General features: G+C 44.0%; 1 protein-coding gene and 1 pseudogene across 3 annotated transcripts; both read left to right on the forward strand.

Moving 5' to 3' along the window:
* Positions 1–18152: 18152 nt before the first annotated feature.
* On the forward strand, positions 18153–112880 carry SCN10A (sodium voltage-gated channel alpha subunit 10). 3 transcript variants are annotated; one of them, XM_049628985.1, is made up of 27 exons: positions 18153–18475; positions 19716–19843; positions 22867–22947; positions 44097–44225; positions 44806–44897; positions 46925–47116; positions 47542–47608; positions 51026–51167; positions 51312–51509; positions 52225–52395; positions 55654–55947; positions 58328–58439; positions 68433–68671; positions 71200–71373; positions 82712–83071; positions 84583–85056; positions 86403–86543; positions 88182–88305; positions 89349–89503; positions 92583–92756; positions 96730–96852; positions 98404–98688; positions 99431–99484; positions 100350–100487; positions 102594–102698; positions 107749–108019; positions 111592–112880. In XM_049628985.1, exons 1-27 carry the CDS (start codon positions 18206–18208, stop codon positions 112803–112805), a joined length of 5907 nt encoding a protein of 1968 aa, XP_049484942.1. In that variant the 5' UTR covers positions 18153–18205; the 3' UTR covers positions 112806–112880. The 3 variants fall into 3 exon arrangements, with proteins under 3 accessions (XP_049484942.1, XP_049484944.1, XP_049484945.1); XM_049628987.1 differs by having other exon boundaries at positions 86406–86543; XM_049628988.1 differs by lacking the exon at positions 55654–55947.
* A 2905-nt stretch (positions 112881–115785) lies between these two features.
* Positions 115786–118344, forward strand: LOC125921423 (disabled homolog 2-like; annotated as a pseudogene).
* The last annotated feature ends 25835 nt before the right edge of the window (positions 118345–144179 follow it).

Consider the following 144179-nt stretch of genomic DNA (forward strand, 5'->3'; position numbering starts at 1 on the left):
CTCTCTGTCTCTCAAAAATGAATAAAAACGTTTAAAAAATTTTTTAAAGAAATAAACATTTAAAATGAATGAATGAATGAATGAATAAATAAATAATAGTGTTTTAAGTTACCATGCTTATTGTGAAAAAAATAACAAAAAGTTACTAATACAAAGTAAATCACTCCTAATTCCACTATACATATACAAACAAATAAACTTTTGGTGTCTTGCCTCCCAGACAATATTTTCTACAGATAGCTACAATATTTGTTCACAAAGCTAGGATCACGATAGTGTCATAATCCACTTTTCATGTAACAGCCTTTGCATGAGCACCACATTTTAAAAACCTTTTGTTAGAGAAATTCAAGCATATTCCAGACTGGAGAGAATAGTGTGGTAAATCCTTGCCTACTCCAATTCCACAATTATCTACTCATGGCCAATCTTGTTTCATTTTCACCCCCCTCTTCCCCCCCCCCACCGCCTTAGATTATTATTTAGCAAATCCCAGATAACATGTCATTCTACCTATAAATACAGTCGACGCTTGATCAACACAGGTTTGAACTTAGTGGGTCCACTTCTACACAGATTTTTTTTTATAAATACAGTACAGTACTGTAAATGTATTTTTCTCTTCCTTATGATTTTCTTGATAACATTTTCTTTTCTCTAGCTTCCTTTATTTTAAGAATAGAGTATATAACATATATAACATACAAAATGCATGTGCAGGTCTATTTATGTTATTGAGAAGGCTTCAGGCCAACAGTAGGCTATTAGCAGTTAAATTTGGGGGGACTGAAAAATTTTATGTAGCTCTTCACCTTCAGGAAGGGGTGTCAAAGTACCCCCAACCCCCCAATTGTTCAAGGATCAACTGTATTTCAGAAGCATTGCCTTTGGAGGCACTTCAGATGCCATTGCTTGGATGGACCACAAGGAGAAGCATCTTTTTTTTTTTTTTTTTTTTTAGTTTATTTATTTGACAGAGACAGAGAGAGAGCACAAGAGAGAGCAGGGGAGGAGCAGAGAGAGAGGGAGAGAGAGAGAATCCCAAGCAGGCTCCTCACTGTCAGCGCAGAGCCCGATGTAGGGCTCAATCGCACGAACCGTGCGATCAGGAGCCCAAATCAAGAGTCAGAAGCTGGATGGACTGAGCCGCCCAGGCACCCCCAGAAGAAGCGACTTGAGGACACTGCAGCGGGCAGGGGGCAAGGAAGCTCTGTCCTCCCTCCCCACCCTCCCATGGAGTTGTCCAGACCCTACACCTCCACCCTTTCTACTGAGCTCTGCCTTAGAGCAGGGGTGTTCCCCCTCCTCTGCCTGACCCTTTGAAAGAGAGGTCAGCATTTCATAAGATATGAATCCTGACTTGAAGAAGCTGCTTTTTGTTTGATTTGGGAGATTTTGAGTAAATGGAGTTGTAATACGATAAAGCATCCAGCCAGTTAGTTTTCTGCAGTACAAACTGGGCATTGAGGGACAATCCCCATGCCTGCCCACAGTGAGCCAGGCAGCCACAGTGGGGTCACCATGGGCTGCGACCTTCTGTCTCACCTCCCCCTCCCTCTTGGCCCCATCGCCACGAGCCTGGGTTATTTTCTCCGGCTCTTTTCTTTAAGCGAACCTGAGGTTTGAGACCTTTTCTATCATTTCATTTCAAACTCTTGTTTCACACGACCTGGTCTATTACTGAGGATGCATGAAGAATATGAAAATTACTCAAACGCTTTTTTCAATTAAATGTCTCCAAAATGCAAAAAAAAAAAAAAAATGTTTTTTTCTTTTAGGTTTCAGTCGGGGAAGGGGAAACAACATTTTGATAAACGTGAACGTTTGTTCTGGAACAAGGACCTAGAGACGAGGAAGGCACCATAGGAATGGGTGCAGCTCTGCTCTCTGGGGTCAGTGGTGGGAACCAGCGGGTCGGGCTCTCCCGGGCAGCCTCGTTCTGGGCCGGTAGTCTGGCGTGCATGCCGGAGGCTTCGTTATCTAAGTGCAGCCTCTTCGCTGCCTCGGGTTTCAGCGTTTCCCATGAGACCATTTAAAATCACATTTGTTACTTTACCATCTAATCACACATAAGCTTCTCCCCACGCCCCCGCCCCCGCCCTGCTTCCGTCGGAGGAGTGCACTTTCTGGGGCACCGGCAGCCAGGGTGGGACTCCTGACGGGAAATGGGAATGGCACCCAGGGAAGCATGACTCCTCGCAGTTCCCTGAACATCAGGGAGGTTCCTACCAGACAGGCCGGAGCACCTTAACTGAAGGCACAAACAAGTCTAAGTCTTTGCAGAGCAGGGGGGTCTCCGACCCGCTTCCCCTGCCAGAGCCGCTCACTAGCCTCTCTGCAGAACAGACACAAGACGGAGTCTCTTCTTCTCGCTCCGCCCGAATGTTGACCTGAACTTGTGTTCCAGGAGCTCATGGATTCCAGGGGAGGCGAGCTGGGCTAGAGGAGAGGATCTCTTACCCAGAAGACAAGCGAGATTGAGCCAGCAAAGGTTTGGCTGTGGGACTCGGGGGCCAGTCTATGGCTAATGGTGTAAAGATACATGCGCGGGGTCGTGTGGCAAGAATGATAGGTTTTATCCATGAGCCAAGATTGAAGCATGTTTGTGGGCTGTTTGAATATACGACCTTCCCCAAACACCCGCAGTTCTTAGAAAACTAGTATTATTATTCTGTTGCTATAGAAGACTTCCATGTTTCCCTTCCTCTGAAGGATAAGGGGAAAAAATTATAGCCAGATCCAAAAGCTAGCAAGCTCTACATGACAGATCAGTGTCAAGTTTATGTTCTTCGAAGAGTCACATTCACATAAAGAGATGTCTTATCAGCAGGTATGATTTCAGAAATTTTACCAAAGCTGAGGTAACAGAGGCCATATATCCTAGAAGTATTGATGAAAATGTTACAGCTAAATAAAAATGGGCATAGAAAGCAGAGAACCCATAGTCCTCAGATAGGAGATGATACACTCCTTCAGAGATGAGTTTTGCCTCACACATGAGGCAAAAGTACTCTCATTAGAAAAGTGGATAAGGTTGAATGCAGTGGTTTCCACTCTGGGTCCAATATCAGAATATTGGAGAATGTTTTAGGGACAGACTCCCGACCCCACTCTAGGCATGCTGAATATGAATGTCCAGGGGTGACAGCCAGGTATCTATGGTTTTTTTCAATGCTTTCCAGAAAATTCCAGTGGACAACAAGGTTGAGGGGCACCTGTTTTGAGATATTTTGATGAAAAAAGGCAGACCCAGGGGACCGAGAGTATTTTCTAACCTGCAGGGAGCATTTATACATGAACAGAAAGGTGGCAACAGGTTGAGCCTAAGTCATCTATTCTTTGTTTTTAGCCCAACTTTGAAATCCAGAGGAATGATTCATTGAAATATTTCTGTGGTTCTGGCTTTGCTTGGCCCTTTCCCCCCATAGCTGAAGTGCACTTAGTGTAAATTGACTCCTGATCATGATTTTGCTCTTTGAGTTTACCTGATAGGCTCAATGCCAGAAAAAGAAAAGTCGGCTATGAGTTTTTAAATGTAGCTTGAGTCACCTTTACTGGCCGTGCAAAGTGAAGCAGGTAGAGTAAACTGCACATAAGTATTTTGAGTAGCAGAAGCGAAAAGGTTGGACTTTCTAGCCACATGGTGTGGGAAGAAGGCAGAATGATGCAGAGAAATGAATTGCTTTTAGTCTGATGGAAAAATTTGTTTTGAAATGGCATAAAGTTGGTTTGAAATGTTAGGAAGATTTTAGAGTGGTCTTAAAAAGCAATTTCCTACTTCCCTGTCCACTCACTTAGCAGTCAACTAATGTTGATTACAACAATAATAATAATAATGAACAAGCATTGAAGGTGAACACCGGAACATATATGCAAAAAGCTGGTTTGGAGAAAATCATCATCAGAAGGAAATGGAAAAAGATGCTGAGGGTGTTCTGTAATGGTAAATGGTGGATAAAGAGTCTTTCCCAAATAAATATTGCCGAGGAAATGCTATTCTAGGGGGAGAAAAAAAATAGTCATCGCCGACTCTGGGCAGGTGCATGGTCATGCATTCCCTTGTATCAGAAGCCTACCAGGTCAAGAAGATTCCTGAGACCCCGGCTCTATTAAGAGCTGTAGCCCCATGCTTGCCATTCATTCTCCTTCCCTCAGAGCAGACTGGTCCTAGGGTTCCACATACAAACCAATACTATGAGCTTGGAGTTGATGCTTCCTGAGCCCATGGAAGATGCAGTTTCCCTTCTCCCTTTGGAGCCGCTGTGTCCTTTCTCATACATTCTTCACCCTTTCTGCATAGTCACTTCCTGCCCAGACCTTCCCGTCCTTCAAAGTCTGGAGAGCCTCCATTCTCTCACAAGACCTTGTGCTCTCTCTCTCTTCTCTGCCCCGGCATCATCTCTTTATTTATGTTAGTGTGTATGAGCCTGTCTCCCATCACAGTGGTGCCTTCTGTTGGTGCCTGCCCCCTCCCAGACTGTGAACTCATGAGTGGCAGGGGCTCGGCCTGCTTGATTCTTATACCTCCATCAAAACTTTGTACATGATAGCAGTTCAGTAAGTGCTTCCTGAATAAAAATCATGGCTTGGCGTCCTGGATCATGTGGGAAGGAGATTCAAATATGACAGACAGCACCTTGTCTCACCTCCCCTTTCAAACAAATGTGGTCCCTTCCTTCCCCACTGGCATCGATTCTGAGAGGCTCAGAACTCTGTCCTGAGGGAGGATGTCACTCTGGTCCATCATGCTCATGAGAGCCCATGGTCACTCTCCTTGGCTTGCCACTTGCTACTGTGCTTTTCCCTGGCTCTCCGAAGACAACTAGAGCCATGTTTTATGAGCTGGTTCAGAAGAATAGGAAGAGGTGACAGCGGCCGCTACCAGGCGTAAAGGGACAAAGAGCGCAGGCCTGGGGGCTGGACCGGGCTTTAGTCAACATTCCAGCTTTTCTATTTATTAACATGTTGGACCACTCTCCCCCAATCTTTTGGTTGCCTCAACTGCAAAATGGCCATACTAATACCGATTTCACAAGACAATTGTGAGGTTTAAACCAGGGGATGTGTGAAGGGTTCAGCCCAGCCAGTTAGCTACTATTCCCATTATTATTTAGTCTGATGCCCTCATTTTATAAAGAAACTTGGAGTCCTAGAGTTTCAGTTTCAGTGAGTTGGTCAAGGTCACATAGCTGGTTATGGGGACAAGAAGCAAGAACCCTGGTCCCCTGCCCAGGGTGAGAGGCGTTCCCTCCCCCACCCCCTAGGCCCACCCTGCACACCGTATGGCACTAACTGACTCCTGGGTGAAAGAGGAAGGCCATGTGGGAGAGGCCTTGTTCACATTCTGTAGGAAGGGGCCGAGGCACCCAGCGTGAGTGAATTCTGTGAACTTAACCTTGCATTAGGTTAAGTTCGTAGGGGACAGTCGTAGGGGAAAGGAGGTGGAGCGAGTTGTGATCTTATTGTTTTTATTAGTTGTTGTTATTATTATTTTGAGGTGTTTTCGAAGCCAACCAGCAAGACAAATCAGAGGATCCTTCAGGGAGGGCTTGAATAGCAGCTGGGTTTTAGAGAAATGGAGAAGAGGGGGGAGGTTGCTGTGCCCTGGGTGTGGTGACATGGGCAAAGGCTCAGAGACACCTAGAAAGTGCTGACGTCGATGACAGAAGTCACAATAGTGGTCATCTCCAGGTGGGACCTGGATAGCCACTGGGAAGGCATCAAACTCTAAATTTAAGGTCAGTGGAACTCACTTATTTTGTATATGTATATTCCCCTTCTATTTAAAAAATCACCAGTAGTGTCAATCCCCAAGAATAATCAGGGTTCATATTTTTATTTTTTACCTTCTGGGATAGAAGACATAAGAGTAACAACTTAGATATCCAATAGGCTATGACCTTGGCTAAGCTAGCTTCAGGGCTTTAGTGCCTTACTTGTGGAAACGGGTTAATAATAGGATACATTTCCTATGATGCTGTGAAGATTAAGTGATACAACGTATGTAAAATACCCAGCATCCTCTACAGACTGTATATATGCAGCCCCACATATGACAGCAAACAAGAAAATGTATTTATTAATAGGACAGTCACCTTTTTTGGTTCAATTTTTAAACAGGTGAAGTTGTGACTACTTTTTTTTTTTAAGTGCTGGCTGGCTCAGTGGGTGACCATAGGTCAAGCGTGGGTCAGCGTCATTCAGAGGCTGCATTCAGAGTGCCTCAGAGCTTGTCAGCAGGCAGGCACGGATCCGGGTGCTCAGAAAATATTAGCTTATTCTTGGCTCCGTGCCCAGCTGCAACCAAGTGAGCAGAGAGGGCTCAGCATGTCCTGCCCTTGGTTCAGTGCTCGTCCAACACGGCTCTATGTCTCCTGCTTCAAGTGATTCCAATCCCAGCTTTGTGGGAAATCAGGATGAGGGCAGGAGAAAGGGAATCCTGAGACGACTGACAGCATTGATGCTGGAACGTGGAAAACACTGGAAAATCTGGGTTAGTGTCCCAGCCCTGCCTTTTTCTAACTGAAGTCCTTGAACGATACCCATTGTCCACCAGGACTGTAGATTCTTCATCTGTGGATTGGAGATAGCCATCTAGTAATTTGCACAGTGGCGACTTAAACCCAGATAGTCTGGTTCCAGAATCCAAGAGTGTAACCGTTACACTCTGTTGCCACACTTTACCTCGATTTCTTGACCAGTGGAAAATATTTTGTTGTGTTGGGGGAGACAGGTGATAAGTGCAAAAACGTGTACAGATGTGTAAAAAAAAAAAAAAAAAAAAAAAAGGCAGAGGACCAGGTATTAGATGCAATCACACAATGCATTTTGAAAACTCTGAAACATAAGCATATGCTCCATGATCTGAAAAATGTGACTATTTCACTGAGTCCCTACTTTTCCTTAATGATGACATTTCATGCTGTACATGGTGCCAGACACTAGGGACACAGAGCTGTGGACGGAAGAAATTTTGCTTCTGCCCTCACAGGACTGACAATCTAGTGGGGCAGACAGATATTGAATAAACACACAAATAAATATAATTATAAACTGTGACAGCATCAGGAAAGAACAGGATTCTCTGGGGGATCATCCTGCAGGCTCCTAATTTAGAAAGGCAAGATTGAGGAAGGCATCTCCGAGGAAGTGACATTTAAGTGGTGGCCTAAAAGGAGATACGTTGTTTTTGTCATAATTTGCCTTTTGGAAACAGAGTTTCGGGACCACGTCACAATGTGATTTGTAGACAAAAGATGATTCCTTCAATGTTGGGAGCTGGGCAGCCGCGCTGGAGTTTCTGAGTACACTTTGCTTTCCTGGAATAAACCGATGGGCTGCATTATGTTGGTTGGCATTTATATAATATTCACAGTGCTCTTGCCTTAGACCTTGTCCAAAACCCATTTCTACCTGTCAGAATTGGCATGGTTTTTCTTTAGAAACTTAGCAAAGAAAAAGCGGGATTATTGTTCATGAGAAACATATTTGGCTCTAAAGTAATTAATGTTTAAGAAGATTAACAGCATAGAATTGCTTCATGAAAAAGGCCTCAAATAGGTGCCTCTGCCTTTAGCAGGTGTTCAATCAAGGCCAGAAAGTGCCCCAGAGGGAGCATTCAGCATACCCAGCGGGCGTACATTTGCATATTCTTCAGGGTTCCAGACCCAGAGGGTACTTATACCTCTCAAGCTAGAGCATGTGGATCCATATTGCAAAATATACAGTCATAAAGACACTGTACAAACAACTTCCTCCAGGAAGGCTTCACTGAGCTTCTCTTACTGTTTCGGCCCCTCCCTTCTTCACTTTGAGTCACTTGTCTTTATTGCTTAAAACTCCATGGTCAGAACCACATAATGTAGCCCTTATTTATTTTTCTAATTATTTCCTAGTCAGGAAGGTTTCTTTTCTCCCCGAGAAGACTCAAAGGCCTCCAAAACAGGAAACATGGCTTCAGTATAACCCCAGGCCAGTCCCCTCATTGTACAGATGAACAGTATGAAATGCAGAGAGAGAAGATACCCAAAGGCTGAACATGGCTCATTACAGACCTGTGGCTGGGACTCCAGTCTTCTGACTTCTGCCCACTGCTCTTCCCTCTACACCACACCATCTTCCATGACACTCGATAGTGCTAAATGCACAGTAAGCCCTTAGCAATTACTGAGAGTGAGAGAATTTCTGAATATTTGACAGAATGAGGAAGAGCTCAGTGCTCCTGACTCACCCTGCAACCTCCGGCAGGCTCAGCTGGGCACTTCCAGGCTGTGGCAGTTTGAAGGGAGAAGCCTCTGAAACTTACAGGCACAAGGTCCTGTTCATATTTGAATGTAGCCAAGAGAACACAGTTCTGTTGCTTCTCCTTCCCTCGGGAGGCAAGAATCAGAACAAATATGAAGGGTAATTGTCTTATCCCTCCAGGAGTTGCAACCAGAAGGCAATTGAACAGGGAGGGAGAAATGCTGGTGCCAGGTCATGATCAAACCCAGTGCTGTTGCTGCAAAGCCAATCCATCTTCGTGGAACCTACCTAGTCTTTCATTAAACAGAATCTTAGTTTCCTCACAAAATCAGAATCAGAACAAGTCACAGCCGTAGCATTACTTCCAGATTCCTGAGGCAACAGAGCTCACAAAGGACACCTGAGAGCACTTCCTCATCTTTCGCTATGGTGATTGCTTCTCAGAGATCAAACAAACAAACAAAACATACTCAACATGAGAAAGCAAGTCGGCAGAAGGACCAAGGGCAAACTCAGGTCTCCTCATGCCCCAGTCATAGTTGTTTCCATTGCATCACAAGGACTTTCTCTTAGTGAATGTCCTTGAATTCTCCTCCAGTCATCTTTCCCCCCATTTCAGTTTTCTTGCATCCATGTACAGCTCCAGGATTCTTTTTCTATACCAAAGAAGCTCAGTCATTGGACGGTGGGAACAATCGTTTTTACACTAAGATCAAATCAGGTACACTGACAACAGAAACTCTTGACTGAACAATCATAGGTCATATTCATCATGCTCCTCTAAAATAGTTTGTCTCTGAGAGCCACCCTCACTCGTGTATTCCTCTACTCAACAAATATTTATCAAACGCTTAAATGTGTCATATTAACCTAAGTGCCAGGGATACAGCAGGGGGAAATAGACATGGTCCTTGGCATCAGGGAGCTTACTTTCTACCATAGGAGCAGACACTGAGCAGATCATTACTGAAATAAATGAAAGTACAGGCTTCCGTACAAATGAATGACAAAGCAAACTAGTCTAGTCTGGAGGGCAAGGAAAGAATACTATGAGGGAGTCATACTGAAACTAAACTGAAGGAAAAATAGATGCCAGTCAGGGGAAAGAGATAGAAAAAGCATTATTGAGAGAAAAAAAATGTGTTTGAAGCTACCAAAGCAAAAAGGAACTCAATGAATTTGAGTAAGTGAAAGAAAACCAAGGTGACTATGAGGGAAAAGCAAGGAAAGAAGTGATATAGATGAAGAGATGGGCAGGGACCAGATCTTGCCAAGACTTATGTGTCATGTGAATGAATTTAGGCATTGTCTGAAGAGCTTGGGAAGCCTTTGAAAGGTATAATCAGAGGGATGATATGATCAGATTTACATATTAAAAGTATTATGTTTGTTGGTACACATATAGGTAAAACAGAATATGTGGAGAGACCCATTAATAAGCAAGCATAGAAGCCAGATAAGAGATGACTGAGGCTCGGTGATTGAGGCCTATATGGACAGTGAGGGGGAGGGAGAGTTTATGAGTTTATGATGTAAGCAACCATAAAGGTACTTATTTAATAAAACATGGAACAGGGAAGAAGCCAATTTAGATGAAGGAACTAGAAACACAAAAGCAAAAACAGGCAGATAGTCAGGTCTGGGACAGAAGAGATGTCTGAGTGGAAGTTAAAAGCATGGAGATAAGATTCCCATGAGAGGGAGTGTAGGTGGAGTCTAGGACAGACCCCAGAGAAGCTCAGTATTTAGTAGCCAGATAGAAAAGAAGCCTTCCACGATGTCTCAGATGGGACAGAGAGAGAAGATTTCAAGAAAAATGGAATGGCCAACTGTGTCAAATCTCACTGAGAAGTGAAGTAAGTAGAGATGCAGAAGTTTGGATTTGGCATCCTCGAGGTGATTTACAACTTAGTAAGAGCTTTGATGAAAGGGGCTGGGAGAGACGTATTAGAGCGTATTGAGGAGTAATGACATGTATGAAAGGGTGCATTTGTCACGTACACCCTTTGCGATATCATGTCAGTCATCTAGTTAAATCTGATGCTGATTTCCAGCCTCCCTAAAAATATCAATTGACTGTCCAAATTCTACTGTCCATCAGGACTTTACAAATGGCAAAGAATTATCTATATGATGACTTCAATATTCTGGTTGAATCAAGCTTACACCTTATCCTTAAAAAATCTTTAGCTTACTTAAATAGACTTGGGCAAAATTAAGCCACAGTTTTAAAAATCATAAGAACTGCCTGGCCAGACCACGTCCCTGAAGGTGGACATGAATTCTGAAGGTCTGTTAGTGACATATTCTGATAGGATCCTGTTAAATAGGACAGGAATTCTGTTGGGGGAGAGAATAAGAATAGGGAAAAGGAAGTAGATTCTACATGTTTTAAATAAAAATTTTTATCTGCAGCATAAACCCCCTTCAAATTATTGAGTCTATTGTAATTTGTATTACTTCATTAAATAAACACTTTTATTTGGGACAGCAGAACCATATTCAAAAGTATTCACACATTAAAGGCGGAAATAGAGAAATAAAGTAACAACATTATGAGTTCCTTATACTGCTTAATTGTAAATGATCTCCCAGCTTATTTCATTTATATGCTGAGAGCTAGTGGCGTGGAATTGAAATAAGCTAAGTGGCTATTGGTTATTGAATAGCATGTGTAATGGGAAATATTAAAGTCTATATTGTGCATTTGTACAGCACTTAGCTTACAAAATGCTTTCACATACATTTGATTCTCCCGACAACAGTGTCAGATTAGCAGGGCAGATGTTATCATCACCAGCTTTCAAATCATAGAAATGAGAGTCAGACAATCAAAAGACTTAGTGTCAGAACTAAAGCTTTCTGTCTCCAAGCCTAGTGCTATTTTGACAAAACCACACTACCTCCCTGGGTCTCTTGAATAATTATAACTTGAAGTCTCTAAAGCTGACTCAATCCACCATCCTGAGTTTCTAAGTCCACAACACTCCCAGACTATGTGATGAGGAACTTGTTTTCTTCCTTAGTGATGAAAATCTTTTTTCCTCTTTCTAATCCCATTTTCAATGGGTTGGAGGAGATAGCAGGGAGGTAAGGATCCTTTATAAAGGAATATTTTCCTCCTCTTTAACTTCATTTGGATATTCATTCTGGTGAGCAGAGATGTTTTGATTAAATGTCTTTTGGACACTTTCTTCCCCAAACTCCTAGATTTCTTTCTTCCTTTAATTATTCCTTTCTTCCATTTTAGCTCCAACAGAAACTCGTTTACTCTCAGCACTTCAGCCTGGCACACTCATTCAGCATTACAAACATATCAGTTATTCACCAAGCTTCACAGAAAATCATTCCCACTCAGCTTTCACCCATCCCCACCCGTCTGGTTTAGCACCACAGACAGCTCAAGACCATACTAGACACAGCCTTGCTCTTTCAGAACCACGGACAGTACACGTACTTTCCCCTCTTCTGTGAATACATTTGTTGTACTCCATCCCTGGACAGTAGATTAACCAGCTATTATCTCTGAATTATTTGGAAGTAAATTATGTTCAGCAAGGGTTTCCATAACTCCAGTCCATTAGCACCAGGGGCAACTCAGGACTATTCAGTTTCAAAGATGGTTTAGTGACATTTTCCTGGTGCCACGGATACCTGAGGCTCAATCTTTGACTACTGGGCAGTGGCATAAGTACTTCAAATTCTATCTTTTCCCTGGACAACTTGCTCACATGTCCAGTGCCCTGTTTCTCCAATCAGGTGCCTAATGATCAAACATTTCAGGGCAATGGATTTCTCAGATAGGCACATGCCAGTATCACTGCTGATCTAAAATGCTGAAATCTCAGGGACTTTTCTAAGACTTGAATGGTTAGGTGGCCACATCCACCTAAACAGAGATTGAATTCCATGCTCCCATTGTCATAGAGAGTCCAGAAATCATCCCAGCGCCAAAGCTAGCTTGGTGTCTCATTCCATGAATTAGAGAGCCTGACCACACTCTCAGCACCATGTGCAACAACACAGTTTCACATAGATGTTTCAATATCTTGGCTACTATTTCTCACCACCAGCTCATCATATTTCCAATCCAGTGCCATGAAAGGTCCAACTACATTCTCAGTCTTAGTGACATCCTGACAACATGCTTGCTATTCCATCAGGCAGGCAAGTGAGGGCAACAGAACCTGGATAAGTTCATTATCATGGCCCTGCTCTTTGGGTACCTCATGTAATAATAGTTTATCCAAGTTTCAGTCACACCCATATCACAACTACTCTCTTTCAACAACACAAACAATCTAGTCATATCCTCTGCACTTCATGATGCTTATTCACTTTCTCTGACTAAAACCATTCCCATTACTAGAACAAAACTCAACAGTTCTTAGAACTTTTCTTCGTGTTATTTCTATGACACCAGTATTTTCTTGTTCTTCTTCCTTTTTGGCTGGAGCATCTCTATAATGTTCAGTGCTTCTCTGCCCCCATAGCCTTCCAGGTTCCAGCCTTAATTTTTCTCCTCTCACCTTGGATAACAAATTTTATCCAAATAAGAGTGGATTTTAGGAAAGCTTTCAGTTGTTACTGAGCAGACAACCTATTTTTCCCCCAGCAACATGGGAAATGGTTAGTTTCTACCCACTTTGGTCTCACAGTTTAAGTACTGGTGCTTGTTTTCCCAAAACTCAGTTCTGCTGCAGATGAAAATCTCTAGCAATGTTCTGTAAATATCTGATACCCGTTCAGGATCCTTTGAGTTCATTCACTCATGTATTCCACAAATGTTTGTTGATCATCTAGTATGTGCACTCTTCTCAGTGTTAAGGGTTCGTTAACCAAACATACAGAATCCATATTTTCAGGAAGGAAAAATTCTAGTTTAAGGAGATAGTAAATATATCAAAATGTTAATATTAGTTATAAGTACTATGAGGAGAAGTGAAGGGAGGTAAAGGGATGGAAAGTGGCCAAAGGTTGTTGTTTGGGAAAGAATGGTCAGGGAAGGCTTCCCCAACAGGTGATGTTTGAAGGAGCCATGTATTTACAAATGGGAAGAAAATGCCAGGCAGAAAGAATAGCAAGTCCAAACACCTTGAGACAAGAGCATGCTTGGTGTGTCCAATAAACATCTAGGTGGTCTATGGGCCTGGGTTTCAGTGAGCAAGGGAGATAATGATATGAGGGGAGCTCAGAGATGAAGTTTATGGAAACACACTTCAAAGGATCACTCGTATTGCTTCCAAAAGTGTAGACCGCAAAGATTTGAGAGGATCCTAGCAGTGAGACATGTTGAGAAAATATAATAGCGGCCCAAGAAAGACATGACTATGGTTTGGGCTATGGAGGTAGCAGTGGAAGTGGGTAATAGTGTTTGAACTATGGAGATAGCAGTGATAGTGAGTGAGTGATAGTGCTTGGACCATTGCAGTAGTCATGGAGATGAATGATAGTGGTTTGGACTATGGAGGTAGCAGTGGCTGTGATGAGAAATAGACAGCTGTACTTCACATGTAAGGTCATTGGTTTTCTGATCATCCAAATGTGAGATTTGAGAGAGAGGAAGTGAAGTGATACATAATTCCAAAGTATCAAGACTCGGGGTTTGAGCCACTGGTAGGATGAAGTTTCAGTTTACTGAAATAAACTTGACAAAGAGAAGAGCACATTTGGAGTAAGGTTATCAATAATTAGGCTTTATACACCTATCAAAAATCCTTGTGAGGGGCTACGAGTGGATAACTAAATATAACAATTTAGAATGTAGGTGAAAAGCTGGAGATATAAATTTAGGTTTATGTTTCAAATGTGACTCCAGACTTCCCATGATGTCATTGTAACTTCAGTCTTTTCCGTAAAGTCTCTCTCTAGGAAGCTGGCCTAAGTTGGCTGAGACCCAGAGCTATATTTAAGCCCCCAAAGGTCTATAGTTTTTTCATTGCTGTATCCCTGGAGTTGAAAACAATGTCTGGCATAAGGGAGGAAGACTTGCAGGAGAAAAACATGTAAAGAAGAAACCCTAAGCTTCCATTTTGGAAAAATGGTTACACAATTTATTGAGATAGGGCACACAGGAAGAGGAAAAGTGGGGGTGGAGAGAAGATTGAGAGATCATGGGGGAAAATGACTTTGAGGTGTCTCTGGAGCATTCAAAGGGATATGTCAAAGGCATTGAATTAGTAGGTCCAGAGTTCAGAAGGTCCAGATTTAGGACTCACATACATGAAAATGATAATTTTGGTTGTATATAGATAAATGAGAGGAACCATAAGCAGTGTGAGATGCAATCAGAAGATGCAATCCTACATTGATACTTTCACCTGGAAAAAGTATAATTATCTGTATGCTATACATCATATCTGCCATACAGAGGAAAAAGCTACATTAATGGGGAAAATCCTCCATTGTATTTTAAGAGCATCAGTGAGCTATATAACACAAAGGGGCTGCTCTAAGGCCCCTTGAAAACTTCATCAAATCTGAATGCATTCAGATCAACCTATACCTCTATTAAGTCCAGAGCCCTCCGATGATTCCCCAATCAGTAGGATTCCAGAACTGCTCCAGCCAGTGGGACCCATCCCAGAAACAGAAGAGCACTGGGTATGGAATCAAAAGACTCAGAGACAAGCTTGTTTAGTCCAATAATATCTTTATAACCTATAGTATTCACTGGTTATTAATTGTCTTGTATGTAAGAAAATGCTTTCTACTTACTCCTTAGGACTTCTGTGGGGATTACAAGAGATAATTGTGCCCACTTTTGGTGTTGCTGTAAGCTGATAACTCAAGTAGTTCTTCTCATGAGGTTCAGCTATCTTTGTGGGCAACTCAGACTTGCTGCATGACTATAGAAACATCTGTTCTACTAATAACAACAGAAACTGGAAGAAAGAACCCTCTGTCCTGTTAAGATGTTCTAATACCCAATCCCAATGTGTGTGTGTGTGTGTGTGTGTGTGCACGCACGTGTGTGTGTGTGTGTGTGTGTGTGTGTGTGTGTGTGTTTTAGGAGGTCCCCCACTCCACCAAGGTGCAATTCTCCAGACACCAGATGTGTGTTCTATAGTTCAACTCAATTCTGACACTATCTACCTGAAGATAACACCAGATCTCACAGTTTAAGAGCTCAGTTTTATAAGACTGCCCCTTGCTCACATACACAAAACTTCAGATGCGAATTGCAAGCCCAGGTTGTTTCCTATGCTTCTGAACAACTGGCTATAAATCAGAGGAAAGTTTCCATGACCTCCTCCTTGAATTTGGTTAATTTGCTAGAACATCTCACAGAACTCAGAGAAACATTATACTTACAGATTACAGGTTTATTATAAATATAAATAAATAAATATAAATATATAAATATATAAATATATATATATATATATATATATATATATATATATATATATATAAACTCAGGGACAGCCAGACGGAGGAGATGCATAGGGCAGTGTATAGGAAAATAATGCAGAGTTTTCATGTCCTCTCTGAGGTCATCTCTTTCCCCAAATCTCCATGTGTTCACAAACCCAGAAGCTCTCCAAATTCTGTTTTGTTCTTTCATGTTCTTATAAAGGCTTTATTATATAGGCATGATTGATTAAACCGTTGGCCATTGGTTATTGAACTCAACCTCCCTGGGAGTCAGAGGTGAGGTGGGGAGCTGAAAGCTTCAATCCTTTAATGGTTGGTCCCACTGGCAATCAGCCCCCATCCTTAGGTGAGTTTCAAAAGGCACCTCATTAACATACACAAGACATCAATTAGGAAATTCTAAAGGTTTTAAGAGCTCTGTGCCAGAAATGGGACAACGACCAAATACATATTTCTTATTATAAACCACATCACACCTGCCCTATCCTCTATCATCTCAAGGAGACCCTCATTTGTACCCTTATTTATATCCACCTCCATTTAGCAGCCCTGAGTCTGCTCGCCCGCCTAGACCATAGGTCTTGGCTAAAGACCAACCAGGTATTTCGATCACCAGTGAAATGACAAATGTGAAACACCCATTATCTATTCAATCACCTTTGGTTGACTTTGTTTCTTCTTAGAAACTGCTTACTCACCACAGCTCAGAAATCTGAGTTAAGATGCCTTTATGGCCCATCCAGAAGAGATCCGGTGGGTCCTTTTGTAGCCTAGAAATCCCAGATACAAGGCAAATACCTACAGAAGCTTAACCCTTGGAAACAACCAAATTCCACTCTTGTTCCTGTCCCTTGGGCATGAGCTCCCTGAAATTTCTGGCCAGTGGTTGCCCTAATTCTGATAACAGAAGGGTGGAGGTCCCAAGGACTCAACAAAACCTGTGAGGAGTCAGTTTCTTAGGATGGTCACTCAACAATAACACCCAGCCACTTGATGCCAGGTCACTTCTTGCCTAATACACTCAACACTGGCTTCTGACTTGCCTCCAGAATCCAGGAAGACTTTCCTCTAGACTGTAGAGCTGTTGGAGCAGGTCATCAAATCCTACCCTGATCTTGTAACCCTGACCTTTGCTCCATCTCATGTCCACAGTTGCACTGGCTTCCATTGCCTCTCAAAGATAGAACACCTTCAACAGCTTCAGCTATGAGCTTATCAAATGCAGCTCCTAGATCTCACCTTAGACCTATTGAATGAGAATCTTTGCATGTAGGGTCCAACAATCTGTATCTTAACTCACGCTCCCTATGACAATGATGCAGCTGGTACAGCACCATACTGTGCCCTGGCATTTGAAGATCACTGCACTAGAGCAGGTGGCAAAGCGAGATTATCCACAGAGCCGATGGTGACTGTAGAGGACTAAGAGGGTGGATGACTCTTGCAGGACTTTCAGATCTAACTTCCCTAGAGTAAGTAGAAAGAATGCCACATACACTGCTCTACCCATCTGTGATGGCAAACATTCTGTTTGCTTCCAGACTAGTGCTAGTGGTGGCAAGCTTCCTGAGAACATCGCAGCCCATAGAAAACCTAGTCATTGGAGTACCTTTCAGGCTTTGTATGGACCGTGGTGGACCAGAGTCCCAAAGATCCTGTCTGGCAGCATTAGAGATCGTGTATTAGATCAGGATTTTACCAACTTATGGGGCCATAGGACAGTTTTAAAATCATCATGACCTATTAAGTCATCAATAGGCTATCAGGAGATGTGGGTGCACTTAGATTAAAACAAACGGCAAAAAATGGGCCCATGAATCAATCATTTGAAGAAATAAGCAAACTCTTATTCATATGATTTTTTCAAAGAAGAAAAAAGTGTTTAGGAAAATTAAATCTTGTGATTTATTAAGAACAGAAAAAAATACAAATATGCTGCCAAGCTTAGAGCATTCAGCTGAGAGCACACTCTCAGCTGGCAAATGCAGCCATGTGCCAAGGAGCTGGGCTTTCTTCTCTCCCTTGCTGTCACATCTAGGAATGGTTGTCCCTTCTTAAAAGCACCCAGTGCATAACAAAAGGACAATAAAACATGCTAATGCCTTCCATACTTTTAAACAAATGCTTCTCAAAGGGGGAACTTTTTACTAGCATTATTTTTGCCACAGATCACATGAGCCAGTCTTTAATGAATGCAGGAGAGTGCCTACTGCTCAGTGGTGATAGAAACAAGAAGAGAGGGCAGTATGGCTAAATCATGCAGTGGTGATGGTGGCAGTGGTGGTGGTGTTACAAAAGACGAAGGAGTAATGCTTTATAAGCTCATGGAGGGCATAGCTTGATCCTGAGATGCCTGGAGGAGGATGGAATAAACAGTCTCCCAAGAGTTCCACAGGGCAGTAAGGCTCTGGGGAGAGCTCAGTGTGAGTTACTGAGGAAGGAACTGGGTCAGGAGGCTGTTCTAGCAACAACGTGTCAGTTAGGAAAGAACTGGAGGGAGAGGGCCAGCGGGCAGGCTGTTACCTCTCTGTGGTGATATCCACTCTCATAAGAGTATAAATTCTTCCTGAAAAAGAATGAGAAGATGGCATTCCCCTTTGGGTCCCTGGAAACTACCAACTTCCGTCGATTCACTCCAGAGTCCCTGGTGGAGATTGAAAAGCGAATTACTGCCAAGCAGGCAGCAAAGAAAGCCAAAGATAAGCACAGAGAGCAGAAGGACCAAGAAGAGAAGCCTCGGCCCCAGCTAGACTTGAAAGCTTGCAACCAGCTGCCCAAGTTCTATGGTGATCTCCCTGCAGAGCTGGTTGGGGAGCCCCTGGAGGATCTGGACCCCTTCTACAGCACACACCGGGTAAGGGTGACTGGCTTGAAAGGCTGTTCTCAGTTCTGGGAGAGGAAGCCTCTGCCCCACTCAGCCTAGGGAGTTCTCCTGCACCTGGATGATGTGGCTATCAGCTAGACTCAGTTAATGACAAATATACCCAACTCATCTCTTTGACACTCTTTGCATTTTTATAATATTTATGGGAGAGGCTAATTAAACTCAAATCCTCAAAAGCAACAATTGCTGTAAATTTTTCAGAGGAAGCTGGCTATTCTCTTGGATGACCACTGGCCTAGGATCTCCTGTTGGGTCTCTTTGCAAGTGGGGAGCAGAGATCCTGAGGTTGCAGGTGGGGGTAGAGTATGGAAGGGTAACAGAAATTAGGATGGTTTAAACCAGTGGTCCTCAAAGTATTATCTCAGAACGTCTGGGGTTCCCAAAACTGTTTCAGTGGGTTCGGGGGTAACACACACACACACACACACACACACACACACACTCACACACGCAGTATAAGCAAAAGGGTATAAACAGTAATAAAAACTCCTTGGGGTCCTCAATAATTTTTGAGAGTGTTAAAGGGTCCTGAAATCAAAACATTTGAGAACCACTAGTTTAAGTAAGAGCTGGTTCATGACAATTTCCCTGTTTGTATTGTGTCTTAGATGTTCCACACAGCCAAAAAAAAAAATGTGTGCATGTTTGGGAGTTGAGGGACACGAGTTAGCCATCTCAAATATGATCTACAGAGAAAATAAAAAGGCACTGGAATGTCTTTCTCCCTCTTCTCATGGGCCAAGAGCCCTTACCTTCCCAGATGCTCACAGGGAACCAGTGGAGGGTTTCAAAAGCAAGACCTAGAAAATGGAGAGTAGAGGGAGTACCCCAGCACCAGGGATGATCCACTGATCAGAAGAGGAATGTAATGCAGCCAGACCCACCTTCCTGCTGCCAGAATCCTGGCTGTGGGCCTGATGCATCCTACCAGCCCCAGGTCAGCTGCCTGCCCATTGGGCACTATTAATGGGCTCATCCTGATGCACAGTCATCCATGGGGACTGGGGTCTTGCTAGGAAGGTGAGGATATGGCTCTTTATCCCCGATCCCTTCTAACTCTACCCTTCCACTTGGCTCTCCACTGATGGATGCATGGTTCCCAGAACCCTTCTTGCTCACAAGCCCGAGATGACAACATGCATGCTTAAAAACCTGGTTGTGTGAAGACCATGCTTCTCACTGTAGGTCCTTCTGCTTTGTTTTGTTGTAGACGTTTATGGTGCTGAACAAAGGGAGGACCATTTCTCGGTTTAGTGCAACTCGGGCCCTGTGGTTATTCAGTCCTTTCAACCTGATCAGAAGAACAGCCATCAAAGTGTCTGTCCACTCATATCCTTTGCACTGTTGCTTCTTCCACATGATTCCTTTTAGAATCAGGCTTTGCCCAGTGTCCAGTACCTTCTTCAGAGGTTAGCAGTCGAGGTTTTCTCTAATTGAATCCTGAAACAATGAAATCATTAAATTGGAAGGAAAAAGTGTTTGTGGCTTTAATGTGTTCAATAGCAGTCCCAAGACAGAGGAGGTGCTCATGCAAGCCACAGGTGGGTTTGGGTTCACCTAAACTAGTTGGGACACACCTATGCAGGCACGACCCCAAAAATGTCCTCCTTATGAAGGAGCTTTGCTGATGCAAAGCCAGGCACATTTTTGCCATATGAGGCCTGCTCGTCTCACGACATAATAACCAGTCAGAAGGCCCTGAGGGTTCTTTGGGCAGATGAGATAAGCATGGGTTGTTACTCTGTGCCTTAGCCGTGCTGGGAAGTGGCTGTTTATTGGGCAAAAAAACAAGACCTGCCAGAGGACAAAGAGGACAGACCACAGTGGGTGGAACATAGATTGTCTCAGGGGGACCACATTGGTCATGGGGCACAGCCAACATCCCAAGCTACCCCAAACTGCAAGCAGGTTAAAAAGGTCAGTAGACCAAAAAAATGTCAGTAGTCCAAGGTTCATGTCACTGGGGAATATGGTAATGGTTAGAGACAAATCAGTCAAATGTCTGTGTTTTATTAACTGCTTTTAGGTAGCTCCAGAATCTGCCTTCAGTGTTTGGTTTATTTTGTTTTGTTTTTCAAGGCAAGCCAAACTAGGTCAAAAAAGAGACTTTGGCTCGGTTTCCAAGGATCTTCCCTGGTGACTGTCCAAATTGGAAGTTCCTAATGACAAATTCAGCCCTGGCTTCCAGGAGGTTGATTTGCAAGAACAGCCTTGCCTCAGCTGCCTGACAGATGGTAACCAGCCTCTTCTTGGGAGACTCCAGTAAAAGGAGCTCTCTCCCTGCCATTCTGGGGCAGCTTGCTGGATTGCTGGACAGCGCTCAGCGAGCGGGTAACTGGCAAGGACTCCTCTCAGTGTGAAACTTTGCTGCTCTGTGTACTTGCATTATATTTTCTTTGCCTTTGTGGCCACGTGGTGGGAGTTATATTTTCTTAATTCAGTCTTGGATTTTCTGGTCCTATATAAGGATATGTAATGGTAACAGTAGGCTACCATTTGCTAAATACCTCCTAAGCATCATCACGGTCACAGGTACAGAAACCTTTGAAGAAGGGACTAGCATCCCCATTTTACAGATGATGCAACTATTATTCAAAGGCATTAAATAAATTGTCCAAGGTCACACAGCCAGTTAAGAGGTCCAGCCTGCATCCTGCCTAGAACAGTATCAGCGATAAGTAAGTAGGCAGTTAATGGAAATGAACTGAGGCAATTTATTCGCTCAGTATGTCGTCTCTACTTGGGTGTTTTTTTTAAATACATATCCAATTACATAAAAACTACAAATAAAGAAAAACGGCAAATATACAAACTCCTCTCCACGCATCCTGGTTGAGTTACATCTTAATCAGCTGTAAGAAACAGCTAATTAGAAATAAAATCCCTTTAAAGAGCCAAGTGACCAGTGCATATTCTTTTCATCTTGAGGTTTGATGAATCAAAATTGCTGGATGGAGTCATAGCTGGACAGAAAAGCCATTGAGAGTCTCCTTCTCGCAAAAGCCTGCATTTATATATTTAAATCTTATGAACTTGGTAGCTGCACTCCCAAAAGATATTCTTCAAGCTATGGAATTCTCCATGTCTTATTATTAATATCTCACCAAAGCTGTAATTCTAATCAAATTTTCTATGCATGTTTCCACAAGTAACGTTATACCTAATACATTACTTTTAAAGGTTTGTGGAGTTGGAGATACAATTTTAATTTAATCCTTGGGTTAACATTTTCCCCCCATGTGAACACATTTCTTAATTTAATTGCAAGTCAACAGGAAAATATGGTTTAATTAGCAGAATTTCCCTTTTCAGAATAGATGTGTTCCTAAGTAACTGTAAGACAGGGCACATTAAAGACATTTACAGAAAACTAAAATAGCTTTAAATACTTCTGCTCAAACTGAAATGATGAAAGATGAGTCGTTCACTCTCTCTGTAGGTCAAGCTTATCTTTGGGCTTTGTTTTTCTTTAGGAAGTAATTGTTAGGAACCCACGCTAGTCCTGAGAAAAATGTCCAACGGGAGAAATTGATCTCTGGGTTTTCTCTACCAACCTTTCTTTCCATCTATTTACCCCTTTCCACTCGCCTTCCTCACTATCTCCTTCCCTTTGTGGTAGTCCCTTGGTGCAACCTCGAAAATTCTTCTCTCTGTTTATACAGAGTTGTCTACCACAGCTTGATTCCATCTGGAATTTTCTCCTGGAAATTTCCTCTCTGGAATTTTCTCCTGGATCCAGCATTTTCCTTCCTGTGCCTGCCCCCACCATTCCTAGCCAGAGGTCTGTTTCCTCAGTGTGACTGATCTCAGCTAAGTCAGGAAAACAATCTGACTGAATTAATTCCCATGAAAGCTGGTAACCCTCCCTTTACCTCTAACTTCTTAGGAGTATTTTCTTTATCTTTTGGGAAAAAAGAGGCATTGGCTGGATGTAATTCCAGAATATATTGTAGAGTGAAATGAAGGTGTCTGGGCAGCAGGCCATTTTGGAGAAAGGATTCTTGTTTCCTTCCTTCTTGCTCAGGGTTCTGTTATCAAACAATCTGAGGTCACATCTCAGCACCATGGTTGACTGGCTGTATGACCTAGGAAAAATTATTTAAGCTTTTTCAGCCCATTCTCTTAGTTCCAACATGTAGATAGAATAGCTCCCTATAGGTTCAGTTGTATTAGAAATAATGTGGATGAAGTAGCCAGCCCAGGATAGGCACTCAGTAAATGCCAGCACTTGCTATGTGACAAGACCATAAAGCTGATCCTAGCTAAAAGCTATGAATTTAGTAGTTCAGTGTCAAGGTGATCATGGATGATGTCAGAGAAACATGGTGACTCTCAGCTTTTCCTTAACGCAGCCCTCTCAGGTGGTTCAGTTTATTTATTACGGTCACTATTTTGGTCAATTGTGTGGGCATGACCCAAACCGAGCTTCCAGAGAGAATTGAGTAAGTAGATTTGCTGTCACTGTCCTTCCTGTGCCTCCTCTTTCTGTCCTCTTCGTCTCTTCCTTCACTTGGTGGCTTTTTTTCTTGTCTTTTTCCTGCTGGTCTCGTTTGAGTATTGCAGACTTTATGATGGTTAGATACTTCCTTCTTCTGTGGACTTTGGTTCATAAACACACATGTGATTGTCAGCTTTGAAGAACTGCAGATTAGTGGTTCTCAACCTTGGAATCCCCTGGGGGAGATTTTTAAAATATTAATGCCTGGGTCTCAGTCCCAGAGGGTCTGATTTCATTAGTCTGGGGTGGCCTGGGCAGATGAGCCTTGCCACCACCCACTCCCCACATTCACCTGCTAGGTACACACATCAGCCAAGTTTAGGGAAGGCTTACTCTGAGAGGCAGGAGCAAAATTGAGATGGAATGAAGAAAAAATGGTTCTGGAACATATTCAGAAAATTACCCGTGAATGAAGCTATTTATGTTATCATGGCTCATACACTTCAAAGTGCCCTTAATATTCCTGAGAATATTCTATTTCCCTGGGTTAGCAGATGGAACCTCTGTAGTTTCAGAACATAGCGGGGCTTTTCCAGAAACATCCTGCACCAACAAATCCGAGAGAGGTGCCCCTAGCTCAGTGCAAGACTGACGTACCTTTGGTATAATAATAGGAACTCTGTAGAGCTTTATCTTTTTCCACCTTTTAAATTTAAAAAAATTATTTTTTCTGATTATAACATTAATGCATGCCACAATAGAAAATACAGTTAACCCGGGGCGCCTGGGTGGCGCAGTCGGTTAAGCTTCCGACTTCAGCCAGGTCACGATCTCGCAGTCCGTGAGTTCGAGTCCCGTGTCAGGCTCTGGGCTGATGGCTCGGAGCCTGGAGCCTGTTTCCGATTCTGTGTCTCCCTCTCTCTCTGCCCCTCCCCCGTTCATGCTCTGTCTCTCTCTGTCCCAAAAAAAAAAAAAAAAAAAAACGTTAAAAAAAAAAAATTAAAAAAAAAAAAAAAGAAAAGAAAATACAGTTAACCCTTAAACAATATAGGTTTGGTGCGTATTCACTTTTTACATGGATTTTTTCAATAAATATAGTATAGTACTGTAAATGTATTTTCTCTTCCTTTTCTTTTTTTTTTTTTTTTTTAATTTTTTTTTCAACGTTTTTTTTTTATTTTTGGGACAGAGAGAGACAGAGCATGAACGGGGGAGGGGCAGAGAGAGAGGGAGACACAGAATCGGAAACAGGCTCCAGGCTCCGAGCCATCAGCCCAGAGCCTGACGCGGGGCTCGAACTCACAGACCGCGAGATCGTGACCTGGCTGAAGTCGGACGCTTAGCCGACTGCGCCACCCAGGCGCCCCTCTTCCTTTTCTTAATAACATTTTCTTTTTGCTAGCTTACTTTACTGTAAGAAGATGGTCTCTAATACATATCACATGCAAAATATGTGTTAATTGACTATTGATGTTCTCGGTAAGGCTTTCTGTCAACAGTAGGCTATTAGTAGTTAAGTTTCTGGGAGTCAAAACTTATATGTAGATTTTTACTGTGCAGGGGGTCAGTGCCTTTAACTCCTGTGTTGTTCAAGGGTCCAATATATGCTTTATTTCTTTCTTTTAATTTTCAAAAAATCTTTATTTTCGAGAGAGAGAGAGAGAGTGGGAGTGGGGGAGGAACAGAGAGAAAGGGAGACACAGAATCCTAAGCAGGCTTCAGGCTCTGAACTGTCAGCACAGAACGTGATGTGGAGCTCGAACTCGTCAACCGTGAGATCATGACCTGAGCCAAAGTCAGATGCTCAACCGACTGAGCCACCCAGGTGCCCCTGTGTTTTATTTTATGAATAGATTAGAGAGAATAATCATGTAGTCATCTTAATTGATGCTGATAAATCATTTGATAAAGTTTGATATGTTTGTGATTAGAAATATCTAGAAAGGAAGGAATATAGGGAATGGCTGTGCTCTGGTGAGGGGTAATGACACTGAAGGAGGTAGAAAATATCATACTTAATTGTGAAACATGGCCAGCTCTCCATTTGAGATCAGAAACAAAAAGAAAAAAAAGAAAGATGTCTGTTTCATCAGTTCTATTTAACTTTGTAAAGGAGAGCCTAGCCAGCATAGGAAGGCAAGGAAAAGAAAGAATAAGAAAAGAAGTAGCAAAGATACCATGATTTGCAGATAATATAATTGTGTGCATAAAACAACCAACATAATCTAGAGATAAACTATTAAAGTTATCAAGACAGCATAGCAAGGTAACTGGGTACACATTAATATACGTAAATGAATTGCATGTCTATATCTAGCAAGAAACAATGGTTTTTTAAAATACCATTTACAAAAATAAATAAAAATAAATTTAAAAAATACCATTTACAGTGGCATTTTACAATAAAAGTATCTAGAAACAAGATTATCAAAGTATGAGTAAGATCTCTACAAAGAAAATTATGAAAAATACTGAGTGATATGACAGAAAACCCAATACATGGAGAGATGTATTATATTCCTGGATTCAAAGTCACAATATTGTAAGACTCCTCAAAATGACTAATGAATTTAATGCGAGCCCAATCAAAATCCCAACAAGTTTTTTTTTTTTTATTACTCAATGAATTGACCTCTTAAGATTTATCTAAAAATGTAAAGAGCAAATGATAGCCAAGACGCTTTTGAGGAAGAAAATCAAGGTGGGAGAAGAAAACTGGCCCTACTGGGTGTACGAATGTACCCTAAAGCTCCAATAATTGAAACCAGGTGCAGTGGAGGGTAAGATTAGTCAGACTAGTGGGACGGAATAGTTGGCTCGCATACAGGCATCGAATTTGCGTTAAAGGCAGCACCGTGGAACAGTGGAGACAGGGCAGTCCTCAACATGAGATGCTGGAGAATTCAGTATCTCCATAGAAAAATTACTTTGAACATCCAACTTTATGCCGCATACAAGAATCAACTCTAGGTGGGTGAATAAAGTTTTTTGCGAAAGACAAAAACAGAAGGCTTTTAGGCAAAAACAAAAGGAGAATTTCTTCATGACCTCAGGTTAGGGGAAGATTTATTACATTCCCACAAGAAGCACTAACCACAGAGGGGAAAACTGATACAGTGTAGCTTACTAAAATTAAGAATGTCTGTTCATGAGAAGGCAACTTTGTAAGAGTGAAAAAGCAAGCCTACTGAGTAAGAGATATTTGCAACACATATACCTAAAAAGTGTTTATATACAGAAGACTGATCCTGCAAGTCAATTAGAAATACATCAGAGCAACCAATTTTGAAGTGAGCAGAATATTTGTATAGATATTTCACAAAAGCAGAAACCCAAATGGTCAATACACATATGAAAATATCCTTAACCTTTTTCTTAACCAAGGAAATGCAAATTAAAATTACACGGAGAGAGATTGGGACACCTGGGTGGCTCAGTTAAGTACCTGACTCTTGATTTCAGCTCATGGTTCATGGGTTTGAGCCCCGCATGAGATTTTCTCTTTCTCCCTCTCTCTCTGCCCTCCCACATTCTCTGTCTCTCAAAATAAATAAATAAACTTTAAAAAAAAAACACTTAAAAATTGCACTGAGAGATTATTATCTACTCATCAGATGAGGAAAATTTTAAATTGTGACAATACCAAGTATTAAGGGTATGGAACAACAAAAACTCATATACCGCTGGTGGAAATGTAAATTTGTACATCTTTGGAAATCAGTGGATATCCTCAAATAAAGGTGAAGACACACATATACTGTGATTCTTAATTATACTCTTAGGTACATAAACTCAACAGAAATATGTATGGGCACCAGGATATAGCTACGAGAAAGTTTATGAACACTGTCCATAAAAGCCCCAAACTGGAAACAACCCAAATGTCCAAAAATTTTTGGTGCATTAAATATCCTTCTTATATTCTTAAAATGGGATAATGTATAGCAATAAAAATGAGTAAATTACTGTTCCACAAAACAAGGAGGAAAAAAGCCAGACACAAAAGATTACATAAGTATGATTCCGTTTATACAAAATTTAAAAACAAGCAGAACTTAACTATTTTGTTTAGAGGTGCTTACTTGGAGGTAAAAATATAAATAAAATCTCTAGGGCAGAGGAGGGAGGACATAGTTGGGAAGCGGCTTATGGGGTGCTCATAATGTTCCATTTAGTGACATGAGTAGTTGTCACACAGCCACTATGGACTGGATTATGCTACCCCCCCCCCCAACCCATATGTTGAAGCCCTAACCCAAGTAACTGTATTGGAGAAGGGACCTTTAAGGAGGTGACAAGGTTAAATTAGGTCAGAAGGGCAGAGCCGTGATCCAATAGAACCAGTGTCCTTGTAAGAAGAGGAATGGATTCCAGGACTCTCTCTCTGTCATGTGAGGACATAGCAAGAAATCAGTCCTTAGCCAACCAAGAAGAGGGTTCTCACCGGAGCCTGGCCAGGAGAGACCCTCATCTCCAATTTCCAGCCTCTGGAACTGTGAGAAGGCAACTTCTGTGCTTTGACCACTCAGTTTATGGTGTGTTTTTATGGTAGCCCAAGCTAATGTGCAAGCTTCCGTTTTACAGTTAATTTATGGCCCATGTGCATTTTTATCACGCACATTACATATCATACTAAAAAGCTTAAAAACAAAATGATTTTTTAAAAACGGCCATTGCGTAAAATACAGACTACTGAAAAATATAAATCAGAAGAGAGTAATTAGGTCGAGAAATGTTGGTATTTTAGCTTATTCTCTCTCTCCTTCTCTCTCTCTCTCTCCTCTCTCTTTCTCTGTCTCTTCCTCTCTCTCTCCCTTTCTCTCTCTCTCTCCATATATATAAAGTTGGAGATCTAATTGGCTTTATCAAATGATTGGTGAACCAGGCAGCAGCCTATCTAGCAAGTAGAGAGGAGTTGTACAAAGTAGAAGGTTTTTATAGGTAGGGGAATGAGGGTAAGAAAGTTATTAGCAAAGGAAAAGGATTCTTCCAGAGGAGGCAGCTTGCTAGGGGAAAAAGCAGGTGTCTTCTCATGTAGATCACCTCACCTTTCTTTTGGGGATGGAGAGGACCCCAGTGACAGACTCTTCGGTGCTGATAGAAAGAACAATTTCCCGGCTGACCAGTCAAGGGGAGATGGAAACTCCGTAAAGATTGGGTTTTAAGCCCTGGTTTGGGAACTCTAAGTGGCACCATTTGGGGCCTGCAGTTTTCTTAACTATATATAGGCTGAGATCATATAGCATGTAAAAATCTCTATCCTTATTTTGAACTTTTAAGGCAAAGCATTTTCTTTCAAAAGTAAGAGTTATTTGGGGATTCTGGTTAAATATGGAAGATGGCATACATATGTTTTACCCCAACCCTCTCAGAACGCCAATAAAATGACAGCATGGGAATAAGAATGGTATAAATATACAAGAACAAAGAGAAGGAGAAAGAAAAGCACGGAGGACAAAGATGTCAAAACAATCTCGGAAGGCCAGAAGTGGGCGGAGGCCTGGCAGAATGACTCAGCTCATCAGGACTTGTTAAAGGAGATGCCCGCAGAGAGGGATAAAAATGACGATGGAGGCATTTTACCCCCTAAAACCACAGAGGCCCTGAAAATGTGGACACAATACAAGTAACAATAACTGGGAGTGGAAGGAGGAAAGAACGTGGGAGCGGGGTACGTTCACTTGCTGCTGCTTCTATAATAGCAAGAAGTGAAAGAGTATTCTTTAAAGTAGACAAATCAAGGAAGGAAAAATGATTCTATCTAACAGTATAAAGGTAAGCACCAAAAGCGTACGATTAAACACAATCAGGTGATGCATAAAGTGGGTGGGAAAAGAAAGAGAGTTAACAAATGGAAACAAGAGATATTATATAGATAGTGTACTAAGGAAAATGCACTACACGGTTTTCGTTATAATTATGAATTTGTACTTATAAAGGCAACCAATAAAACTAAAATAAACACTGTTCTAAATTTAGAATCGTCTGGGCACAAGAAGCAAATCAAACATGTCACACAATACCATATTTTTAAAGAACTATTAAATATATAACTTGAAGTTATATAAACAAAGATCAAGCAAATCTGTCGTGTCAATAAATATAAATGGATTTGACTCCTCTGTTCCAAAAACAAATCACACATATTCACAAATATGTGACATAACAAAGCAATATCCAGTATGTTGAATAAACAGTATACTGCTCCAGGTCATATGGAGAAGTCAAAATTCAAGAGTGCACAGGGTCACCTGGGTGGCTCAGTCGGTTAAGTGTCCAACTCTTGATCATGGTTCACGAGATTGAGTCCCGCGTGGGGCTCTGCTCTGTCAGCTTGGGGTCCTCTCTCTCCCTCTCTCTCTGCCCCTCCCCCACATTCTCTCTCTCTCTCTCTCTCTCTCTCTCTCTCTCTCTCTCAAAATAAATGAATAAACTTAAAAAAAAAAGATGGACAAAGATATAAGCAAAGGCATACAGGAAGGGAGGGACATGAGGTGTGAATATCAAAGAAGGTGAAATTTTTTTTTTTTTTAATTTTTTTTTTCAACGTTTTTTATTTATTTTTGGGACAGAGAGAGACAGAGCATGAACGGGGGAGGGGCAGAGAGAGAGGGAGACACAGAATCGGAAACAAGCTCCAGGCTCCGAGCCATCAGCCCAGAGCCTGACGCGGGGCTCGAACTCACAGACCGCGAGATCGTGACCTGGCTGAAGTCGGACGCTTAACCGACTGCGCCACCCAGGCGCCCCAAAGAAGGTGAAATTTGAACCAAAACTCATTATAAACAGTATGAAAATGACACTTTGTAATGCAAAATAATCCAAAAGAGTAATGTGTGTCTTTGCAACAAATAATGTGGCGCTGGTGTTCATAAATCAAAAATCATAACAGTATAAAGGTAAATAGACAAAAACATTACAAGGACCAGAGAGTATAATTAATTTCTGCCTATGACAGACCAAGTGTTTAAAAAGTATGTAAAGATATAGATGATCTGAATATGTAATTCATAAACACATCTGATTAATATATATCAAACTCCATTTTCCCGGAAAAATGGAGAATATACTGCCGTACATATTGACCAAATGTTAAATCACAACAAAACTTCAACAATAATACAGGCAACATTCTCCTATCACACTGTGATAAAGTAATAATAAAATTAGAAGAAAAAAAAAAGAAAGGCCTTTCCATTTGGTAATGTTGAACTCTTAGATTAAAACTCTTAGATTAAACTCTTAGATTAAAAAATACTACAAACTCAAATTATAGAATTTCTAGGGAAGAAAAAATTTAAAAACTATACCCAGCACCTATAAGGTTAAAGATGTATTTAGGGGTTAATCCATAGTATTGAAGCAGAGAATATTTATATCAGTATAAAATGAAGAGAATTATTTAAGCACCTGATATAAAGCTAAAAAAAGAAAAATAAAATAAATGAAAGGAAAATGAATTAATAATGTAAAAGAAAAAAGAGCAAGTTAAGAAATAGAAAAACAGTAGAAATAATAAATCCAAAAGCTGTTGTAAAATGTATGTGTAAGACATTTATACTGAAAGATGACAACACACTACTGAGAGAAATTTTAGAAGCATCAAATAACTTTAACAATATCTCAGGGCTCCTGGGTGGCTCAGTCCGGTAAGCATCCAACTATTGATTTCGCCTCAGGTCATGATCTCATGGTCACCGGGACTAAGCCCCACATCATGCTCTGCACTGACAGCACAGAGCCTTCTTAGTATTCTCTCTCTGCCCCTTCCCTGCTCACACACGTACGCGCACTCTCTCTCTCTCAAAATAAATAAATGAATATTTAAAAAATTAACAATATCTCATGTTAAGGAAGGGATTAGAAGACTCACCAGCTGTTAAAATGCCAGTGCTACCCAAATTAATCTACAGAGTCAATGAAATCCCAGCAAAAATCCTACCAGCCTATGTTCCATAGAAATTGAATAGATTTCACTTACATGGATGAGGCCAAGTTTATTTATTATCCTATTAATAGGCATTTATGTTGGCCCTAATCAAGATAATCCTCATATTTTGCCATCACGATTCTTCAGTGAGTATCCTTCCTTACTCATATCTTTGCACAGTAACATGGGTACATGTGAGGGACAAATTCTCAGAAGTGGAATGACTGGGTCAAAGGGACATGCGGTTTTAATTTTTGAGATATCACCAAACTGTTTTCCAAGGTTGTACCAATTTCCATGCCCACTACTATTAAATGCATTCTTTATCAGATTTTGCATGAACTGAATTGTTGACAAAGCTTCTTTTATAAACACACGTTGAAAAAATATATACATAAGAGATAAAAATCCACCTCTCTGGTTGTATTTCTAGAAACTTATGTGGCAGGTATTGGAGGATGTTCAGCATCCTGGCCTCATGAAAATTATCAGATTCCAGATATTATTTTTGAAATGCAAACTGATAACAGCCATTGGTTGCTGGGAACCCAAAGGAAAAGGATAAATGTCCCTGGGATAGACTGGGGCTACAAAGATCATGCTGTGTATTCTTGAGGAGATCATAGCCAGTGAGGAATCAGAAGCTGGTTCCTACCACCCTGTTCTTGATACAATGTTTTGGACACAAGCGTTTCCCATCTCTTATCTCCCTCCCCAGACATTATACTTCCCTGAAACATTAGCTTTATACTGCTGCCTGCTGGTAAAGACTGTCTGCCTGCCTATCTATCTGCTTGTTTCATATATATATATATATACGTGTATGTGTGTGTGTGTGTGTGTGTGCGCGCGCACATGCACACACGCTCAGAAATAAACTGGAGGGACGCCCTGGTGGCTCAGTTGGTTAAGCATCTGACTTCAGCTCAGGTCATGATCTCGCAGTTCGTGAGTTCAAGACCCATGTCAGGCTCTATGCTGACAGCTCAGAGCCTGGAGCCTGCTTTGTAGTCTGTGTCTCCCTCTCTCTCTGCCCCTCCCCCCCCCTCTCAAAAATAAATAAACATTTGGGGCGCCTGGGTGGCTCAGTCGGTTAAGCGTCCGACTTCAGCTCAGGTCACGATCTCGCGGTCCGTGAGTTCGAGCCCCGCATCGGGCTCTGGGCTGATGGCTCAGAGCCTGGAGCCTGCTTCCGATTCTGTGTCTCCCTCTCTCTCTGCCCCTCCCCCGTTCATGCTCTGTCTCTCTCTGTCTCAAAAATAAATAAACGTTAAAAAAAAAATTTAAAAAAAATAATAAATAAATAAATAAACATTTAAAAAGTAAAAAGAAAAAAAAAAAGAAAGAAACTGGAGATTCACTGCAGTCAGAGGGGAAGGATATATCAGATTGGACCCCAGTTGGAGATGAAAAATGCAGGGGGATATTCTATATTCTCTCTATATTCTCTCATAAAGAGTCACTCCAAAGGCCCTTTGAGGCCCTGGGATGCCCGTCACTAACCATACTGAGAATCTGGGGAAACGTTTGACAAAATACAGCAATTTGGTTGCAGGGAAAAGCACAGCGGAAAGATATATATTTTCTTACCTAGAAAGGAACACACGAAATGAAACTAAACCCATGGCAAACAGGGGAATGTTTCCCTGCCACCACACACATAAAGTACTGTTTCGTGTCTTTTCAAATGAATATGAATGATGCCATGTTGTGTGCACTTTAGCTGATGCTTTTTTAATTTTTTTTAATTTTTAATTTTTAGTTTTTTTAATTTACATCCGAGTTAGTTAGAATATAGTGCTGTAATGATTTCAGGAGCAGATTCCAGTGATTCATCCCTATGTATAACTCCCAGTGCTCATCCCAACAAGTGTCCTCCCTAATGCCCCTGGCCCATTTAGCCCATCTCCCCACCCCAAAGCCCTCCAGCAACTCTCAGTTTGTTCTCTGTATTTGAGTCTCTTATGTTTTGTCCCCCTCCTTGTTTTTATATTATTTTTGCTTCCCTTCCCCTATGTTCATCTGTTTGTATCGTAAATTCCTCACATGAGCAAAGTCATGATATTTGTCTTTCTCTAATTGGCTAATTTCACTTAGCATAATACCCTCTAGTTCCATCCACGTAGTTGCAAATGGCAAGATTTCATTCTTTTTGACTGCTGAGTAATACTCCATTGTATATATATACCACATCTTCTTTATCCATTCATCAATCAATCGACATTTGGGCTCTTTACATACTTTGGCTATTGTCAGTAATGCTGCTATAAACGTTGGGGTGCATGTGTCCCTTCGAAACAGCATACCTGTATCCCTTGGACAAATACATAGTAGTGCAATTGCTGGGTCGTAGGGTAGTTCTATTTTTAATTTTTTGAGGAATCTTCATGTTTTCCAGAGTGGCCACACCAGTATGCATTCCCACCAGCAGTGCAAAAAATAATCTTCTTTCTCCGCATGTTTCTCCGTAACATCTGTTGTTACCTAAGTTGTTTATTTTAGCTATTCTGACTGGTGTGAGGTGGTATCACTGTGGTTCTGATTTGTATTTCCCTGATGATGAGTGATGTTGAGCATTTTTTCATGTGTCAGTTGGCCATCTGAATGTCTTCTTTGGAGAAGTGTCCATTCATGTCTTTTGCCCATTTCTTCACTGGATTATTTGTTTTTTGGATGTTGAGCTTGATAAGTTCTTTATAGATTTTGGATACCAACCCTTTATAGAATATGTCATTTGCAAATATCTTCTCCCATTCCATCAATTGCCTTTTAGTTTTGCTGATTGTTTCCTTCGCTGTGCAGCAGCTTTTTATTTTGATGAGGTCCCAGTAGTTCATTTTTGCTTTTGTTTCCCTTGCCTCTGGAGATGTGTTGAGTAAGAAGTTGCTGTGGCCAAGGACAAAGAGGTTTTCACCTGCTTTCTCCTCGGGGATTTTGATGACTTCCTGTCTTACGTTTAGGTCTTTCATCCATTTTGAGTTTATTTTTATGTATGGTGTAAGAAAATGGTCCAGGTTCATTCTTCTGCATATCACTGTCCAGTTTTCCCAGCACCATTTGCTGAAGAGACTGTCTTTCTTCCATTGGGTATTCTTTCCTGCTTTGTCAAAGATTCGTTGGCCATACGTTTGTGGATCCATTTCTGGGTTCTCTATTCTGTTCCATTGATCTGAGCGTATGTTTTTCTGCCAGTACCATACTGTCTTGATTACAGCTTTGTAATACATTTTGAAGTCTGGGATTGTGATGCCTCCAACTTTGGTTTTCTTTTTCCAGATTGCTTTGGCTATTTGGTTCCATAGAAATTTTAGGATTGTTTGTCCTAGCTCTGTGAAGAATGCTGGTGTCATTTTGATAGGGATTGCCTTGAATATATAGATTTTGGGGGTGGTATTGACATCTTAACAATACTTGTTCTTCCAGTCCAGGAGCATGGAATATTTTTCCATTTTTTTGTCTTCTTCAATTTCTTTCATAAGCTTTCTATAGTTTTCAGTGTATAGATTTTTCACCTTTTTGGTTAGGTTTATTCCTAGGTGTTTTATGGCTTTTGGTGTAGTTGTAAGTGAGATCAATTCCTTAATTTCTCTTTCTGTTGCTTCATTATTGGTGTATAGGAATGCAACTGATTTCTGAGTGTTGATTTTATATCCTGCAACTTTGCTGAACCCATGGATCAGTTCTAGCAGTTTTTTGGTAGAATCTTTTGGGTTTTCCATTTGGAGTATCATGTCATCTGTGAAGAGTGAAAGTTTGCCTTCCTCCTTGCCAATTTGGATGCCTTTTATTCCTTGGTGTTGTCTGATTGTTGAGGCTAGAACTTCCAACACCATGTTGAATAACAGTGTTTAGCTGATGCTTTTTAAAAATCAATACTGTGATTTTGAGACTGGTCTAAGTGGATACGTGTAGACTTATTTCATTTATTTTTTTTTTACTGCTATATAGTATCCCATAAAGGTATTCTGTATTTTCTGCTAAGCATCATAATATTTCTTTCTACATTTAGATATTTCACACCACCCCCTAGACTTGAATGCACACACACATGGCTTGAGATAAGCTTCTAATATTTTTCTGTGTGGATTATCCCAACACCATTTTTAATGGATCATTGTTTCAAAGTGATTCCTTCTACTGCCTCCATCTTGCACCAGATTCTCATGCATACTCAGGTCTGTTTCTCCCGATTATTTATTTGTTACTCCGTCAGTCAACACCACACTGATCTGAATGCCACTGATCCGAATGCTTGATAATCTGTTGATCTGGTTGATCTGGTTTGATCTGGTTGATCAAAACACCCATCCTTATTTACCTTCTTGAAAATCATTAGTGCTTGGGGCGTCTGGGTGGCTCAGTCAGTTAAGCGTCTGACTCTTGGTTTCAGCTCAGGTCATGACCTCACAGTTCATGAGTTCGAGCCCTGTGTCAGGTTTGGCACTGACACAGCAGAGCCTGCTTGGGATTCTCTCTCTCCCTCTGTCTGTCCCACCCTCCCTCAAAATAAATAAGTAAATAAATAAATAAATAAATAAATAAACAAACTTAAAAAAAAAAAGAAAATTAGTTCTTCCTTCTCTTTACTTTTCTATATCAATTGAAGGGTCATGTTTTCAAGCTTTTTTCTTACCAATCTGTTGAAACTTCGATTGTAGATCCACTGAATTTATTTATTACCATTGGGAGAATCGCCACATTTATGATGTCAAGCCTTTCCTCACATCAGCATGGGACATCTCCCAATTTATACAGGCCTTCTTTTATATTCTTCTATAACATTATGTCTTATGTAAAGGACTTACATTTCTTATCCTTAGGTACATTATCATTGTGGTTGTCCTTTTGAGTGTTTATTTTTATTGCTAAAATATGTCAATGTTATTAATGTCTACATATTGGTTTTGCACCCAACAACCTTGCTGAGCTCCTGAACAAGTTCAACATTTTCCTGTAGATTCTCTTGGGTTTTCTATTTAAACAATTATATCATCTGCAAATAATGATGAACTTGTTTCTTTCTTTGTGAGTCTTATACCACTTGTTTGTTTTTCCTGTCTTACTGAACTGACCAGACCTTCAGCACAATGCTGAATTGAATCTACAGTAATGAGTGTTATTTCCTTTGCTCTTGATTTTTAAAAGTATGCTTCTAATTTTCACTATTATCATGATGATTATGGGATTTTTATAATTAGCCTTTATCAAGTTATGGAAATTTCGTTCCACTTCTGGTTTGTTAAGAGTTTCATTATGGGGCACCTGGGTGGCTCAGTCAGTTAAGCGTCCAACTCTTGGTTTCAGCTCGGGTCATGATCTCATGGTTCTTGAGATTGAGCCCCATGTGGGATTGTGGTGTGAGAACAGAGTCTGCTTGGGATTCTCTCTCTCCCCCTCTCTCTGTCCCTCTTTTGCTCTTGCTCTCTCTCTCTCAAAATAAATAAATATATTTTTTAAAAAAGAGTTTCACAGTATGGAGGTTCCTCAAAAAATTAAAAATAGAACTACCCTACCACCCAGGAATTGCACTAGGTATTTATCCAAAGGGTACAAGAGTGCTGATTCAAAGGGACACATGCACCCCAATGTTTATAGCAGCACTATCAACAATAGCCAATGTATGGGCCTCAAATGTCCTTTGACTGATGAACAGATGAAGAAGATGGGGTATATACATACACAATGGAATATTACTCAGCGATCAAAAAAGAATGAAATCTTGCCATTTGCAACAACGTGGATGGAACTAGAGTGTATTATGCTAAGCAAGATAAATCAGTCAGGGAAAGACAAATATCATATGATTTCACTCATTTGTGAAATTTAAGAAACAAAACAGATGAACAAAGGGGAAGGGAAGCAAAACTAGTATAAAAACAGAGAGGGAGACAAACCATAAGAGTCTCTTAAATACAGAGAACAAACTGAGGGTTGCTAGAGGGGTTTGGGGTGGGGGGATGGGCATTAAGGTGGGCAGTTGTTGGGATGAGCACTGGGTGTTACTTGTAAGAGGTGAATCACTAAATTTTATTCCTGAAATTATTATTATACTATATGTTAACTAACTTTGATTTAAATTTCAAAAAATTGAAAGTGTGTGAAGGATGTAAAAAAAGAGTTTCATTATGAGTGGGTGTTGGTTTTTATCAATATTTCTATTTTATTAAGATTATCATTAGCTCTTTCATCTGTTAATATAGAAGGTTACATTAATAAATTTGCCAATCTAGTTTTAATGGCTCCAGCTTGATCATTGCTGGATTCAACTTGCCAGTATTTCACTTGATCTATCTTGGTAAATGAGGCTGATTTATAATATTCTCTCATAAATTATCCCTTTGGGTTGCTTTTCCATGTCTCTGCCTCACTGTCTTCCTTCGGTATTGTTCCCTGGAACTCCAGATTCCTCTCACTCTGTTTTGCACAGTAATTCAGGTCTCTCCCTCCCCTACAACGTCTCTCAGTAAGTTATCCAGGGATCTCTGTTGGTCACAAGTCTCTAAATCATTAGCCTCTAAACCGTTTGACAGATTGAGAAGGAAAAGCACAGATAATTTAAAAGCCTGGAATGTAAGACTGACCATAATTTTCATAGAATTTCTGTCTTCTCATGTTCTTAAAAACAGTGTGTGTGTTTCAAGGACTGAGAGTTCCTACTGGTTAACATGGACTTGATCATGGGTAGCTTATTCTACCTAATGTGTTTGATTGTCATCTGACAGTTACTGTTTACATTTGTTAGACTTGCATTGCCTGATATCACAGTTCAAAAAATGGAATCATTTCAAAAGTGGCTTGCAGAAATACAGCAATAGCGATGAAAATAGAAAAAGTAAACCTCACAATATGAAATAAGGTCACAAATGTAAATAATGAATGGACTCTGTCATAAATACAAAGCTGGAATCTGCAGGTCATGAGACAAGTGGATGATGGATGTGGATAATCTCACAAAAGCAGATAAAAAATAAATGAGAAAATAGCATGACAATGAAAGATGATCATTGAATGTTATTGGATCAGTGAACCTGTTGTCCTAGTACCCAGTTTATTATCTGCTAATAACATTTTCATCAAATAATAATAATCAGCTACCCAAACTGCCATAGTATTTTCCAACAAAGCTTATTGACCTCACTTCTAAACCAGTTGACTATTTTTAGTACAAAAACGAAATCAGGCTTTCCAGTACAAATTGCCAAATTTGATGTTAAAGGTTGAAAAGAATAAAAAACTATAGTGTGCCCATTCCTCCTATACCCTTGCTGGTAAGACATGAAACCCGCTTCCAAATCAATGACAAATATTGTAGTTGGAAAGAAAGCAGGAAGAAATTGGTAGAATTCCTTTAACAGAACCACTGGATTTCTTATAATGTGACTGCCATTTAAACTCAATGACTGTTATAGGGGCGCCTGGGTGGCTCAGTCAGTTGAGCGTCCGACTTCAGCTCGGGTCATGATCTCGCAGTTTGTGGGTTCGAGCCCCGCATCGGGCTCTGTGCTGACAGCTCAGAGCCTGGAGCCTGCTTCAAATTCTGTGTCTCCCTCTCTCTCTGCCACTCCCCTGCTCCTACTGCCCCCCCCTTAAAAATAAATATTTTAAAAAAATTTTTTTAAGAAATTAAAAAAAAAAATCAATGACTGTTATGTACATATAACTAAGCAGACATTTTACTTTACAGTTTAATAACACTACGGGCATATCAGTTTTCTGTAGACACGCACCATATATGTGAGAGAGAAGTGCTCAATGACTTTTTGTCTTATTCATCGTATGAAGCTCATTTTAAAAGAAGAGACTTCTGGCTTAATTAATTAAAGATCAGCTTGGAAACTTTAGAAAGGTATGTTAGCTTATACACCAATGTTCATAGCGGCATTCTTCACGAGAGCCAAAAGGTAGGAAACCGCCCAAATGTCCATCGACGGATGAATGCATAAACCAAATGTGATATATGCATTGTATGGACAATGGACTATTGTTCAGCATTAAAGATGAATGAGATTCATTCATGTAGCATTCACATGCTACAACATGGATGAACCTTAAAACATCACGCTGAGTAAAATTAGCCAGACACAAAAGGACGAATCGTATGATTTGTATAATTCCTCTTAGATGAGGTACCTAGAGTAGGCAAATTTATGGAGAAAGTAGAATTGAGGTTGCCAGGGAGCAGGGGAGGGAGGGATGGGGAGTGGTTGGAGTACAGACCTTCTGTTTGGGATAATAAGTTCTGGAGACGAGAGTGGTAGTGATCACGCAATGTTGTGAATGTACTTAATGCCGCTGAATTGCATACTTAAGATGGTGATGGCTTTTATTTTATGTATATTTCACCACCATTGGAAAAAAAAAAAAATAGATACATTGAATTGGTACCGAAGAAGCTCCAGCCACACGGTCAGCAAGGAAAGGCATCACGGTACAAATGAAAGACGTTCCTTCCAAATGCAGTACACCCTTTACTGGTGGAAAACAGTGGGGGTCCACAAGCATGCCTTCAGACCCTGAACTGCCTTTGAGCAACACAGCGGAAATTGTGAATACAAACTGTGGCCTCACAGTGTGAGTTTCCTCAGCCTCCAAGTCTGTAATCAAAGTGAGGTTCTGTTTTCCCACACTGAATTGCTCTGGCTGGCAAACCAAAAAGGCTTATAGTGTTTTCAGACCATGGGGGAAGGGAAGGGGGAAAAAAGAATAGCTACCAACAGAGAGGGAAGGAGGCAAACCACAAGAGACTCAATCACAGAGAACAAACCGAGGGTGGAGGGGGGGCGGGGAGAGGGAATATGGGTGATGGGCATTGAGGAGGGCACTTGTTGGCGTGAGCACTGGGTGTTGTACGGGAGCCGATCTGACAGTAAATTATATTCATAAAAAAATAAAATAAGGGTTAAAACCTTTTTAAATGACCGTTTCTCCAAATACACGCGATGTGTCTTAGTAATACATTCAGGATTTTGAATAGTATGGATCTTCGCCTTTAGGACCTAACCTCGAGATTTTTTAATGAGTAGGCATCAGGATATCTTAAAACTGAGGAAGTGGGGCAAACAGCTCCAGGGCTTAGAGCTTGACTTTTTCTCAATACCCAGTGATTTTCTTCCTTCATCGGGAATATCTTTTGCATTTTAAAAAATCACATCAACATGCCGCAACAGAACACGAAGAAATACCTTCGGGGCCAAGTGCCGCCAGAAAGAGGACGTGACTCCATCAGCAACTGTCCCCCGGGTTGCGACCTTTAACCCTCCAGCGCTGGGTGGTGTTCAGCCTAGGCTGGCGTTCTCTGGTGAAGCACTGAAAATAGTCTTCAGAATGCTCTCCATAATTTCTGGATCTGCATTTGATCTGAAAAGCCAGAAATATCCATCAAAGCTTCCCAACAACCTATAATTCTGAGTTAAGATTTTCCAATTTAGAAAACATAAAGAGTCGGGGGGGGAACCCACAAGATATGGAAGCTGACAGCTCAAGCAGCCAGCCAGCCAGATATAGATTTCTTCGTGAATAATTTCAAACACTCTTTCTCTCTCGCAGATACGAACAGGCATTACTGCTATTCTCTTTTTAATGTGATTGTTACTTTTATATAAGATACACAGGCTCGTGATTTAAAAGGTCACAGAGTTCTATAAAGATTCTAACAAAAAGTACAATTTCACGCTCTTCTCTTTGCCCCTAATCCCGTATTTCCAGAGGCGAGTCCTGTCAGATTTTTTACCTCTTTATTCTGATACTTCCCTATCTCTAGTCATACACTCATACTGTATTTTTTATTCTTCCATTTTAGATGTTATCTGTTGGCTTTTTTTCTTACGGAAAAAAAAAGAATTAGGTCCACATACCCACACTCCTTTCCTCTCACACTTGTCTCCCTGCTGTAGTTATATTATCATTTTGGGTTAGGTAATCAGACAAGATGTACATCGACTGACTACAGACACGGTTATGTAACAGAATTGCTGAGCAAATGACATGACAGCTGTATCATGCAGTGTCCTTTGATGACATTTTCCTTTAGCACAACATTTTTGCTCTCTCTGGAGTCAATAAGGATTTCATTGCTTCATGTTCTATGTATTTATCACTACTTTGCTCCCAAGCTCTTCTCCGGGGGTTTAATCCTTGCCTCAATTTATTGGATCATGTCAGGTTATCCATCAGTTCCCATTTTTCTTGGGGAAATCACTCCTGGAGCCCTCTAGCTTCCGCCTCAGTCCGGCCTAGGTGTTCTCGAACATGATGTGCAGCTCTTGTCTGGAGATTTTTCCTTCTCCATTTTCTTTTGGATTCCGTTTGTCTCTCCCTTGCGTTCCCAGATCTTCCTCTTTATTGGTTGCTTTCTTGTTTGGATGGAGCATCCTATGGTAACTTTCTTAGATGGAAAGCACATTTTCGGAGACTTTGCATATCCATAATTGTCTTTATTTTACCCTCATCCTAACAGTTGAGCTTGGGAAGAAATTCTATATGAGAAATTATTCTCCTCAAAATTTTGAAGGCATTTGTTCCATTGTCTTGTACCCTCTAAGGTTGCCATTGAGAAATCTGATGATATTTTGATTCTTAATCCTTTGGATATGACCTGCGATTTTTCACTCCCTCAAAAGCAGTAGGGGTCTTCTGTCTGTGCACAATGTTCTGAAATTTGTTGACATTCATTCATTTTCTTGACATTTGTGGGTATTTTTAACTGAATACTTAGATCCTTAAGTTTGCAGAGATTTTCTTGAATTATTACTTTGATAATTTTCTCTTGTCTCTTTCTTGGTCTATTTCATTCTAGATCTATTAGTCAGACATTGTACCTACTGGTCTGATCACCTCTAATTTTCATGCTTTTTAACCACCTCTCATCATTTCTTTTTATCCCACTTCCTATGAGATCTCTTTCACCTTTATTTCCAGCTCTCCTATTAATGTTTTACTTCACTGTCATATTTTTATTTCCCAAAGTTCTGTTTTGTTCTTTGAATAGTCTTTATAGCCTTCTGTTCTTATTCTGCATATCCTGGATCTTCTTAACTCTCTAAAAAATATTAATAAGAATTTTTCCCAACTTTTCTTCTGTTCCCTGTGTTGTCTTTTTAGCTTTTCTTTCTTTCCTGTTTGGTTGTTTTAGTCTGTGGTGTTAGAAGCATCCTTCCAATTCCTGATGCTCATTGGCTAGCGGTTCACATTAAAAGTACAGCATCTTGGGGCGCCTGGGTGGCTTGGTCGGTTAAGCGTCCAACTTCGGCTCAGGTCATGATCTCACGGTCCGTGAGTTTGAGCCCCGCGTCGGGCTCTGTGCTGACAGCTCAGAGCCTGGAGCCTGTTTCAGATTCTGTGTCTCCCTCTCTCTCTGCCCCTCCCCTGTTCATGCTCTGTCTCTCTCTGTCTCAAAAATAAATAAACATTAAAAAAAAAAGTACAGCATCTTCTTGGGCTATTAACCTGACTACAGGCTTCTAGAAACTAACTAAAAGCAGAAGTGAGTGGGTGGATGAGCAGGCTGAGTGCCTTTCAGTATATAAAGTTTCCTTTATACTCCTGTTTCAGCATGCAATCTCTCTGTCTCTTTCGTCCAACTCTCGAAAGAATGAACATCCAGTCTATTTCCATAGCAGAAGAGGAAGTTCCTCGTTGAATGGCTGCTTCTTGTAAAGCCTTTCAAACAGTATCCAGCCCCACCTGACACCCTTTCCCCAAATCCCACTTTCAGAGATATTTAGCATCTCTAAGTCCTGAGCAGTCCTGCAGTGTGGGCTGGCTTGCTTCTGGGAACTCCCCACTTCCCGGCTCAGGTTTCAGCTTTCTTGGGTCTGCTTTGTCAGTGACTACCCATCCACATGCTCCCTAGTTTCCAAAATGCTGTTGTTGTGTTCTCCATTATCTTTGTCCTCGTGGATTTATGCTTTAAAAAAAAATCCTTCCACCAACATTTAAGAAGGATTTCAAAAAGGATAGAGGTAAATACATATGTTCGATCTGTCATAATGGATCTTTCCATTTTTAACGCTGGTGTTTGTGTTTATGATTTTATAATTTATTTTTTTTTAATTTTTTTAACGTTTATTTATTTTTGAGACAGAGAGAGACAGAGCATGAACAGGGGAGGAGCAGAGAGAGAGGGAGACACAGAATCCGAAACAGGCTCCAGGCTCTGAGCTGTCAGCACAGAGCCCGACGCGGGGCTCGAACTCACGGACCGTGAGATCATGACCTGAGCCGAAGTCGGATGCTTAACCGACCAAGCCACCCAGGCGCCCCATATGATTTTATAATTTAAAAAACTTACTGTACCCAAAATTACATGTGCATCTGAATCCCTTTGGTCCTAGAGGGGTAATTCTCTCAGTCTAGCAGCACTAACATCAGCCGGAGATGTGTTAGAAATGCACATTCTTAGGCCCTACTCTTGACTGACTAAATATTCTTATATTTAGAATATTCTGAGGGTGGACCCCAGAATTCTGTTTGAACAAGCCGTCCAGGTGGTTCAGATACTTGCTAGAGATTGAAAACTACTTCCACAGGTAACTGAGAGATTCTAAACATTTGAGAAACACTACCTTACTCTCAACCTCAGCTCCAGATCTGTCTTCACCTCCAAACCCACAAAGTGCCCAGCAGACTAAAAGGACTGTTGGATATGACTTCCTCTGGCAAGACCCGTCCTCCAGAGAAAATTTTCATGGATTTAGATGCTTTTCTCTTCCGTGACACCTAGCTGTCTCCTGCCTCATGTGGCTCTTGGACTGGGATTCCTGAGTCCCGAGACATTTGCAGGCCAAGTGCGGTGGGAGAAGAAAACACAGCTGGAAATAGAGAAGTTTGGAGAGGAGGGATGTAGCAGGACCTTATCCCTGTTCCACATGTCAGTCAACAGCAGGTTGGGAAAGGGGCCTCCAGGTTCCCTCTGGGCATCTCAGCGAACAGGAGCATCCTCGTTCTAGACCTTCTGGTGGTTCTGCACCTGCCGTTGCCCTCTGCCCACCTTCCGAGCTGAAGATGCTGTCCACCGTCTCAGCCACCTCAATCCGTCCCCAGCCCACCCATCTGTGTGACTGCTCTGAGTTCCCCAGTCTGTGTCTCCCCTCCTTATCTTATCTAGTTCCCTTTCCCAGCCTCCCTGATGATCTTTGCGTGTTTTCCTTTGGAGCCATTCCAGGAGCTCCCCTTTGAGCTCTCTCCATGGCATGGCTAACACTCCTTTCCACCTCCCCTCCCAGGTATGTCTTCACTGTCATTTATACCTTTGAGGCCTTGACAAAGATTCTGGCAAGAGGATTTTGTCTAAATGAGTTTGCTTACCTGCGAGATCCTTGGAACTGGTTGGATTTTAGCGTCATTACCCTGGCGTGAGTATTTTTCCGTGCTGATGTTTATGTTTGCATGGGGCTTCTGGGTGGCTTGCGCTCTGGGGATGTTTCTTCACCTCTGTCCAGCTTCGTCATTTGGAACTTCACGGCCTGGGGTTTCCTTGCCACTAAATGCTGCTTTGGGAGTCACTTTCCAGGGTTAGTCCCATACCTTCGGGGAGAAGTCAGAGTCCTCAACTCTGAGCCGATAAATGGCCTATCAAAGTGAGTAGACACGGTTCAGCCTTGCACCTACCTGACCTGAAGATGTTTGCCTGAGTGGGTGGAGAAGATGCGCGTCCGAGGAGACCGGCTGGCCAAGCCCACACGCTTGACTACTCGTCCATGCATGTAGTACCCAGAATGTTCTAGATCATAATGCATCTTCTCACAGGGGCCATTCTAAATGATATTGCAATAATTAAATCTGTGTGTCAGTCTATAGGTGGACGTGCCATTAGATTTTGTGTCTATTCCGGGTCCCACTGAGGCTCTCGTTACCCCAAATTGTCCTTATTCATGCCGCATGCATTCCCAGGACCCTGTCCTTGAAGGTACTGACCGACTTCTGGTCCCACAGATACATTGGCGAAGCGATAGATCTCCGAGGGATCTCAGGCCTGCGGACATTCAGAGTTCTTAGAGCCTTAAAGACAGTTTCTGTGATCCCGGGTGAGCAGCTTTGAGCACCACATGTATTCATAGAGCATATGCTGGTTTCCACAGCCTGACGTCCGTCTTTGATTTTTGCAAGAGCCCTATAAAGTGCCGGGGCATGAACTGTTGTCCCCCTGTAAAAGACAAAGGAACTGAGGCCCAGAGAGTAGAAAACACAATCCCAAGTCCTCATCACTATTTAGAGGCAACGTGTGACCTGGAGACCTGATGTCCCGATTCCTAGGCCAATGCTCTGTGCACAGTACCTCACGGACTCACCATGGACAAATGACAAGGTCATGTCCTCATTTTGTGTTCCTGTTGTGGGCTTCAGACAAGCCTCCAGTTGAAGGTCCTCATTTACATCCTAGACCAAAGGTGTAAACTTGGAAATAGGGAGGAAGGGAGCAGGCAGTCCTAGGCTCTAGTGGGTGTGTTTGCCATTTCCATACACCTGAAAGCTTGAGCGACAGGCCTGTCTTTGGGCCCACAGAGAGAAAAGGATTGGGCAATTCTTGATCACAGAGAATTCAGAAACAAAAGTAGTTCACAACGCTTGTCTCATTTGGCCTTCAAACCTCTGTTGTCACCAGTATCTCAGGGATGTGCCTCATCGTCCGCTGAGTTGGTAGAAAGGATAGTGAGTCCAGAGACCAGGCAAAGCTTAAGACAGCTTCCACCTTGTGGCCTGTTGGATTATCTCCCTTCCCTCACCCCTGAGAATCCATGCTCTTATCTGGAAAACAGAAATGCTCAAACTATGGGTGAAGTCCTTTCTACCATTCTCTGTCCGACTCTGCAGGGAAGGATCGGAAAGTCTTTGCCAACTTCTGCTGGATAAGCTTCCTCACTTAGTGCTGCCACTTAGTGTCTCTCTCACCTAGTCTTAGCCAGGAAAACCCTGAGTGTTGTTTACAAGACCTGTCCTGTCCACACTCCGTCTCCTGTCTCACCTCTCTCCTGTATCCACCTTGCATCATGTTCTAGAATCCACCTGTGGTTCCATAAATGCTCCCTGCCTTTGCTCATCTCCCAGCTCTTGGCCATGCTGCTCCTCTACCAAGAGAGCCCTTCCCGTCTTCACTCAACTAATATTCCTTCCTCAGGGCTCTGCCAAGATTTGACTTTCTCAAGGAAACTCTCTAGTCTCCCTCAACTTCCCCACACTCCACACCATCCCATCCCATCCCCACCCCAGGCTTCAGTTAGGGGTTGCCTCTGTGTGTGCCCACCTGCTCGATAATGCTATGGCACTTCCCCTCAGTTGTCAGACAACCCCACCACATGCCAGTGCCTTAGCCCCTGCTCAGCTCCTACCCCAGGGGCCAACACAGGTAGTGCTCAATGGGTTATTTGTTAACCAAAATGACAAGACAAGGATCAGTCCCAGACTTCGTCCCTCCTCAGAGTTCTTTCTGCTACCTGTGAAGCTACTCTCTCAAAGAAGCTGATTTCATTTGCCATGGCCACAAATCCTCCCTCCTTAAACTTTACTGCCAGCTGTGCTTGTCCCTGAGGCAGCTCCTTCTGATTAGGTTTCTCCCCCTCTCTCTCTCTCTCTCTCTCTGTCTCTGCCATCTCTCTCTCTCTCTCAACACACACACAAAGGTCCGTGTGTCCCCAGCCTCAAGCTGCCTCCCAGAATTGAAGTGAGTATAGAAAAACAGATGTCAAATTATTAGAGTCAAGTTAGAAGCCTCATGTCTAGTTTAGTGCCTGAAACATAGCAGGTATTCAACAATTATTTTTAAAATTGAATTTCTACTGTCAGAAGTGTATTATATTAGCCTTATGATGATAAGAAATCTATCACTTGGGTCTCAGTTGTCTCATCTTTACAATGGGACAATAACCTCTGCCTCTGTCTCAGGGCTATTGCGAGGCTTAGATGAGGAGCCGGGCTTGGAACTGCCACCAGGGTCTGTAAAGTACCTCACACTTATACATGGTGAAAGGACAGGATGGTTAAAACGCAGACATGCCAGTGTTCTGTGTGTGTGGTACGTCATCCACGTGGAAGTGTTGCTATCATCTTCCCACAGGGCTGAAGGTCATTGTGGGAGCCCTGATCCACTCGGTGAAGAAACTGGCGGATGTGACCATCCTCACCGTCTTCTGCTTGAGTGTCTTTGCCTTGGTGGGCCTGCAGCTCTTCAAGGGCAACCTCAAGAACAAATGTGTCAAGAATTGTACCGCTCTCAATGAGACAGGCAATTACTCCTCTTATGGAAAACACGAGTGGAACTTCTGCCAAGAGGATGAAGGTCTGGTTGGCAAGGGGGAGTGAAGCCCCTGCATACCTACATAGAAATATATTTTTGACTCCTCTTTCCTGCTTACATGGTTCTCTTGAGCTATATTTTACTTTGGGGTCCCCATTTTCTGTTGCCCCTGTCCTATTTACAAGGAAATGAGCTATGAACCTGGGCACAAGTCATTCTGCTGGGGGAGGCTCAGACTGAAGTCACTGCTCCGCTTTTCTCTTCCAAGATGGGACTTTTCTCCTTCCGAATGTCCCAGTGTGCCCACTGAAAGCACGTAGCCAAGGGAATGCATCTTGCTCAGGCAGAAGATTTGAGAAGTGTTGCCTTTACCACACAAGGCTTGAGCTAGAGGGTTCAGAAGCATATGCAAGGCTTTCATTTCTTCCTTTCTTCTGCAGATTTCTACTACAATAAGCCAGGCACTTCAGATCCCTTACTGTGTGGCAATGGATCTGATGCAGGGTGAGTGCCCAACCCATGACAAAGCACCAATGCCCAGCAGTCCTTTCTCCTTATCATCATCATTTTCTAGATAGGGACTGGTCTTCAGATCCCAAGGAAGGTGTAGAAATGAATAAGTCATGGCTTTTGTCATCCCAGGCTCAGGGGGAGGGAGTGTATGAGTTAGCTTTTGCCATGTAACAAATAGCCCCAAGATTTCTGTGGCTTAAAACACCAGCTCAGGATTCTGCACATCAGCATGTTGAGCTGAGATCAGCCTGGTGTTTTGGCATTGACTGAGTTTAATCATACATCCGCAAACAATGGACAGATTAGCAGGGGGCCAGCAAATCTAGCTGGTCTCAGCTGGGGTGGCTTCTCTGTTCCATGTGGTCTTATACCCCAGCATGGTCTTATTCTCATGGCAGAGGCAGAGTGCCAAGAGAAAGAGGGGAAGTATGCAAGGTTTCTTGGGACCTAGGTTTAGAAGAGGCACAGTGTCACTTCTACTGCATTCTGTTGGCCAAAGCAAGTCACTGACCAGTGCAAATCCAAGCGCTGGGGAGATAAACTGTACCTCTTGATCAGAGGAGCTGCAGCATCCTATTGCAAAGATACGGGCAGGGAAATCGTCGTGGCCATTTTGGTAATCTACCCCAGGAAGAAACTAATACTCATTAAATATGTTTTGTGTCAAATGTTTTACGTTTAATCATCACAACTCCATCACATGGGTTTCATTATCCACACATGACAGAGGAAGAAACCTGTGTATGACACTTAGCCATTTCAAATTCTTACAGAGGCCAGATACATGACAACAAATGAGAGGATCAGGCTGGGTAGGAACCGAGCGATGACAGTTTGTGCCCCATCCAAAAGGGCCAGCCACCACCCAGTCCGGCTTTGGGTTGCCACGTGGAAATGTTGGTCCATTGCTTCCAGCTCTTCTCACTTTTAAAAGAGAGATAAGGAATTTAGATTTTTATGTGAAATCTCCCAACTACAAACATTGGCTACCAATTCCAAAAAATGTCTACATATTGTGGGCCAAACAAAATATTTCTGCAAGCCAAATTCAGCCTGCAAGCTGCCAGTTTGTGAGCTCTGATGCATATACATAAGGATGCTACCCTGTGAAGAAGCAGTACTGTGCTAGAGACTCCATGGGCCGGGGAAACACAGTGAGGTGATGGCGGGAGGCAGGGCAGGAGGCCAGGGAAGATTTCCTAGAGGTGGTGGTCGAGGTGAGCATTGAAGGGCAGGCAGGGTGTCTCCAGTTTGGTTGAACAAGAGATGGTTTGGATGGAGGCCGTTCCAGGTGGCAGAACAGAATGTGAGACAAAGCAAGGGGCTCGGGGTCCCCTCAAGCTTGCCTGATGCTTTGACCACTCAGGGGCGGGCATGAGCAGAAAGAGTTCAGGCCACAGATCAGCAAGGCTCATCTTTCCCATCTCCACAGCTGGGGATCCGAAGCCCTGAGCCCAAATGACCCCACTCCCTGAAGGGCTAACAACTCCATATTGCCCATGTGGAGCTGAGGGAGACCTATATAGAGCTTTGCCTTGATCTACTCACTAGAAAAACAATCTCAGAGCTGAAGGATGGAGGTGGAGAATTTGATCAACATCAGCTCCTTGGCCTCTTTCTTCACAAATGCACTTGGCATTTGGTTCTTTGGCTCAGGGATGGGGTTGTTCTGGTATCATTTGCCTTTGGCTTAAATCTAAACTGAAGGCCCCCTCAATTCCTTTTCTTGTCTGGATAATGGCATCTCTCATGGCGATGGCTCCAGAGTAGCCCAACCTACTGTGGTAAAGTTATGGGGTTCATCCGTAGCCCCCCAACGCAGCTCCAAAAAAGGCCAGACATCCTGCTGGGCAGGTCCTGGCCAGGAGATAAAGGGGTGGATAGGGTTGGAAAGGCAAGAGAGGCCCGTTCAGGATGATGGGTGGAGTGAGACTTGAACAGCATCCTGTGAAGACAGAACCTATGTCCTGTGCCGGGCCACAGAGAAGCCAGAGCCCCGAGCAAAGGCCCGCACTGACCAGTGGCACTGTTCTCAAAATGGAGACCAAGTACTAGGAAACACTTCATGATTTCCAGGATTCTTTCAAATATGTTCTTCCAGTCCATTCTTTTGGTCAGTGCAGGTTAAAAATACCAGGAATTTTCATCTTCATTTTACATACAATACTTACGATGCTGAAGGCACCATGAGAGAACCTTTGTACTGTGGGCTCACTTAATTCTCAGAGCAATTCGTTGTTGATGTGTAACAGCTGTAGTGGGGTTTAATGGAAGACGTAGACATACGGCTACCCTCGGAGTTAACAAGCAGACCTACAGGTAACAGGTTGATTAGCTCCTCAGAGGGCAAAACAAAAGACTATCTGTCTTTAAACGTGGGCCTATAGAGTGCAGGAACTCGCAAATCTCCAACCGAGATTGAAGATAGAGTTGGGATTAATCATAGTCAAGTTGCTGGGACCCTAATCAACTGTATGGGTCCCAGGATTATGTGTTTGCATGGATGTCTAGGATAAGGACAGCCCCTGAGACTGGTGTTGGTGGAGGCATGCTGGAGCCATAGAATCCCAAACTCCAAACAAGGAATTACTGTTTTCTCAGCAGAGTCATCCCACTGGGGCGGGTGAGAGCACGTCACATGCCTTGAGCTTAGACAGACTTCTTTACATCAACTTACTCCCTTATCGTGAGAGAGTAAAGAGTCAGTCCATCACTGCCCCCCTCAGTACTCACGTGGTTATCTTCAAGTTGGCCTTTCTTCATCAGTCAGTCTTCATAGGCTACTTGACAGATATACTCCTCCTCTTAAATAAATATACTGGCATCTGTATGGTTTCAGGCAGCTGACTTCCTTTTTCTGAACCTCAGCTTCCACATCTGTAAGAAAGGATTGTTAAGGTAATTAAATTATAGCATTTGTAATGCACTTAGGAGAGAGAGGGGCACATAGTAAGTGCTCAGTAAGTGGAAAGTATCATTTTCATTATTACGTATAATTGGGGAGTGAGCTTGACTCCCCAGTGTGAGTCCTTTGACGGACAGGTTGGCAGGTGATGCCAGACGCTCAGGTCTTAAGTCTGCATTATTGCACTGACTCTCCCTCCCCTGGTATGAACTTGCAGGGAGTTAGCCACCTTATGGGATCATGTCGAGGCAGTCAGCTGGCCTTCCCTGGCCGTACCCCTCTGCATGAAACTCTGAAGTGAAAGTATTACCATCCCCATTTAAATATGCAAGAGAAACTGAGCCTTAAGGAGATCAAGGTCATCCGACTAATCAGAGGGAGGCCAGGTCTTGAGTTCCAATCTTTGACTTCAACGCCTATGGTCTTCCTACAGCCCAGGGCTGCCTTGCCCCCAGTAAACAGAGGGGCTGTGCAATTGATGACCTTCTCTATTCTTGCTGCAGCCATTGCCCTGAAGGTTATTTCTGTCTTAAAACATCTGACAACCCAGATTTTAACTACACCAGCTTCGACTCCTTTGCTTGGGCTTTCCTGTCACTGTTCCGCCTCATGACACAGGATTCCTGGGAACGCCTCTACCAGCAGGTATTGAGCTGCATGCCCCCCTACGGACTTGGTTGGAGGCCGGGGAGTCAGATGCATGCCTACATTTTTCTTGGAAGAGTCTGGCAATGTCAGGGGCCCACGTACTCTGGATACAGATCTCTCTTCTTTCTCTTGAATCTGCAGACGCTGAGGGCTTCTGGGAAAATGTATATGGTCTTTTTCGTGCTGGTCATCTTTCTGGGGTCTTTCTACCTGGTCAACTTGATCTTGGCTGTGGTCACCATGGCATATGAGGAGCAGAACCAGGCCACCATTGATGAAATTGAAGCCAAGGAGAAAAAGTTCCAGGAGGCCCTCGAGATGCTCCGGAAGGAGCAGGAGGTCTGTGAGGGGTGCACGCTTTGTGAAATCTGCTGCAGGCTGAACGTTCTTGGGGAGAGGTCTGGAGAAGCCACTTACATTAAGGCTGTCATGCTACGGAACTGTAAGAACGATTTATTGTACCTCAGGCACCAACTTAGGTCAGGTTTTCTCAAAAAGGGAACCTGAATCAAGATCTTGTGCCAGTGATTTATTGAGGGGTGCCGTCAGGAAAAGGAGAAAGAAGGAAGCAGGACAGGAGATGAATTAAACTAGAAAGTGGCCTCAGCTAGAGACTACCTTCAGCCTGATCCCATGCAGAGTTCTGGGGCATGACTAGTACCACAACGTTAGCCTTTCTTGAGACAAGGGGGCTGGCGTTTTACACCCCTATGCCCGCCCCCAGCCAAATGTACAATGAAAGGAAATATTCTGCAGGATGCTGTGGCTGTGATCCATTAACAGCTAACTCTCAAGCTGCTGAAGCTGAGTGGACTGACCTGGTAAAAGGGATTTGGGCAGGGAATCAGCAGGACACATGACAGGGTGCAAATGAAAGAGATGACCCAGAGGTGGCCCTTCCTGCCATGCCTCAATCCCACCACCACCCAGGTCCTAATCCTGACCCTCTCTGTTCTAGATGCCCTCACCTCTGTGGCATCCCACGTCTGAGGGGCACATTTATGCAAAGCTCCAGCACATACTGTTGGCTGCAGCTGCTGTTCTCTCTCTTCAGGTGCTGGCAGCCCTGGGGATTGACACAGCTTCTCTCCATTCCCACAATGGATCACCTTTAGCCTCCAAAACTGCCAGTGAGAGAATGTCCAGGATGAAGCCGAGGGTGTCAGAGGGCTCCACAGATGACAGCAAATCACCCCAATCTGATCCTTACAACCAACGCAGGATGGTAAGGCGCTCAAGTTCGTGTTCTAAAGATTACCCGCCTTTGCAGCCGCCACGGACAATAGGTTGGATTGGGAAGAGGTTTGTGGCAGGCAGACAGCAGGAGGCTCATTGGGAGGATGTTTTAGTAATCCAGACAGCACATCGACCCCCCCACCACATGGTGGCCTAAACTAAGAGAGGGGCATCGTGGATACGGAAAAGGGGTGGATTCTGACTTTTCCTGGGGGTAGGGGACAAGGAGACTGGGACTGTGGAATGTGGAAAAAGGAGAGAGGAGTCCAAGATGACTCCCAGTTTTCAGAATTGGGCAATCAGATGGGTGGTGATTCTAAGGGAGGAGCACCGGAGGAAGAAACCAGGTTTGTAGGGAAAGTGGTGAGCCCATATCGGACATGCTGACCTTGAGGTGTCCATGGACCTGTGGACAGGAAGCGTTAGCTTCCTTCTAACACTCTGATCTGCAATTCTGTTTGTGGTGCTGAAATCATTTACAAGCTTCTTTCTGACTTTTTGCCTCAGCCCCCACAACCCAGACTCTCACCTGTTGCTGGCAAAGAAGATTACAGCCCCCATCTCTGTGATACAGTCCAGCCTCGGAATAACTTCAGAACCTCCCTAGACCCTGTAACAATTCTGTCCACCACCCAAATCTTCTGCATCCCACTCCAAGATTCCCTAGCCTCACCAAGTTTCGTCCCATCACCCCTCTCTCCCTTGGAAGTCCTGTGTATGGCAAACACGTCCTTTCCAGAGGCCTAAGAGATCATAATCCCTTTGTGAAAGAGCAGTTCCCACACTAATAGTATGGAAGAGGGGATCAACTGGCTATTTGTCAGGCCTCCTGTCCCTCAGTTCCCTCTCGGTCTCTTTTCATATGCTCATCTGAAGGACATTCTACTTTTTATAATACTGTCTCTATAATCCCCAGACTTATGTGTGCATATATGTACACAGATATACTCACATGCACACTGGCCTCAGTGATAGCCACACTTCCTCATTCATCAGATTCTGTGCCCTTCCCTTCCTTGTTCTGCCTGTTTTAAGCAGCACCTGGCATGCACGGGGTACAATTCAGAAGACATTTCAAAGGGGATTTCACTAGGGCTCTGACAATCACAGGACAGACTGAATCATAGCCTCCATGGAAATGTCGATGATACTGCGAATCGGGCTTTAACTCCCCTCATACAGTCAGCCTCACATAAATTAGCACCCGGCTGTCCAATAATTGGACACAAACACACCAGATGGACATGTGTGCTCATCTCTCCAGCTAGGTTTACCTTCAAATGGGCAAAAGAGGAACTGTGTCTTGTTAATTCAACAATACTAGGTGCATGATGTGCACCTAGAGGTGACTGATGGTCCATTTCCCAAGGACTTCCATTTGGAGGAGGCAGATATGTAAACAACTGTGTGCTATATACTATATTAGGGAAACATACATGGTGTTTTGGGAATAGAAGAGGAAGCATCCACGCTTATGGGAGTGGAGGTGTATCAAGAAAGACTTCACGGAGGAGGAGATCATTGAGATGAATAGTAAATAGTGAGTAGGGGTTCCTCTAATAACTGAGGACTGCAGGGGAGGGGGGGAGGAGTATTTTCCAGGCCTAAAATAGAACGTATATGTGCCAAAGCAGGGAAGCACCCTTTGGGTACCTCTTTCATGCTAACTAAAGGATTGAAATTCATTCAAGAGGGCATCCCCTTCCTCTTTTCCCAGGTGCGTTCCTGTGGTAAACAGACCATCAGCAGTGTTTATATAAAGTCATTTTCCAAACAGCAGCAGTGGGTGAGAGGTTAGGGGTAGCAAACAACAAGAGACACAGCAGAGGTTTCAGGGAACCCCCAGGACACAAGTTGGCCTGCTTGGGTGATGCGTTTTAAGACAAGTCTAGTACTTAGATTCAGAAGTCATTGGCCACCATTGGTCAAACAGGTTAATTCTGAAATATTAATTGGTGGCCAGGGAAGCACCACCTGTCAAACATGGGACCAAAATTTTCTTCTTAGTTTGTTTCATTTGTTTGCTTACTGCCCACCTGCAAATAACTCAGCCATCCCATTTTTAATAAGAATTTGCTAATTCTACTCCTTTACTTCAAAAGTGGGAAGGATTCATGGGGTTTTATGAGTTTTGTAATCCTTGGACATATATTCTAGGCAAAGAATGCTCTGTTTATGATACCAGGATTGCAATGATAGTTGCTGAACAGTGTCGGGCTCCAAATAATCCAAAAAGGAAACTTCAGTTCTGTGGGATAGGGGGATAAGTAAGGAGGACTCTAATTGACAAAATGTCCCAACTTTAGTAGTTTAGTAAATAAGAGGAATTAAGGAGGGGGGGACATTCAGCAGTATGACAAAGTTTGGTAGCAAGTCAGCGTGTAGATGTCTAGAAATAGTTCATATGGCTTAGAATAGAACTGACAACTTGTTATGGTCAGGCTCCCACAGTGGTGGTGGGCACTGGCCAACCCAGCATACTCACCCTCCAGGGGCTCTAGGCCTGTGAATTAGCTCCTTTTCTCTGGCAACTGTAAGCCTCGCCATTCCCTCAGTGGAAGATTTTGATGGGAAATGTTTATTGATCTGGAGGCATGGCATTATTCTTCCAGGAAATTAGGCTGCAACTCTCCCTTCAATCTCCCCATTGTTGACTATTCAAAGTTTGCCTCAAGGGATCCTGGAAGCTCATTACATTACAAAGCTCTCGTCTCCTCCTGCACCACACAAACTCTCACATTTGTATAGGCTGGATCTAATGAATTGCAGAACCTAATTTTCAGACAATAAAGTGCACTTGTTCATTCAACAAACCATTTACCGAGCTTGTTCCAATACTGGTGTGCATAATAGTCTCCTTAGGTCACAGCTTTACTTGTGGAGCGGGGAATTTAAGACAGTTTTGTCCAGTCCTATGGGCTAAGGCTGTAAATAGCTGACTCGTCTGGGTGACAAGATTGTCTTCTGACATCCTTGGCCATCGTGACCTACTTGCTGATCTTAAGCACTCTGCAATCACTCTTGGCCTTTTCCCAGGCCATGTCAAAAATATTCTTTTCCCCTGTTCTCTTCCCATGTTTACCTAGAATACCCCTTGGATCTATGTCTTAAATTTTTTTCTGGAATAAAGGCATGAGAATAAGGGCAGGGAAATAGGAATGGGTGGAGGAAGTGTTGAGCCCCAGATATGCCTGCAGGATGAGCTTCCAGTCTGCCTTTTTTCCTGGTCCTTTGGGGCAATGCCCAGTCTTTCCTAGGTCTCACCTCTGGGAGGCGCCGGGCTAGCCACGGCAGTGTGTTCCGTTTCCGGGCCCCTTGCCTGGACGCCTCATTCCCTGATGGGGCCACAGATGATGGAGTCTTTCCTGGAGACCGTGACAGCCGTCGGGGCTCCCTGCTGCTGGGTGGGGGTGCCGGCCAGCAAGGCCCCCTCCCTAGGAGTCCGCTGCCTCAGCCCTCCAACCCTGGCTCAGGACTTGAAGAAGACGGACACTCCACGTTGCCCACTGGTGAGCTTGCTCCTGGAGGCATGGAAGTCTCGGTAAGTTCGTCAATGCTCCAGATCTCTTGAGCCGCCCTCCAGGTGAGGGCCAACAAACACTGAGTGCCACCCATGGAAGGCTCCTTTAGACAACACTGTGTCCAACATTTCCCCTCTATCCCCATTTTACAGACAGGGCAGGTGAGAGTCAGAGATATTGGATTTACCTGAGGTCAAACCGGTTTTCTGGTTTCCTCTGCAGTACAATAATACGAATTATTTTCCAGCTGATCCTTTTATTTTTTTCTGTGTTCCTCTGTCTCCACTCACTATTACTGCTTTAGAGACAGGCCTGCCTGGTTCCTGGATGAGTATGGGAAAAAGGGAAGGTTCTTCTCTTTCTGCTTGTAGCTCTGTGCAAACTATGCTGGGTTTGGCCCATGGGACCCAGAGAAATCCTGGGAGGTGCCCTGGATAGATATTAGCAGAAGCAAAGTATCCCTTGCTTTACTCAGAGAAGCAATAACTTGCCAGAATGTACAAATTAGGCAACAGTGACTAACTGGTGAGCACTCTTCATAGAATAATCGCAGAGTGCAATGGAAAACCAGGGACTCCTCATTGGATTGTGAGCTGTGATTTAATTTGAGCTCTCCCTTTAGTTTCAGTAATGATGCTTCCAGTGTTTTTCATTTGCCCTCTCTGGCTAGCCAGGGACCCAGAGCAGTTCTCAAACAGACTTGTAGACTAACCAGGATATGGCTCTCCTGACTTGGATAAGTCCTACAGGGTTACCTTAGCTCCATCTCTGATTGGATGCCATGTGATCCCAGCAAGAAACAGATACCACTCCAGCGGGCAACTGGGCGAGAGGTATGCACCGGGCTTTGAACTGAGAAGGGACAGTGAGGCACTTAGAGATGAGCAATGGTGGGAAGCTGTTATATGCGTAGGCTGAAGTGGTGAGGGGAAGGACCAGAACCAGAACCCAGCAAGAGCTGGGTGGTCCCACAGAACTTGTGATCCAGGGGGGGAGGTCAGTCACAGCGCTGCAGGGAAGAAGCCAGGTGATAGTCCCTCTCCTTCCAGACTCTGATCTTCTGTCTGTGCCTCCCATCGGCCAAGCCTGACCAGAACGAGAGAGTACAGACCACCTTCCCCAGGCACAGGGCGGGGTAGAGAAGGCAGAGAGTGGGTCTCCAAGAGCCAACAAAGAGTCATCAACAGAGTCCAAAAGTCAAAGCCAACCTGCAGACCTCTCTTGGAGTTGCTTTAACACTCCAGAAAATACCTCATTCAGGAATTTCTCCCTAGATTATCACCTCCCTAGATATTCTGACTTTGATTCATTTTAGTTAAGTTATTCAGCTAGTGTAAGATTAACTCTTTAAGCCCTCTGTGTCACACGACCGTGGGTTTCAATCACAGGTTTGCCATTTACCAACTGAGTCACCTGTAACAAGCCCCTTAAATTCTTCAGGCCTCCAAGTCCCCCATTAAAAAGGTTTCTAAATGGCTGAAGGGTTAAATGGAACCATAAAGTGCCTGCACTGATACACATTTGCCTGAAAATAACAATAGCTATGCTAGCATCTCTTGTTGAGTCCTCATGGTTGAAAACTTTCGGAACATTCTTTATATGTATTAAAATACTTACTATCTACCTATGAACTTCACCTATGGCATGTGCTCATGCCAGCTGAATTTGGATTCTGAATGTTTGTGCAGTGCCAGAATCAGCTTCTCTGGGCCCCAGACTCCCCACATCTGGGGTAGTGTAGGACTAGAGTTAGAGCACAGAACCCAGGTGGAACTTCCCCGGGAGGGCCCAAAGAGGGAAGGTTCAAAAGGGCTGTGTCAAACAACTAACACTGGAGAATCAAGACACATGAATATTCCCTCAGAAAGAAAAGGACCGGAGCTGGAACTGAGTTATATGCTGGGGAGAGAAAGGGGCCTATCAGAAGGGAGGTCAAAAAACACCTGTCCTGGAAGAGGAATTCTGTCTGAACACCATATGCACAGCGCAGACGAAGCCTTGGAATGACTTCCTGGCCCACCGCTCCTGCAGCTGTCACTTCCCTTTAGTAGAAACCTCAGAGACCCTTGAGGCAGCCCCATGCCCACGCTGCTGCCCAAGGACTCTGTCCTCAGGCAGGAATTAGCAGACCCTCAGGTGAGCCCAGGTTACAATGTCAGCTACAAAGCTAGACTCTGCTTGCACCCCCAACTCTATGTCCTGGTCCTCATGCCTAAGCTCTTACCCCAAGTTCAAGAAGCAGCCCCATTTCCCAAATGGGAAAGCACAGCTACAGAGGAACATAGCTTCACCAGGCAACTCACAACCACATGAGATGGGCCAATAAGAGGCTGAGTGACCCGTTTTTGCCACTGATGACTTCAGGTTGGGGGAATATCCTGATTGTTTGTGTCCCAGCAGGCATTTGATGCAGGACAGAAGAAGACTTTCTTATCAGCAGAATACCTGAATGAACCTTTCCGAGCCCAAAGGGCAATGAGTGTTGTCAGCATCATGACCTCTGTCCTTGAGGGTAAGTACTGCTCATTGGAATTTCCATCAACTGTGCTGTGATGAGTCTGCATTTGAGCAGCACAGGGGATGCCCCAAATCTGTGTCAAATATATCGCCCATCTGTGTCCTGGGATCCTAAATACTCCTCTTTCTTATGCCCTTGGTCCCATCACCCTTTATCAATGTGTTTTTTTAAATGTGGATAATTATTCAAAAACAATAGAATCCAATGAGTTTGGAACACCCTATTCATCTCTTGTTTAAATTAACATCAGCCTCATATGTATTCATAAAACTAAATTTTAGAAAGTCATCTGGCAGAAACCAGAGAATGTCAAGCTACCTCAGGTATGCAAGAAATTTTACAGTCCTTAATTTTCAAATATGGTGAAATTATCCTGTCATTTTTCATGGTTGTAACTCGTATGGTTATAACTTAATTTCTGTCTCAAGCCCACATTATGCTGAGCATTGGAAGATAATTTAAGTAAATTAATCAGTCAATTTAACTAAATTCTTGTTAATTTAGGGCTCTATCAATCAAATGGGAGCCCATTCACCCTCCTCAGGGATGTGTCTAAGTTCCAGTTGCTTCTACCTGGAAGAAGGCAACAGCACTGGGTCATGGTCACCTGACACACAGGTTCCCAAAGAGCATGATTGTATCCTGTATAAGGCCTGTCTTCTTATCCGGCCTTTATTTTGCCTCAGGGCATGGAAAATATGGCCTTAGTCTTGTCCAGCCATGTATCTCCCCTAGACAAATTTAACGTGTACTGGGCTGAAGGAGGGAGGGGGAACTTAGATGCTGGTGTGTTCCTGAGAAAGGGCTCTGTGTGCTCCCCTCCCAGCCCTGTACTGAATCCTAACTGTGGGGGAGGGCATGGCGAAACAAACAAACAAAAAAAGATGTTTGAGGGATTTGAAAACAGAGCCAATCTATGCCTTACTTTCTAGGGGAAGTGAGAGGTGGCAAGTCTTAGAAAAAGACTCACATGCCCAGCATGGTACAGAAACTATACAGTAGAGAAGCAGGTGACCTACCTGGGTAGAGAAAGCCTTAGGCAGCCTCTGAGAGTGCCCCGTGGCCTGCATAGCAGGAAAGTAGCTAGGTGATGACCTTGGCCCACTTGAGGGTTAGGGAAGGTGAGTGAGAGGCAAAGAGAGAACAGCCATCTCGGTGGCTCTCCCACCAGAGACCACGTGGGAACTACAATGACTCCAGTAAAATATACTTGGCAATGACCAAGGACCAGCCCAGCACTCTTCCGACCCTGAGCTCTTCAGAACTCAGATGCAACCTCAGATAGTGATGTAATAGCAGACACTGAATTAACCAAAACAAGATCCCCAGGTTGAGGACTTGTGGTGTATAGTGAATTCAATTATGAATTCAAGATACTTTTCTTGCATGCATGAATTTGTGCTTTGTGAAATGTATACATATTTCAGTAACAACAGTGTGTACATTTTTCTCATATTATTTATCAAAAATCATTTGCCATTGTAATAATGTCTGTATGCCTAACATTTTTTATGGCTGCATAGAATCTAACCATGCTATCTATGCCCATGACTTTTTGTTGGCCAGGTGGGTTGCTTGGATTCTTTTTCCTTTTTGCTCTTAGCCATCAGACAGTTAATGTTAAAAACAAACAGCTTGTTTTTTCATTTATTCCCCAGAATTATCAAGCTGCCTCCTCCTCTTTTTTTTTTTTCTTTCATTTATTTACTCTTCAACAAGCATTTGACAAACACCTGCTATGTGTCTGGCATTACTCCGGTGCTGGGAATTCAGTGGTGAACAAGATAGAAGCCTGCACACATGGAATCTACATTCTGGGGGGGGGGGGGGGGGGGGGGTATACAGATAAACCGAAACAGAGATTCAGGTGGGGATAATAGTAGGAGAAAAAAGAAAGTAAGGTAGGAGATGGAGAATAAGGGACTGCAGAGGGGCTGCTTCAGATAAGGGGGGATGTCGAAGGCCGTTCTCTCTAGGGAGACCAGAAATCTCAATGAAGTAAGAGAAGTGGTCTTATGAGAACCTACAGGACAGAGTTCCATGACAGGTGAAGGGCAAATGCAGTGTAGTTGTTGGGAATGAGACAGGAACGAACAAAATGAATGTTCTAAACACATCCCGATTCAGGTAAGAACAAAAGAGATCTCTGAATCAATGAGAAGCAACAGAGGATAATAGTTAAGAACACAGACCCTGGAGCCTGACTGCCTGGGTTTGCATCTTGGGCCTGCCACGTTGGGTAAGCTGTGCAACTTTGGAGCTCCGTTAACTTCTCTGTGCTTCCGGTGCCTAACCTGTAAAAGAGTGAATATGTGTTTATCTTCTAGGGTTTTGTGAGGATTAAGTGGGTTAGCATAAGTAAAGTGCTTAGATACATGACTGGCCCTTGGTAAATATTCAGCAGATGTTGGCTATTCTTTTTCTTTTCTAATATTTATTTATTTATTGGGCGGGGGTGGGGGGGTGGCAGAGAGAGAGAGGAAGAGAAAGAATCCCAAGCAGGCCCCGCGCTTTCAGCTCAGTCTCACAAATCATAAGATCATGACCTGAGCTGAAATCAAGGGTCAGACGCTTAACTGACTCAACCACCCAGGTGCCCCAGACGTTGGCCATTCTTATTTGCTCAGTTGTAAATAAGGGCAGAGATGTGTCTGTTTTGCTCACAGCTGGATTTCCAGTACCTGAAAGGACAGTGTGTGGCATATAGTAGGCATTCAACAGTTGTTGGTGGATGAGAGTGACGTTTGGGTGTGGTGCTCATTGCAATGACCTGAACTGATAAACAGGAAGAGGATAAGGAATGGTCAGATATCCTGAGGTAGGACGCACTTCCCCTCAAGAAAGGTGCTGTGAGAATAGACTAGGAAAAGCAGGAGACACACGGACATCTTTAAGAGAATCTGGGTACAGACAACCTTAGATTAGGGCAAAGAGGTCAAGGTTGTTTGAGCATAGGGCAGATGACCTGTGATCTTCTCTGGTCTGACATTATAACCACTACACTCACGGAATATAGGAGGGATGCATGGGACTGTCAAGGGTTGTGACGAGGGACACAGAAGCCACCTCTTTGGGAATGATCGTGCCTGGGGAAGTTTGACCCAAGCCAATAAGAACTTGGCAGTTCCCTGAGCTCAGGGCACGTGAACCATCTTTGTTTGACACACCAGCAAGCACTTGACAGTTGTCCAGACCAGAAGACCAGAAGCAGGAGCACAGTGTGAGCACAACACAGTCTCTGCCCTCGTGCTGAGTGGGAGAGAGGGACGTGGAACAAATTCTTACCAGGCTGCTGAGTGTCTTGAAGGGGAAGTGTAGGATGCTAAAGGAAATACAGTAAGTTTAGCCTGGGGTTAGGGGAGTATTCCAAGCAGAAAGGACGGCAAAATCTCTGAAGCAGAAGACAGCATAATATCTGAAGAAATGAAAAGGCCTGATGTGGCAGGAACACAGAGAGCGAGGAAGAGAGGGGCTCAAAATAAGGCTAGCGAGATGGACTGGGGCCAGACCCGCAGAATTTCCTACACCAAATTAAGGATTTTGGACTTCATCCTAAAAGCAGTGAGGTGCCATTAAAGGATTGGAGGCAAGGGAGCTACATTTGCATTTTATAAAGGTTACTCTGAATACGTGTAGAGAATGGAATTAAGAGGGGAAGAGTGTTGGCAAGGAAACCAGTGGGGAGGAAACCAGCTGAGAGATGGCAGGGCCTGGACTCTGGGGTGGTGGCAGTGGGAGTGATAGGAAAAGGGAGGATTTAAGAGCTAAGAGATGTAGGATCCAGGACTTGGTGGTTTGCATGGTTCTGGCATAAGCGACTGAAGGGATACTCATAAAGGAACGTGTTAGAGGGGTTCAATGGGGAAAGATGAGAGGAAAGATCATCAGTTGAGTCTGGGATATAGTGGGTTTCAGATGCCCTTGGGATATCCAGGTGGGAATGTCCAGTAGGAAGTCAGAATTATAATAAATGGGTCTAGAACTTAGAAGATGAGGGTGGCCTAGAGATACAGATTTTAAAGCTGTTTGAATGTAGGTGGTACTTTTGGAATGGTGCGAATGGATTAGATGACACAGGGAATTGAGTAAGAGGAGAAGGTCTGGGGCAGAGCTCTAAAGACCCTGTAATGTTTGGTCATTGAGCAGAAGAGACAGAGCCAGCAGAGGAGGCTGAGAAGGAATGCCCAGAAATAGGAAAAGACCCAGAAGAACCCAACACAGACCCAAGGGTCTGAATTCCTTCAGGAAGAATACAAAGGTCAAGAGGGACAATGCTATAGAAAGATCAAGTAAGATCAAGCCCAGAAGGAATCCAGGACTTTAGTCACATGGATCTCTTTGGTGATCTGAGCAAAAGAGGATTGGCAGCGTAGGGGAGGAGGCTGAAGAACGGGGGTGCAGTGGTGGAGAAGGACATATTGTATACAGACACATTTTTCAAAAGTTTGCCTGTGAAGGGGAAGAGATAGAAAATGACACCAGCGTGTAGGTAGCTTTGAAGGAAGATTTTTTTTGCTTCTTGTGTGGAGTTTTTAAAAAGCATATTTGCAGCAACGTGGATGGAACTGGAAGGCACTACGCTGAGTGAAATAAGTCAGAGAAGGACAGATCATGTTTTCACTCATAAGTGGATCTTGAGGAACTTAACAGAAGACCATGGTGGGGGGGGAAGGGAAGGGGAAAAATAGTTACAAACAGAGAGGGAGGGAGGCAAACCATAAGAGACTCTTAAATACAGAGAACAAACTGAGGGTGGATGGGGGTGGGGGAGGGGGGAGAGTGGGTGATGGGCACTTGTTGGGATGAATGCTGGCTGTTGTACGTAAGCCAATTTGGCAATAAGTTATATTTAAAAAGACAAAAAAATAATAATAATAAAGTTCATCTTGACCTGAATGAATAAATGAATGAATGAATGGATGGATGGATGAATGAATGAATAAATAAATAAATAAATAAATAAATAAATAAATAAATGCAAGTAAGCATATTTACATGCTAATGGGGAGGATCCATAAGAATGGGAAAGAATGAAGATAAAGGAAAGAGAACATTCCATCAATTCCTGACGTGGCAGGAGAGGATGCACAAGTGGAGACTTAACGGGAGGAGGGACATCTCTTTAACTGTAACAGAAGGAAAGGAAGAGGTTCTTTCTGGATTAGGTTTCTGCAGGAGGTTCTTTTAGGGCAAAGAGCTGTCTGTGATCATGTCCCAAGCTGGCAAGTGCATGATTCTCTGAGACTCTGTATCCCCCCAGATAATCAAGGTCAGCAATGTTCAGGCTATTTACAAGGCTGAGGGTTTTCCTGTGCCACCTCACAGACAGGGGCTTCCTGCCATAATGGCGCATCCTCAGGATTCCTCCTGCAACATTGCTTCCCGCGCTTTTTAGTGCCAAAATAGGTCCGGGGAAGCGCCTGCTTTTGTTTCAACTAGAAATGATTGATTTTGCGCCGCCCCCCCCCCCCCCCCCCCGCCCAGGGTATGCCAACTGCGTTAGAAAACCATGCCGTGCCAGTTTACATATCTGTCATTTAAAGTGCCCTTTCGGAGCACTCTCCTGTACCCTGACTGACCTGTGCAGTATTTGAAAGCCTTTGCACATAACTTATGATTTGAGTTTACAGATGTTTTTGACTTTCATCAAAAATAGAGTTTGCATGTCTGTTTCTGAGTTTCCTTGATGCCTTCAGTGGTTTCTGGAAGTCGAAGGACGGCACATTCTTTTTTTTTTTTTTTTAATCTGTGAAGATGTTTCTCAGTTTTTTAGATATAATTGACAAAATTGTAAGATATTTAAAGTGCACATTGTGAAGATTTGATACATGTATACATTGTGAAAGGATTTCGCTAACTAGTTAATGACCACACCCCTCACAACTCACACATTCATCTTTTTTTGGAAGATTCCACATAGGTACATGATACTATATAGTATCAGTTATTTATCTTTCTCTGTCTGACTTAATTTCACTTGGCATAATGCCCTCAAGATTGAGGGCAGACACCAAGATTTCCTTCTTTCTCATGACTGAATAATATTTTAATACATGGATAGGGGTGTGGGGGTGTGGGTGTGTTTCACATCTTTATCCATTCATCTACTGGTGGACACAGATTGTTTCTGTATCTTGGCTATTGTGAATAGTGCAGCAATAAACATCAGGGTGCAGATGTCTCTTTGAGATAGTAATTTTATTTCCTTTGGATATATACCCAGATGCGGAATTGCTGGGTCACATGGTAGTTCTATTTTAAATGTTTTGAGGAATCTCCATACTGTTTCCCAGAGTGCCTGCACCAATTTACATCCCCACCAGCAGTGCACAGGATTCCCTTTTCTCCATATCCTTGCCAGCACATATTATCTCTTGTCTTTGATGATAGCCATTCTAACAGGTGTGAGAATACTTCATTGTATTTTGAATTGCATTTCCCTGATGATTCGTGACGTGAGCATCTTTTCATGTACCTGTAAGCCATTTCCACATCTTCTTCAGAAAAATGTCTCCTCCGTTCCTCTGCCCATTTTAAAATCAGGTTATTTGGTTTTTTGCTACCAATTTGTAGGCGTTATTTACACATTTTGGCTATTAACTCCTTATCAGATATGTGATTTGCAAATATTCTCTCATTCAATAAGTTGCCCTTTCCTTTTGTTGGTGGTTTCCTTTGCTGTGCAGAAGCTTTTTAGGTTGATGTATTCCATGTGTTTATTTTTGCTTTTGTTGACTTTGCTTTTGGTATCAAATCCAAAAAATCATTGCTAAGAATTTGCATTTCTATTTCTCAGTCTCCTTGATGCTTTTGTTGATTTCGGGAAGTAGAAGGGGAGCATATTCCTTACTCCGTTGCTCTAAATAAAATCTCTTTATCAAATTTTTATTTAGAATGCTTTTGTTTGAATAAGCAATATGTTATATAGGATTTAAAAGATACTAAAGGGCACATTAAAAAAAGGGGAATATTCTTCTGTCCACCCAACTCTCTTCTCCAGAAACAATCTCCAGACCAATTGTTTTGTGTTTCCTCCCCAAAATAATTTAGTATGTTCAATCAAAAATATATAGTCTTTTTTTTTTCTCCCTTGCAAATGGTAGCATATCACATATGCTATTCTGTGCCATAATTTTTTCAGTGACTATATTTTGAAAATCATCCTACATAGTACCCTTACACTTTCTGGTAACTGTTAGTATTACATTGCATAGATGGTACCGTAATTTGGTTAATCATTCCCTTCTTGATGGGAAGTAAATTCTGCAGTCACCACATCACTTTCTACACGTACTATATAGGTTAAATGCCTTGAAGTGAAATCGCTTTGTCACAGGGGATAGGCATTTTCAGTTTTGACGGACAATGGATACTCTGCATAAATGTATCAACCCTCACCCACCCAAGCAATGGATGATAACTGCCTTTCAACCCACATCCTCCCGAACCCAATTATCAAACTGTCTTTATCTTTGCAAATCTGATCCATGAAATAATGTCTTAGTATAGCTTCGTCTTGCATTTCTCTCATTTTGAGTATTACTGGACATCTTTTTGAATATTTATAAACCATTTGAATTTTCTCTTTAGAAACTGCCTAATCATTTTTCTGCTATGTTGATCTTTTCCTCATTGATTTTTAAGAGTTCTTACATATTAATGAAATGAGCATTTTGTCTGCGACATGAGCCACAATTATTTTTCTCAGTTATTTTTTTTACTTTATTTGACAAAATGTTTTGAAGATTTTAAAGGCTTACAAGATGATAAGTCATTACAACAGTGTGATATTGAAAATAAATAGCCTGATCTATGGAAGAGAAATGGACATGTGCATATGAAAATATATGGATATGCGGAAATAACTTATCAAAATGAAATTTCAAGTCCTTTGGAAAATGAGGTATTTTGCAATAAACAGTGTTGATACAAATAACAAGAGGTTGGGAAAAATAAACTGGCTCAATATCTTACTCCTTATTCAAAATAAACTCCAAATGCACCAAAATTTTAAGGGAGAGGTGAAACTACAAAAGAACCAGAAAGAAATGTGAATAGGCATTTTTCACATCTTGCGATGAGACTGGCTTCTGTGCAAGGCACGAGAGCAAGGAAACATAAAGAACAACGTGGATAAATGTGACTACATATGAATTTCTTATCTACCTACGTGAAAATAAAACAGCAAAATTTGGGAGGATACATTTATTTCTATGAATTCATTTCTTTTGAAAAAATGTATCTAGCAAAAAAATTCAAGTACTCCAAATACATATACAATGAAAACTTCTTTCCCACTAAAGATCCTTCCTGCTCCCCAGTATTCCAGGATTTCAGTGTACTCCCCCACTTTCTCTTACATCCTTCACGCCATATTCTATGCATTTACACTCATGCACACGTCACATATACGTAAGGTTTTTTTACATCATCATAAATAAATCTGCCTCATCATTTTTCATAATGGACTTTATCAATTGTTGCTGTTCTTACTATTACTATTACTATTATTATTATTATTATTATCGTTATTACTATTATAAATAATGGACATCATCTTTCCTTGCCATGTGGGCTGGTGTATCTGTAGAATGCATAACTTACAGGTACATTTATAGATAGATCTAAAGCTATGCAGTTGCCTTCTGTAGAGGTGGCCCCAGTTGCACATCTACATGGAGATTTAATGGAAGCAGCTAGAGATGAGCCGGGTGCTTAGGGGAAAAAAAATCAGTAACTCAACATATAATCTGGGGGGAGATAGCATGATGATGGTTTTTTAGGGCCATGGGGCTCAATGAGATTACCTAGAGAGGGAAAAAAAGAAATATCAAGGAGAGAATGCTTGAGATCTCCAACATTCAGAGGGAAGAAGAGGAAAGAGAGCACCTGAAATTGAGAAGAAGCAGTCACTGATATGGGAGAAAAACCAAGAGATAATGATGTCCTGGAAGCTAGACAAGGGATTTCAAGGACCGTGTTATAACTTCTGTCAGATGCTATGAGAGGCAGAGGAAGGGGATAATTGGGAAATGATCATTTAAATGGGGAAGAGGTAGAAGCCTGATTCCAGGGGTCAAGGAGGGAACAGGAAGTGAGAAAACAGAGAAAATTAAGTGTAGAAAACTCTTACAAGGAACTTTGCTGTTGAGGGGACAGTAAATGAAGGATAATATGTGGTCCAGGGAGATGTTTTGAAAAGTGGACCTACACTTCAAGCATGCTCACGTGCTGATGGGAACAGTCCAGAGAGGGGAGAGAGGGGATGACACAAGCCTTGGTCAGGTGCGCAGTTAGGAGTAGAGTGAGCTCATGTGCTGGGGGCGGGATGGGGTGCAGAACATGGCGGGGGCGGGGGGACTTATAGATTCTTTGGAGGAAGAAGAGGAAGTTCTTTTGTGAGTGATTCTTTATTCTGAGGTAAGTCAAAGGGAGCTGGTCAGCAGAAAGTGAGGACTAGATGTGGGGGAGGTTGGAGGAGAGAGGGGAAAGTGAGAAATGCTGGTCTGGAAGACTGAAGGAGTGGACTGAAATGAGAAACATGGCAGAACTTCTGACAGTGGGACCAGTCAGCACGGCTGTGTAGTTTTTCTAACCAGGTTCACCTGGTTGGGTGTAGGTGGAGAGAAGTCTGCCTGTTGAGGGGGAGCGAGGAGGGGAGAAGGGCAAAGGAACTGAGGGTGTCTGCAAAGGAGTATATAGAGGAGTGGACATGAAATCTAAGCCAGGTGAATTAAGAACTAAGAGCATGACATAGGTGATGGGCAGTTAAAAAGTCCATGCTTTGGGACACTGAATGGGGACAGATATTAGATTTGCTGGACTGAAGGAGCTCAGAAAGTAGGAAATGGCCATCTGCGCAAGGTGCTGGGTTGGAGATTGCAAGTGGCAGTTATTGGTAATGACAAAATCTAGGGGATGGCCAGGGGATGGGAGTCTGAGGAGACACATGGCTGACAACTGTCATTGACCACTCCTGTGATACAGAATTCGAGGAGTCTGAACGGAGGTGCCCACCCTGCTTGACCAGCTTGGCTAAGAAGTATCTGATCTGGGAATGCTGCCCCACATGGGTGAAGCTCAAGACACTTCTCTTTGGGATAGTGACAGACCCCTTTGCGGAGCTCACCATCACCTTGTGCATCGTGGTGAACACAGTCTTCATGGCCATGGAGCATCACCGCATGAGCCCCGCCTTCGAAGCCATGCTCCAGATAGGCAACATTGTGAGTGACTGGCAGCCTTCGCCCAGCTGTCATGGCAGGGGACTTTGGGTGGGGTGGCCGCATACCCTCATTCATTGGAGTGTTGATCCAGCTAGCAGAGGGGCAGTGCTGGAGATGTGCGCACACTGAGGGCAGGAAATCAAGCCTGGAGGGCCAGGCTGAGCTGGTGGGAATTGCCCTGGGACAAACCAGAACAGGGAAATGGACCTAGAGAGTCCTGCCCAAGGGGCAGCTGGCTCCCTCTTTTCAGATCCTAGGTCAGGCTCTTGAATTCTCTGGATCTCAGCTGCCTCTACCTTGAAACTAGGATAAACGTCACTTGCCCATCTTAAGACAGTCTATGGACTTGCAAGGTTTCCTCCTAGTTTTATTGCTTTTATGACTGTAAATCACAGTGGTGGTAGTTTTTCAGTGATGTCATTTAAGGGCAGACAGTCGGAGAGGAGTCAGGAAGGCAGCGAAAGGGAGGGAACAGGGAAATGTTGTTGCTGTTGTAACAAAAGCACCAGGGAGTCAGAACTTTTCTTTTGTATCTGGTTTAGATAGGACACTACTTTAAATTGTCCTCTATTTTTTTTTTTTTTAGTATTACTTGCTTGTAACAAGATAAAATCTGTGCTAGACTTTGTTACATGATAAGCAGAAGCTGGGAAGGTCAGGGTCCTGCCTCCAAGTCCACTGTAGTGTCCACCCCACTAGAGATGGCCTTCTGGGTCTACCAGGACCGTCCAGCTCTTCTGACTCCTTGGAGGCTGCAGACAAGTGGAAGGAGGGGTCTCAGGGGCAATGGGACTACTCTTCCCTAGAAACCCGCCCTTCCCCCCGAATCCGGGGAAGTGATAAGGACTCCAGCAGGTTCTGGGACACTGTGGCCCCAGCATGCCTTATGTTTTGGCAGCACTTGGGCTGAGAGCCCACATTCTATTCCAAGTTGATATGAAGAGGGGAAGTGGAAAGAGAAGGAAGGCCGTATTTCCAAGAAGTCAGCACAGACCACAGAGGGTCTTACAGAAGAGACCTCTGAGCCCCCACCCTCATTTTATAGCTAGAGAAGTTGAGACAAGAAAGAAAAAAGGCCTTTACTGCTGGGCCAGAGCAGAGTGCCATGTTTTAAAGAGAAAGCAAGACAGGCAGGCAGAGTTCGGTACCTTGTAAGAGTTATCTCTAAGACACAACAATGTTATGAGGCTCTCACCACCCTCACAGCCCCAAAGAGGGCACTGAGACTAGGAGAGGTTAAGTGTCCTGCCCCATATGGCACAGGCAGTAACAGTGGGGCCAATTAACCCAGGACCCAGGTCTCTGTAGGACACAGGACCTCAGCCTCACCCTTACCGCGCCTCACTTGCCTGCAAAGGGCACTCAGTGCATGCTCTTCGAATTTGTACGGTTGCAATCTGTGGCATTAGGCAGGTCACTTAAACTCCCAGCCTTTCCTCGTATGTAGAGGGGATGACAGCACCTGTTTCCCAGGCTGGTGAAAGGCTTTGCTGAGAGCAAATGAGAGAACCGCACCTGACCCATCTACCTTACTTTTCTCCCTTCCCTGTTGCTTGTCCTGTGACATGAGCCTGGGCCTGACCTCTTTCAATGTCAGAATCCTCTCCTGTTTATGACAACTAAAGACACTCAGAGCTGAAATTAGAGATAATTTCTTCTCCTCCTCCTCCTCCTCTTCCTCCTCCTCCTCCTCCTCCTCCTCCTTCTTCTTCTTCTTCTTCTTCTCTTCTTCTTCTTCTTCTTGTTTAATAGCTATTATTTATTAATGAGCTATATTGGCCAGGACCTTTGCTAAGAATTGTGTATGCATTATCTCATTTTATGCCCATTATACAGATGAGTAAATTGAGGTAGAGAGAGGATGCATTACTTGTGCAAGCTTTTATAAACTAGGACATGGCCGAATTGAACTTTTTTTTAATGTTTATTTACTTTTGAGAGAGAGAGACAGACAGACAGACAGACAGACAGAGTATGAGCCAGGGAGGGGCAGAGAGAAAGGGAGACACACAATCTGAAGCAGGCTCCAGGCTCTGAGCTGTCAGCCCAGAGCCTAAAGCGGGGCTCGAACCCATGAACCGTGAGATCATGACCCGAGCTGAAGTTGGATGCTTAACCGACTGAGCCACCCAGGCATCCTTGAGTTGAACTTTTATCCAGGTCTATGTTGGCCCACAATCCAAGCTTTTAAACAACTGAACCGGATTGACTTCCCATTTAGATAATCATATAATAATTATTATCCCAACGATTATCCACCCCTACGACCATACGTATGGCAACACTGAAGCGTGGGTTCTAATGCATATCCTGAGCACTGGTCCAGAGGTTACTCTGTGCTACTACCACACTGAGTGTTCCCATCCCCAGTCCTTCAAGAACCCGCAGACTACAGAGAAACTGAATAAAAACAAAGTCAAAGGATTGGCTATTTTATTTTTAAACTAGACATTTCCCTGTCACCCTATTTGTCCTTACCCCCTGACCCCACAGACCCTGATAAGATGGATCCTTGTTTCCAACCACAGGTCTTTACCGTGTTTTTTACTGCTGAAATGGTCTTCAAAATCATTGCCTTCGACCCCTACTATTACTTCCAGAAGAGATGGAACATCTTTGACTGCATCATCGTCACCGTGAGCCTGATAGAGCTGGGTGCAGCCAAGAAGGGAAGCCTGTCAGTGCTGCGGACCTTCCGCTTGGTAATGTTCTCTCTTAGCGCCTTGGGGAGGCTCCCCCCGCACTGAGGGAGCCACACCCCTGGGAACAGACCCTGTCCTTTGGGGACCCCACCAGCCAGAAAACTTTTCCGTTTCTGTGCCTGGGTAGGGGAGGCAGGACATGGCTCCAAGGGGCTGGAGACTTGGTCCTTCCTACTTATTCAAAGTGGGGGTGTGCCTTCTCCTCTCCAGGCCTGGGCTCCCTCATCTGTGCCCTCCTGTTCTCTTATCAAATAGCAGTCACAATGGTAATCGTAGCAGCTACTCTTTCTTGAGCATGGACAATGTGTCAGGCACAGTGCTAACCCCTTGACATAACATGGCATGGCTCGTTAGCATGGGCTCACTGCCGTCCTCAGCATTGTCTCAGTGCCTCCGGGGGCCCAGTGTCCAGGTCTGGAGAGAGAGGACAGAGTGAAGGAGACAGGGCCTAGCAATCTCACTTCTAGGCCAGAAAGTCTGCTTGGGGCCCCAGTGTGGGAGCCAGCTCACCAGCACGGAGCTCCCAGACTTAGTGGGGTGGCAAACCCAAAGGCCTGCAGGAACCAAGAAGGCGACAACAGAAAGCCGGCCAAGGAAAAGATACTGGCACTGGACATCTGTCTCAAGTAAACAGGTAGGCAGACCCCGCACCAGAGCACGACTCCAGGGAGGGGCATTTACATGAGACTCAGGATGATGTAAGCCAAGGAGGCGGCCCTATCCATTGTTGTCAGAGTTTGCGATTTTTCACGAGAAACCAGAAATCCAGATTTTAATACTGACTACTCATCCGATTTTTAAAAAAGCGGTCTAAAGGCCAAAGGAAGCATGTCCTGGGAAACACAAGCTTGTGTTGTGTCCTGCCAGTTTGGGACATCTGCTTGATGTGATGTCTCTTGCTGTACTAAAGGAGAGAAGGGCACAGTGGGCCTATGGGCCCTTTACCCATAACCTGAAAACTTGAGAAGGTAGGAATTAAAACACGTTTTTAGAAGGACAGATTTCTCTATGTATCTAGAAAATGATATCAAGGGTCAGGCACCTAAGTTAATGGACAATGTGGGACACCCGTGTACAAACATTGAGGGAGCAAGATTCCATACTCCCTATGCCCTGAGAGGGCCTGAAGTCAGTTTCCTAATAAAATACGGACATTTTTGATAGCCTTGGGGAAACACAAGCTTGGTGCTTTAACGTCTACATGCTTCTTTTGCTCTGGTTCCACGAAGCCTGTATTCTCAGACAACTACAAATAGGCAGGTTTACTCTCAGCTGGGGCCTACAGAATTCGCCAGGCACCTGCCCCCCTGCCCCCACCTTCCTGCCCCTGACATGCTGTTCAACCCACCATTCCCTAACCACGGCCACCACCCCCATCCCTTTCTGGGGGTTCCTCCTCCGCCATCTCCCTATTCCTCATTACCCGGCTTAGATACCGTGGTCCTTTAGTATTAACACACCTTGGAAACAAACTCAACCACCTTTTGCCTCTGGCCCTTCACATTTTTGTTTTTGGCAAAATCCTACCAAATATTGAAGTTAAAGCCAAATACTCCCTCTGCCGTGCCTGTACCTGATCTAGAGACGTTACCACAAGAAACTCACACAGCCCAGATCACCAGTTTCGTAGCTTTTATACAGGCTGTGTTTCTTAGAACTGTTGTAGATTTTTTCAGAAACATTGAGCGGACGGAACACACAGTTGCCATATACTCCCCCCCCCCCCCCCCCCGGCCAGCCACACACACGCGTGCACACGGTTTCTCCTAGCATTATCGTCTTACGTTCGCGAAGCACATTGCTTACAAGTAACTCCTCAGTGGTCTCCCATTGCTCTGAGAATAAAACCCAGAGTCCTTGTGATGATCTCCAAAGTTTGGCGTAATCGGGGCCTTGCCTACCTCTGCAAACAGTCTCATCTTTGCTCCAGCCACAGAGACCTCTTCCTTCACCACATGTGACAGAGCTATTCCTGCTTCTGGGCCTTTACCCATCCATTCCCCGGACCCGGAATGCCTTTCCCCAGTCTTTACTTAGATCATTCATTCTCGTTTTTCCTGGCTCAACCCACAGGTCACCTCCTCAGAGAGGCCCTCCCCGGCCACATTATCTAAAGTTGGATTCTGCCATCAGATGAACCTGTTGTACCCCAGTTTACCATCATCCTGATATCCCATGAGACAACACCCAGGGTTTCCTCGTCCACCATTCTATCCCAAGGCCCAGCACATAGTAGGGACTCAGTAAACACTTGTTGATTGAAGGAAGGAAGGAAAGAAAGGAGGGGAAAAAAGGAAAGAAGGAAGAAATGAAAATGCTGTGTGTCTTCTTTCTTGCTTTTTGCTCCCTCTCAAAGTAGCATTGCCTCCCTTCCCATCATTTAAATTCTTGCTCCGTTAATCCACTGGTCCATCTTTGTAGCAAAACCGCATGTCCTAATTACTGCAATTGCCTTGATCATGTCTGTGTCTTTTAGGCAAGTCGCCCACCTTGTTTCATTTCTTTAAGAATATCTAGGTCCCTGTACCTCCATATTCATTTTATTTTATTTTTTTTATTTTTTATTTTTTATTTTTATTTTTGGGACAGAGAGAGACAGAGCATGAACGGGGGAGGGGCAGAGAGAGAGGGAGACACAGAATCGGAAACAGGCTCCAGGCTCTGAGCCATCAGCCCAGAGCCCGACGCGGGGCTCGAACTCACGGACCGTGAGATCGTGACCTGGCTGAAGTCGGACGCTTAACCGACTGCGCCACCCAGGCGCCCCTCCATATTCATTTTAGAATCAATCTGCCAAGTTACATCCCCACGTGCACACAAAACTGTTGTTCTTTCCTACTGGGACTGTAAGAATTTATATATCAATTTGGGAAGGAATGCAACCTTTACCTTATGAAGTCTTCTGACCTATGAAAACAACACACTCTCCATTTTTTTAAGCTTTCAATAGTTGTATAATTTCTCCATAAAGTTTTATAATTTTTTCCGTAAGGAATTTTCCCCATCTTTTGTTAGATTTATTCCTGATATACTCTAGTTCATTATGCTATTCTAAATTAAATCTCTTTTTAAATGTCCTTTTCTAGAGTTGTTGTTGTGGGTTTTTTTTTCCTATTTAGCATTTTTACATCCAGACGATTCTTATTAATTCTGATTTATCTATATAACCCCTTAAATTTTTTAACACAATCATGTCATATGCAAATAAGGAGTTTTGTTTCTTTTTTTTTGTAATCATTACACCATTTGATTCTTTTTACCACACTATTGTGCTGATCAGGACATCCAGTAAGCTGTTGAAAGGAAGTATTAATAGCAGACATCCTGGCTGGTTTCTTGATTTCAAAGAGAGTGCTTTCAATATTTCCCCAAGTCTAATATTTGTTTTTCGAGAGATAAGAAGAAAATTTTATCAGTTTAGGAAGTTTCCTTTGTCAAGAATACCCATCATGAAGGCATGTTTAATTTTATCAGACAATTGTTCTGCATGTATTAAGATAATCAAATGATTTTTGTCCTTTAACGTGTTAAGGTGGCGAATTATATTAATTGATTTTCTACTGTTAAATCAACTTTGTCTTCCTGGGATAAACCCGATTTGATTGTGATACATTTTTTTTATATACATTGGAAGATTCAGTTTGCTAATAATTTGCTTAAAATGTCTGCATCTGTATTGATGAGTAGTATTTGGTCTCTAATTTTCTTTCCTATACTCCCTTGCCGGGTTTTAGCATCTAGGTATCAAGGCTGGGCGAATTCCCATAAAAAGAGGTGAAAAATGGTCCTCTTCCTCCACACCCAATCTTTGGATGAGATTGGAGTGATTTGTTCCTTCTAGGGTTGGTAGGATGCACCAATGAGGCCATCTGAGGTCAAGGTTTTTCATTACTGACTTAATTTTCTTATTGGCTGCGGGACTAGTCAGGTTTTCTGTTTCTCAAATTGGATTTGGTAAGTTATATTTTTCTAAAAATTTCCCTTATCTAAATTTTCAAGTTTTTTTGGCATAAAGTCATGAATGCTATGCCATTATATTTTAAGGATCTATATCACCTGTACTTATGTTACCTTTCTCTTTCTTTAAAAATAGTAAAATACCACCAAGTGGGCTTTCTCTCATCTTATTAGCCTTGCCAAAGGTCATCAATTCAGTCTTTTCAAAGAACCAACTTTTAGTTTGTTGATCTCCTCTCCTTCATTGATGTTTTCTATTTCAAGTAATCCTGCTTCTTCTTAATTGCATCCTCTGTCCTACATATTTTATGCTTTTCTAACTTCTTAAGATGGAATTTCCAACCTATTTTCCTTTCCAATATATTCATTGAAGACTTGACTTCCTTCTAAGAACTGCCTTCATATGTAGAACTTTCCTTATTGTTTGGTTCTAAATATTTTCTAATTTCAAATCTGACTTATTCTTTGACTCAAAGGTTAATTAGAAGCTCAGTTCTTAATTTCTGGGTATCTCTATGCCACCGAGTTCTAGCTTCATTTTATTATAGTCAGAGAACATACACTGCATGTTTAATGCTTTGAAATTTATTGTAATTTTCTTTTGGCCCAGCATGTTGAAAATGTTCCTTATTCACCTGCAAAGGTGGCTTCTGCAGTTACAGGGTACAATACTCTGCGTATGTCCATGGGGTAGAGAAAGTTCATTGTGTGGTCCAAATATTCTAAATCCCTGTGTATTTTTATCTGCCTGTTCTAGCAATTACTGAGATGGTAGTGTGTAAAAATATCTCCCACTATGATTATGGCATGGTCTGTTTCTCCTTATGGTACTATCTTGAGGCTGTGTTATTAAATGCATACATATTTTAAGTTGTTATATCTTCCCTGTAAAGTGAAACTTTTATCGGTAAGAATTGACCTTCTTTCTCCCTCAAAATGCTTTTTGCCTTAAAAGTCCCTTCTGACTCATGTTAATTAAATAACCCTGTTTTCTTTTGGTTCAGAATTTGAAAGATGTATCTATACCCACCCTCTACTTACAACTTTTGTATATCTTCAGGGTTTTTATATGTGTCTTATAAATAGCATACAGTCAGATTTTGGATACTTATTTAGTTCTGACAATCCAATCTTTATCTTTTAACCAAAACATTTAGCCCACTTACTTTATTGTGAATACTGATATGTTTGGATTTGTGTCTATCTTTATATTTTGGGTTTTCTACTTGCTTCATCTGTCCTAGTATTTTTGTTCTCTCTCTCTCTCTCTCTCAATTCTTGATTTATTTTGAACTGTTTTTTTCCTGTTCCATTTTCTTCCTTTATTGGTTTGAAAACTACTCTGTTTTTATTCTTTGAGTGGTTACCTTAGAAATTACTCAATTAAAGTCAAAAGTGAGCTGAAACCTTTACTTTCCAAGACCACTTTTCACTCCAGTTACCCCTTCCCAACTTACCACTGTGTTAATATTAAGCATTTTCATTTCATCTTGTGTTTAAAAAGCCATATGACTTAATTAGTAATAAGGAATTCCCATCTTGCTGTTGTGCTAAGTATTTTATTTTTACCTTGTTTAAAACAAGCTATGTGATGTAATCAACGATAAAAACCAATGACTGTGCAAGCAATCCCCAAAACTCTATAGCTTAACCCAGTAAAGGTTCATTCCTCACTCACATCATCGTGTGATGCAAGCCAGTCGGCTCTAAGTAGAACTCCTTTAAGAAATGATGTTCCTGGGGCTCCTGGGTGCCTCAGTCCATTAAGCATCTGACTCTTGCTTTTCGTTCAGGTCATGATCTCATGGTTCCTGAGTTCAAGTTCCTGAGTTCAAGTTCAAGCTCTGACAGCGCAGAACCTGCTTGGGATTCTCTGTCTCCCTCTCTCTCTGACCCTCCCCTGCTCACTTGCATGGTCTCTCTCTCTCTCTCAAAAAATAAGTAAACTAAAATAAAAAAATTTAAGAAGTGATATTGCCACATTCGAGGAAAGTCCTACAATCTTCAAAGCTTGCCTCCTGCTTGTGGAAAGATGGCCTTGTTTTCAGGTTTACATAGTCAAGGGCTTTTTCAGTCAGGGCTCATGGTTTCTTTTGCAATGCAAATCCTTCAAGATGGCTTCAGATCTCTCTGTGGCCTGCACTCCCACAGTGCTGTCTTTGACAAAGTTCGCGATTGCCCTTTATGTTTTTGCTTTCTCATCTCCATGTCTCAGCTTGTGGCTCTCAAATGGTGGCTACAACATCAATATAATCTTTGCTAAGATTTGCTTTATTTCATTGAAAAATTTAGTTGGTCCTCAATACTTAAAGGCTTGATCCTATTGCTTAACTGATTGGGATCTAAAGCAGTATACTTTCCTAAAGTTTCCAGGCTCTAAACATCTGGATTCTATTTCCATTTATTTCTTATTAATCAGCCAATATTCTCCAAGTTCATCCCTTTCTTGTAACCTCTTGACAAATGTAACCAATTGCAACTGACCCGCAAGACTAAGGTTCTGTTTTATAAAACCTTCCCTTGGGGCTACTGGTCCCTGAGGCTCATGACCTGCCCCAGAATTATTGCAGGCAACAGTTCTGCCATTGCAACATGGATCAGTGCTTTCTAAGCCTCCAGTTTCCTTTTTGTCCATGACAAGACCACTAAGCTAGTGCCACACATTTGATGTCTTGAAATGGCAACAGCTCTTTTCAATGTACCAATTTCTACATTGCTTAAGGTAAGTACAACGAGGGGGCACCCAGGTGGCTCGGTCGGTTAAGTGTCCGACTTTGGCTCAGGTCATGATCTCGCGGTTCGGTTCGTGAGTTTGGGCCCCTCATTGGGATGTGTGCTGACAGCTCAAAGCCGGCAGCCTGCTTCAGATTCTGTGTCTCCTTCCATCTCTGCCCCTTTCCCACTCGCACTCTTTGTTTCTCTCAAAAAATAAATACACATTTAAAAAAATTTTTCTAAAAGATACGTTCAACTAGTTACGGTGACAATCTCTACATCTGTGAGCTAACATGAGAGAGGTTTTTGTTTCACAACATATTTAGTGCTAGTTGAGAAGCTCTCCTGGAGTGGCTGCTCCAAGGAGTGACTCGGGGATCCAGGATGGTGTGATGTCACCATCTTCGACAGGTGGCCTCTACGGAGGCCATGAGAGGGGATGCGAAAGTGCATAGTGTTTCCTGGTATGCCTGAAAGTCATGTATACTACTTCTGTCTCCGTCTGCATTGCCTCAGCCAGAATCCAATCACGACCTCAACTGTTTGCAAGTAAAACTGGGAAACTGTCCTCCTTTGTGTCTGAGATGAGCAGAAGCGAAGTGTGACCATACAGCCAGTCTCTGCCATGCCCTGTGAGACATTATTGCCGTATCCAGATTCACACTCATGCTGGCTCTTTTTACATTCGTGCAAATAATACTTTCCTTCTGGGATCACTTTCCTTCTGGGATCACTTTCCTTCTGCCAGAAGCAGATTTTTTAGAACCTCTCAATTTTGTTTATCTGAAATCTACCAATCAGTTTGTCCTTATCTTTAAGAAAAATTTCTAATGGATGTAAAATTCTAGTTGATGGCTACTTTCACTTCATTGAAGATGTTATTCCACAGTGTTCTGGCCTCTATGGTTGCTGATGAGCAATCAGCTTTCAATTTAACCGTTGTTCCCTTCTGTCTGGATGCTTTTAAAACCTTCTCTTTGTCTTTGCTGTTCTGTAATCTCATTAGGATGTCTAGGTATGGGTTTATCTTTTCATTTATAATGCTTAGGATTCTTTGACTTCTTGAATCTATAGATTTGTGCTTTTCTTCAGTTTTGCAAAGTTCAAAGACATTATATGGGCAAGTCTAGCCTTCACTCCATTCTTTTTCTTCTCTTGGACTTTGACTAGATGTATATTAAACTCTCCCACTCTATTCTCAGTGTTCTTACACCTCTTTGGTATTTTCCATCTATGTCTTTCTGGGCTCCCTTCTGAATATAGGTGGGATACATTAATTCTTTCCTAAACTAGATCACATCTGATGTGAAACTCGTCCATACAGTTTTTTAAGGTTGTGTTATATTCTTCATTTCTAGAAGTTCCACTTAGTTATTTTTCAAAACTTATTATTATTTATAGTTTCTTGTTCTCTGCACATACCTTCCAGTTTGTGGTTTATTCCTTTACGCATATTATAACCAATTATACTGTCATCTCTGGCTAATAATTTTATTACCTAAAGAAATTGAATGACAGTTTCCACATGCACATCCCAAATCTCATTTATTCATGATGCCTCATTATTTAGGTATTTGTTTTACTGCAACTCTTAGACACTTTTGATGGGGTGCTTTAAGACCTGGGATGCAGGCTGGTTTCTTCAAAGAGTATTTGCATTTATGTCTGTAAGACACCTTGTAGGACTGCTCTAAATTAAATTCTCAGCTGGAAATAACTAAGTAGTGTGAATTCTAGCTAAAATTCTGTGTGAGCCCCACTTCGGGGGTCCAAATTCTCAGCATCAGTTTCCCCTCCTCTGCCTGGTATCTGACACCAGACATTTAATTTTCATGGCATTTTCCTGCATTTATTTCTGGTTTGTCCTTACGTGAAAGTTATGGCTCTTTAGGATCTAGTCTTAAAAGGGGGAGAGATTCCTCTTAGATCTTCTACCTTAGACGGCCCTGAGATATGTTTCCTGCTCTCCATACCTCATGAGACCATTAAAATGTATGCCAGATTCTTTCAGTTTTGCAAAGGTCTTCGGTGGAAAAGCTAGCTTCAACAATCTGCTTATATATCTGAATTCCCATATTTATTTAGTTTTTGGCTGAAGAACCTACTTACTTTATTGATAGATCATCAGTGCGCCTTAGAGGTTATTATCCAGCATTTTTAGTAACTTTTTAATGGAAAGGTGAACCCAAGGGGGACCCAGTATACTCTGCCATATTACCCTGTCTGCCGATATTTGCCACAAGGCCTATTTCATCACCAGGGGTTAACCTCCCTTGTAGAAGACAGACTTTCCTTTAGACTTACTTTTCATTCTGTTCTAAAAGTAAAGCATCCTCATTAAAGTAAGTTGGAAATATATAGACAAGTTTAACCCTGAGACTCAAAATACTGGGATGTATTTCCATACAAACATGCCCATGTTACCAACTTGGTTTGTTTCCGTCCAGTTTTTCCCTCCAATTAGAAGTTTTTATATTAATTATGAGATTAACTAGAGAAATGGCTAATTAAATGTGAAGTAATATTTAGCAGCACATCAAAGAAACAGTTTATAAATATTATGTGATATTATAAAGAAATTATTTTTGATATATTGCTAATCTGGCCAAAGTGTGCAGAAAGCAACTACATGGGGGTAGAGGTGAGGGTCACGGGAATCATGGATGCAAGTTGGGCTGCTCTCCTGGACCACTTGTTCTAAGAACCAGCAAGAGCCAGCCAACACGTTCTGGGGCTCTACAGCAGGCACTCTGTAAATGTGTTTTGACTGATAGCTAACGCTAGAGGCCCCCAAGCCCAAATATCTCTGGAAGAGCAAGTAAAAACATCTTGTTTTCTTGCCCTCTATAAAGACTACAAAAGCATTCATAGAGGACCACTCGATTTGTGCCCTGTAATGACAATTACACACAATTTGCTTACAGTTTAATATAAGCTTAATGGTGGACAAAAACTGCTACATAACTGGACTCTAATATTAATTTCTAAACTCTCCACCCGCACGCCAACTAACTAAGGAACCAGTGGAAACTTAGTCAGATTCAATTAATGCAAGAGTCAACACCTGGTCCTTTTGCTTATGTGCCAGTGAGCACACCCATATGTCCCTCGCTGTCCCCATTCGTGCCCCATAAGGCTCTGTGGTATGGTCGGTGGTGTTAGGGCCCCACTGCAGTCTTGGCCTTATCCTTTACACTTATCCAGAGTTTACCGTGAGAGTGGAAACCTGTAGCGATCGTGTTGCCAGGGAGACTTGACGTTCTCCCAATACCCTCTGCAAAAGGGCTCCATCTAGTTTCCAATGCTCAGTGTTTATTTGCACTTACTTCCTGCCTCTACGTTTTGTCAAGAGAACTGGTGTTTTAAGCTCTGCTTCCAGTATGAGGAGAATAACTACCAGGTTAGGCCTAAGGTGAACATAGGCCATCACAACACCCCCCCTACCCCCTGCCCCTCATCACTTAGGGAAGTGGGTATGGAACTTCCTGTATAAGAAGATCAAACCTTCCTTGGGGCTTACTGCTGTGTGGCTGATAAAATTATTGCACTGTTCTGTTCAGCATTGCATTTTAACCCCTAAGTCAGAGCCAGGCTCGTAATAGATGCTTCATAAGTACCCATGACAGCTAAACCCAGATATTCCTTTCCAACATGATTAGAGAACCACACAAGTGTATTTTTTAAATGTTTAGACATCTTTTTTTTTAATGTTTATTTATTTTTGAGAGAGAGAACAGGGGAGGAGCAGAGAAAGAAAGGAACCAAGGATCTGAAGCAGGGTCCACACTGACAGCAGAGACCCCAATGCAGGGCTCAAATTCACAAACCGTGAGATCATGAGATCATGAGATCATGACCTGAGCTGAAGTCCAACACTAAACTGACTAAGCCACCCAGGCGCCCCTAAATGTTTAGATATCTTTATGCATAGTGTTAATGCTCTCTTCTAGGACTTAGCATGTTCGGGCTTACAATGAAGGCTTTTTGCATCTTTGCTTAGTCTTTGTAACTAAGCCATTAGTTTCATGAGGGAAGGAGCCCACATATCTCTGTCCATACACCCAGAGGTTCACACAGTGCCATGCACATATGTGGCTGGCATTCAACGGCCTGAGAGGTTTGGTTGGTCAACTAAATAAATATATGAATGCTGGGTCTGTGAAATCATATATTTGAGTTGCAGACTAGTAGGGGCAACTGTCTGTGGCCAGTTGTCCATGGCTCCAGGATGAGAAAGGACCTAAGATACGGTTCACCAATACCTCTCGGATGCAGTGGGTCCTGACCTACCTGCGGAAGGCTAACATTTCTTCAGGTCAAAAGTGGGCCATCCTCACTTATTTGTGAGCTCCATCATACCCCGCCGCACCCCCCAAAGAATAGGCCAACATCCAGGAAGCCCATGGCTACAGAATAGAGTATGTATGGCAAGACCACCACCCCAAGTATAAAACTTGCTGAAGCATGTTGACTATATATATAAAGATCGTAGAAGGGTATTCATATTTTTGAGTGATGACAGAAAGAAAAGTCTCTAAAAGCAGCATCCTGGAAACATCCCATACCAATGAAATAAGCTGCCTTGTGGTTTTCCCACATCAAGACTTGAGATGACAGGTGATGAGAACAGCAGCCCGGACCCGACACAGTCTCTGTCTCTCTGCAGCTGCGGGTCTTCAAGCTTGCCAAGTCCTGGCCAACCTTAAACACGCTCATCAAGATCATTGGGAACTCAGTGGGGGCGCTGGGGAACCTCACCATCATCCTGGCCATCATTGTCTTTGTCTTCGCTCTGGTTGGCAAGCAGCTCCTGGGGGATAACTACCGTGACAACCGGCACAATATCTCTGCGCCCAACGAAGAATGGCCACGCTGGCACATGCACGACTTCTTCCACTCCTTCCTCATCGTCTTCCGGATCCTGTGTGGAGAGTGGATTGAGAATATGTGGGCCTGCATGGAAGTTGGCCAGAAATCCATATGCCTCATCCTTTTCTTAACAGTGATGGTGCTCGGGAACCTGGTGGTGAGTGCTGAGCCCCTCTGGGGGCGCTGTTTCCGGGGCGATGGAGGAGACTTCCGGGTTACCCTAAAAAGCTTTGACATGGCACATTTTATTCCGCCATCACACCTCCCTGACCGTAAAGCCTTCAAACTTTGCAAAGTCACGTGGGGCACGTTTTCAGAACTGTCCCTTGGCCGGCTGCCTGACTTGTTTGAGTGAGCACATAGGATAGGGATGGAAGAACCTGTTTAGAACTCCCCAGCTCCACCACTAGTAAGGCTGGACGACCCAGCACAAGCTTGAGACAGTCTCCTCAAGCTTTAATTTCCTTAAAATCAAGAAAATAGTGCTTACTCATAGGCTTACCAGGGGAATTAAATTACAGGAGATGACATATGAAAATTGCCTAGTGCAGTGTCTGGGCCACAACAGGAGCTCAGCAAATGTTAGCTGTTAGTTATTGAAGAAAAACTTCCTTCTCCACTCTAGGGTGTCTCAGAAGATAATTTTCTCCAAGGGAGGAAGAGCTGACTGATTTCTCTAAGCTACACAGGTCCCAGCTAGGAGCAGGGGGGCCAGCGTGGTGAGGCAAGATGAAAGAGAGAAGCTGGGTCCTGGACAACATCCAATGCCACAGTGTCAATAACAAAATCCACTCCCACATTTGGGGGAGCCCCCCTGGCGGCTTTCCTGCCAATTGGCCCCAGCACCCCTTCTCTGTCCCAGCCTGGCTCCTCGCTCCCAGCCTTCCCCCACCCACTGTGGTCCTGGGCACTCTTGCTGCCCAGTGCTGGCTGTAGGGGAGCATGTGGACTCCCAGAAGCCTTTCTTACAGCCCTGGAAGTCAACCGGTTTGGATGCTTTTCCCGTAAGAGTTTTACAGACACAAGAAAGCTAAACCAAGAGAGACAAAACAACAAATCCAGGCTCTTCAAAGTCTTTCCCACTCGGGTTGTGGGGGCAGAGATGCCTTTCCCCTCCATTCCCAAGTTGGAGGCTGGCTGAAGATCCTTTCTTCCAGGCTGAGCTCACCATCCCTGCAGAGCCACAGGGGCCCCTAACCTTCAGGCAGGAAGTTTGCCTCCCTGAGCACTTTTACAGCCCTCAGATCATTTCCTCTTCACATCCACTCCCTGCTTACACTCACACTTACAGGTGAAGAACATGAAGTTGGAAGCAGTGAGGAGACGACCCAGGATCCCCGAGTGAGGATCCCAAAACCCAGTGGTCCCAGGGCAGACCCGTACACGCTCCTCTCCGTTGTCCCTGAATGTCCCTTGGGTCGGTAGGGGTGATCCTCCTCTGTGGTGGAGAATGTGCTTCTACGCCTTGTCCACGTGAGGCAAGTCACTTGGGACACCCCAAAGGCTCCCATTGGTGGCTCTCAAAATGTCCATTCCCCTAAGAGGGGAAGCATGAGGTAGGGAGAGGCCCAGTTGTGGCCACCCTGCCGTCCGGCTGCCGAGCTGGTGGGCCATGTAGGTGCTCAGTTCTTTGGTTGGACCATCTCTGCTTCCGTCCCTTCCCTCCAGGTGCTCAATCTGTTCATTGCCCTGCTGTTGAACTCCTTCAGCGCTGACAACCTCACAGCTCCAGATGAAGACGGGGAAGTGAACAACCTGCAGATGGCCCTGGCACGGATCCAGGCATTTGGCCATCGTACCCGGAAAGCCCTTTGCAGCTTCTTCAGCAGGCCCCGCCTGCTACCCTGGCCCAAGGCAGAGCCCCAGCTGGCGGTGAAACTCCCACTGTCTAGTGCCAAAGCTGAGAACCACATTGCTCCCGATGTAGCCACGGGGAGCCCCGAAGGGCTCCCAGAGCCCCGAGGCCCCAGGGTCAACCACAGCGACTTCATCACCAATCCCAGCATATGGGTCTCTGTGCCCATTGCTGAGGGTGAATCTGACCTTGATGACTTGGAGGAAGATGGTGAGGAGGATGGTGAAGAGGTTGGTGAGGAGGATGGTGCTCAGGGCTCCCAGCAGGAAGTGACCCCTCAAGAGCAGGTGAGAGTTCTCCCATAGGCAAGCCACAGGAAGTAGGGAGGGGCCTCAGGGATGGAGGGACAGGGGCAGGAGAGAAAGTATAATATGGAGGGTTTCCAACATCGTCAATGGCACAGCCTTGATAAGCGCCGGGCAAGCCAAGCATAGAAGCACTTGACGTCAGGAAGCAAAAGCCATGCCAAGCTTTCTGGGGAAGGTGGTATTTGAGCAGGGCCTGGAAAAAAGGATCGGAGTTCCCCAGGCAAGCATCGGGCAGCACTTTAGTCCCAGGCCACTTCGTGGTGCTTGGGATTGTCTTTCACACGATTGCCCCATTCGCTTTGCCCAACCCAGGCTCTGTGCCTAAGGCACTAATGAGACTCCTCTAAGAACAGATGTCGTCCAAGAGCAATACTCCTCTGATCTTCGGTAGAAGCCTAGGGATCATTGTGTGACTCATGTATCCAGCTTTTCCCAACAAAAGATGTCACGGGGAAATGACACTTGTTCCTTTTGGCACGAAAGAATTTAAAGCACATTTAAGCCTTTTGGCAATATATATATATTTTTAAATACTTTGCACAATTCTCTACTACCTTTAGCTGACATATCAACTCTGTTAGCCTCTTAGTGAGTCAGGGCATGCACTTCTGACAATGTGGGAAGCCAGGGATCCATATGGGGCCTGGGGACATGCAGGGCTGCCGGCCAGGCCACTGAGTGGCCTCAGACAGCTGTGCTTTGAGTCCGTAGCTCTTCCAATGCCTTCTTCCCCTGCAGCTGTCACTTCTCTTGTGTTCCAGCAGCTGCTATTATCAGCTGCCATATTTTACATGCCTTTGTGTGGGTGACAGCCGAGGGCAGGGTGTCACCATCCCCAGAATAAAGGCCATGAACTCTGACGGTTGTCTCCACTCAGAGGCATTTTCAGTTACTTTGGGTCCTTGGGAGACTTCAGATAGCCACGTTCACTCCGACCTCTGGACCAGAAAGAATGGTTATGGCTAACATCTATTGAGCCAAGCACTTCATGCAAAGTGTTTTACAAGCATTCGCGTATTTAGTCATCAGAATCACGGAATAAAGTCGATCTTGCCTTCTCAGTTTTGCAGGTGGGAAAAATGAAGATCAGACAGGTTAAATTCACTTGCCTAAGGTCACATAGCTTGTAAGTAATGGAGCCAAGAGTTAAACAGATCTGGATATAGAGAGTCCACGCCCGCGTCACGCAAGTGTGTATGTATGCATGTTGTGCATATCAGGTCCTTAGCGCTGGCAGGCTACGACGAGGCCCAAGATGTCTTCAAATTGAGAAGTGTTCAGCTGAGGGCGGGAACAGGTACCCAGATGGGGCTGTCTCTCGCCAGCAGGAGCAGCCACAGCAAGTTGGGAGATATGAGGACCACATGGCACCCAGGAGCCCAGGCTCTGGAATGTCCTCTGAGGACCTGGCTCCACACCTGGGTGAGAAGTGGAAAGATGAGTCTCCCGCCCGGGGCCCCGCAGAGGTAGGTATGTGAGCTTCCGGGAGACGCTGAACAGCCTGCCGGACACCGACCGGCGGGATGATAGGGGATGGGGTGGCGGGGGAGGTGGTATTCCAGACTGCACTCAACCACGGAAGCTCACGTCTCATCCTGAGAATTGTTACGGTTTGTCCTAGCCTCCGGGCTGGTCAGCACTATTTTCAGAGTGAGGTTCCACAAGTTGGGGGGGGGGGGGGGGTGACAAGGACCAGATCCCCAACTTCCCTGAGTCTCCTCGTCTTCATCTATGAAACTGAATCCTAATGCCTCCCCGCTAGGATTCGTCTGAAGCTTAAATGAGATGCTGCTTGTCAAGTGTCTAGCTCCTGCCTGAAATGGAGTAAGTGCCCAGAAAATGACAGCCAGGAAAAAAGGGAACAAAAGACAAGACACAGAGAAAGTGCCTTTCTGAGCCAGCAGACAGAAAGTCAGAGTTGCTCGTGGGTGAGGAAGTCTTCCCTGTGACTCCCCCCACCCCCACTTTCTTTTGTCCACATCATGTTTTCCAGCCAAAAACAATTCTGGTGCTCTGGAGAGGCTGTCTGTATGAGTAGGGTACTGACAGCCTTATGTAGACTGAGCAGGAAGCAAAAGTGGGGTTTAGGAATGTATTATAAGAGGCAAAAAGAAACTTGGTGGTTTCATCACAAATCTTTGATGGAATCAAGCTACAGGGAAGAGGTATCTAGAAAGATTTAGCATCTTTAATACCGCCGCATTGAGTTTAGGAATTTAACTTGACATCCAGCCACTGAGAGCTGAGGTCGTGACAGGCACCGGGCTGGGCAAAGATAAGGAAGGCATCATTCATGCCCAAAGTTGCCAAGCCCTTCAGCTTGAGGAATGTCAAGCCACTGGCTGTGTGCCCCTGGGCAAGGCTGAGCACGGCAGGGAAAGCTAAGAGGGTGGGCTGAGATGGGGTTGGGGGGTCCTGGGTGAACATAAGCCACTTGGTTCCTTGCCGGGTGAGGGCTGCTGCCTTCCACGTGTGGACATCCTGCTTCCTCCAGAGCATTCTAAGAATCCCCCTGGCTAGTTTTCTCTACTCAGTGTTTTCACTACACAGCTGCTGGGTATCGGTTTTGGTTTCGGTTTTGGTGTTTTTGTCCATGACCCTGGCCAGGCAGAGAAGGGCCTGACGGTGACAGATGGGGACCTGCCCCACCATTTGGGTCCATTAGCCAAGCTATCGGGTTTACTAATATGAGAGCAGCTTCCACTCCTAATTGAATTCATCTGGAGACATTATAAGGCAGGAGCTGCCGGGAGGGCAGCAGGGCCCCTGCAGGATCGCTCCGTGATTAAATATTCAAGCCCAGTGAATGCCGAGTCTGTATGGGTGTAATCACCATGTCTCGGGCCCTCGCCAGCACTCCATCAGCGGCCTGGAGGTTTAAAGCCTCACAGAGCTGACCTCTGGGGCTCCACAGACAGCACCCCTGTTCTGGGCCTCAGCCGGCAAGGCACCAAACACACAAGGGCCGCTGTGGTGGGTCCAGCCCTGAGGGGCTCTCCCTGCATCTGGGAGCCCCGGGCCGGGCAGACCTGCAACGACCATGTGCAGACTCACCGGGCCCCTCAGAGAGCTGAGTTCACTGCCCCCAGGCTTCTGCCCTGCAGGGGGTGGACGACACGAGCTCCTCAGAGGGCAGCACAGTGGACTGCCTGGATCCGGAGGAGATCCTGAAGAAGATCCCCGAGCTGGCGGATGACCTCGAAGAGCCGGATGACTGCTTCACGGAAGGTAAAGCGGCCGCTGCCCGCTTCCTCGCGTTGCCATTAATTCGGGCCAGAATCCAGTGCAGCACACTCTCATCCGGGCACCTGCGTGCCCAACGCCCCGGCCCGGGGTCCGCAGGAGACAGACAGACAGGACCCCTCGCTGCCTCATCTCCAAGTTTGAGGGGCCAGTGCCAGACACGAACGCCACAGCTCACAGCAGCCTAGCGGTGCCACGTCAGATATGGCCACTGACGCCAGGCCTCCCTCCTCACCTTTGAAACACCTCACCGAGTTATAAACCAGCGCTCTCGAGGTGGAAAGGGAAAAAGGCAAACACTCTTGTTTGGGGACATAAACGACCCAGAGGAGGGCCATGCCACATCTGTGTCCCTCTACCTTTCGTGTGACTCTTAAAGGGAGAAAAAATGTCTACAGCTGTAGCACCCTGAACACGACCCGTGTTGTCCAGAAGGCAGAAAATGCATCTTACTCTCCTTTTCCCTCAGTGTTGAGAACAGGGAAGGCACACTGTGTTCTTGATAGATACACGTGCAGTAAGTGAACATATATGCATAGCTCATACTGTGAGAGTAATTGTGGCTTCAATAATAAAAACTCTGTAAATTCAGAAACGACAACACTTGGTTGAGTTTCCAGTTCCACACGACGCTGGGCTGGACTGGACCCCGGCCCATGTGCTGGCCCCTCGAGTGAGCACAGGCTCAGGGCATAGCCCCTCAGCACCAGGCCCGGGCCCCGTGGCTCATCAGCCTTCCAGAAGTGGGTGGGTGTAGGACAGGGGTCACCAGTATCCTCTCCAAGAAGGACAACAGTTGGGGAGGGGTTGAGAGTGGGTGAGGCCAATGGCGGGGAAGAACCCCCAAAGGGCAGGATCGGGAGGCCGCCCGAGAGGGCCGCCGCATCTCTCTTATTCCAGAGAAGAATTCCTTCCTAAGGGGTGGCAGACGGGTTCCCCTGCAGAACGGTGTCTCAGCGGGGCTAGAGCAAAAATGCTCCTCCCGCCCCAGGTGGACACCATTCGTCATCAGTCACCTCTCCCCACAGGCTGCATTCGCCACTGTCCCTGCTGCAAAGTGGACGCCAGCAAGTTTCCATGGGCCGTGGGCTGGCAGGTGCGCAAGGCCTGCTATCGCATCGTGGAGCACAGCTGGTTTGAGAGCTTCATCATCTTCATGATCCTGCTGAGCAGCGGGTCTCTGGTAAGGGGAGGCAGGGTCCCTGCCCCCGAGCCCTCCAGATGGCGTCTCCCACAATCCCAAGGTCCTAGAGCCGCAGTAGTGAACTCCCCCGGTTCCTAGCCTGGAAGCCCCCAAGCTTGGCTGGCGGGAGAGCTGCAGCCCAGCATGCGGCTCCTCTAGCAACAGGGCGGGGTGGGTACTCGAGGTGCCCACGTCACGGCCTGCTGAACCCGGCGGCTGGTATTTCAAGCAGCAAGGGCGTGCGTCCCACTTTATAGACGGGGCAACTGACGCTCAAAGGGCTTGAGGCACTTGTCCCGGGTCCCCCAGCTTGTCAGTAGCAAAACCTACCTTTGCCCTCATTGGACCCCCAAGCCCCTGGCTTTCTACCCCCCGAGCCTCCCAAACACTGGCCTTCTCTGAAGGCCCGGGACCAAGACGGCCATCCTTCTTCATCTTGCAAGTTGAAGCCCCTTGCAAATACTATTACCTGTTCAAAGCTCACAGCAAATGATCACATCGGCCCTTGTCAAGATGTAATTGCCTGGGGAGCTGGTCTGAAGGCGGATTCCGAATCGGAGCTCGGGTGAGGCCTGAGAATTTGCATTTCCAGCAAGTTCCAGGAGATGCTGATGCTGCACACCGCACTTTGAATAACAAGGCCTGACAGGCACAGAGCTTCTGAGGAATTCCTAAGTCAGGGATTTTGAGTTAGGCCTCTGAAGCCCCTTGCTGAAAGCCCAGCTTTGAGGGACGAGGAAGGATGCTTCTGACAGTGCCTTGGTCTCACGCTCCCTGCACAACCTCAGCTAATCTTCCTGATGGACCAACGTAGATGTAGACACAGGAAGGGACTCATCGTCCCCAGGTGTCTGCACCTTATGGATGAGGAAGTCACAGCCCAAAGACACAAAGGGGCCTAGCTAATTAGTTAAAGGTAGGACAAGAGGCCCTTTCTCTTGACTCACGGCTCCAAGCGTTTTCACTTGTTTTGCCCTTTGGGTGTCACTTACTCCCTAAAAAGAATCTACTGGATATCTGGGCACCTACTTAAATGCCAGATTTCCCGGGAAGGGTGCCAAAACCGCTGAGTGTGTGTCCTCAGCCCTGGGGGGGGGGGGGGTAGCAAAGGCAGGTGAGAAGACACGATGACTAGAAGACAGGTGACTAGGCAGGCAATGGCACCAGTCCCCCAGAACAGGACTGCTCTGCCACCGCGGGGGAGGGTGTGGCAGCATCGGAAGGTGCCACTGGTGGTGAGGGTCCACTGCTGTCACCGGCTCTGCAGAGCATTGGGGCACAGGCCACGTTGCAGGGCCAGAGGGGGCTGAGCAGTGATTTCCCCTACCCTTCCCTCTTTCCTGTCCTCCCTGAAGAGGACAACGGTCACATTTGCTGTTGACAAGGTACTTTCCTTATTACCTCATTGGCTCCTGTCTTTCCCCATGGGCCTTCTCTCCTCATTTCTCTTCTCCACGCTCCTCTGCTCCTTCCCTTCTTTCTGTTCTCCTCCACTCACCCCAGCTGCTCCCCTCTCTCCCAGCAGGGAGCGCGGATCCTGCACCAGCTGCTGGGCCCTCACCTCCCCATCTCCTTCCCCCAACGGACTGAACAGGCTGGCACCAAATTTAGTCTTCCTTATGCTTTTACTTTGAGTACTTAAAAAAAAAAAAATAACACAAGTTTTCATCTGACAAAGTAAAGTGCAAAAAAAAAAAAAAAAACTTGGAAATTATGGCAAAATGTAAAGAAAAAATATCACCCATTTTCCTATCACTCAAAGAGAATCTCACTTTGAAAACATTTTGGTATACTTCCTTCCCATCTTTTTTATGCATATAATACATAAATATTACAAAACTGAAACCACATTTATGCATTCTGTAATTTCTCAGTAAATTCTCACAGTAAATATACTCCTACTATCTGATTTAGTGGCTACAGTGCATTCCATTACGGACGGTGCCACCGTTTATTTAAACAATCCCTGGGTTCACTTCTAATAAGCATTGAATAGTCTATGTAGCCTCCTTTGAAGACACTGGCTTCTTTCCTGTCTTAGGTCTGGTTAGAAGCAGAACCAGAAGCAGGGCTTCTTGTACAAGCAGTTTGTGGAGGGCACACTCCGGGATGGACCCCAGGAGGGAGGCAGGACGGGGAGAGGAGCTGCAAGGCTCCCATGAGGTCCAGCCTCTGTCTGATCCCACGGGAGCGACGGAGCATTAAGGGTGTCACGGAGCTGTCCCACCTTGATGCAAAGGGGACAGTCACTGGCTGCGGCTGTCTGCAGATGTCCCAGGCATTTCTGCAGGTGCAGGCAGTTCCCCTCAGGCCAAGGAGGTCCTCAGGAAAGGGGGCATCCACCAGCCGTGGGTAGCCGACCTCACAGCAGCTGGGGGACGGGTGCACTGGCCCCTTGGACCAATAACGTCTAGTGTCCTTCGGCTAAATTCTTGAAGGCAGCATTGCTGGGTCTCTTTGATTCCCTTTGCCAAATTGGCCTCCCAAAAGGCGGAACCAGATTTCAGCCCCCAGGCAGGTATGAGAGGAGCCATTTCCCCACAGCCACGGCAACACTGGCCTCACCCTCGTCCTTTTTTATCTTCACCAGTCTGATAAGAGAAAAAACGACATCTCTTCCTTTGAAAATCCTTAATTACCAGTGAGATGGAACATTCTTTTTCAGAGGTTCATCGGCGATTCTTACTTTCATTTTTGTGAACTGCCTGTGAACATCCTTTGATGCTTTCATTTTTAAACCGAGTCGCTGTTAGGTTCCCTTTGGTTCACTTCCAAGCCCCAATTTGAGAAGGTTTCCTTTCTCCTTTGCTCTCAGCATCCCTGCAAAGACTAAGCCAGGCTGCGTGCCCCGTCGGTTCTAGGGGGTCCTGGTTTATCTGTCACAGTGCCTCCTCCCCTATGGCATCAAACCCCCCGCACCCACGCCAAGCAGAGAAAACAAAACGATATGGGCAAGCCGGTTCCCAAAGCCCTCCTAGGGGCTGAGGGCAGGGCTGGCTGGGTCCTTCCCTGTCACTGGACTCCAGTGCCGTGGGTCCAGGAAGCCTGCCATTCTGCCCCCTTTCATTCTTCCTTCCAGGCCTTTGAAGACTATTACCTTGACCAGAAGCCCACGGTGAAGGCCTTGCTGGAATATACTGACAGGGTGTTCACATTTATCTTTGTGTTCGAAATGCTGCTCAAGTGGGTGGCCTACGGCTTCAAGAAGTACTTCACCAACGCCTGGTGCTGGCTGGACTTCCTCATCGTGAACGTGAGTGGCTCATTGGCACATGTGGGGACCGGGGCCCCGACTTGTGACGACGGATGGCTGCAGCTAACGCAAAGAAAGCTTGAGGCCTCGCTTCACGGGCCACTCCAAAGAAAAGTCTCGAGCACTTAGCAAGGCATCTGAGAATAACCCTGCACACCTGTGAATGGTTAGATCAGGCAGTAGATGATTCTGGCACAGTGGTGGTGCTCAGGTGAGTCGTCAGTTCCTAGGTCTCCATCCAGAACGACCACTTGCTGCCCTCCGTCTTCTATGTCTAAAGCAAGAGGACGCATGTGGCTCTCAAGGGTCTTATGCCCTTGCATCCCTTGACAGGGCTTTTGGACCTAGGGGAGCCGAGGACTGCACAGCACAGGGAATCTTCCCACCTGCTGACTCAGTGGTCCTCAGCCCCTGGCTATACTTTAGAATCGCCCGGGGAACTCTTAAAAATACAATGAACAAATGCCACTACTCCCAGAGATTCCGATCTCTCTGGTCCTGGGTGGAGTCCAGGCATCGGTGTCTTATCAAAGCTCCCGGACATGTCCAATGTGTGCACAGCCAGACCGAGAATCACCCGTGCTTGCCCCACCGGCTTCTCCCCATTGGCGCTAAAAGAGACAAAGGGTCCCTTTGGAGAGGCGCTGAGCAGGAAGCTTATGTGTTCAGATTCATACTAATCTTTGGCCACCAACCCCTGCATCAGAGGGCTTACCAAGTGCCTCCCATCTGATAGACTTATGTCTCCTCACAGCTGTGAAGAGACCGTCTTCAGTGAAATCCCCTAAGAGCCTTCTTAGCCCCCAAGAGCCAGGAGTGGTCTGTCCCTCGTCCTAACCACCACAGTCCTCCATCTCTGTCCAGGCCCTTGCCCTCTCGGCTTTGCAGGATGGCTGCCTGAGTTGCCTGCTCACTGCAGCACAGCTACGGGTCCCCGCAGGCGGGGGGAGGCACGTGCTGTGTATGTCTCTGCCTCCCACACTCCAGCAGCCACCAGCACCAAGGGCTGCACATCAGAGGTGTCAGGAACTGTGTCTGTATTTGGTGCTTGCCTCCTGAAGCTGGATGGGGTCCAGTACAGAACATTCCGTCCAGCCTCCTGTGCTGGCAGGTCCCCCACAGCAGGTCTGTGCACTCAATTCTCATCTTTTCCTGATACCAACGTACTGGAAGCAGCAAGACACAGCACTGCAGGGATTAGCTAGGAGGCCTGAAATCCGAGTCACGGGTGATAGCTTTGTGCATATAAAATTATTATTCGTAAGTGAAGGAAAAGTGTTTTATTCTGGCTTCCCACCTCTGTTAGGGGCACAGTCGCTCTGACCTACACTAGTTTAAGCCCCCACCACCTTCAATGGTCACCCACTCATTCCATCCATCCTCTTCCTAATTCTTCCTTATGACCATCCATCCTTCCTTCCATACATCCCTCCTTCCATCTATCCAGCCATTTGCTCTTCCTTTTTCCATTCTTCCAAACACCCATTCACCTTTATTTCTTCCATTTATCTTCTCTGTCAGTCCTCTCCCTCTTTCCATCTATTCTCATACTTCTTTCTTTCTTCTCTTCCGCCCATGCATTCATCCTAACCTTTCTTTCATTTATCAACTGGCCCTTAATCCTTCTATCTTTCTACCTTTTGATTCACTTTTCTGACTGTTCAACCATCTAGCCATTCTCCAATCTCTTTCGTTGATTTATTCTATCCAACTCTCTCTTCCCATTCATCCATCAATTTACCTAGCCATCCACTCTTCTCCCTTTCATCTATCTCATCCACCCACTATTCTATACTTCCATATTTTATCCTTTCTTCTTTCTTCCATCCTTCCCTTCAACTATCTATTCTATCCATCTTTGATCCTTTTTTTTTTTAATTTTTTTTTAATGTTTATTTATTTTTGAGACAGAGAGAGACGGAGCATGAATGGGGGAGGGTCAGAGAGAGAGGGAGACACAGAATCCAAAGCAGGCTCCAGGCTCTGAGCCGTCAGCACAGAGCCCAACGCGGGGCTCGAACTCACGGACTGTGAGATCATGACCTGAGCCGAAGTCGGACTCTTAACCGACTGAGCCACCCAGGCGCCCCCCATCTTCGATCCTTTAATTCATTCGTCATATCCAAACATCCTTCCATCTTCCATCCATCTTCCTTCTTTCTCTCCTTCCTCTCATCCATCCCAACATGTTTCTATCTCTTCTTCAATTTATCAAATGTTTATTTATGACTACTGAATATAGTATTGTCTAATGAAGTGCTCTGGGAGAGACAGAGGCCAAGAAATAAGAACTCCCTATCTCCAGGAGTTTTGGCTATAATCTTCCAGCAGATAAGACACACAGAGAGAAATAAACCTATTATGGGGCAGGGGGGAGAGGTGAGGAGGTGAGCACTGCTGGAAATAATTAGTGTCTTTGGGACAGAGAGACATGAGCCTGTGGGGGTGGGGTAGTTGGGAAGGGTTCATGTAGGAAGTGACATTAGACATAGGGCTTAAAATGAACAGGAGCATTGAGGTGCAAAGAGGACTGGGGGGGTGCAATCTTAATTAAAGGGTGACTGAGCAAAGGCACAGACACAGGCACATTTAAGGAACAATCTTATTTGTGTAGAATATATAGGTGAAACATGACTGAAAAAGGAGTCTGCAGCTATGGAGTCTGGAACCTAACCCGAGGGTGATGAAGTACCAGTAAATGTTGGGAGTAAGAGACACACACGATTATAATAAAATTCGCAGTGGAGAATGGATGGAATGGACACAATCCTAGAGACCAGTTGGGAGGCTAGTGGCCTGAGCAGTGGGAGTGGTGGTGGACTTGGATAGAGTGACCCCAGATCTTGAATCTCCAACTATAGATTTTGCACATGAGGCAGCCCTCCCAGGGGGCTGAGAAAAAAAACTGAATAGGGCCCAGCATGAAACTCCCTACCCTTTGTCAGCCAGACAGCTGGGTGCCATCTGCTGGTGTTTGGAGCCTTGCATGGAAGAAGAAAGGGGGTTCTTTCCATTCCAGCTTTCTGTGCTGGTGGAATAAGCTACTTATTTCGAGAATAGACATTGCTTGAGGCTCTATGTAATTCATATGTAAACCCCTTCCTTTCTGAAGGTCTGGTGTACATCCCCACCTAGCTTCCAGGATAAGCCAAGCCTGAATTCAGCCCACCAGTCATAGTGCAGTTGGGGTCTTCCAAGATTGGGTCACAGTCTCTGGCAAGCTCAAGCCTATGCATATGGTACCACCCTGGCAACTTCAAAGTTTCTACAAGGTGTGACCATTTGTCCACATCAATTTGTGTCCTTTGTAGCCCTTGGTCAACACTTAAAAAAAAGTGAAAAGCTGGCAGACCAATAGGGAGTCACAACCCAGTCATTATATCTCAGCCCTCTGTCAAACCTGGATTTCATGGACCATGCCACACTCTTACTCGGACTCTAATTTTACACAGGGTGAAGGTATGACCTGGACTGGCAAGGCACTGACCCAAGGCCACAAAAAGAATCAGGGGATGAGAGGGAATTAGACCCCACCCAGACCAGACTCTTTCCACTCTACTTTTCTGAGAAAATACAGCCGGGGCTCACTTTGTATTCTTCAAAACAGACTTTCAGCATAGCCCCCATGAAGGGATGTCATCTCTCCAAGTCTCTGAAAGTTGAGTTTCAAGGCTATTGGAGCCCGGCTGGTGCCTCAAGGGAAAGGGAAGGTAATATACAGGGAGCTTGACCACCTACACACCATACGGTCATGGTGTGCAAGACTGTTTTTCTTTCTCAGAAGTTCAGAGAAGTGATGAATGAAATCTTTAATAAAGGGGAAGAGATTGAATTCTCTCTAGACCTTTCACTGGAGTTTGGAATAAGATGGAAGTCAGGATGATGACTTGGACAGAGACAGGGATTTCCTGTCTCCTTTTACCAGGACCTTCTGGAACCTAGAGTAATACTTTTGCTCTCTGCCTGCACTCAGATCTCCCTGACAAGTCTTATAGCGAAGATCCTGCAGTATTCTGATGTGGCATCCATCAAAGCCCTTCGAACCCTCCGTGCCCTGCGGCCCCTGAGGGCTCTGTCTCGATTTGAAGGCATGCGGGTAAGATCTACCTCCAAAGTGCTCTGGTCTGCAGCATTTAGTACCCCCTTGTCCCCACCATGCCCTCCATGCCCCTGACCCAACTCTGGGCCCACCCCCACAAGTGGACTCTGGGTCCTCACCTCCTGCCGGGACTTTGGTGGCACTGCCATGTCCTAATGCTCTGGTTCTCCTTCACATCCCTTTATGAGCTCTCTTTCCTTCCCACCTCAAATATCACATCGAGCAGCACTCAGACTGACCCCTTCCTGCTCTTAGTGAAGTGATCCTGCCTCAACATCGTTTGCCTCCATCTCTCCATCCTGCCTCTTGTCCTTATTGCCAAAATTTTGAAACACTCCAAACTCTTCATCTTTCCAAGGCAAATGAACCTTCCCTCTGACACTCCATTTAAATGTGGTGGCACCATCAGTTCAGCACCATGGCCACCACCCGCCAGAAAGCATCCTGTCCCACCCAGTGGAGCCATGGGGTCCTATGGATTCTTCCCTTTCATCCATTCCTTTCTTCACCCATTGCTGTCACCTCCACCTTGCCCTGTCTTCCTCACAATGGAATACTCATAAGCCAGACCCTTGAATTACGGGGAGGTACAAGGGACCTTAATTTGTCCTCCTCCTCTTCCTCATAATTACAAAAGGCTCCAGGTACTGAAAGTGAGGTTTTGCTTTCTTCCAACACTGACTCAAAGAAGACATCCTGTCTTCAAAAACAAAAGGAGACTTTATTTTTTTTAAATCATTTCTTCTACATTTTTTAGCATGGAATCTTCTGTTAAAAAAAAAAGTAGACTTTAAAAATTCATTTGTACCTTCACAAACACTAGCTTATGATTGAAATAGTTTGAAAGTTATTTTATTTTATTTTATTTTATTTTATTTTATTCTATTTTATGTTTATGTATTTTTGAGAGAGAGAGAGCGAGCACGAGTGGGGGAGGGGCAGAGAGAGAGGGAGACACAGAATCCAAAGAAGGCTCCAAGCTCTGAGCTGTCAGCACAGAGCCCGACGTGGGGCTCAAACCCATGAACCAGGAGATCATGGCCTGAGCTGAAGTCGGACGCTTTACCGACTGAGCCACCCAGGTGTCCCTGAAGTTTATGTTACCTCAAGGTTGCTGCTTTACAAATAAGCAAGTTCGTGAATATGGTTTTCAGTGATTCTTGACTGAAGCACACCTTAAACTGTATTTGTTAAAGCTCCTTTAAAATTGCATTTAAGAATAAAGCAAGGTCCTAGAAGTCTGTATGTGCAAGTACAACACACACACTCACACCCTTATATGAACATGCATGTACTTGTAAGTTCACCTGTCTTCTCAGTCCTGGAGAAAGATCCTAAAACCTGCTTGGAATGAAGTTTAGGGAGAAGATCTAAGTCCATCTTCAGCTACCAAGAGTCTCTCAGTCTTCTGAGTCTGAATTATTGCCCTAATTAACCCACTTCTCTTTCTGCTCCCAAAAGCCACTGGTCTTGAAGCAGGCTGAGTGAGTGTAGACAGAAGTAGGATCCAGCAAGAAGGGTTCCATATCCTTTTACATTTCCCCCCAGGTGGTGGTAGATGCCCTGGTGGGCGCCATCCCCTCCATCATGAACGTCCTCCTCGTCTGCCTCATCTTCTGGCTCATCTTCAGCATCATGGGTGTGAACTTCTTTGCTGGGAAGTTTGGGCGGTGCGTCAACAAAACCAATGAAAACCTTTCTCTTGTGCCTTTATCTATCGTGAATAACATGTCTGACTGTAAAGATCAGAACCACACTGGCAGCTTCTTCTGGGTCAACATGAAGGTCAACTTCGATAATGTTGCAATGGGTTACCTCGCCCTTCTGCAGGTGGTGAGTCCTGAGATCAACCATGTTTCTTCCTTTGGCTGCTTGATAATGTGGAAGGTCTGGGGTCTTCCACAAAATGCTATGTAGAGACTTTGCAAGGGGTAGCACTCAGTGTGAGCTGAAGTCACTCCCCATTCCTATGGACTAGCATGAGGCCAAAGAGCCTCACCAATTGATTCAATGTCACAGTGGTGCACAGTGGTGCAATTAGACAAGTGTGGGATGGTAGAATAGAATGGAGGGATGAACCTTCAATGGGATTGTATCAGGTGATGACTTAGAATTCACTACTTATACAAAATAGACATGATACAGCCCCCTGTTCAGTCTTCTACTGCATATCCTCTCCTAGATGGTAATATTCCAGTCTATTGTAAGGATAGAAAGTGCTGGTGGTGATGACAGGCAAACACATTTACACTTCCATTCACTCATGCATTCATACCTTGCCTACATCTTGTTCACTCAGTCCTCCATTCAGTCAGGGGTTGATGCAATTGCTTATATATTTGTCACACAGTTACCCACACCTTCATGCATCCCACTATTTGTTCATGCATTTGTTCAACAAATAATCCCTGGGTAGCTGTGGTGTGCCAGGCACTGTGCTTAGCCCTGGCACACATGGAGGATTGGTTCCAGGGGTCCCATGCTTTATGAGAAAAACAGACAAATCAGTGAATCAAAACAGAGTTCAGTGTAGACGATAGGCAGACACTGAGTGGCCTCTACTCCTTGTTTCCAGGCAACCTTTAAAGGCTGGATGGACATCATGTATGCAGCTGTTGATTCCCGAGATGTGAGTCTCAGCCTGCTATGACGACTGCCTGCCCCTCCGTGCATCCCACTCACATCAGTCTATTTGAAATGGACTGAGGGTGGCCTTGGTACCAGAAGAGGCAGTCCCCCAACAGCCTGGCCCTGTCCCTCCCTGGAGCAGTGTCCAGCTGGCCCTCTACTGAGTGTTTAAGCCAACCGCACCTGTTCCCCTACCAGGCACACTACCCAGGCTTTCGAAGCTTTTCTGCTCACCATTGAGGAAAGTATCAGATAACCACTCCAGAACTGTGTACGAGGGCACTCTTGGGCAGAGGCAGGAACAGCGTGGTGGCTAGGACAAGGGTACTGTCACATCAGCCAGGTGGAGGAGATGGGTGCTGCTGAGGCAAGACCCTTTGCTGCTGTGGCAGACAGTGCCGATGCCCTGCCCCAGATCCCCTCAGCCTGCCTCTTGAGTCCACCAACGTGCTACATTTCTGATTCTCATCTGAGACTTGACTTTCTTCAGTGCCTTACGGCTCGCTCGGCAACCCCTCCCCCAAGGGCGGGGTTTGGATGTCCAAAGGGGCTGCCTCACAGATAAGTTTTGGGAGTCTGTAGAGAAGTGTTCCAGCTTCCCTGTGTCTTAGAGGTACAATTCTGAGGTGTGTTCCACACAGTTTATTGGAGAACCCCAACAGGATAAAGTGCCTGTTGTCCCCCAGTGCTGGCCTGCTTAACAACACCCCCTTCATCAACTTTTCTCCTGCTTAACCTCCCCCTCCCTCATTCCTGCTTCCTGGGATCACCTCCCAAATAAACCACCCACATCCGTGTCTTTGTCTCAGGGATGAGCACAAACATACACCCACTTGCTCTCCATGCCTCACTTTGTCTGTTCACAGGTGAACTTGCAGCCCAAGTGGGAGGACAATGTGTACATGTACTTGTACTTCGTCATCTTCATCATTTTCGGTGGCTTCTTCACACTCAATCTCTTCGTTGGGGTCATAATTGACAACTTCAATCAACAGAAAAAAAAGATAAGTGGGGCTCAGGTGTTTTTGCGGTGGTGGTGAATCTTCCACTCCTTGTCCCCTGGCCTCATGACCAAAATCAACACTACTCGCAGCCCTCATGCCTGACCGGGAGCCCAATTTTGACCTTTAATACCAACTCCCACCTTTGCACCCTGAGCACAGCCCTCACCCCTGCTGATGTCCTGGGGCTGCTGCTAGAAGAGTTACATTTCTCTGTGTCAGCAACGACCCTGTTCCTGCCTGAGTCCCCACCTTGTCTCCCAGAATGCCAAGGTCTTCCCAGCTAAAACTAGGTGCATTGGATATGTCCCAGGTGATCCTAGGGAAATATCAACAGGGAAAGAAATGGCCCCAGCACTTGCGGCCTCTGTCTGGGGCTATGACCCCCCAGAGCACTGAATCCAGGAGGCCTCAGGAAGGGCCAGAGCTCCAATGTTGGCAGAATCCCAACCTCCTTGGGAAGGGTAGGAAGACCCTCACCTCCATGGATGCTGACTCTGATGAATAGGAATCCAATCCCAGATAACCTTTCATGTTTCCATTACAATATGAGGGCATTAAAGGTATAAAATGCTTTCTTGTTACCCTCCATTAATCCTTTCATTTAATCCCCTCCATTCCTTTGAGGTGTATAGAGCAGAACTTTAGACTTATGTAAGCCAAGATCCAGAGAAAAAAAGGGTCATGGATAAATCACATAGCACAGCATTGAGAGCCCAGACTTGGTTGTGACATGACACAAACCTAGGCTTGCATTCCCTGCTCAACTATCACTATATGGCTGACCCTGGCAATATTAAAAACTTCTCTGAGCCTCAGGTTCTTCATCCATTCAATGGAGTTAATATTACCTACACAAGGATTCTGGTAAGAGGTAAATAAAACTCTGTACAAGAAGCACCTAGTTTAGGGCTGAGCTACTGTATTATTATTGTAATTTAGAATAAATGTCTAATGGTGCAGGCATCCCACCTGCAGAAAATCCTCAACCAGAGTTCTGGGGATAAGAAGTGGGGCCCTTCTCTGTCCCAGAGGGGCTCAGCAAGGTAGCTGTGAAGGCTGACCAGTGTCATCAGCACCCTAGAGGGTTTTGAGACCATTCAAGCAATCCCTTCTCTCATTTTATAGATGAGGAAACTGAGGCCTTGACAGGGAGCTGGCCACGTTAGGTGATAGAATGAGAAAAGCCAGTGATCAAATTGGGGGAGAAACTGTGTTTGCTGACTCCTTGCTCCAAATTTTCAGTGTGTCCCCACCAAGTGCTCCCAACCTCCTGCCCCTGCCTCCAGCCCCACCAAGATGTTTCTCCCCAGAAGCCCTCTGTGCCCACAAATTTTCTGAAATCCCATAGATCTCCACAGATCTCAGCCCGCATCCCCACATTTGCAGTGACTAATTTACACGAACACGCTATGGAGATGGGAAGATTTCAAATTATGTCAGGAAGTGAAAGGTGAGGGGTGGAATGAAGGAGGTCTAGAGGGTCCTTAAAGAAAACCCAAAACTAAGGGAGGAAGGCATTTCCAACAGTGGAATTTAACTGTAACCGCAGAGGGCAACACACATGGCGGGGCCTTAAGAGAACCAATCAAGAATTCTCCAAGGGATTCTTGGATAAGTCAGTAATAGTCCTCAGCTCCTCTTCAGAAAGGGGTTAAGCGGCTGGGTCTCAGGGTCTTTGTTCCAGAAGACCCTGAAGGAAGCTCTTGCCCCTGGCAGGAACTGTGATTCTAGAAGCCTAGTGGATTTGACTGTAATGAGCAGGCTAGATTTAAGGCTCAGATTTAAAATGATATTTACCTTCTCCTGGGGTTCTACTCTCAAATGCCCCCTACTCTGTTGAGGCAACACCTCTGGGCTCTTGAAGAAGAGAAACAGGCTTTGTTCCAGAGTCCCAGGCAGGGAATCAGAGCTGGGGCTCAGTCCTATCCACTCTGTCACTGTTTGTGGCACCCAGACAGGACGCTGCTTGACTCTGGCCTTGACATGTCTTTCTACAGAGAAGGGAGTAGGAGGAGATGTACTTCTTCTCCAGCCTGCTCTGATTTTGGTATCCCTGGAAATTTCCATTGCTTTAATAATAGTGGTGTGTGCTATCCCCTCTCATACTTAGGGGGCCAGGACATCTTCATGACAGAGGAGCAAAAGAAGTACTATAATGCCATGAAGAAGCTGGGCTCCAAGAAGCCCCAGAAGCCCATCCCTCGGCCCCTGGTAAGCCCCAGAGCTTCCATCCAGAAGAGTATGTCTGGAAATCCAGGTGACAGCCTGTGCCTGTACCTGTGCCTGTGCCTGTGCTGCGTAGGGGTTGACCAGTGCTCTCTGTGAAGCAGTAAATCTGGGTTGTATTTGGGGACAAGGTAACGAGAGTTCCAAGACCCAAGGAATGAGGAGACTGAAAGAAGCAACTGTGGTATTCTGGAGTGAATATATCTCCTACAGTTACTCCAAATTGACCTGTTTAAGGAAGTACTGAGTTCCTCAACCAATTTAGGGTTCAATCACAAGATTGGGAACAGGTTAGGCTAAACGATAGTAGAGGTGGTTAGAGCCCTGAGATGAAGGGTTTGTGTGGCTGTGCATCATGATCTAGCCTCCATACATAAATCTCCAGCCTCACCCTACATTCCACCCCACCCCTATAGTAGACAGAGAGGAAATGGCCAAAACCCAACCCCCCAGGATCCTGGCCCCAGTGATGGTCATGGTCAAGTGGCACAATAGGAATAAAAAGTTGTGTTTAGACTAACCAAAACTTAGAGCCATACTCCACTTTTATCCTTTATTCACAAAGACCCTAAGAGACATGCCATTTTATTTCTCCATTAAATGCAACACCCAAACCATACATGTTATCACCTAAGTTCTTCTCAGTCCTCCACCAGAAGATGGAAAATGTCAAACCTCTAGTTGGCCTCTGTTGAGACTGGATGAACAGGTTTGGGAGTGGGAGTATTGCTATGCTGGAAATGTACAACTGAACTTCTTCCAAGAATTTCTGAGCCATCCACTCCAGTGAATGGAATTGGCATCTTGTCCCTTTACATAACCTTTCTGTGGTTAAGATGTGGTATTTGTGAAGAAAACTACAGGTGCTGCATAGGGCACAGTGCCATTAGCCTTTCCCCCCACCAGGGCAAAACCTAAGAACCTGCAACAAAGGAGTGGACCTTTCCCTAGAATTAGAGAGACATACATTCTGTTGGCCATGGCATTAGGATTTCTAAATCAAGGCATGGGGTTTGCATAAGTGACTAAAAACTTCATGAGCACACAGCCTTGAAAACATTTACAGGAGGAAAAAAAATGCTATGGTTTTCGGATGTATTTTACTTGGAAACAGTGGTCACAAATGTATCACTATGCTCAATTCTAACAAGAAGTGTTATAATGGAGGTGTCTGGGTGGCTGAGTTGGTTGAACATCTGACTTTTGATTTTGGCTCAGGTCATGATCCCAGGGTTGTGGAATTGAGCCCCATGTCAGGCTTGACACTGAGCATAGAGCCTGCTTGAGATTCTCTCTCTCCTGCCCCTCTCCCCCACTCATGCTCTCTCTCAAATAAAATAAATAATAAAAAGAAGTGTTACAACGAGGGGTGATAGGATGTTCAGACCTCTGTAGAGGCAGAGATTTCCTTCCAAATCCCCATAAGGATCAAGATAACTGGGGTGGAATGAACCTAAGGGAAAGTCCTTAAGGCTCAGGGAGTATCCCTCTGTCGGCCAGGTTAATGGGCAGGAAGGGGCTCAGAATTAAAAGATGTAGGTAAATGACTGAGCCCAGCCAATCAGCATCAAGTCAGGGGAGAAGGATCCTGAGACTTACAGATAATAAAGCAGCTGAGTCCCTGCTGGCCATCACTGGTGGCTAGACCAATGCTGAGTCCACAATTGAACTAGACACTAAGGAGTCTGTGCTAGGGACATCCCTTGGCGAATCATGTTGGTACCTTGCCCTATACACTGCTCAATCTCTCCATAACATCTCAGCTTCTCCCCTTTTATCAACCAACCCCACAGGCCACCATACCTTCCTCCTGTCAAGGAGGACAATTTCCCTGAGATAGGATTAACTGAATTTCAGAAAAGGGCCCTGGAGAGGACACTATCTTAATACAAAAGCAGGAACCTAATGTTGAAATTCCAGGCACTACAATAAGAGTGGAAGACAATGGTTGGGCAGGAAGAGTTACAATGAAATCACCATTTCTCCCGCTTAAGCCATAACCAAGACCCTCCAAGGTTGGCACTCAGGGAAGCCCTCACATGGATAAGGAAAGTGAGACATCACAGCCCAGCTGTATTTCTGAGATTCATCATCCCTTTGGATGGGAAGGGGGTGTATTACTAATTAACTATCAACACTGTCCTACCTTTAGTGGAAGAACACGGCTCTCTCCTTAATACTCTGTTCCAAGCACAGCCAACATAATTTTCCCTTTGTTCCCCTTATCGTAGCTGAGGCAAGACCTGAACATTTAATTAAGACTTTGAAGTCTTAGAGGTCCCAAAGGGGAAACTAGCAGAGCAGGGGCCCAAGCAACAACTGCATATGGCTGCTCTCCAGGGCCCAAAGCCTTCCCCTGCCCTCTCTCCTGGCTGGCATCCATATGGCAGGCAACATCTTGGTATTCACCACCAAGTGGGACAAGCCTGATCATCTGCCCTCCTCAAAGGCCAGACCCAAGCCAAAAGAGAAATTCCCACTCCCACCTAAGACTCACCTTCCCAGATCCAGCTCTCTTTTCACTAGACTATTAGCACTGGAATGCTCACCTTCTTCCCTTAGTAGTCCCAATATGTTGACTGGTCAGGTAAAAGCTGAGCATTGACACAGTAGTTCTGCCCCATAGGTGCATGGGTGCCATTTCACAGCAGGGTCAACCTGGGACACGCACGCGTGTGCATGCGCGCGTGCGCGCACACACACACGCACACACACACACACACACCTCCACACTACTGGCAAAGCTCAAGTTCTAAATTTTATGCTTCATCCATAGCAAAGACTAAGACTTCCACAAGACTGGGAAATCTCATTCTGTAACATCCCCTGCTATAGAAATTACTAAAAGCAGGTTTCACATACTCCCCTTTATAGGAAAATAATAGGCTCTAGAATATCACATCATCAGTCACCCACTTCATCATCTCTGAGAGCACTGAGGGTTGCAGAGAAGTGATCCCTGCCCACAGGCTAAGCCAAGAGCAGCAAGCCACTCCATTCTCCAGCATACAAATATCTGGGGCGAACTCAATGCCCACATCTCAGTAATGCTGTCACCTGCTCTGTTCAATTACAAGTTGTGTGGTCATAATTAGGCCTTTATTTTTCTTGCCATTTTCAGTGATGAAATGGAAGTTATTCGTGGCTCTGCAATCCCCCTCCCACTCCAGAAGAGACACGGACCAGCAGTTATGCCAAGATCCAGGCCCATTTGGGTCTGATCCTTTACTCCAACCCCACAGAGTAGCAATCCCTCCCCACCAGGAAGCAGAAAACAAGATCCAGCCTCTGTCACAGCCCTTCTCCTCTCTGTCTGCTTTGCAGCTTCTGTGAGCTCCCTGGTGAGACTCATGACAGGGTCCTCTCTGCCTCCACTCATGCAGAGCCCCAAACATAGTACACATTCAGTAAGTGCCTATTATACACAATAGATTGGCCTTCTAATTTTATTTGAGGTATGGGTAATTCAGAGCTGTCCGTTCTGTCATCCATTCATTCATCTATTTATTGAGGATCTATTTCATGTCAGGTACTTACTAATTCACAGGCTGGAGAGATTGCTAAGAGAGAAAGAATAGGGTGAAGAGTCCTGCCTAGACTGAGCCTTGAGGTGCTCTAACATCTATGGGTTGCATAAAGAAGACTCAAAACAGAGCGGCCAGAAAGGCAAGAAAAGAACCAGGAAAGTAAGGCATGATGGAAACCAAGAAAGGATAGTTTCAGCGTGGCATGTGTGGCAAGCAATGCTGAACAGGTGTCCATGGACTTACATTATGGAGGTCATCGGTGATCTGAATGAGAACCATCTCAGTGGCGGGATGGGGACAAAAGTTATGTTGGAGTGAGTGGGAAACAGTGATTGCACAACATGCCTTTAAGAATTTACTGTAAGAGTGGAGGGGAGGAGTAGGGTGGTAGGTTGTAAGGTTCAGGAAGATTTTTCTTTAAGCTAGGAACAGCTGGGTTATTAGAGATTTAGCTAAGGAACCAAGAGGTAGTAGCCAAGAGAGGCCATATCTGGCCAAAAGCCTCACTCCTCAGTAATGAAGCCAAAGGACCAGGAGGTTGGCAAGTGTCAGCAGTGAAGAAGAGGTAAAGGTGGGCTACATAAATGACACAAGCTTCAGGGGAGGAAGGGTTTTGCAAGCTGCAGGAGGAGCAAAGTTCCGAAAGATACAATGGGAAAAGAGAAGGACCCCAAGCCTGTCCCTTTGACCTGGGGTACCTGGGGTGGGGGAGAATAGCAGCCACTGAGTTTGCAGTTCTTTGTTTGTTTTTGTGAGAGAGAGAGCGAGAGAGAGAGTGCCGCATGAGCAAGGGAGGGGCAGAGAGAGAGGGAGGGAGAGAGAATCCCAAGCAAGCTCTGCACTAATAGTGTGGAACACAATGTAGTGCTTGACCCCACAAACCCTGAGATCATGACCTGAGCTGAAATCAAGAGTTGGACGCTCGATTGATTGTGCCACCTAGGGGCTCTGAGTTTGCAGTTCTTGAACTCGTGCTATGCAGGCACTGTGGGAACACAATGTTAAATGAGACATGGCCCCTTCCTCAAAGAGTTCACTGTCTAGCAGAGAAGAGAAGCACACATGAAATGCTAGAACTCAAGACTGACTACAAAGGCTGTGGGAGGAAAGAGGAAATGAGCAATGTGGTATGATGTGATTAGGGAGATCTCCCTGGAGGAAGTGGGGCTTAAGAAAAATGGATCACTCCAGACTATTTGGATTTAGACAGCCAAGAGAAGGGATGGGAAAGACTTTGCAAATGGAGCACCAGCAAGGACAAAGTGCCTGATGACTTCAAAGGGGTGAGAAAGATAACAAGGACTTGAATCGAGGCATTGAGGTAGAATCAACTAAGGATAAGATTCTGGAAGGAGTAAGGACAGGACTTGGCTTCTCTCTGGATGTGGAGTGTGAGCAAGACAAGAGAGACAGGCTTTAGAAAGCCATCTGTGGAGAGCACAGCCTCTCTAGATGCGTTGTGTATGTTGGCCAGTAAGGCCCTGATATACCATCTCTTGTTTTCTCAGAACAAGTACCAGGGCTTTGTCTTTGACGTTGTGACCAGACAAGCTTTTGACATCATCATCATGGTCCTCATCTGCCTCAATATGATCACCATGATGGTGGAGACTGATGACCAGAGTGAAGAAAAGACAAAAATCCTCAACAAAGTCAACCAGTTCTTTGTGGCTGTCTTCACGGGAGAGTGTGTCATGAAGGTGTTCGCCTTACGGCATTACTACTTCACCAATGGCTGGAATGTCTTTGACTTCATTGTTGTGGTCCTCTCCATTGGGAGTAAGTGGGCTCACAGCTGGCAGGGAAGCCCAGCCTCTGCTTGGGGTTGTTTGGGTTGTTGTTTTCAAAACCAAGAGGGCAACCAACAAATTTGTCCAATACCTATTACATATTAGAGGAGCCCAGTATTTGCTGCTTTCCAAGAGCAGCAGGTTTAAAATGCCTCTGGGCCTCTCGGTGAAATGGAGAGTTTCCATCGGCCTTCTCCATGCAGTCATGAAGGGTTTTTAGGCACCTACTGTGTGCATAGCCCATTGGCTGAGCTTTGGGGGCTGTTAGGGATAATCACTCCTCCAGAGAAAATAAGATGATGGAGTTTCCTTTATCTTGATGGCCTTCAAAGTGAAGAATGGGTGGTGTGATGTGAGGTGAGTCATAAAATACTTTCTGGAAAAGGAGGTGGTTGCCAGAAGAGTGGGAAATACTAAGAGTGTTCAAAGGAGATTTTTTTTTTTTAAGTTATATGAGACCTTTATTTCAAAATGAAATTTCTTTTTTTTTTTTATTTTTTATTTTTTTATTATTTTTTTTTCAACGTTTTTTATTTTTGGGACAGAGAGAGACAGAGCATGAACGGGGGAGGGGCAGAGAGAGAGGGAGACACAGAATCGGAAACAGGCTCCAGGCTCCGAGCCATCAGCCCAGAGCCTGACGCGGGGCTCGAACTCACGGACGGCGAGATCGTGACCTGGCTGAAGTCGGACGCTTAACCGACTGCGCCACCCAGGCGCCCCAACAAAATGAAATTTCTTATAAAACAGTGATTGTCCAGGGACATCTGGTGGCTCAGTCGGTTGAGCATCTGACTTTGGCTCAGGTCGTGATCTCACAGTTCGTGAGTTCGAGCCCCGCATCGGGCTCTGTGCTGATGGCTCAGAGCCTGGAGCCTGCTTCGGATTCTGTGTCTCCCTCTCTCTCAGCCCTTCCCCCACTTGTGCTCTGTCTCTCTCTGTCTCTCAAAAATAAATAAATGTAAAAAAAAAATTTTTTTAAACAATGATTGTCCAACCCTAATAATTTAAAAATCAGGAAACATTTATTCAGTGCTACTCTATAGTGTAGAAACTGCCTGTACAAAGGAGATTCTTAAGTCAAGGATCTAGAATTAAATATCTATAAAACTGTCCACTTAGGGAATGTGAGTGATAGAAAAATCAAAGGGTCAATGCCAAGAGATCAATGCTCTTAGGGCCTAGTGTGGGTGTTGAATGATAGGCCCAGTTTTGGAGGACCAATGAGTGTTCAGAGAAAATTAATAAAGTCAGAAGCTAAAGTGGGGAATGGAGCCACCATAGCTGGGTACTTGCTGACATCTGAGGACTGGGATGCATTCCTTGGATCTTCACAATAGCTCTCTGGAGTGTTCTTATCCTCATCTTGGAATTTAAAATTGAGCCTCACAGATTAAGAAAGTGATACAAGGTCACAGTTTGTAAAGGGCAGAGCTGAATTTAGTCCAGGCTAATGTTCTTCTTCTTCTTTTTTTTTTTTTTAATGTTTACTTATTTTTGAGAGACAGAGCACAAGTGGGGGAGGGGCAGAGAGAGAAGGAGACACAGAATCTGAAGCAGGATCCAGGCTCTGAGCTGTCAGCACAGAGCCAAAGGAACCTACGAACTGCGAGATCATGACCTGAGTCGAAGTCAGTCACTTAACCGACTGAGCCACCCAAGCGCCCCAGACCAGGCTAATGTTCTTCTAATGAACTAGCTGCTTTCCAACAATAACCGAGAGAGTGTTCCTGGCCTTCTTGTGGTTTAGGCAAAGTTTGGCTCTACAAAGGCCAAATCCCACGCACCAGCTTTACTTTGCATTATAAATATATCCTGACCTGTTATATCATAACTTGCTTACTTTTCATGTCAGGGCATAGCTGTGGATTTCATTTTCCATTGATTTACCATCAAAAGCTAACAGCATCTAAATACAACTTGGCAGCATTTAATCAATCTCCCCACCCAGGTGCTGAAACACAGCCTTGGGTTGTGTTTATTTGTTGGTGAGTTTACGTTTATTTTTGTGTTTCGCTTTGTTTTCCTGCTGCTGGTGGTTTTTGTGGGAGGTTTGTTTTGTTTGTTTGCTTTCCCAAAGTGGGAGATTTTAAAGGCCATTTTGATTTTATAATAGAGAAAAGAGCTTGCTTATGTGGGCTCCCATATCAATTCTATAGAAATAAATATACTCAAAGTACTCCAATCTATGATGGGGACACCTTAACTGCTAGTTCCTATGACCCACACAGCAACACCATCCACTGGTTAGAAATAAGTCATAGAGGCAGCTAGAAAACTAGTGAAAGAACCCACCTCTTCACCCCCCTGCCCTCCCTCTCTCCCTTTCTTCCTTCCCACCAGCAAGACATGTATTGAGTACCTAATTGCTATAAGTATGAAGACTCATTATCCCTTGAAGTACATGTAAACTGGTTGGCTGGCAGAATCTTAGTAGATTATATAGAAACATAATGTACCCCACACTGTAGAAAAATATCCCAGTTAAATTGACTTTAAGAGAGGAGCTTTCATAAAGATTTTATAATATAATATTATAATTGCTTCTTGAATCTCTTCCCATTTCCTTCCTCCTTCCAACACAATACTGTGACCACCCATATTCATATGAAAAAAGGCAAGTAGGAGACGAAGGTCAAGGGAACCCTGGCAAAGAGAGAGAGAGCTTGCCACCACACTCCTCACCATTTGTCCTAAGAGGTTTCAAATCCTGTCTGACCTAAAGGCCTCGCCTAATCTTTGGTGGGCCCTGTGTCCCACAAATCTTCAAATTAGATATCATATAGGGAGACATATACATTCTTCATCTTTCCAACTTTGTTCATAGTTGGGGGTGGGAGGGCTGTAACTGACCCTAAACAAGCCTATCTGCAGGCCCTAACATACAGTTCAAACGCAGCTGGAAATGAAAGAAACAAATACAAGCCATTATGTAGACAGCTGGCCATTCAAAGCCATTCTGCTTTAGCTGTCAGCAAGTTGCCCAACTCCTCAGGCCCCCCTTGTAATTAACACCAGGCTCTGTACAATTATCCACAGGACCATGTGCCAGGAACTAAGTCAATCTTCCCAGTAGGAGATGGGGAAATGAATCACAAGGGACCCTGACCTTCACAGAGCACAGGACAAGGGTAGAGGAAAAGGCATGTCCCAAGGCTGAATTCTCAAGGAAGAGTAGGACCTGTGTCATAGACAGAAATGGACAAGGACTGTGTGTATGTGGAATATGGTGCCATCACTTCCAGCTAGGCTGCAGAAGGTAGGGCTTTGACCATGGAGGTTGACTAAGAGGAAGACATTCCAGATGGAAGGAAAGAAAGATAAGAACATGGTGGGAAGGATGGGACTTACTTCAGAGACAAACGATTTATGCAGTGAGCATGTACGGAGCCCCTACATTATTCCAATCACCATGCAATGCTCAGAGGGCCCAGAGTACTTGATTACAGATCCTCACATGGAGGTCCACACAGAGCAGAGACGGGAGAGTGTGACTGCGGCCAGCTTTGTCAAGGCTCATGCTTGTAAGTACTAATTAGATCATTTTCCTCTCTTCTAAAGGCCTGGTGTTTTCTGCGATTCTGACGTCACTCGAAAATTACTTCTCCCCAACGCTATTCCGAGTCATCCGCCTGGCCCGAATCGGCCGCATCCTCAGGCTGATCCGAGCGGCCAAGGGGATCCGCACGCTGCTCTTTGCCCTCATGATGTCCCTGCCTGCCCTCTTCAACATAGGGCTGCTGCTCTTCCTCGTCATGTTCATCTACTCCATCTTCGGCATGGCCAGCTTCCCCCATGTAAGGTGGGAGGCCGGCATCGACGACATGTTCAACTTCCAGACCTTCGCCAACAGCATGCTGTGCCTCTTCCAGATCACCACGTCGGCCGGCTGGGACGGCCTCCTCAGCCCCATCCTCAACACGGGGCCCCCCTACTGCGACCCCAATCTGCCCAACAGCAACGGCTCCCGGGGGAACTGTGGGAGCCCGGCCGTGGGCATCCTCTTCTTCACCACCTACATCATCATCTCCTTTCTCATTGTGGTCAACATGTACATCGCAGTGATTCTGGAGAACTTCAATGTGGCCACACAGGAGAGCAGTGAACCTCTGAGTGAGGATGACTTTGACATGTTTTATGAGACCTGGGAGAAGTTTGACCCGGAAGCCACTCAGTTTATTACCTTTTCTGCCCTCTCGGACTTTGCAGACACCCTCTCTGGCCCCCTGCGAATCCCAAAACCCAATCAGAATATATTAATCCAGATGGACCTGCCCTTGGTCCCTGGAGATAAGATCCACTGTTTGGACATTCTTTTTGCCTTCACTAAGAATGTTCTGGGAGAATCTGGGGAGTTGGATTCTCTGAAGGCAAACATTGAAGAGAAGTTTATGGCAACTAATGTTTCAAAAGCATCTTATGAACCAATAGCAACCACCCTCCGGTGGAAGCAAGAAGACATTTCGGCTACTGTCATTCAAAAGGCCTATCGGAGCTATGTGCTGCACCGCTCCAAGACAATCTCCAGCCCTCCAGGTGTGCCCAGGGCTGAGGAGGAGGCTGTGTCACCCCCAGATGAAGCCTTTGCTGGATTCATGGCAAATGAAAACTGTGCCCTCCCAGACAAATCTGAAAGTGTGTCTGCTGTATCTTTCCCACCATCCTATGACAGTGTCACTAGAGGCCTTAGTGATCAAGTCAACCTGAGCACATCCAGCTCAATGCAGAATGAAGATGAAGCTACCAGTAAGAAAGCAACTGCCCCTGGGCCCTAGTGAGGACACTCTAGCATGGACATAACCAGTTCTGATGTGACCTTCTGCTCTGTGATAACTCTTTCCCACTACAGGTGGCACCCAGCTACCCCCTCATCGATGCATGCCACCGGTCAGTGTCAGAACCGGGAAGAGAACGCAATTGGCACCCACCTTTGCAGAAACCGTCATATGCCCACAGGAGTCAGAAGCCTAGAGCATCTCCACTGTGACTACCCTTTTGAATTTCAATGTCAGATGATGTATTCTCTTACTTTCCAGAAAATGCCCCTGGTCCTCTTATTTTCATTGTGACCAGAGCTTACATCTACTGTGACAAACTTCTCAGGACCAGAACTTCCAAAGATCTATGGCAAGGATGTTGCTGAAGGTCCAAGGTAGTCCTCTGTGAAACACCACATAGGGATTGGCAATCTTATTTAGGATTCTGCATGACTGCATGTTGAGAGTTGCCAGACAATTGTTCCTGCCCAGGGTAACATCTGTGGTCTATGTCACGAAAGGCCTTTGAGATATCCATTAAAATTAATATTTTTAAAGGTATATCAAGGCCAATGTTATATCTTAAAGCATCATTTTAAAAAATTGTATGATACTGACATTTGTCATAAATCACTTCTTCACTTTCAGGTTTCCTGATATTATTTTGCAGTTTGAGCTTGAGTCTGGATGGGGCAGGAAGTAGCACTGTCCTGAAAGTTTGTTCTAATCCTAAGTACTCCACCAACTGCCATGCCACCTGCACCACACCCTTTCCCCTCTGAACCTCAGTTTCCCCTCTTGTAATATTGGTGGGAGGCAGGAGACAAAATGGACACTCTCTATAGCCCTTGCATTTCCTGTTATAGAACTCAGTCGCGCTCTGTTCCAATTTAGACGAGGAAAACACTCTCTCCTGAAGCTGCCAATGGTCAGACTTTCCTGCTGTGTGGCTAAAGAGGCAGCTTTTGGATACATTCCAGAACCAGTTTCACATCTCATAAGCAGACCTTAAGAAGGAAAGTTTTCACATTTCCCTTGGGCCAAGTTTCCATTATTAGTATAATCAAAAGAAAAGGGACATTTTGAAAAAGATGAACTGAGAGATAAAAGGTATGGTCAATATTTTCTTAAATTCATCCTACAAACGTGATTAAGTATTCTATGACAGGCATGCTCTAAATACAAGCGATAATGGGAACTAAGCCCCAAACAATTCATTGGACTTAAGCAGTGGGTGAAGAAAGGGTTGTCAGAAGATAATATTCAGCCCAAAGAATGTGGCGGGTCTTAAGATGAAGGAGAGCAAAGAGTTCATGTGACAACATAGGGTATAAAGGATCTTAATGACAGCCATGATCTTCTATTAGCCCTTGGGACATTTCCTGCCACAATAACAAGGAACAGGTAAATTTGCTGATATATATATTTAATCACATCTTAAGACTTCCCATTTATACAATTACAAAGCCTAGAGACTAGTCTGCCATACATGCCTCATGGATACAGATTTTCTGAAACCTTGATCTCCTTTCTCTGTCACTGTTGGCCCATCAGAGGCCAAAGTGGCTTTCAAGATGCTTGTTGGGGGTTTGTCAGCACCCACAGATGGAGGTTAATATGGTGATGATGGAATAACTGAGGGCATGGGCTATCCCAGGACAAATCAGATGTTCTCTGGATGCGTGATTGGTATCTTAAGGATGAGTTCAACAAAATGGCTGTTCCTCCCTGGTTTCTCTGAACCAGGGAGCACAGATGTTGATGGTGCCACTTCTCCAACATCTAAATCCCATGAATTTAATTAAATACCATCTAAGACAGCTGGATGGACAGAGAACTTGGGGAATGGCTTGTTTTTATATGTTATGTGGAAGAATGAAATGTACCCAATCATCAGACTAGTTTTATTAAGTAGATGATATTATTCTCAAAGATATTCCTGATCCATTTTTTGCCCCAGGTTGTGACTTGAGTTGTTCCCCCCGACCCCTGAAAAAGATATGTTGAAGTTCTAAGCCATGGTACCTGCAAATGTGACCTTATTTGGAAATAGAGTCTTTGTAGATGCAGTAATAGTGGATTTAAGTGGGCCCTAATCCAGTGATGAATATCTCTAAAACATGAGGGAAATTTGAACATAGACACACAGAGAAGAGAATGCCATGTGAAAACACACACACACACACACACACACACACACACACACAGAAGCTTTGTGAAGACAGAGGCAGAAATTAGAGTGATGTGGCTGCAAGCCAAGGAATGCCAAGTATTGCTGGAAACCACCAAAAACTAGAAAAGGACAAAGAAGGATTCTTCTCTAGAACCTTCAGAGACAGCATAGACCTGTCAATATTCTGGCCTCCAGAACTGGGAGAGAATACGTGCCTGTTATTTTAAGCCACCTAGTTTGTGGTACTTTGTTACAGCAGCCCTAGCAAACTAACACACCCCACCTTTTTTCTATACAGATGCATTTCCCAAATTATTATGGGAACCACTGGAAAAGTAATTCAATAGACACAGCTTGCATTGCACAGAGTTTTCAGAAATCTATTCACTAAAAACAGAAGCTTACTGATTAGAACCGTATCTCGCCAGGAGTGGCCGCACGGCTCCCCAGGTTCCCGGGCCGGCGGCTATTTAAGCGCGGCCCACCGTGTCAGCTGCGTGGCAGCCTGGAGGCTCGGCACCCGGGAGTCATGCTCGCTTTGCGGAGGCGCTAGCTGGCCAGGGACCTGAGTCTAGAAGCAAGACTTCTTCCATCTACTGCTTGTCAAATGGTAGACTGGACATTCGGAAAGCCTGTAATGGGGGGTTTGCTTTTTAGACCTTGGGAGAAAGAAATAATACCTTGCAGAAAAGTACAATATTAGGCTCCAAAGATGGCCAACGAACCCTTTTACCCAGATTATTTTAAGCTGAACTGGAGGGGACGTGGGGAGGCTTCAGGAAGAGGTCTTACCTACTGTCTTCAGGGACAGATAGGTATCTGTAGCAGGTTATGTTCATCTGAGACTTCGGGGATTGCCTGGTGTCACTAAGCATCTGCTGGTGCTGGAGGTGGCTGTCTGCCTTCTTGCCGTGTCTAACGAAGTAGAAACGAGCACAACTAATGGTCAGCCTGACCAACAGGCTGCACCAAAAGCACCATCGAAGAAGGAAAAAAAAGGCTCTGAAAAGACAGATGAGTATCCTTTGGCCAGATTCAAAGGTGATGGTGTAAAATACAAGGCCAGGCTGATTGGCATTGATGATGTGCCCGATGCAAGAGGGGATAAAATGAGCTAAGATTCCATGATGAAACTAAAGGGAATGGCGGCAGCTGGTTGGTCTCAAGGACAACACAAACAAAGGATCTGGGTCAACATTTTCCTTTCTGGGATAAAAATAATTGATGAGAACAACTGGCGTGATAGAGCATGAACGCCCAGTAAATAAAATTTCTTTCATTGCCCGTGATGTGACAGACAACCAGGCGTTTGGTTACGTGTGTGGAGGAGAAGGCCAGCATCAGTTTTTTTGTCATAAAAACAGGACAACAGGCTGAGCCATTAGTTGTTGATCTTAAAGACCTCTTTCAAGTTATCTACAATGTAAAGAAAAAGGAAGAAGAAAAGAAAAAGATGGAAGAAGCCAACAAGGCACTAGAGAACAGGAGTGAGACCCTACTGACCCTTGATGACCAAGCTAACAAACTAAAATTGGGTGTTGACCAGATGGATTTGTTTGGGGACATGTCTACACCTCCTGACCTAAATAGTCCAGCAGAAAACAAAAATACCCTGTTAGTGGATCTAAACTCTGAAATCGACACCAAGGAGAATTCTTTAAGAGAAAATCCATTCTTAACAAATGGCATTACCTCCTGCTCTCTTCCTCGACCAAAGCCTCAGGCAGCTTTCTTGCCTGAAAATGCCTTTTCTGCCAATCTCAACTTCTTTCCCACCCCTAATCCTGATCCTTTCCATGACGATCCTTTTGCACAGCCAGACCAATCCTTTTGCACAGCCAGACCAATCGACACCCTCTTCGTTTGATTCTCTCAAATCTTCAGATCAGAAGAAAGAGAATTTGAGTAGTTTGTCTACTCCACTGAGTAACAGGCCCCTGAATGGGGATGTTAACTACTTTGGTCAGCAGTTTGACCAAATCTCTAACCTGACTGGCAAACAGGAAGCTCAGGCAGGCCTGTGGCCCTTTTCAAGTACACAAACACAGCCAGCAGTGAGAACTCAAAATGGGGTATCTGAAAGAGAACAGAACGGCTTCCATGGCAAATCCTCCCCGAAGCCTTTTGTGGGAAGCCCTCCCAAAGGACTGTCCATACCGAATGGCGTAAACAGGACTTGGAAAGCTCTGTCCAGTCCTCACCACATGACCCTATAGCCATTATCCCGCTTCCACAAAGTACCAAACCAGGACGAGGCAGAAGGACTGCTAGGTCTCCAGCAAAAGACTTGCCTGCATCAGACATCTTTACCCCTCCCATCTCAGAACTTCCCAGCCAGACATCACCTACAGGACAATCTGCAACCCTACAGACCAACCCTCTGGATCTCTTTAAAACAAATGCTTCTACCCCAGTGGGACCCCTTGCGGGTTTAGGTGGTATACCAGGTAGCCCCCCCCCCCCCCCCCCCGCCCCAGGCAGGACCATGGAATCCAACATCTTTAGTCTTCAATCAGTCCGTGTCAGTGGTACCGGGAGCCACGATGAGTGGTCAGCCTTCAGGATTGTCAGCCAGTTGTTTTTACCAAAAGCCCAGGTGTTCCAAGTTGGAAGTAGCCTTCATCTTAGCAGCTTTAACTCCAACTCCAGGCCCTGTTGTTTGGGGCCCATCAGCCTCTGTGGCACCCAATACTTGGTCATCAACAAGCCCTTTGGGGAACCCTTTCCAGAGCAATATTTTTCTGACTTCTACTATGTCTGCCCAGTCCCCTCCTATGCTCTCCTCTGTCCTGGTCACTCCTCCTCAACCACCTCCCAGAACTGGCCCTCCAAAGGACACCTCCAGTGATGCCCTCACTGCCTTGGACCCACTTGGGGATAAAGAAGTCAAAGAAGCGAAAGAAATGTTTAAGGACTTTCAACTTCGGCAGCCACCTGCTGTGCCTGCAAGGAAGGGAGACCAGACTTCCTCCGGGACCTCAAGTGCCTTCTCCAGTTATTTTAAGAGCAAAGTTGGCATTCCGCAGGAGAATGCAGACCATGATGACTTTGATGCTAATCAACTGTTGAAAAAGACCAATGAACCACCAAAGCCAGTTCCCAGACGGGATTCCCTGCCAGTTACCAAATCTGCTGACAATGCATTTGAGAACCCTTTCTCTAAAGATTCTTTCAGTTCATCGCAAACCTCTATGGCTTCTCAACCCACATCTCCTGATGTATATAGGGATCCTTTTGGAAACCTTTTGCCTAACTTCTGAACTTGATATGCTGACTCTCCAGAGGAACAAAAATTTTGGCCTTTTTGCTAATATCCAAACACCTTAACCTCTGTTCTTGTTCCAGCTTTGACATATTAACTGTTGCTTTATTTCTTGCTATCTCTTCCACTTGTAAAATATCTTTCACTTTCTGTTTAGATTAAAGCTAAACTGAATCTATGGCTTTAAATAAATAAAGACTCTAAATTCTCTTTGAAAAAAAACCCACAAGCTTAGTCCTTGAAAATTTCACTAGATCTACTTGAAAGTTCAGCCGGTGGTCCAATTACAAGGTTAAGCGAATCTTAGAGGTCCAGGGCAGATGGAAAATCAGAGCTGAAGGGAAACAAGAAACAGAACAGCAGTGTTGACTGTATAAATATCTGAAACCTTAAAATATGCCTCCACTATAAACACTACCTTGACTTTTTAATCCATTAAACTGTGTAACACAGAGACATACGTAGCCAAGAACATTCAAGAACATCCAGCCAACACAGATAAGAAGATGTAAGCAGAGCCTCGGTGTGCTAGAGCGTTTGCCTTAAGACAAAGGTGAAGTCACTTTCCCAAGCACTGGGGATGTAAAATTAGTAAGACACATCCTCAGCCTGGAGCTGAACACAGGCTGAGGTTTAATAAAAAATAAAAAATAAAAAATAAAAAATAAAAAATAAAGCAGTCCCAAGATTTCCAACAGTGACAGGCTAGTAAAAGTTTGTATTATTATTAAACTTTGCTAAGTTAAGAATTCATGAATTAATTACTAGGATTGCCACTAGCAGAATAGAAACAAAGTATATTCCAAATGAGGATGGGGCATATAAGCTAATAAATAATTAGACAATCAAAAAAGTAAGATAGGGAGGAAGATATGAGAAATATAGAACAAGAGGAACAAATAGAAAAGACAGAGTAATGTAGTATATTTGAAAACAAATATATCAACAGTTATATTAAATGTAAATGGACTATGTGCTCCAAAAAATCAGCAAAGATTGTAACACAGAATTTTTAAATGCCAATAAACAATGTTTATAGAAAGACAAAACTAAAGCCTAAGGTTATCAAAAAGATAAAAATAAAAAGAGGGAAAAGATATACCATGTAACTATTAATCAAGTAGCTGCAAAGTTCATGGTTTTTTCCAAGTATTTAGGGAACATTTACAGAAATAGTCATTATAACTAGACATAGGGGTACCTGGGTGGCTCAGTCAGTTAAGCACCCGACTTCAGCTCAGGTCATGATCTCACAGTTCGTGAGTTAGAGCCCCGCATAAGGCTCTGTGCTGACAGCTCAGAGCCTGGAGCCTGCTTTGGATTCTGTCTCTCTCTCTCTCTCTCTCTGCCTCTCCCCCACTCACGCTCTGTCTCTCTCTCCCTCAAAAATAAACATTTTTTAAAAATTAAAAAAATAACTACACACAGAATAATATTTTGAAAGTTTTCAAGACACTAGAAGTATATAATGTGTTTTCTGACCACACTTTGATTTAGCTGAGAATCAAAAACAAAAGGAAACAGACCAAAGCATATACGGATATTTAATATATGACAAAAATGGCATAACATAGCAGTGAGAAAAAGATGACCTTCCTACAAATGGCATTAGGACAATTGTATTTTCATGAGAAATGAAACAAAATTGGACCCCAACCTAAGACTGTATTTTTTTAATGTTTTTTTTTTTTTTTTTTTTTTGAGAGAGAGAGACAGAGTGCGAGCCAGGGAGGAGCAGAAAGAGGGAGACACAGAATCCAAAGCAGGCTCCAGGCTCTGAGCTGTCAGCACAAAGCCCGAAGGGGGCTTGAACTCACAAACAGCAAGATCATGACCTGAACCAAAGTCAGACATTCAACTGACTGAGCCACTCAGGTGCCCCTAAGACTGTATTTAAAAATCAATTTCAGGTATACCCAAATGTGAAAGGCAAATCTATAAAACTTTGAGAAGATAATGAAAATATCTACATGACCATGGAATAAAGAAAAGACTGATATGTTTGACTACATTAAAATTTAGGACATCAGGTCAATAGATATTAACAAAGTGAGAAGGCTGGGGCACCTGACTGGCTTAGTGGGAAGAACATACAACTCTTAATCTTAGGGTCAAGAGTTCAAGCCCCACATTGGGTGTAGAGATTACTTAAATAAATAAAAAACTTTTTTAAAAAGAGCAAAAAAGCAAAGTATAGAGTGGAAAAAATATTTAAAACACTTAGATCCAATAAAAATCTAATATTCAGAGGAGGCTTTCATTAATTTCTAAAAATCAATACAAAATAGACAACAACCATAGAAAACTGGCAAGAGACTTAAAAAGGTACTTCACGAAAAAAGAAATCTGAATAACTGAGAAACATTAAGGTGCACAACCTAATTAGTAATCAGGGAAATGCAAATTAAAACCATAGCAAAATACCATTTATCAGACCTGCCAAGCTTTTAGAGTCTAACAAATATCAAGTGTTGGCAAAGATGTCAAGAAATAAGAACTGCGTCTCTAGAAAGTAATTAAATTGACACAGCCATTCTGAAAAAGTTTAACTTTGTCAGAAGAGTTGAAGATATACCTATGACTCGGGTTTTCCACCCTAAAGTCTGAAACCTAGAGAAATCTATGCACACATACTCTAGGAGACAGGTACAAGCATTTGCAACTGGGTCTTTGGCAATGTTCTAATTCATCGCCTAGGTGGCTGTCTTTTGAGTGTCGCCCTTATAACTAAGTGTTAAGATAAACATACGTATCTAATGTTCTTTTCTGTGTGTATGTTATATCTCATAATTTAAAAAAAATTAATGACTTAGCTTAGATTCTCCTCCCTCTTCACAGAAGTAATTACTATCTGCTGCTCTGAATCGTGGCGTTTCTGTCTTGGACTTGGATTATCTGAGCTGAGTTATAAAAGAAGGAGTAGGAGTTCAATACAGACATACCTTGTTTTATTGTGTATTACTTTATGGCCCTGAACAAATACTGTTTTTTGCAAATTGAAGATCTGTGGCAATCCTGCATCAAGCAAATCTATTGGTGCCATTTTTCCAACAGCATTGTTATCATGTGTGTTATGGTGATCTGTGATCAGTGATCATCAATGCTACTATTGTAATTGTTTTGGGGTGCCACAAACTGTGCCCATATAAGACAGAAAACTTGATAAATGTGTTTTCTGACCACACCAACTGGCTACTCCCTCATCTCTCTCCCTCTCCCTGAGACACAACAATATTGAAATGAAGCCAATTAATAACACTTCAGTGGCATCTGAGTGTCCACGTGAAAGGAGGAGTCACACATCTCTCACCTTAAATCAAAAGCATGATTAAGCTTAGTGAGGAAGGCATGTTGAAAGTCCAGATGGGCTAAAAGCTAGGCCTCTTTCACCGAACAGTTAGCCAAGTTGTGACTGCAAAGGAAAAATTCTTAAAGGAAATTAAAAGTGCTATTTTGGTGAACACAGGAATGATAAGAGAGCAAAATAGCTTTGTTGCTGATATGGAGAAAGTTTTAGTGGTCTGGACAAAATATCAAAGCAGCCGCAACATTCCCTCCAGCCAAAGCCTCATCCAGAGCAAGGTCCTAACTCTCTTCAATTCTAGGAAGGCTGAGAGGTGAGGAAGTCGCAGAAAGAAAGTTTGAAGCCAGCAAGGGTTGGTTCATGAGGTTTAAGGACTGAAGCTACCTGCATAACATCAAAGTACAAAGTGAAGCAGCAAGTGCTGCCATAGAAGCCGCAACAAGGAATCCAGAAGATCGGGCTAAGATACTTAATGAAGGTGGCTACACTAAGTAACAGATTTTCAATGTAGGCAAAACAGCCTTCTCCCCGAAGAAGACGCCTTTTAGTACTTTCATGGCAAGAGAAGAGAAGTCAGTGCCTGGCTTCAAAGGACAGAGTGACTCTTATTAGAGGCTAATGCAGCTGGTGATATTAAGTTGAAACCAATGCTTATTTACCATCCAAAAATGCTAGGGCCCTTAAGAATGATGCTCAATCTACTCTGCCTGTGCTCTGTAAATGGAACGGGGTAGCTTGGGTGACAGCACATGTACTTACAACACGGTTTACTGAATATCTGAAGCCCACTGTTGAGACATACTGCCAAGAAAAAAAGATTCCTTTCAAAATATTACTGCTCCAATGACAATGCACCTAGTCACCCAAGAGCTCTGATGGACATGTACAAGGAGATTAATGTTGTCTTCATGCCTCCTAACACAATATCCATTCTTCAGCCCATGGGCCAAAGAGTGATTTCATCTTTCAAGCCTTATTATTTAAGAAATATATTTCAGTGTGCCTGGGTGGCTCAACTGGTTGAGCGTCCAACTTCAGCTCAGGTCATGATCTCACGGTTCACAAGTTCAAGCCCCACATCAGGTTTGCTGCTGTCAGCACAGAGACTGTTTCAGATCCTCTGTCCCCCTCCCTCAACGCCTCCCCCCACTCACTTAAAAAAGAAAAAAAAGGGGGCACCTGGGTGGCTCAGTCGGTTAAGCAGCCGACTTCGGCTCAGGTCATGATCTCGCGGTCCATGAGTTCGAGCCCCGCGTGGGGCTCTGTGCTGACAGCTCAGAGCCTGGAGCCTGTTTCAGATTCTGTGTCTCCCTCTCTCTGACCCTCCCCCGTTCATGCTCTGTCTCAAAAATAAATAAACATTAAAAAAAATTAAAAGAAAAAAAGAAATACATTTTGTAAGGCTATATAGCTGCCATAGACAGTGATTCCTGTGATGGATCTGGGCAAAGTAAATTTAAAACCTTCTGGAAAGGATTTACCACTCTAGATGTCATTAAGAACATTTGTGATTCATGGGAGGAGGTCAAAACATCAACATTAACAGGAATGTTGATTCCTGGAAGAAGTTGATTCCAACCCTCATGATTGACTTTGAGGAGGATGTACCAGCAGATGTGGTAGACATAGCAAGAGAACTAGATTTAGAAGTTGAGCCTGAAGACAGAGCGAAATTGCTGCAATTTCATGGTACAACTTGAATGAGTGAAGAGTTGCTTGTTATGGATGAGCAGCGAAAGTGGTTTCTTGAGATGGAATCTACTCCTGGTGAAGATGCTGTGAAGATTGTTGAAATGACAGCAAAGGATTTAGAATATTGCATTAACTTAGTTGACGAAGCAGCAGTAAGGTTCAAGAACACTGACTCCAATTTTGAAAGAAATTCCACTGTGGATAAAATGCTATCAAACGTATCGCATGCTGGGAATGCAAGCTGGTGCAGCCGCTCTGGAAAACAGTATGGAAGTTCCACGGAAAAACTAAAAATAGAACTACCCTGTGACCCAGCAATTGCACTACTAGGTATTTATCCACAGGATCCAGGTGTGCTGTTTTGAAGGGACACATGCACCCCCATGTTTATAGCAGCACTACCAACAATAGCCAAAGTATGGAAAGAGCCCCAATGTCCATTGATGGATGAATAGATAAAGAAAATGTGGTATATATATACAATGGAGTATTACTCGGCAGTCAGAAAGAATGAAATCTTGCCATTTGCAACTACGTGGATGGAACTGGAGGGTATTATGCTAAGTGAAATTAGTCAGTCAGAGAAAGACAAAAATCGTATGACTTCACTCATATGAGGACTTTCAGAGACAAAACAGATGAACACAAGGGAAGGGAAACAAAAATAATATAAAAACAGGAGGGGGACAAAACAGAAGAGACTCATAAATATGGAGAAGTGAGGGTTGCTGAAGGGTTTATGGGAGGGGGTATGGGCTAAATGGGTAAGGGATCTACTCCTGAAATCATTGTTGCACTATATGCTAACTAATTTGGATGTAAATTTTAAAAAAATAAAAAATAAAACGAGTTATAAAAAAAGTAAAGTAAAAAAGATTCTCAAAAAAAAGTTAAAATGCTTCAATGCGCAGCAAATAGATTTTATTAAAATAAATGAATAAAAAGCACAACACTCAGTAAAAACCAGAAGATATAAAGAAGTAAATGGAATTTTTAGAATTGAGAAATTTAATCTTCAAAATAAAAATCTCAGCCCATGGACTTGACAGCAAAATGGAGAACCAAGGGAGGAAAATCAGTAAACTTGAATAATAGTACAATAGAAATAGCCAATATGAACAATGAAGAAAAAGCAAACAAAAAAATTAAAAGAGACTCAAAAAAGACCACATATTCACAGACATAAAAATGAAGGGGTAGCACAAGAGATATTTTTGCGGTGTCAGTATAATTTTGTATTTCAGCTACACCTATGAATATGAATATGTATCTATAGTTATTCCAAAATAAAAGTTTTAGAAAGAGGAAAAAAAAAAGTATCGCATGCTACAGACCATTCATGAAAGAAAGTCAGTCCATGCAGCTAACTTCACTGTTGTCTTCTTTTAAGAAATCACTGGGGCGCTTGGGTGGCCCAGTTGGTTAAGTACCTGATTCTTGATTTCAGGTCAAGTCATGATCCCAGGATGGTGGGATTGAGCTCCACTCAGTGTGGAGCCTGCTTGGGATTCTCTCTCTTTCCCTCTATCCTCCATCCCTGTCCCCAACTCGTGCGCTCTCTCTCTCTCTCTCTCACTCCCTTTCTTTGAAAGAAAGAAAGAAAGAAAGAAAGAAAGAAAGAAAGAAAGAAAAAAATAAATCACCACAGTCACCATGGCCTTCAGCAACCACTACCCTGATCAGTCAGTGGCCATCAACATTGTGGCAAGGACCTCCATCAGCAAAAAGATGACTCACTGAAAGCTGGAATGATGGTAGGCACTTTTTAGCAATAAAGTATTTTTAATTAAGTTATGTACATTTTTAGACATAATCCTATTGCACACTTAATAGAGTACAATATAGTGTGAACATAAGTTTTATATGCACTGGGAAACCAAAAAATTAATTTGAATCACTTTATTACAATATTCACTTTATCATGATGTTCTAAAACCAAACCTGTAATGTCTCTGAGGTATGCCTGTAATGGGCAATAAAAAAGGAAATTCTAGAGAAAACGAATAGCAAATGCAAAAGACAAAGAAGATGTGCAAGAGTCCGAGCAAATGTAACCAAACTATTGTGAACCAAGCACAGCAGGAAATGGGGGAGTGATATGATCACAATGGGGACAAAATTTTGTAACTCTCTGAATTCTTTTGGATGGCACCATGGGTGATATTAAAACACTTAACATCCTGTCTGGCACAGGGCACCAACCAGGACTGACCATATTGCTAAAGCAGCTGGCCTTCTGGAGGCCCCCTGTTGTGCCAGGTCCTAAGGCTTCAGTTGTTGCATCAAGAAGTCTAGAGAGGGGTCCCAAAGGAAGGACCAGGGCAGCTGGGGAAGGGGTGGGGAGCACTTGAGGCAGCAGCTATTTACCAATCAGTACAGAAGTGTTTTGTTATACTCATGCATACTGGTAGAATATTATTAACCCTGGTTGCAAGTGATAGAAATCCAACCCAAATTAGTTCATGGGGATAAGAAAACTTATTTTCATCTACCAAACAGGAAGCCAAGAAATGCAGTTGGATCCAGAACTACCTGGATCCGGGAGCTCAAATGATGCATCAGGATATTATCTCTCGCCTTCCAGGTTCTGCTTTCTTCTGTATTGGCTCCATTCTCAAACGGTCTCTCTCCGTGTAGTGGCAAAAGAATTCTCTGCAAGTCCTTTACATCTGTGATCTCAGATGGGAAATGACTCTTTTCCAATAATTCCAGCAAAATTCCCAGGGAGGCATGTCCTTGGCCAATATCATATGAAATCCCTTTCCCTAAGCAAATACTGTGTCCAGACATGCAACTCATTGACCAATCCTGGATCATGTGCCCACCCTGGGAGCCACAAGCTGAGCTGGAAGCAGTACCCAAATAGAAAAGTTAGGTGGCCATAAGAAGAGACAATGTCTGATGAACAAACAGGGTTAAACAATAGCTCCCACTCCATCCACCCCTGAACTACCCAACGTCAACACGCATTCTTCTTTCCAGGCATGCAGTGTCAAAAATACCTTCCTAACATAATGTAGCTATCCCACATACAGCCGCACTCCCCCTCTTCCCGACGAAAGGCAGCCCAGAACCAGCCAGCCTCCACTGAAGACTCTTTGAATAATAGATCAGCAAATCCTGACAACTTGACTTTCAAAACATATCCAGGATTTGACCACGTCTTACCACCTTAACTACCGTCAGCTTTATCCAAATGGTCATCATCTCTCACAAGTGTTATTTCAATAGCCTCCCCCCATTTGGTCCCCATTTCTACTGTTGTCCCGGACAGTCTATTCTCCTCAAACAGCAGCCAGGGTCAAATCCATCCATGGTACCTACGTTGGTTCTCTGAGCAGATGTCATTACAATGGTTTTACATAATCTGGTTCTCTCTCCTCTCTGACTTCATCTCCCCCCACCCACCGCCCCATTCTCTGTGTTTCAGCCACACTGTCCTTCCTGCTGTTCCTTAAACACACCAGGCGTGCTCTTGCAGGTGAAAAGGCCCTGGGAACTTGCTTTTTCCTCAGCCAGTGTATCCCCATGGCTCATTCTTACACTTCCTTCACTTCTTCCCTGACCACCCTGTCAAATTACCAGCTATATCCATGCACTTATCACCCTCCCAGATATCATATATGTACTTGCTCATTGTCTGTCTTCCCCACTGGAATGTGAGCTCTGTGGGACAAGGACTCTACCTACTTTGCTCACTGATAGATCCCCTAGAATGGTGTCAAAGTAGATTCACAATATTTGTAACATGAGTGAAATGCTTTCTTCTTGATCAGTCCATAGCTAGCTTCTCATGGCCCACTACCCAAAGGTTAGTCATCTGACATACAATAATGTAAGATAAACATGTTAGCTTCAATGAAAAAAAATCCTATTCAGAAAAGAATAAACCATATTCAAAAGTACAAGTTCACAGTATACCTTGACGCAGGTACTCCTTGTTCTGACAGTGGAGGGATTTGTTGGTTCTGTTTCTAGGAGAATTCCTCACCCACTGTCTTACTCTGTCATAAGAAGGAGCATTGGAAAGAGACTCCTACTAAGGAACGGGCAGCATACTGAACTTTCCATGACATCAGTGGACCATGGAAATCGTCTTCAGGTTTGAACACTCATGAGCCACCATTTGTCTGGAATGAAGTTCCTCTGACAATACAATTCCCTTAAAATGCTGCTATGATTTCCACCTTTTGCATTTTACCAACTCGGTAGTTTTTGTTGGGCTGTGGTCCTTCAGTCTAGGCTTGGGACCGGATATTACTGCCTTTTAGCAATAGATATCTTGCCTCCCCCCATCACTGCCACCAGCAGTCCTCAGCTGAATGACCTTCAGCCTAGGCTCAACCAGTCACTGCATACAGATGTTGTTGAAAAACAATGGCTCGGGTGTGGAGGCACATCTCATCTGCCCCCTCCCGGTTGGTATCCCACTGGGCAGCTCTATAAATTGGAGTCATGCCTCCTTTGCGCTACAGGGAGTGCAGGGACAGAACCATTCAGGGGAGGCGATGGGGGGAAGGGTGCCAGGCTTCTCCCAGCTCCCAGTCTTTCCCTCATCTCTATGCTCCCAATCACTGGTATGCTGGTAAATATTTAACAATTAGCTCTTCACAAGGAAAAATCTCTGATTTGTAGCACTTTCTGATTTGTCTGGTATAAATACTCTCACTGTGGCCCATATCAAGATACTAACATGACATCCCTAAAGGCAGAATCGGGAAGAGATGTGCACAGTCAACTTGAGTAGTATGAACTGGCTCCAGCACACCCCAGTTTCCAACCCCCCTGCCCTTTCTCTAGCAATATTAGCCTAGGACAGAAATTTGTTTTTCCACTCTCCAAGGCCTAAGACTCTAAGACCTTAGGTTACTAGTCATAGCCAGAAACGGCCTCCCTTTCTGCTTTCACAAGGACCAGTTGAGGCAAAGTTTGTCTTTCTTTACTACAAAGTTTACTTTTCTTTATGAAGCCTTCAGGAAGGATCCCAGGTTTTTCCATGTCCTAGAGTTTTTCTATGAAGTCCCTTAAACTCCTGCTGCAATGGGCAGCTGATCTGAGTCTCCACATACAACATGGTATAACTTAAAATCATAACAGAAACTTCCAGATTCAGATCTGGTCATAGGAGAGTCTCAGTATCTCACCATATCTCAACCTGGCCAATGCCACACGTTTAGGTCTGTTAATAGTAACACCCATCTCCAGGTGTCAATTTCCATGTCAGAGTTATTTGGTTACAAGCAACAGACATCAACTCCAACATCAAACAAATTTCCTGGAAGGCCATAGGAAAGCTCAGAATGGAAAGTTCAATGCTGAACAATTGGCCAGGATAAGAGCCAGGTCTGAATAGGTTTCTGGGCAATAGGCACCTATAGACAATCTCTTCAGGGGGCCAATCAGTTCCAGCCTTTTTCCTGTGGATGTCCAGCCAGGGATTTGATTGGCCCAGCACCAGTAAGGGAAGGCAAGAGCATTTTGACTGACAGCTCCAACAAGATGGCAGTCAATTACCTCCTCCCACCATCATGCCCCACCCCTGAAACACACACCAAAAACAAGTTAAGGCACCCTTACCAAATAGGAAGAAGGTAGCTAGGCAGGCAAAAATGTCCGATGAAGGTTACAAGTTAGGAGGTGGATTCGTGTTTTGTAGAAATCCCTCTGGCCACGGTCATGAACCATGGGGAAGCTGAAATTGGGGACAGAGAGATTGGGAGGAGGTTGTGCCAAATGGGAAACTGAACTGTGGATTTTTGAGTCTCTCAAACAAATTAACTAAAGTCGCTAAGTATGCTCAGATAAAACCACCCACAAATGGACCAGGATGTCAGCTCCCATCTTCATCTGTGGTGACATGTGCAAGTCCTTCACCTCCAGACAAATAGTTCCCAGAACCCCAATATCAACAGTGTACTCTGTCTCCAGAAAAATCACTCATACCTTCCCTGAAGTGGAAATATGAAGTGTGTTCTCTTCAGGGGCCCCAAATGAATCATCTTCTGAGAGAGTTCAGGCAGAGAAAGACAGGGTTTCTATACCAAGAAAGTTCACGTCTACTGTTAACCCAATTATGACAACAGGACCAACACCAACAACAAAACTCGGTCTATATGATTCATTGTACAAAGATCACAAATTCTAAAGGGGTATGTAGGAAAAGGACCCTTTCTTTTTCCTGACCAGAACTAAGTTATTAGTCATGTGGCTGCTCCTGCTTACAGATTTAATTATATCATAAAGCAATATAAAGGCATGTGTGTGTGCCTGTTGAATAATGAGGCTTCCTGTAGCCAGAACAGGAAGCCCCAGAACCACTTGGAAGCTGAAAATGTCTGCAAATGATCCACACAAAAACACCTAAATCACTAGTTAAGCAATACGGGGCTCTGGACTGAGTTCTGGAAGTGAGGGCGGTGGGCTCCAATTTGATTCCAGGCCTTCCCTTGCTCATACGGCACAACCTCTCTGAACAACTTTCCTTGTCTGTACAATGGGAATAAAGATTCCTGCCCTGAAGAATCGACCAAGGAAGTTTGAAAGAGATAAAAATGCCCTCTCTGCCCACTGAAAGAAACAGGAAAGCAACACAGGAGAAAATCAGAGAACCCATCCTGCCACAATGTGCCCTAGGGTAGTTCACAGAGAGGGCAATGCTGCGACCCCTCCCCCATTGAGTCTAGATATGTTGGGCGGGTAACCCTGTACTTCACATGCCAAAGGACATCTAACCACATGCGGGTTCCTCCCGTGATACATTCAGCACTCTGACTGGTACACGGACTGGAGGGTAGCTCCTCCAAAACCCATTTGGGCAGGCCATGCTTGGATCCTACTCTTTTGGCCCTAGAGCAGATACTTCCTACACACTACACCACATTCCTTGCGTCATCTGACTTTGAATACAACCAGGCAGCTTTCTTGTCTAAAGGTTTTCTCCAAAGTCACTGAGATTTTCTGTGCATAGGCACAGCAGCCCAGATGTGCAGGGAGAAGGGAGACGTTGACAGCCTTGAGCACAACTCTTAACGCCATGCGGGACAATGGTTGGAAGACAAGTAAATTCCCAGCCTCCCAGGCCTCAGAGGGACTGTTCCAAGTCAGGCTGAGCAGAGAAGCCCTAGAAAGTCCGAGCTCTGGTTGTAGGACCAGCTTTTCACAAACCTGAGAGTAAGTGCTCCCTTAATCTTTGTGCCTTAGGTGACTCCCTCAGCTCACCCAACCCCCTGCCCTGCCCAGCTGCCCACAGCACTATCCAGCTTTTTTTTGAGTTTCTCCCTTCCTTAGCTCTCTCTGCTTCTTCACTTTGGCCTCCTGGAATCACCTCCCAAATACTACCTGCCCCCAAATCTTTGTCTCAGCTCCTGATTTGAGGGATCCCAAATTAAGATAAACTCCCAGATATCCCATTGCTCAGAATTAAGAAACTGATTTCTCACCCTGTCCACATACCCATTATCCCATATGCAGGCTTGCTACGTACGGGTCCTGGATAAAGGACTGCAGGGAGGGAATCAATTCCCCTAGGCTATGTGAGGCATATGCAGCGTCCTACCCAGAAGTGATAATGTCATCTCCCTATCCTAGCTTTCTACCCATCATCCCCCTGCTTCTGATTGATGACGCAGGTGAGGCTCCTCTCTCCATCCTCTCAAAGTGCTACTGAAGATTTGGTTTTGGTGGTAACTGCCCTAGGACCAAGCAGATCCTTGCCTCCCCTTCCAAACTGCTCTGCGATGAATAGAACGTTCATCACAAGCTCAAGTTTTGGTTTCTCAGTGCATCTTGTAAACTGACAAGATTCTTGACAAATCCACGACCACCTATGTCCCCCTTTTCCCTCATTATGTTGTATTGGGCTACTTGGAATTTCACAGTTTGCAACAAGACCCTCCAGATTGAGACTTTACCCAGAAACGGCCATGTGTCTTTTCTCGGGCACATGGCATTATGGCACCTGGTACATGCTAAGTGGCCATCAGCTAACAAGTGGCTTGGTTTGTGCCACTCAAAGCAGCAGAGAAACTCAAGAGAGAAACTTCCTGTTTTCCCCCTTTGTTGCCCACTCCATAAGAGAAGTCAATGAGCATCCGAAGCTCTCTCCTGAACACCAAAAAAATAAAAAGCCAAACGGGTCCCTTCATTCCAGTGGCATCATATGTGTAGACTGTGATGCCCAACTAACCCAGCCACTATCTTGCCTCTGAACAGAGCCTGCACTGTGTTTTACAAAGTTCTGAACCTCAGAATAGAGATCTCCTTGAGGATAATAGTACTTCCAGACGTCTTTCTCCTGCCAGTTGAAGCATTCCCTATAGCAACAAGTTCTCAAAATCCCTCCCTGGATCTCTCCCATAAAAAACCAGGAAGAGCCAAGATGGCGGAATAGCAGGGACTTTTTTGTGTGTCTCTCATCCCTGAAATGCAGCCAGATCACCACTAAACCATCCTGCACACCTAGGAAACTGATTTGAGGATGAACACAACCACCTGCACAACCTGAACCCCAGAACTCAGCAGGTACGTGGCGCGGAGAAGTGAACTGGGGGAGAAAGCAGCTGCGGAGGGCAGGGAGCCGTTTTTGCTTATGGAGAGAGGACCGAGACAAGGGGGGTAAGGGTACAGGAAAACCACCCCCGCCAAAAGCAGCTGGAGAGAAAGTGGAAAAGTGGAAAGCGCCGCAGGGACAGAACTAAAAAGGGAGAAAGGAGAGGCTTTAAATTCCACTAAGACTCTATAAACAGGGGGAGCGCAGATGAAACTCCGCAGCTCGATACCTGGCGGTGCTCTGCTGGGAAGGGCGAGTCCCCGGGAGCAGAGTGGAGTCCGGGGGTCTTCGGGCCACGCAGGAGAGGCGGTTCCCCTGCCGGAAGGACACCGGTAGAGGCTGTGTGCCCTCCCCGCCACAGGCAAAGGTGTCAGCGGACCCCGGAGAACAACCACATTCACTGGTGCTGGAACAAGGCCGCTGGGGGTGAAGCCTGGCACCAGATGTGTGTTGTGATTTTCCGGAATCCCTGAGGCGCTGCTGCCGCACGATCGTGTCAACTTTTTCCGGGGCGGGCTGGCACCCGGCTGCAGTCTCTGGGCGGCGGTGGCAGCCCGGTCGCGCTGACGTTTCTGGGTGTGGCTGACTCGGGGCCACCGCTCCGTGAGACCCTCCCGCAGAGGGGCGGAGCGGGTCAAAGCCGCAGTCCCTCAGAAGTAAGCGCTGGGGGAAAAACAGCCACATCTGACATAAAACTCAAGATGGAAACGCCCCCTGGCAACCCGAGGGCTTGCTCACGGACAATGTAAAAGCGGGGAGAGGGCGGAAGCCGAAGACAAAGGACGGGTGCGCGATTGCTGATCGGGAAGAACAGAGTTCTGACACTAGAGACCAGGAAGCTGGATGACGCCATTTTTAACGCTTCCGCGCATGCGCATACACACCTACAAGCGCCCAACGATCCACCCTAGTAAGACGAGCAGCGCCATCTAGTGGAGAACGGAGCTGTTACACTAAACCCCGCCCAACTGGGCCAACCTCGCTCTTCAGGAACACAAATCTCTCCGCCTGCTTAGTTTATGGACTATAAAGCGCTTCCTAGTTTGAGTTCTAGGGGAAAATGAAGTAAATTCAATCGTATTTCAGTCCGTTCGCTGGTCCATCTATTCAATTTTCTTTTATTTTCCTTTTTTTCTCTTTTTCATTTTCTTTCTTTTTCTTGAATACAGAAAGAGAAAAAATTTATTTTTATTTTCAATTTTTATTACAAATATTTTTCTATAATTTTTTCTCTACCATATTTTTTACTTTTGTGTCCATTTTTTTCATTCTATTTTACTTCCATCATTTCATTTTCTTCTACTTCAGTGTATCCATTCTTTCAAATTTTCAAATAAATTTTTTCTTTCCCCTTTTTTCTCTAATCAATCAAGCCCTTTTCAACACCCAGACCAAAACACACCTAGGATCTAGCATCATTTATTTGATTTTGTGTGTGTGTGTGTTTTTAATTTTTTAATTTTAATATTTTTAATTTTTAATTTTATTTTTTTGACCTCATTAATTCCTATTCTCCCTTCAAAATGACAAAACGAAGGAATTCACCCCAAAAGAAAGAGCAGGAAGAAACGACAGCCAGGGATTTAACCAACACAGATACAAGCAAGATGTCTGAACCACAATTTAGAATCATGATAATAAGAATACTAGCTAGAGTCGAAAATAGATTAGAATCCCTTTCTGTGGAGATACAGGAAGTAAAAGCTAGTCAGGATGAAATAAAAAATGCTATAACTGAGCTGCAATCTCAAATGGATGCTGCAGCGACAAGGATGGATGAGGCAGACCAGAGAATGAGCGATATAGAGGACAAACTTATGGAGAATAATGAAGCAGAAGAATAGAGGGAAACTAAGGCAAAAGAGCACATTTAAGAATTAGAGAAAATGGTGACTCATTAAAAAGGAACAACATCAGAATCACAGGGGTCCCAGAAGATGAAGAGACAGAAAAAGGGGTGGAAGGGTTACATGAGCAAATCATAGTGGAAAACTTTCCTAACCTGGGGAAAGACACAGACATCAAAATCCAGGAAGCACAGAGGACTTCCATGAGATTCAACAAAAACCTACCATCAACAAGGCATATCATAGTCAAATTCACAAAATACTCAGGCAAGGAAAGAATCATGAAAGCAGTAAGGGAAGATAGGTCAGGTTTGCAACAGACCTATCCACAGAAGCTTGGCAGGCCGGAAAGCAGTGGCAGGATATATTCAATGTACTGAATCAGAAAAATATGCAGCCAAGAATTCTTTATCCAGCAAGGCTGTCATTCAGAATAAAAGGAGAGATTAAAAGTTTCCCAGACAAACGAAAATTAAAGGAGTTTGTGACCACTAAACCAGCGCTGCAAGAAATTTTAAGGGGGGCTCTCTGAGGGGAAAAAAAAGATGAAAAAAAATAATAGATACATACATACATACATACCAAAAGCAACAAAGACTAGAAAAGACCAGAGAACACCACCAGACACTCCAACCTTACAAGCAACATAATGGCAATAAATTCATATCTTTCAGTACTCACTCTAAACGTTAATGGACTAAATGTTGCAATCAAAAGACATATGATAACAAAATGGATAAGAAAACAAGATCCATCTATATGCTGTTTACAAGAGACCTATTTTAGACCTAAAGTCACCTTCAGATTCAAAGTAAGGGGATGGAGAACCATCTATCATGCTAATGGTTGACAAAAGAAAGCCAGAGTAGCCATACTCATATCAGACAATCTAGACTTTAAAATAAAGACTGTAACAAGAGATGAAGAAGCTCATTATACCATAATTAAGGGGTCCATCCACCAAGAAGACCTAACAATTGTAAACATTTATGCTCCAAATGTGTGAGCACCCAAATATACAAATCAATTAATCACAAACATAAAGAAACTCATTGATAATAATACCATAATAGTAGGAGACTTCAACACCCCAGTTCCAACAATGGACAGATCGTCTACTCAGAAAATCAACAAGGAAACAATGGCTTTGAATGACACACTGGACCAGATGGACTTAACAGATATATTCAGAACATTTCATCCTAAAGCAGTGGAATATACATTCTTTTCCAGTGCACATGGAACGTTCTCCAGAATAGACCACATACTGGGACACAATTCAGCCCTCAACAAGTACAAAAAGATCAAGATCATACCGTGCGTATTTTCAGACCACAACGCTATGAAACTCAAAATCAATCACAAGAAAAAATTTGGAAAAGCAACAAATACTTGGAAACTAAAGACCATCCTACTAAAGAATGAATGGGCTAACCAAGAAGTTAAAGAGGAAATCAAAAAGTACATAGAAACCTATGAAAATGATAACACCACAGCCCAAAACCTCTGGGATGCAGCAAAGGCGGTCATAAGAGGAAAGTATAAAGCAATCCAGGCCTTCCCAAAGAAGGAAGAAAGGTCTCAGATACACAACCTAACCTTACACTTTAAAGAGCTGGAAAAGTAACAGCAAATAAAACCCGAAACCAGCAGAAGACAGGAAATAATAAATATTAGACCAGAAATTAATGCTATCAAAACCAAAAAAAGACCCTAGAACAGATCAATGAAACCAAAAGCTGGTTCTTTGAGAGAATTAACAAAATTGATAAACCACTAGCCAGTTTGATCAAAAAGAAAAAGGAAAGGACCCAAATAAATAAAATCAAGAATGAAAGAGGAGAGATCACAACCAACATAGCAGAAATAAAAACAATAATACGAGAATATTATGAGCAATTATACGCCAATAAAATGGGAAATCTGGAAGAAATGGCCAAATTCCTAGAAACATATACACTACCAAAACTGAAGCAGGAAGAAATAGGAAATTTGAACAGACCCATAACCAGTAAAGAAATCAAATTAGTAATCAAAAACCTCCCAAAAAACAAGAGTCCAAGGCCAGATGGCTTTCCAGGGAAATTCTACCAAACATTTAAGGAATGTTGTTGCCATTTGCAACTACGTGGATGGAACTGGAGGGTATTATGCTAAGTGAAATTAGTCAGTCAGAGAAAGACAAAAATCATATGACTTCACTCATATGAGGACTTAAAGAGACAAAACAGATGAACATAAGAGAAGGGAAACAAAAATAATATAAAAACAGGGAGGGGGACAAAACATAAGAGACTCTTCAATATGGAGAACAAACAGAGGGTTACTGGAGGGGTTGTGGGTGGGGGGATGGGCTAAATGGGTAAGGGGCATTAAGGAATCTACTCCTGAAATCATTGTTGCACTATATGCTGAACTAACTTGGGTGTAAATTTTAAAAATTAAAAAAAAAAAAAAAAAAAAGAATCTATAACCAAGACAAACTTCTCTTACAATGTGGTGGGGAGAGGACTCCTGTGTCACTTTCGTTCTTCCAAGAGCTGAGATCAAGTCATAACTAGACATGCAAGAGATTTATTGGGGGGTAACTTTATGAAGAATAAAAGGGAGCAGGCAGGAGTCTGCAGGAAGAGCCTCAGACTATGATACAAGGCTGATGTTGTGGAAGGAGAAAGGGAAGAAAGTAAGATTGGACAGGAAGAACCACAGACGGCAGTGTGGCTGTGAGAGTTGGAGGGGAGTCCCAGAATAAAGACTGCCCAGGGGAGGACTACTTGTTGGGCAAGAATGTCCTAACTCTAGTTCGCCCACCATCTTCGGTCGCTGGTGGGAGCGGCACAGAAAAAGCAGAGCTTCTGCATAAACATTGCAGTAGATCCTGAAGGTGCCACAGCTGGAGCTCTTCAGAGTAGATATCGGGCAATGCATTGTCTGGGAACCTTTATCCATGTTGGACCAGAAAAGTTGTTTTCTAGTTAGACCAGCAACACCTCCCACCAAGTGCCCACAGTCCCCAGGGATTGCCTTCAGTACCCTTGAGCAGGGTTTCTGAAGCACAGCCCCATTCAAGAAGCCCCCACACAGCACTTTTGACCGTTCACAGTATGCAGAGAACTCAGAGAGTAGGTTTGCCTCCTCCCCTCCTGCGGGGTGTCCTTTCCCATCTAGTACCATCTACCGGGCTGGAACTGGAGCGGGGCAAGCAAGGTGCCCTGAGCACAGAAGTTAGGGAAGAGCTCATTCTCAAGTGCTGATCTTGCACTTGCATTAAGCTGAGAGTGAGGGCACCCTGGCACCTTTCTTGCCTCAGTCCTCATCCTGACCCTGATGACCAGTGCTTCCGATTCATCCACTGAACTCTGGATATCATCAGCAGTAAGTCTAAGCTTATTCTTCACCTTTCACCAATGCCATGGCCTCTGGCTCACTGCTCCCAATCCTCTTCCTGTCCTCAGTCCCAGAGTGATTCGTCCAATACACAGGTTTCCTCAGGCCCAGTGATGATATCTCCACCACCCGCTCGGGCAGTCATATGCTGAACCTTGTCATCACTCATAGTCTCCTGATTCCAGCTCTCCCCTCTCCGGTACACTTACCTTATTATTTCCACCAAAACAATCCTCCCAGGTCTTCTGTAGGTCTCTGACTTGCCTTCACTTCCATTCTATCCTTACCCACTTGGATGTCATGAGCTAGTTTGCAAACACTTTCACAAGTTTGCAAACACTTTCAAATCTTTTGCCACTTTCTCTCTGCATCCTACATGTCTGGTAAAACCTTGACCTGCTCCAGTTAAACCCAGATTGCTACCCTCGCTGTTCCTCCTCCAGATAATTGCTGGTATCACTTCAATTTCACGACCGCAAACTTTACGTGGGTTGTAAATACTGTCCAATGGTCCCATTGCATTTCCCTGAAAAGTTCATTTTCCTTCCCACCAAAATGGCATTTTGGTGGCTCTTCCTCTCTTCTCAAATCTCCAACCCTCCCAGCCCCTGCCTTCTTCCCCTCCTTCATTCTCAGTCTATGCCCCCAACCCTTACTTCCTTATTCAGTAATGCAACTTCACCTGTGTCATTCACTGTCCCTTAAATTTTATATGGGTTGGAAGTTGCAACACTTCTGAATGAAATCTTGGTGTGTCCCATAACGTTTCTGATTACTTTTTTGTAAGAAGAAGTCCACTGATCGCTTTAAGTCCCAAAACACAGTTGATTTGATATTTAGGATCTTGGTCCCATGCAATAGCCAAGGCCTCCAACTTCATTCAGAGTTCTGGCTGCTCCCCCTCGCTCAAGTGGAGGGCTGCGGCAGTCAGCTGTCCGCTTCCCCAGGGAGGGGGTGCCGCTTGCTTTCTCACTCACTTGCCACTCCCTCTCTTGTAGATGCTGTGTCTGACTTTTACAGGGCTTGGGATTGGAGAGACGAGAAGTGGAAAATCCTCTCTTGCTGAGCCTGGGCAATGTTTAAAGACGACTCTCTGGGAGCTTTTATGAGTTCATCTAAAAGCTTTCATTCCTGGAGATCTCTCAGCTGCTGTTCCTTTGTTCAGGGTAACATGCTCTTCTCCAGCTCATCTGCCCACTCACTTCTTTCCACCAGCCCTGAGAAACCCTGAGGAGGTCCACCTCCAGATTCGGTCTGCTTAGAGGCCCTATCTGATGCATGGGAACACACAAGGTCCTCTACCTGGACAAATCCTGGGAGGTATGTCCACACCACAACACGATCACCCCTCCTTCAGCTTCTCCGTCAGCAGCGAGACAACCCGTCTTGAGCTGTTTAATGTCCCAGGCAGGAATCCAACCCTGACCACTACCTCTCCCAACCACCGGACTCTCAAAATGACTTCCTCACAAAACACGTCTCCAGGGCATGCGTCCCTGTACACTGTCTCTGCACACGTTAGCCTCCCCAACAAAGAATCGTCCTCAAGAAACCTTCCACCTTCATCCTGACAACCTTACGTCTTCATCCCTCGGTGTGGGTGGAGTTTCAGAGTCATGTTACAATTTCTTCAGAAATTTGCATCTGGGTCTAGCACCTCACTTTAGCGTGTCAGCTCTATTACATTTTGGCGTTGCAATCAACACTTCCAATGGAACATCCTGTTACACTTCATTGAAAGAATAAAGTTATCAGCTATCGTCCCATCAGCAAGTACAAGGGTCTACTCGGCTCTTTGAGCATATTCTCTGCATACTCTGCTCTTAACTATAGGGTTGTCCCTTCTCCTTCATCAGCAATGCTGTCGTTCCAATCAGCCTTCCGGTATGTTCTATATACCCCCTCTTAAAACACACACACTCAGGGTGCCTGGATGGCTCCATCAATTAAGTGTCTGACCCTTGATTTTGGCTCAGGCCATGATCTCATGCAGATCTGCCCTTTTGGGACTTTGGGTGAGCTATCTAACCTCTCCTGTCTCATCTGCCTCTTTCTCATAGTATTATTATGTATACTCAGGGACTGAATCAAAGACTCAGATCTGTGCCTGGAACACTGATCGTTTAGCAAATGTTAGCCATCCCATTTACTTCAGATCCCTTCCCTCATTCTTGAAAGAATTCAGATGTTAAAGATGAGCTGAGGTGCCCTTTGGTACCCACTCCCAATCTCTCCCTTTCCTCCCTTCTCAGAAACAACCATTTTTGGAGATTTAGAGCACATATATTTTTGCTGGGTCTTTATATTTATATTACATAAATTTTTTTAGCGGATGAGATGTGACATCAGGTATTTTTGTAAAATTTGCGTCAGTGGCATAATATTTCATATGACTCTCTGAATCTTACTTTTTCATTCAACATTGTTTTTTAAACTCATCGTTCATTTTAACTGTTGTTTGTAATCTTATGAGTATACCATAATTTAATGAGCCATTTCCAATTGGTGAACATTTAAATTGGCTCAGATTTTTAGTATCAAAAACAATGCTGCTGAGAACAATTATATACACTTGTTTGCACATATATGCGAAAGTTTCTTTAGGGACATACCCTCAAGGTTCATATATACTCAAACCAAAGTATTCAGAATGCTCAAAGCAAATTCTACCAGTAGTGTAGAAAGTTCCTACTTATCCACATCATCATCCACACTTAGATGTCAGAAACTTTACATTTATTTATTTATTTATTTATTTATTTATTTATTTATTTATTTTGAGAGAGTGAGAGAGAGAGAGAGCAGTGGAGGGGCAGAGAGAGAGGGAGACAGAATCCCAAGCAGGTTCTGTGCTATCAACACAGAGCCCAATGCAGGGCTGATCTCACAAACCATAAGATCATGACCCGAGCTGAAATCAAGAGTCAGATGCTTAACCAACTCACCTAGGTGACCCCGAATCATTTTTTTTTACCTTTTTATTTTGAGATAATTGTGGATTCACATGCAGTTGTAAGAAATAATTCCGAGAAATCCCATGCGCCCTTTATCTAGTCTCCCTCAGTGGAAATGTCTTTCACAACTATAGTGTATAATATCACAACCAGGAAACGTACACTGACATAATCTACTGACTTTACTCCAATTTCACCAGGTTTTCGAAGCCTTCATTTGTATGTGTGTATTTTGTTGTGTGCAATTTTACCATTTATAGCGATTCGTAGGGTGGCCACAGGGAAGACGCAGAATAAATTCATTACAAGGATTTCTTGTATTCCCCTTAACAGCACAGTCAGCACCCTCTCTGTCCCACCCCCAAACTCTGGCAACCACTAATCCATTCCCCCTCTCTACAGTTTTGTCATGTCAATAATTATGCACAAATAGAATCATGCAATAGTCTTTGATGTGTAATTGGTTTTCTTTAGTCAGCATTGAGGTCCATCCCAGTCACCGTGAGTATCAGTAGTTCATCTCTTTGATTGCTGAGTCATACTCCATGGTATGGATGTATCACAGTAGGTTTAACCATTTACTCATTGAAAGAGTATCATCTAGGAAATGGAAACATCTAGGGTGTTTCCAGTATTCAGCTATTAAGAATAAAGCTGCTATGAATGTTCATGTACAGGTTTTTGTATAAACGTAAGTTTTCATTTCTCTGGGATAAATGTCCTAAAGCAGCCCCATAGACCGAGTGTTTGTTTCCCCCCTAAATTCATGTGTTAAAACTTAATCCCCAGTGTGATTGCTTTTGGAGGTGGAGGCTTCAGGAGGTGTTAGGTCATGAGGACAGAACCCGTCCAAATGGGATTTGTGCTGTTATATAAAAGACCCCAGAGACTTCCCTTGACCTTCCCACCATGTCAAGACACGGTGTGAAGACATCCATCTGTGAACCATTGTGTGTGGGTGTATATATATATATATATATATATATATATATATAATGTGGATTGAACTACAATGTATTACGCTAAGCAAAATAAGTCAGTCAGAGAAAGACAAATATCATATGATTTCATTAATATACGGAATTTAAGAAACACAACAGATGAACATGGGGAAGAGAAGGAAAAATAGGATAAAAAAAGAGAGGGAGGAAAATCGTAAGACTCATAATACATAATCATAATACAGAGAACAAACTAAGGGTTGCTGGAGGGCTATTGGGTGGGGAGATGGGCTAAAGGGGTGATGAGCATTAAGGAGGGAACTTATTGGGATGGACATTGGGTGTTATATGTAAGTGATGAATCACTAAATTTTGCTCTTGAAACTAACTTGGATTTAAATATAAATAAATAAATAAATACCCAAATGATTAATGATGCTGAACACCTTTTCGTGATTTCATTTGCCATCTGTAAATCCTTTTTAGTAAAATATCTGTCCATGTCCTTTGTTCATTGTTCTTTTTTTTCTGGTGTTTTTTTCAGTGTTGTTCAATGCTTGTCTGCTGAGATTTGAGAATTTTATACATATTCTAGACAGCAGTCTTTTGCCAGATATGTGGTTTGCAAATATTTTCTCCCTGTTAGCTTGTCTTTTCATCCTCGTAACAGAGTCTTTGGAGATGCAAAAGTTTTAAATTTTGGTGAGAAGCAATTTATCAAGTTTTCCTTTTATGGATCATACACTTGGCATCAAAGTCTAAAGCCTGAAATCCTACATATTTTCCTAAGGTCTTCAGATCTACATTTACCTGCACGTCTGTGATCTATTTTCAGTTAATTTTGCAGTTTAGGTTCACATTTTTGCCTGCAGATGTTCAATTGCCCCAAAACCATTTGTTAAAAAACCTATCCTGGGGTGTCTAGGTGGCTCAGTCGCTTAAGCATCCGCCTTTGGCTCAGGTCATGACCCCATGGTTCCTGGGTTCAAGCCCCACAGTGGGCTCTCTGCTATCAGCACAGAGCCCACTTTGGATCCTCTTTTCCCCTCTCTCTCTTCTCCTCCCCACCACCTTAAAAATAAATAAATGAATAAACAAAACATTTAAAAAGTCTATCCTCTCTCCATTAAATTGTTTTTGTAACCTCTGTCAAAAATCATCTGGACGTATTTGTATAGGTCTATTTCCGAGTTCTCTGTTCCATTTTGCTGACTCATGTGTTTGTCCCTCCACCCTTGCTACACTGTCTCGATCACTGTAGCTATTGCAGTAAGCCTTAGCATTGAGGACAGGGATTCTTCCCATTCTTTTTCTCAAAGTTATTTTAACTGTTCCAGGTCCTGGGCCTTTCCATATAAAATTTAAAATAAGCTTGTCAATGCCTACAAAACCTATTGCTGTGGGGCGCCTGGGTGGCTCAGTGGGTTAAGCATCCAACTTTTGCTCAGGTCACGATCTCACGGTTCGCGGGTCCAAGCCCCGCGTCAGACTTTGTGCTGACAGCTCGGAGCCTGGAGCCTGCTTCGGATTCTGTGTCTCCCTCTCTCTCTGCTCCTCCCCGGCTCATGCTGTCTCTCTCTGCCTCAAAAATAAAAATAAAACATTAGAAAAAAACTATTGCTGAGATTTTTTTATAGGAATTGCACTAAATTTATAGATTAATTTGGGCAGAATTGACAGTTTTACCGTTTTGAGTCTTACGATCTATGAATAAAGTATGTCTCTCGATTTATTTAAATCTTCTTGAATTTTTTTAATCCATCATTTTGTAATTTTCAAGATACAGATCTTGTACATGGTTGGTTATATTTATACCTGAGTATTCCATTTTTTTGGAGTAATTATAACAGTATTGGGGTTTTAATTTCAGTCTCCACGTGCTCATTGTTAGTATATAGAAATATACTTGAACTGTGTGTGTTTGTGTATTGATCTTGTATCCTGCCATCGTGCTTAACCTGTTGATTAGTTCTGAGGGTTTATTTTTGTAGATTCCTTGAGATTTCCTACTAGAAAATCATGTCACCTACAAGTAGGGACAGTTTTATTTTTTTCTTTCTACTCTGCAGGCTTTTTTGTTTGGGGGGTTGGGGGTTGTGATATTGCCTTATCGTAATGGTGACTTCCAGTATAATGTTGGTTGAACAAGTTTGGTAAGAGTGGACATCCTTGCTTTATTCTTAGTCTTAGAGGAAAAAGTATTTGGTCTTTCACCATTAAATAGGTGAGCTGTAGGTTTTTTGGTAGATGTTCTCTATCAAGTTGAGGAAGCTCCCCTCTATTCCCAACTTGCTGGGAGTTTTTATCATGAATAGGTGTTAGATTTTGTCAAATGCTTTCTTCTGCGTCAGTTGATATGATCATAACATTTTTCTTTTTTTAATGCCTGTTGATATGGTGATCACATTAATTTATTTTCAAAGATTCAAATTATTTTTCAGTCAGCTTTGAATACCTGGAATAAATCACACTTGGCAATGGTGTATGATAATTTTCATACGTTGCTGGACTAAATTTATTAAAATTTTTTGAAGATTTTGCAACTAAGCTCATAAAAGATATTGGTCTCTTTCTGGGTTTTGTGGGGGGTGGTGGTACTATCTTTGGTTTTGATATCAAAGCAATACTAGCTTCATAAAATGAGTTGGGAAGTATTCTCTCCTCTTTCACTTTCTGAAAAATAGGTAAACATGATTCCTTTTTAAAAATGTTTTGCCATTTGGGGGCACCTGGCTGGCTCAGTCAGTTAAGCATTTGACTCTTGGTTTAGGCTCAGATCGTGATCTCATGGTTTGTGGGTTCAAGCCCCTCAATGGGTTCTGCGCTGACAACGTGAGGCCTGCTTGAGATTCTCTCTCTCTCTCCCTCTGCCCCTCTCCCCCTCTCCCCCTCTCGTGCTCTCTCTCTCTCTCAAAATAAATACATGTTTTTAAAAAATGCTAGTTGGAGGGGCGCCTGGGTGGCTCAGTCGGTTAAGCGGTCGACTTCGGCCCGGGTCACGACCTCATGGTGTGTGAGTTCGAGCCCCGCATCAGGCTCTGTGCCAACAGCTTGGAGCCTGGAGCCTGCTTCAGATTCTGTGTCTCCCTCTCTCTGCACCTCCCCAGCTCGTGCTTGCACTCTGTCTCTGTCAAAAATAAATAAACTTAAAAAAAAATTGCTACTTGGAATTTCTCTTCTATAGATTGCCTCTTTGTATTTTTGTCCACTTGTCCCTTGCACTGTTTGTCTTCTAAATTTGTGAGAATTCTTTATGTATTCCAGATATAAATTCACTATCTACT

The sequence above is a fragment of the Panthera uncia genome, chromosome C2 (assembly GCF_023721935.1).
Source record: "Panthera uncia isolate 11264 chromosome C2, Puncia_PCG_1.0, whole genome shotgun sequence".
NCBI lineage: Eukaryota > Metazoa > Chordata > Mammalia > Carnivora > Felidae > Panthera > Panthera uncia.

Coding starts and splice junctions, on each gene's coding strand:
- SCN10A (XM_049628985.1), top strand. CDS start 18,206: ATGGCATTCCCCTTTGGGTCCCTGGAAACTACCAACTTCCGTCGATTC. Junction 22,948..44,096: donor GAGCTTCCAGAGAGAATTGA/GTAAGTAGATTT, acceptor CTCCCCTCCCAG/GTATGTCTTCACTGTCATTT. Junction 96,853..98,403: donor CTCGATTTGAAGGCATGCGG/GTAAGATCTACC, acceptor ATTTCCCCCCAG/GTGGTGGTAGATGCCCTGGT.